Here is a 144,179-nt window from a genome sequence, read left to right as displayed (position 1 = left end):
TGAGCATAAAATCCTTAATTTGAATAGACACAAGCTGGGCCAAGAGTAAGGCTGTGGACTCTCAGACAAGGTAATTCAGACCATGTGGTGTTTGATGCTCTGAACTTTTCCCATCTCATCCATAGCATTTATTTGGTCTGTTCCATTTTGGCTGCTGTTTCACCTTGGATAAATACACAAGAAATGTTTTAATGCACACAAGTAGCTGTTGGAGCCTAGGGATCCATAGGGTACATGCAAAGGTTGAGCACCTGGGGAAATGTTGTCAGCCCCCGCCATGTGCCTGAGCAGGGGCTGGATTGCTCCAGGCTATTGTGCCTTGTTTGGCTTTTGTTACGGCCTTGACAGCATATCCAGTAAGGAAATGATTGTATTACCTTATATTTTTTCCACTCTATTAATTATAATACCATTACAATTAAAGGAAATGTCAGAGAATCTTACGAAGTCAAATCAAGCTTTTCCACTTTATTGTTACAAATTAGTGTTTTATACATTGAGCCCCTATTAGTTTGGTTATTAGAACTTTTGGGTTCCTGAACTTTTAAATTTTTCTTTTATAGGTTTCCATTACAATAATAATTTTAAAAATTTAAATCGTTGTCTATAATTGGCAGACCTTGTGTTTTGACCAGATTTTTTTGGAGTACTGATTTATAAGCTGTATAAGAGTTCAGTGTACAGATGTCCTTTCTGTGCAAGTTCTGGCTGACTGCTTTCCTCCAACGGAGTCAACACATTTTGTAGTTGCAACTACAGCTTGTCAGATGGTGGTTGCTTTTGGTTACAGACCTGGAGAACAGCAGGAACATGAGCAAACAGCAATACTCTGGTATCAGGAGCCTTTCAGACCAAGCTTCTTGTCCAGCTCCTGAGGGTGAGTTGTGTTGGCAGCTGAAGAGGTCTGGGACATCTAGCTGAGACCAGGGACCTTATAATTAGGTAGCAGAGGTTAGGCTGAGGTTGGTGGCTTGTTACTTGGCAGACCTCTTGGCCACAGATGTAGCATAACTCTTAGAAAAGTACCTTCTTGTAATTAATTGTAATTACAAGGGAACAAGCTTGTCTGCTTTTTAAACTAGCTGGAGTTTCCAGGAGTTATCCTGTGGGCACGTACCTCCTTCTGGCTAGCAATAAACCACGTGGCATTGAAATCTCAGTTATGAACCCTTCTGAACTTGGAGAAGAGTTTTGATTTGTCTTAGCTGACGTGCTGTAGTGTGAGGCTTTCTCTGCCTTCAGGATCCTCGGTTTCTCCTGCTATAGGAATATGTCCTTAAGCAAATCACCTTAGAGAGGGTGAGGTGGGCTGAAGGACAGAGCAAAGCAAAAAGACGAGGTTGAGTCAGGATCAGGGTCAACAGGTAAAAGTCCATTTCACTGTTAATGCTTTCCTATCTGGGAGTTTAATGATGAAAGAAATGAAATATTCAGGGAAACTAGTACTAGCTGGTGGAACACTGAAGTGAGCTATTGCTTGTGCTGTCAGACAATGCCAGTGTTAAGGAAAATGAGTCACTTCTGCAGCCTTTCAGGGTCTGAGCAGGGCTTTTCTGTCCAGCTGACCACTGCAGCACCTTCCTGCAACAAGCATCTCTCTCCCTGACACTGTCCAGCCAGCATCATCCCACCTTCCTGGTCACAGCGCAATGTGAGTTCGAATTGTAGCTGCAAAACCAAACAGTGCTAGGATTGATAACTCTGCCATGCTGACACCTAGAAGAAGCTGCAGTGGTGGATGGCGGCGTAGCAAGTCCCAGAGCATCGAGACTACCTGTATGGAGCGGTGCTGAGACGTCGTGTGTCTGCTCATGAACTGCTTTAATAACGGTATTGTTTCTTTCAGAGAGCGTGTCCCAAATATTCAGCACACAAATTGTTGCAATGAAAGACAACAACAAAAAAATCTCAACAGCTGTTACTTTGTTGTTCAAACAACAAAAAAAGAAAACCAAACTACAAAGCAGTGCTCCAACGTCATGTTCTTCATTCATGGGGGAAAATGAAGAGGCATGAAGCATTTTAGTGAGCTTGAGAATTTACTGTTGTCCATTTCGGGACGTGAACTTCCATGCCTTGAGGCAAGAGCCTTGCTCAAGAACACGTAGCTGTACTATTGCTGCTTGAACTTCTCTGCAGGAGTCCAGGAGCTATAGCCTGACCCACCCAAACTGCAGAGGGTCCTACAGCCACAGAGGATCCTGCAGGAGACCCCAGGAAAGGAGGGAATCCCCTCTGTCCCCTCTCTGGATACAGCAGTAAGGCTCGTCTTAATGTCAATCCTTTAAAAATCACTCACAACCTGTTTTTCATACAAAGCAATTGTGCCTCTTTTTCCTACCTGTGCCAACAAGGAAAAACCAGCCTCTGGATTCCAGGAGCAATGGTGTGTGCTGATCTAGACATGCCTTTCCTCAGACAGATGAGAGGTCCAGAAAATTTCCCAGGTGTTTTAAAAACCTATCAGCCTTTCAGTGCCAATTCTGAGAGCTACTGAAGGGAGAAACTGCTCCAAGCAGTAGATTACCAAGGTGACAACATGAGCAGCTGCAGATTTAGTCAACTCATCAGCAGACAATTCCTCGCAGCAGAGTGGGGAAACTGAAATCTGCTGTTTAACAGGTGATGTGCAATCCTCCTATGTCAGTCTGCCTTCCTACCAGCAGGGAGGTGCCCCAAGAGGTGCAATGCCCCTGCACATCTCGGTTTGCTCTACCTGCACCTGCTTCCAGGAGGGAAGGATCTGAGTCTGCTGCTGCTTCTGCAGCAAACAAATGGTGCTCTCCCTGGATGATAATTTCCCCAGTGCAGCTGATTATGTGCCTTGTGGCTTTGTTTTTTCATAAAATTAGGGTATCAGGCTGCTTCTGAATCATTTTTATGCTATGTGTTTGCTGCCAACTCTTCTGGCTCATCAGGAAGCCAGCCCTCCTAACATTCATTAGTAACAGGGTAAAAACCTTTCTGCCGCCACAGTCTTCTGTAGTTAACACAGTTGGACAAAACCCACTACTTATTTGGTTTGGAGAAATCAGAAATTCCTTTTGACTGAGTAGGTGACAAGTTCAGTGGTTTCCTGAGATCACAGAGTAAAAGTTGCTTTTGGGGTATAGGTAGCTTTGAAGCTGCAACGAGCCATTTCTGCAAACCTCAGTGTTTAAAACAGACATCCTATGCAGTCCTTTAATCTTCTTGGGTTTCAGATGTTGCCCATCCAAGAAGCATTAAAGGCAAGTGATGAGTTGTTGTGGTCCAGTGCAGAAGAACCACAAGACACTGGTTCTCCTGCTCTTGCCCATGTGTTACTTCAGGATTTGTCATGTTAGAGGAAACCATGTAAAGCTGCAGCTCACCTCCATGCTTAGTATTAGAATAGCTAGAACCATGTTCAGGACTCCTCAAATCTGGACACTTGCCATTTCCAGAGTAATCCAGCCTCTTCTGGGAACCTTTCTGGCACAGAGCAGGAGAGCACACTTTGCTCTTCTTTTCTAGTTCCTAGATGCTAATAGTACAACCACATACATACTTTGAAAGAATATGAAAATACAGGATTGCAAATGTAGCTTGTCATGTCAGCATTGAGGGAACCCCTCAAAGCCTCCTAGTTCTCAAAATCTTTCTGGGTGAACTAAGTTGGTACTAGAAATGAAGGTGAGCATCTCCTAATAAATGTGTCTGGATGACTGCAAATTTGCATACAAGTCATCCATTAAAATAACTGTAGATAAGGTTGCTGATGTTGCTAACTTAATTGCATTGTCAATGGTGCTTTTTCAATGTGGCATGACAACTCAATTTTTCACTCCTGTGGATTGGGATTCATAAAAGGGACCTGTTTCTATAGGGGACCTGAGTGCAAAGTGATGGAAGGAAAGTTAAACTGCATTGGTAAGTTAGGTTTCTGGATAGGTGGTTGGAACTGCTATTGCACCTATTCATGTTGACTCAAACATTAGAGGGACTTGGTGGGGAGAGTGAGAAATGCAGGAGCACAGGCTGAATCTTATTTTCCAGTCATTCTCCTGCAACAATACACCCGAGGAGACTTTTTGGTCTCTCTTGTCCTACTCATGAGGTGGAACATCCTCTTCCCAAATCGCAGCATAAGTGTGCTATAAACTGAAATGAGGAGGAGAGACCTACTTGTGCTAATTTAGAGTTGTTTTATTTAGGGCTTCTGGACAGAAGAACAGCAGTTAGCCAGTTTTCTGGGTGCAGGTATTGGAGGAACAAACCACATGGAGCAAGTGCAACATGCCTGAGATTCAACATGTGCACAGACCAACTGTGAAATGCCTCTGCAGTGAGTTTCACAGTTCTCAGAAGCAAAATACCCTGTTTCTTGGAGGCTATGGGTGAATCTTCATACAGGTTTCTGTCAATAATTTACTCCAAAATGTTTTTCATTGGCTTACATATAATGTCTAGGTCCCCAGACCAGTATATATGGATTTGTAAGAATTTCTGGGTAAGGATTATGCTTATGAACCTGTGGGGTCCTTATGTTTGAGCATCGTTCCTTCTGTTGACCAAATGGTGATACTTTGCACTGCGGAGATGTGATTTGTGCAGAGATAGGGTCTCATTTCTGAATCCACTTGGGCATAAAGGCTCTTGCTGGAGAGGGCCCAACTGCTAAAAAGATCACCAGGGTTTACATTTGGAGCAGTGCCTCGGGAACTGATGGGGATCGGTAGAGCTTTACAGGAAAATCTGCCCAGTACCCATTCACATTTGTCTGCCTTTAGCAAAAGCTATCAAGTTAATGCTAATTTAAATTCTCACTTAGGCATCTGTAGGTATAATTGCATAAAGCACTGTGCATTAAATTGATTCCAAATCCATGTGTGGATGTAGACTCTTCAGAAAGACTACATATGTTAGCCTATTTCCAAAATACATTGGCCACTGAAGATCCAAAGCTATTATGTACCCTCTCTTTTGCTTGAAAACATAATGATCTAAATTTACCCTGTGTTAGTTATACCCTGGTACCAGTTCAGTTCCCATAGCTGTCCCACCAATGTCATTGGGAAGTGGAGCCCTTAATATTTTTATGAACCATTTTACTGATGGTTCCCAAGTCCATGGATTACACAAGTTGATCATGGGTAAATAAAAGCTCACAAATTCAACAGAAGCTACTTAAGTCTTGGTTGTAACATGCTGTAATTAATCAGTACTGCTGTGTAATGCCTGGAACAAGGCAGGAACATGAAGGCAAAACAGGTCAGCCAAAGCCAGCCTGAAACCTGCATGGAAAGCAAAGCCAGAGGGCAATTCTCACCTGCATATACCTTGTTCTTATGGTGCCAGAGTTGTTTGTTTGTTTGTTTGATTTTTTATTTTACTATGCAAAGTGCAATCTTAAAAGTGCTCCTTTAAGGAGAAACAATTCCTGTCATTTAGAGCTCCCAGGGAGGACCCAGTGTGAGCGCGTCCCTTGATGGCACCAGCAGCTCTCCAGTCACCCTGCCAAGGGGGTGAAGAGCCCTGTCCTACAACACGGTTGCATCACAGGGAGACGCAACATGCGTTCACTGGGCCAATTTGCCAGGGGGAGATTGTAGTTGTCATTGGAAACTTCACAACTTTGTCCTTGAAAAATTACTAATACCTAGTTTTGGGTCTCGCCATAAATTCAGTGGCTTTCTGCAAATTCTGTTTTCCATCTAAAAGTTTTTTTTCCTTTTTTTTTTTTTTCCTCTCTAGTGAAAGCCATGTCTGGGGTGCTGCTCTGCTGGAGAAAGATGTCTCTCGCCGAGCAGCAACTGCAGCAAAACTGGAGCAGCTCAGCTTGCACGTGCTCCTCTCAGTGCTGAGCTGTCTTAACACAGTATACATTTTTTTTCTCCTTTGTGTGCATGGGTATAATTGAAATGTCTCCTGGGGAGAAAGCTTACTACAAATAAGTTCCTAAACGATCAACTGAAAAAAAACCTGAAATGTTCTTTCACTTGATTTAATAATCCCTGCTGAATGCATATGTATGCCAGGTTTTTAGCCTGGTATCGGAGCTGAGTCTTGAAGAAGGATCTGTCTAAACATGCCTCCTGCTTCAGTTTTGGGACCCAGTGCTGATTTCAACCAAGTCTAACTAGAGAGCAGTAACCATAAATACACCATGTTTCTGTGGGGTTCATCAAAAATAAAGGCCAGGTGCTGTGGTCCCAGCAGGCACGATCTGACTGGGCACGGGGGCATGTGCTTTTGGGCTCCCTGGGGACCCCCTCACATGGGGTAGGAGATCGTGTTGCCAGCATCTCCTGCTGGGCTTCACTCTCAGCTCCTCCATTAACTGATTTTGAGGCTTATCTGGCTTCACTGGCCAAAGATCCTCTGCTGAGACACCTGCTCCTTCAATTTCTTCCAGGTCCCATCAGGTTTCACAGCCTTGTGTATTTTTAAATCTCTCGTTCGACATTTGAAACTGTACCCCTGCAAGGCTTCCTCCTAAATCCCAGCTCTTCAGAAAGCCCCAAGGGGACAGTGTTTGCCAAGGGTGAAGCTGTTCTGGGTTTGTGGGTGATGGCTTTTAGCACATAACATGTTCAGAGACACACTCTGCTGGTTCTGCCTATAGCTTTTGCAGGGGTGGAGTGAATTGCGATATGATAAATCACTAAATCTTCACTTCCAAATGCTGCTTGGGATGTAAACACTGTGTATAAATCCTCCTAAATGGTATTAGCTTTGTCCCTCTATATTTCTTCCTTCCCACCACACCACTGCTGCTCTAGAGTACAATCTCTCTTAGTAGCTCAGTCTTGTTTTATTTGGATATTTTTTGCTCACTTTTCCCATATCTTTGGGGGTTCTTATTTAAATTTTGACATTGAATTATTCCTCTTGTGTTTAATTCTTGTTTTAAAAAAAGGGGGCTGTGGGGGGCAGATGGCCACATGTGGCTCAGCCCTGTGTGGTACAGGAAGAGCGATGGCTGGTGGATGGTCCTGGAGAAGGCCCTTTGCAAGGCTGAAAGGAGTATCCAGTCTCCACAGGTGGCTTTTTGATGGATTTTGGTACTGTGAGGATCTGGAAAGAGAGCAAGTCCCTCATCCCAGGTTGGATGTCTTGTTCTTCTTAAAAATGTGCTCTTTCAATTCTTCAGAGTATAGTTTTAGATTTATGCTCATGTCCTCCAGTCTTGGTTTGTCTGCTGTTTCCTTATTAACGCCCCCCTTTTCCCCAGCCTTTCCCTGCTAACATTGCCCCGCTGGCCTGATGGCCGATAGCTGCAGGCAATGCGATTCAGGTGCTCTTCACCAAGATGCGACTGACATTACAGCGTTAAAACTGGCCGTGTCTTTTTCCCTTCTCTGATAACGATGATACAGAGCAACATGTGGGTGAAACGCATGGCGGGGAGAGGATTTTATCTGCTCGCCTAGTTTGATGTTTAATACATGAGGCAGAACCCCAAGCACTTGATCACGATGTCAGGGTAAGCCGCAACGGAGCATGTTGACAGCAACACAGTGGCTACATGACAACCAGAATCAATCTGATATATGGAAGGGTTTAATACGTCTAGCAGTGACACTGCAACTGAGCTGAGCCCTAGCCCGGGCCTAACTTAATCCTTGATCTGTGCAAAACATTTATGTATGCTTTCCGGAGGCTGGGGCAGTCGGAGAGGTTGCTCTCGACGAGTGTGGGATGGCAGCTGTGTGCTAAAACTTACTGAGCTGCCTCCCCAGTAAGTGACGGGTCAATGGTGGATTTAAAAGAAAAACTATTACAATGTCTTTGTTAGCCTTACTTAAATAAATCGGAAGAGAGGCTCGCCTAAGGTGGCTGTTGGTGATTTGGTTTTTTTAATAAAAGCAAAATGTTTTCACTTTATAAATAAATATGCTATGAAGAGGGCTTCAAAGGAAAGATAAATGACTAGTAAATATATGACTTTCTGTTGCTACATTCGTAGATGGAAGGTCCATATACTGCCTTGTTTAGTGTCACTCATACCTGATACAGACCATTAACGAGACACTTGGTAATCCTTTAACAGCCATCTGCATTAGGAGTGTATTTGATCAAATGACACCCCCAAAAGCAGGAATGAGAGAAAGGGGTTAAACTGTAGGCAGGAAGGGGAAGGCAGAAACCAAGCAGCAAACAATTGGCACCTGGGCTCCATTGAAGACTAAAAGTGGAAAAAATGGCTTAATTGAAAAATCTGCCTATTGTGTGTGACTGCTAGCCTCCAAGGGAAACAAACAAACCATTCAAAGGGGGGGAAAAAAAAAAAAAAGCAAAGAATTGGAAAATCCTGTGCTGTTGTGCAGACTTGGGGTGTTTAACTCTTCCCAGCCCAGGGCTATGGGTAGAAATATTTTTCATAACTAAACCACCCTCTCCCTTGTTAAAACATTCAGCTGGATGAGTAATTTCTTAACTCCTCCTGGCATTTTCCATCACCAGCTGGAGCTGCTGGGGGCTCCCAGGGCAGTGTTGGATGTATGGAAAACCCTGATCATGGCAGGACAAGCAGAGGGATGGTCCCCAATTTCTTTTCTGTCTCAAGTGTCATAAAAATATGGATCTCAATTTTCCCACTCACTTTAGTGGTGTTTGGGAGGTCTCCACAAGTTGCCTAGAAGTGTTTTCAATACTTTTCTACTTTAAATTAATTTTAATAATACTTTCTGTAGAGTTTGCAGACTGCAGCAGGTTTCCACTGCAGAGCAAGGCAATGGGGGCTTGGTTTGCTTCTCTGCTGTCAAGCACAACCTTCCTCAGCGATGAGTTGCTCAGACCCCCCCTGAAGACAGTCTGGGAACTCTCATATATTGCTCCTGGACCTGGTCCATAGTGAGGATGGCTCACAGCAACAAGCCTGGTGCTCTCTGGTATGTGGCACGTTTAACTTTTTTTGGATTATCAGCTAGGAATGATGCCTTATTTACATGGGGTTTGCCAGAATTTCTGCTTTGATAGATACTGGATAAGTTAGGCCAATCCCAGCTTCTTTGGACAAGCAGCTTTTGCGCAAAAGCTCCTAATAGTGCTGGGTGGATGCAAGGTGTAATTTCATTGAATTATATGCAGCTGTATTTTGCAGAGCACATAGATGCTTCAACCCCGTTGTCTGCCATATGAAATGCTGTAGCCCTAATGACATTGGCAAGCATTACCTCCAGCTCTAAAGGCCCTGGGCTTCAGCAGGCAAAATGGTATTTGCAATTAGATATAAGCCCTGAGTCCTCAAAGAGGTCAGTTCTTCCTATAACACCACAGATGTCCCTCATGCTGTTTATTCTGCCTCTTTTCATTTATCCAATTGCTGAACTGGTCCCATGCATTTTTATAAAGTTATGTTTGAATATGACTGATTTGCAGGCTTTTTAAATGTGACGCTTTGGGGTGTCTCTCCATGTTTAACCTTGCTGTTGAGAAAAGTCTAATGTGAGCAGTGTCAAAGGCTAAGGATGGAGCTAATTTTAGACTAGTCATAGCTGAAAACAGCAGACTTTCCCTTCCAAATTTGGCAAAATGAACATGAGGCAATTGGGTTTGTGTGCTGTAAGATATCTCCAGCAATGACTTCATTAGGCAGTGAATTCCATTGTCCTTTATTTTCTATAATTCTTTTGAGGGCACAGTATTTTGTAAAATATTTTAATATGCGTTTTGGTAGCATGACTTATTGTTTCAGAGGCTTTTTATGGTACAAACTAGAAGAGATTATTTTATTTTGCTTTTTCCTCTTCAATTTATCCTTGGCACTGCTAAAGCAGTTGTGCTGATTCTGAGGTTTTAGTGCATGAAACAGTGGTGGTGGAGGGTTCCTATTGTACCAGATTTCTCTAGTTGTGTTTGGAGCTGCTACAGCATCTTTGTAATGTTCAGGTATTTGTCTTAATTCTGTTCTATTAAGCTTGCAAGCAGTGGAGTAATTTCAGAGGATGAGAAAACTCTGTGCAAATGCCCCGAAGGGCTGCTGCCCTCGAGGCACTAAAAAGGATCCATCTTGTGTCTGAACCCTATCAATACCTCCACATTTCTGTCCAGGGGTGCTGCTGCTGCTACATCCTTTTTTCACCTGAGATCTCCCATGGTTTGAGCGCTCCCCAGAAACTCAGAAGCCCAGGGTGTCAGGCTTGCTTCATGAAAGCAGCTTCCTTTCATATTGTATCATTATATTTTAGAGCGCTCTCTGGTGCCCCAAAGCTGCAGTATCTTGTGCATATTTGCCCTCTCTTTCTGGTCTAACAGGCCCTTAATTATGCTATAAAGAGTGCCAAAGCTGTAACAGGAGAGTCTTTTCCTACCCCAAATGTTCTGCAGCTTGGGGTGGTGGATGCCAGTGCCCTGGGGGTTTCTGCTGGGGTCTCTCCTGCTCTAGTCAATGACCTGACGGCTGGCCTGGGTTGCTGGAGCTTTCTGTCCTCTCAACAGGCTTCTAAAGGTGTCCTGCTTATTGAGGGAACCACTTGGTCCCTTTGCCTAGAGATCTCCATGCTGTTGAGATGCAGGTGTGGGACCGGGGAACAAGCGCAGAGGAGGTCTGTAGAGAGAAAAAAGGCTTTTCCATGCAGAGGACCTTGGCTAACTAGATGACTGCCCATTCAGAGAGCTAGTTGCTGGCAGTCCTACTCTGAGGAGACTTTTCCTCATCTATCTTTAATAGAAAGCACATACACCAGAAGTTTGACTTGCTGCATTACGGAGATAAGTCACCTGCAAGTGACTGTAGTGCTTTTTGCAGACTAGCCCGAGGCCCTGATCTAACATTATCATTTTTCATATTGTTAACAAAAATAATAGTGCCAGCATGTCAGGAGTTCAACTGTCTGGCTAAAAGCAGCCCACAGAGCCATGGTATATGCCTGCCTTTTTACTCTAATCTAAGACTTTTAGCAGCATTGAATTATGAAAGTACTGCTGGCAGAGGCGACAATGCAAGGCTGTCACGGAGCTGAAAGCCCTGCCCTTTTTTCCAGAATCATGGATTTAATGCCTGTCCATGTCACACATAGAGTGGGTTCAAAATCAGGCCCGTAACTATGTATCCCCACTGCAGAGTTGTTCCACGTCTGGGAAAGCGTGGAAGAAGCCCAAGCGTGGGAGTGCAGGAGTGGCACAGGCTGTGGTGCTTGGGCGCAGCTGGGAAGGGGAGAAGGGTGTAGTTGTTTGCTGTAGCATCTGCCCACTCTATGCTTTGCTCTAGCCTGTAGCATCTGTTCCTTATCAGCCAAGGCTTTACCTTGAACTTCCAGGAAAGGCACCCTTTCGGGAGGATGATGTTATTAGAAAGGCTTTTAACTAATTATATTCGAACTTTAAGATTCCACAAAAAAAAAAAAAAAAAGGCCATAAATTCCCATCTGCTTCGGCATCAGGCACAGTTCATCCCTTTATGAAATTGCTCTGTTGGTGCTTGCAGGGCACTGCCACCTCCTCGAGGAGGTGTGTCGTGGTTTAACCCCAGCCAGCAACTACGCACCACGCAGCTGCTCACTCACTTCTTCCCAACTGGTGGGATAAGGGAGAGAATTGGGGTAAAAAAAAAAAGTACAACTCGTGGGTTGAGATAAGAACAGTTTAATAGAACAGAAAGGAAGAAACTAATGATGATAATAACAACAATAATAAAATGTCAATAATAATAAAAGGATTGGAATTTACAAAACAAGTGATGCACAATGCAATTGCTCACCACTCGCTGACTGATGCCGACTTAATTCCCGAGCGGCGATCCCCCCCAGCCCCACTCCCCCCAGTTTATATACTGGGCATGATGTCACCTGGCATGGAATACCCCGTTGGCCACTTTGGGTCAGCTGCCCTGGCTGTGTCCCCTCCCAACTTCTTGTGCCCCTCCAGCCTTCGTGCTGGCTGGGCATGAGAAGCTGAAAAATCCTTGACTTAGCGTAAACATTACTTAGCAACAACTGAAAACATCAGTGTGTTATCAACATTCTTCTCATACTAAACCCAAAACACAGCACTGTACAAGCTCCTAGAAAGAAAATGAACTCTATCCCAGCTAAAACCAGGACAGGAGGTTGGGGCAGGACTGAGCTCGGCGTGGAAGCAACAATGGCACTGCCAGCACAGCAGCCAATCAATATTTCAGAGGACGTGAGCGAGCGGTGACTTTGTGGCAGATTAAACCAGCCAATGTCCCGTGTGCTCCCGTAAATGCTCCTGCATCTGCTTCCTTCATGTGCCGAAAAGGCAGCTCTAATCCGTATTTGTCTCAAAACCGAAACAAATGGGCAAATGTTTCAATTTGATATGGTACTTATTTGCATTAAAAGTAAAGGATTTTTCTGTTAGGATGCAACAGTGGTGCGCAGCGTGCAGCCTGAACATGTATTATTAATGCCATCTATTTGGCCACAGCTCTAGAAAACAACATGAAGAGGGAGTTAGGGTTGAGCTTACGGGTAAAGCACACCACGGGGATGCTCCAGCCCCAAGAAAACGCACACTCAGGAATTTAAATTCAAACCTAAATTTAAGTTACTAACATTTTAAAGAGAAGCACAAAGATGTTAAGACATAGAAATGCAAAAATAAGTACCCAAGCCACCTTAACTCTACCCTGAAATAATGTTACGAGTGGAAACGTTAATGTGGGATTATTATCTTTCATTATTTAGTCTCCAACTAAATTGACTTAGTCATGGTTACTTGTCTAATTTGTGATGAAGGAAGAATTAAGGCTGTTGGCTTCAATCACAAAATTAAAACAAAAGTTGTTTCCAGCCTTAAGTATCTGAAAACAAGCTCACTTTCCACTTTGTGGGGCTTGCTTGCTATTGCTTATTCCTCTCCCCGACACTATATTACCCCTTACGCTCTCTTTCTCTTTTATGATACTCGCTGGTATGCCAGTACTTATTAAAGAAAAAATGAAAAATTCATACACAGAGGATTCTGAGACATAAAAATGTTATGGATAATGGTGCAATAGTTGTCTCTTCTTTTTTCTGCTTTTGGCATTTTTATAACATTTAAAGGTTTAGGGAGCTGTTTTGTCTTCAGAGCATACAGTAGATGGTCAGAAGAGTTATGTTGCCTGCGTTGCTTTGCAGAGCCTTTCAATTTGCTCTTTTGTCCTCTCAGTGTGAAATGGAGGTCTGTCTGCTCTGCAAGGCCACTGTCTGAACCATGTCATGGCAAGGTGACCAGCTGCAACCCTCCCCAGGCACTCTGCCAGGTGGCTGCTGCCACGGTCTCTGCAGAGGAATCGGAGCTGAGGGCAAAAGATATTAATTCGGTCAGGCTTAGGAAGAAGACAAGAGTCTGCTGTTGCTCCTCGCTCACTGGTGTGATCCTGGAGCAAGGCAATCAAGATTCAAGAGTCTTTTTCTTCCCATATTCATACTTATAATTCAAGCTGTTGTGTAAGTAGAAAAGCCCCTTGATAGGCAGCAAGCAGATGCGACCAGCTTTTGGACCGGCCCGTGTCAGTAACACAAGGTGGTGGGTATTTAAAATTTGCTTGGCAAAAAGGTAGGAGTCTCCTCCCACTTTGCAGTTCATCCCTGCACTGCAGCCTGTGGGCAGGAACGGAGCTCTCTTCCCCCCACCCCTAAGAGGTTTATAGTCTGAAGTGTTTTGCCTGTCCATTTACCCTCACGGGATTTCCAAGTGCTTGTGCAGCCCAAATGCTGCTCCTGAATTTAAGCGAACACCTGCATCACAGCATCCTTGGGCAGGGAGGCCCCAGATCTTCTCCCCGTCATGCGAAGAACCATCTCTTCTTTCCTCTTTTTGAATGTGGCTCTTACTAGTGTCATTCAAAGGCACCTCCTCCTTGTGTTGGAAGACAGAGAAAACAACCGATGTCTCTTCACCTGCTCTGTGACACTTAGGGTTGTGCTCTCGTATTGTAGTTGATGAGGGTTGGAGAAAGACCTAGACCTTGGTGCAGGAAAATGGGCTGCCATCGCCTTTGACCCTTCATTGTTCTCCTTGAGGAGCTACAGCTGTGGAAATGAAGAACAAGTACAGCTATAGCATTTCAACAGCTGCTGTTGACAGGGCTAATAAACATAATTTTTAACTGCTTCCTGGGAAAAGTAAAAATGTGTTTCATACAGGATGTGATGCACAAAATGTGGTTTCCCTGAAAAACCCATGACCATAATATGGAAGTTAAACTTAGCAATGTGATTGTGAAATGGAAGAGTTTTACTCATGGTTTAAGCGCAAAACTTCAATACAGAATTAAGCAGGGAACTATTACAGTATCTCCCTGCAACTGGTTACTAAAATAAAGACATCCAAAAGCAAATTCTGAAATTGATTTTTTTAGATATTTAGTAACTTCTGAGCAAGAGTATAGCATTTTAACTCCAAAATAAGCAGTCTAGTGTCAGTTCACGTCTTCCTTAAGGTACGAGCTGCTGGAACTACAGGTTTCACAAGACTCTCAGCATTCCTTTTCTTTTTCTTTTTAGTTTTTTTTTTTTTAAAGAAACACAAGTTTCAGGACTTGTGGAAAAAAGCTGAAAATGTGACCCAAATGTATGCTTAGAAGGCTGAAGCATGTCAGAACAAAAAAAAGGCAACTCAATTGGTTATTTCTATTTAAGGCCCAGGGCTTTTGGAGGCTTGTTTTGGCACAATCAATTAGCTCCTCTACGCTTTTTCACCTTATGCAAAAGCAATGGGAGCTTTACAAGTACCGTTATATAATCCTCAAATAACCTACTAATGCTTTTGTTTCCCACCAATTTGTTGCCAGGCACAAAGGGGTTTAAACACAAAATGATTGATAACTCTATTTAAACAGAACATTAGCCTAATGACGTATGAAACTGTAGCAGAGTTGTTAGCTTACGTACAAATGTATTCCTTAAAGAGCGACTGAAGTTGCCTTGTCTGGTGTCCAAATCAGTTCACTAATCTCTCTGCAGATTTCTCCTTCGCATTAATCTTCTGCTGATGAACATTCATTAGGCACTTTGGAAGCACTCGCTTGGTGCCCATGGCCGTTCCCAGCATCTTGGGAAAGAGTCAGCAGCGTGAGAAGAGACCAGGATGGTAGGGGACAATGGGACATCCACGTTAAAGGCTATGATAAACCACGCATAGCCCACACCATCAGTGCAGCCCACGTTGCTCCATACCTTCTCTCCATATGATGTGCTCCATCTCGGACATCATGAGACCACATCTTTGAAGTCTTCCTGAATGCTGCTATTATCTGAATTGTATTGCGATTTTGATTCCCCCCACACACACCCCGAAGACATGAATCTTTCAGCTACCTTATCCATCAGTTTTCTTCAAAACACCAGTAATTAAGAGCCGAAAGTAGAATGCAAGCATTTAAGAATCTGGCCAGCAGTGCACTCTCCTGTGGATGCCATGCATGCTCTGTATGACCCCCGTGTTTCTAGTCAACCCAGTTCCTGGGGACTGGGCTAAACTGGCTTGCTGCAGCTGGGTTCTGCTTAAGCCCTGCAGAGCATTCACCTTACACCTAGGACTCAACTCCCAGATTTTTTTTTCTTCTGAAGGCTCAAGCTGCCAAAACTCATGGAGGGTGAGCAATACATGAAAATAATGATGAGACATCTAATACTGGCACTACAATGTTTTGCAGTATCACGTCCTCTACTTAAAAGCGTGACTTAATTAGTGTTGTAGTTGTGTTTTGCATACTTGGGGCTAGGCGATACAATGGATGTCTGGCGCTCATAACTATTTTCAGTCAGCAGTTGTTGGCATATGCCTTGACCCTTGCTGGGTTTGGCTGAGATAGAGTTAATTTTCTTCCTAGCAGCTAGTATGGGGCCGTGTTTTGGATTTGTGCTGGAAACAGTGTTGATAATGCTGAGATGTTTTCATTATTGCTGAGCAGTGCTTACACAGAGTCAAGGCCTTTTCTGCTACTCACCCCACCCCAGCAGTGAGGAGGCTGGGGGGGACACAAGAAGTTGGGAGGGGACACAGCCGGGACAGCTGACCCCACTGGACCAAAGGATGTTCCAGACCATATGATGTCATGGTCAGCAATATGAACCTTGGGGAAGAAGGAGGAAGGGGGAGACGTTCAGAGTTACAGCGTTTGTCTTCCCAAGTAACCATCACATGTGATGGAGCCCTGCTTTCCTGGAGATGGCTGAACACCTGCCTGCCGATGGGAAGTGGTGAATTAATTCCTTGTTTTGCTTTGCTTGTGCATGGGGCTTTTGCTTTATCTATTGAACTGTTCTTATCTCAACCCACAAGTTTTACCTTTTTTTTCTCGATTCTCTCCCCCATCCCACTGGGTGGGGGAAGGGAGTGAGCAGCTGCGTGATGCTTAGTTGCTGGCTGGGGTTAAACCACAACAACCCTCCATGAAGCTTTGTTTTTTTCTAGTGGTCCCAGACATGCAGCTATTGCCTGGGAAGCAGCAGGATCTTGGTGCCATCTCTTACCCTAGAACTTCTGCAGCAGCGAGTTCTTTAACAAAGGACTTGGCCAACAGGACCATGCAATTGATGCAGATGTATTAAGAGCTGTCTAAGGGAAACCAGGCTTTGTGTTGCATGCTTGGGCTCATGTCTGAAGCAGCTGGGATGGTGAAGCTTCTGCTGAGCCCTGCATTTGCCATCTTTCATGGGAGATGTTTCATGAAAGACTCCCAGCTGGAACGGAGTTAATCTTTGCATGAACCAGAACTCACCTGACCTCCATTTGAAATCTCTGGTACTTTTCCATTATCACACACGTAGAGAAAATCAGGGGGTTTTAGCCAGTGCATTTATAAAGATTATGCAGGCTACATCCCCATTTTAGAAAGGCTTTCACTGCACATCTATTTTTCTTCATTCCTTCTAATTAGTATTTGGCCAAGGAAAGCTCCAGCTCCACTTCTAATGCTACTTGTCCCTGGGTGACCAGCTAAGAAATGCTTTACATGTCATTACGTGGTTATTCTCAGTTCACCCTAAATGTCTCACTTATGGATGAAAGGGTCCCTCCTGGTAACTGATCCCCACGCATCCTGACAAGTCCGTCAATCCTGCTCTGCAGAGCATGTGTCCACCCCAGACACCTGATGACAAACAAATGATGATTGATATTCCCTTCATACCCTGTAACAGCAGCCATTAACCCTGCTGGAGTTGTTCTGTCACACTGAAGACTACAGGGAGGATGGTTTGCAAGTCTTTTATAAATCTAAAACACAGCTATTTATATCCTGAATACTGTACAGCTATGATGGGAAGTGAATCATCAAAGATGTTTTGATTACATGAATAAGATTCAATTTCAAGTTTATCCTAATGATGCAAATATTCTTCCCTGGAGATGCATGCATAGTCTTCTGCTGTGCTGGCAGCTGTACATGGCTTTCTGCCCCTTTCAGGTCTGGCTAATTAAAGAGAAGGACCTGATCAGTAAGCTGGCGGGAGACCTCTAAGCCAAATTGGCATGAGGGAGACAGTAGTCACTTTTACTCATTACATCACAGATTTTTTTCTATCTGAATTCGTACCAAACCTGCAATTCTATTCTGAATTCATATCATACCACACTGTCCAGGAAGGAAGGCACACCTTGGCCAGCTGGAACTGTCACCCACGGGCAGAAGTGGCTTATGTTGGCAAGGTTTTAATGCTTCCTTCGGCTCTGCTTTCTGCCCTGTTCCTACTGCCTTTTATCATCTTCCACCTCAGTTTCCCACTTGCAAAACACCAGCTGAGTGGCTGCAGCCCAGCCTGGGAAGGAAAACCCATGGCGAGGAGCTGGGGACGGGGAGCCCTGGGGCCACCCCAAGATGCACCATGCTGCCTCCTGACTCGGCCACTGGAGATCTGGGTGGGTTTTCTGCGTGATGAGGCTTCCCAGCACTGATGCCCCGTTTTATGGGTTACTTTAGACGTGTATGTGCTGCCTCCCTCCAGTCCTGCTTGCAACGGGACAAGATTTTTCTGCTCATATTGCAGAATTGCAGAAGCTGATGAAAAGCTGAGATGTTTCAATCTGGATCTGGTGACTGCAGGCATGGTTCCTGTACAGCAGATGCTAGCTGATGGCATTCATTACTATTATTTATTACACTCTTTGAAATAAATTAATAAGAACAGAAGAGATAAAAAATAGGCCACTTCAGCATGTGGTAGGATGAATACTTGTGGGGAAATCCTGAAGAAAGCAAGAGAGATGCACAAGATTGCTAGAGGAGCTTCTCCTTCCCTCACCTATAAATAGCCTCATGCTGTGAGTATGAGGAGAGGTCTTTAATTAAACAGAATTGTTTATAACATCATCAAAAACGTAAGTCTGGAGATGCCAATGCCCTCATTTCGTAGTTCCTGCCATTGTTCTGGAACTCGGTCATCTGTAAGCCTTAAAATATTTAAGGTACTTCTGACAGAAACAAGAAATGGCAGGTAACTCTCGTCTTCCATGTGTTCTGGGGGTGGGGGGGAGGTGCACCTATATCATGCTTATATAGTGGAAACTAGCTTGAAATGCAGCCTCTTTCATGCAAGCAAAACACCTGTAATGAACCATTTCCCACCAGTGCCATGCCAAGTCCAAGTTAAAAATCAACAGCATTTCTACTTATGAGGAAACATTTCCATTGAATGTGGGTTTTTTTCCTCTTATAGTTTCACTCCTTTTGTTAGCACACTTACCTATAGCAAATGCTTAATTTTATTCTTATAAATAGTCACCATTGTTTTCAAGAGGAATGGATGGTTCCTACAGCACAGCCATCTGCTGCTTCGTGCAGGCTGGTAGCGACCCACTGTTTTTAAACTCAACTACAGCTACGAGTAAGTTACACCTGAAAGCGCATTGACTAGCACCCCATCTCTGTAGCAATTTTTTATATACTCTTTCAAATCCATGCGGGTTTTTTTTCCTCCACATCAGTTTTTCCAATTTATGTCTCTCTGTAGACTAAGAAACATTGTCTCAAAATCTGTGATGTGCTCACGAGGAGGTGACCTGGCAGCAAGCAGATGCAAAGGATGCAGAGATGCATATGTGATGCTGGGGGGACAAAAAAAAGAGGCCTCTGATTTAGGAGGAGAACTCCCAAACTGCCATGGGTGTTTTTATACTTACTTAAGACATTTGTTGGCCTTTATTGGGTGTTTTTCTGGTTTGTCTCTCTCCTACTGTAAAGTTCCAATTACAAATAATAATTTATTAAAGAACTATATAATTTATTATTTCTTTTATTTTATTAAAAATAAAGCAAGACAAATACTTCTGTGGAAGCACGTTTTTTACCATGCAGGCTGCCGCAGGTTGCTTAGCCCAGTTTCATGCTAAGAAAAGCTGTGCTGGTGGTAACGTTCTTCTGCCTGTCTGCAGGAAAAAAAAAAAGAGTCCTTTTGTTTTACTTGGAAAATTGAAAATCAATGTTAGTTTTACCGGCTGGAGCTCAGCTATAGCAAAATTTGGGCCAAAATCTCCGCAGGTGTAAAGTGGTACAGCTGCTCTGGCTGGAGGGCTCTCGTGCCAGCTGAGCCAGCTGGGTTTTATTGCTTATTTGATCAAATTAAAGGATATTTGTGTCTCACATCAATTCTGACAAAGAGATTTGCAAGCAGAAGCATTAAGGATGGCAAAAAGTCATGCATACAACCACTTATTATTAAAAAATAAATCAGGCTTGCATTGTCAGCACAGCATCCCCAGGCTGTTACTGACCCTATGACCTGTCCTGCTCCCAGTGAGGTCAAATAGGGCTGTCATTCGCGTGGTGTGAGCAGTGTTCACCCCAAAAACTGAGCGGGACCCCACTGTTCGCACCAGCAAAGAGTCTGCTCCATCACCTCCGGCAGTTATCAGTCCTGTAAAATCCTGTGAGCACACCTCTTATGAGGACCACGTAGTGTAAGTGATGGGAGACTGTCCTGACCGAGAAGGGATGTCCCCTGTGAGTATTGGTCCAGTCAAAGACTGTGGGGATCTTTATTCATACAGTTTCTCATGCCTCTGCAGAAAACCAGCTCAATTTCTTCCACCAAACCCAGATGAGCAAACTAGGCTTTTCATCATATCCTTCAAAAAACAAATAAAAATTGCAATATATCTGCCTGCAGGTGATGAGTACAATTATATCCCCCTCACCCCCTTTTCTCCCCCAAAGAAAAAAAGTATCTTTCACTGCAGAAAAACCTGTCCTTCATTTACCGAAGCCGGCAGCTGTCAGGAGAGGAAAGCTGCAGATTGACAGAGGAAAGAAACAGCAAAAGAGCTCCCAGAACATTGTACAAAAGAAATAATCTTAAGATGTTGACCTTGCACGGAAGTGTGTATAATCAAAGAAAAACCAGCAATGTAATGTCCTGGTTATTTCCTAAACGGGAGTACTGTATACACTGCAAGGTATCCCACTCCGAGAGCCTGCAGTTGTATTTTTCTTGTGATTTTTTTCCTCCAGAACAGGAAGTCTGGCATGTTTAGAGGTTGGTTCCCTCATTTCTGAAACCCTTGCACTTTTTTGTTTCCCCATCTCCTTTCTTGATCATATTATGGTCTGGCTTTATCAAATTACTTCGGGATTGGTAATTTGCAAGGGCACCAGCGCAGTTGTGTTAAATTTGTGGCCTGCTTGAGAAATCACATACTGTATCATTAAAACCCAAATAATTTAAAAAAAAAAAAAATTTCTTCCATCTTCTCTCCTTGAGTTCATATAGTCTTTGAATTTTTCCTCCACTTTAATATTCTTTCTGTCTATAATCCAGTTCACTTCCAGACCCTGCTGTTCAGCTGTTACTGAAACGTCATCTTCAGAAACACCGAGCGATGAAATGTTGATTTGTTTTGATCTCAGGGGAAATAATGTAACTCAGCGACAAGCCCACCAACAGCAACTCTTAATACACAGCTAGACAATTTGCAGAGAAATCACCTTGCTGTTAGACTGCATACACATATTTAATTGCATTTAATTCTTGAATGCTGATACAACTCGTTTCAGCTGTATGAATAATGGGGGTTTTTTTGGTTCACTGAATGAACCAGAGGAGACTAAAGGAAAAAAAACCATGTAAACTGTTTGGTTTCATTTTCAGGTTCTTTAATCCCCTTTGCTACGTGGTGTTCTAAAACTCTTTTTGTAGTTTTTATTATGAAATGGGCAAAAAAATGTAGTTTCAAAATGAAAACCTGAAACGTTTCATGCAGATATTTCCTATAGATAATTTGGAGGTGGAGAGGGAAAGGTTAAAACACAGCATTTGGGCATACCTCCAGTGAGGCTTTTGGGTAACTTCTGCCCAAACCTGCACTGTTTCTGCTGTGACTGTGCGTTTTGCCAGACAGAACTGGGGCAGGCACAAATGCAAGGCCAACACACACCAAAACGACCTTTTTTTTCCCTGTAATCACACTGCGCTTCTCACACTGTTATTCTTACAAATGCTGAATTTTCGGACTCCGTGGATTCTCAGGGTACTAATGTGACCATGTTGGGAAAACTTTCCTATGAGTGATTACTCATAAAACGAGACTATTCTTCCCAGTCGTGACTCCTAGAAACATGCAGGGTTTGGCTGGGACTGATGTGCTTACCAGGCTACCTGCTGGCCAACCAGCTTTCCTAAAGCAAAGTATTTATTCAGAACAAAAGCATTTCAGAGGAAAAACTATTAAAGCAGTGATGCTATGCCTACCTCGCTCCAGAGGCGGTCACCCCTCTTCCCCCCAAGACCCAGCAGGCTGGTGGCACCATCATCTGCCATGCACCAATGGTGCTATGACAGGACCATCACATCCAAAGCATTTGCCATCCAGTGGCTTCCTGAATCAGGTCAAAGCATCCTCTGCCATCAGGGAATAAATCACCGATGGATTTGTTGCTGGCATTATTTCTGCATTTGGGGAGTTGTAGTCATTATCCTGCAGTATATTTAGTTCCCATTTGAAGCTTCTTCTAGACTACCCATTGAGTTTGAAAGTTAAGTCACTAACACAGACATCTCTAATGCCAGTTAATGTCAAGGGCTGAATGCCTCCTCCTTCCACAACACTTGTAGTTCAAATGTTGGCACTTCAATATAACAGTCCTGAAATACCCCATGGTGCCAGGGTCTTCCCTGTACCTTAGTGGCCCCACACTGTTCCCACTGCCAGCAACCACCTGCACTCCGGCGAGGGGCTGTGGGCTGTCAGGGAGGAGATGCGGGAGCGGAGATGAGTGGAAGGACGGAGGAGAGGAGCAGGGGGGGAAATCCAGTGTGGAGGATTTCAGGGGCCTCAGTACAAAGATGTGAGCTGTCAGCCAGGTTCAGGGACCTTGGAGCAGCTTGCTACAAAACGAGACTAACAAGTAAATAAACCCTGGATTTTAATTAACATGTTCTTTTATTCACATACAAAATTAAAACCCCATCCATCCTCAATCACCATCATCTTTTTTTTTTTTAAGTAGGATTTTTTGCTATACTAATTGTTACCTTTGTCCATTTCCATCAAAACAAATCAAACTAATGACAGCCAGATGGTCGCAGCTCTCAGGATGCCTCACTCAGGACTAATCCATGCCCTCTGCTGTGCAGAAGCAAGGAGCAGAGTGAGCCTGTCCTCTTCCTCTGGGCACCGAAAGGACAGGATTAAAAAAATACATACTTAGTCAGCAGGAGGCAAAGCTGGTGAATATCGCTATAACCAGCTCTCCCCACGGAGCTGAGGTTAGCTTATCCACCCGCTTCATACACTGTCGTCAAAAACCATGCAAAAGGATGGATGGGGAGGAATAAGCTAATGTCTCTGGAGCAGAAACAAGGTGTGTTTGATCTCTTCAGTCACTCTGAACGATGTAAAGATTCATACATGGCCCCTGCCTGCATGTTCCCGGCATGCTGTGTACATGCTGTGTGCATCCTCTTGCACACCCTCTACCTCCTGCTTGGTCCATAACCCACACACACAAAATTATCAAGGGTGAGATTTGTACCCACATCTTTTGCTCCACAGTAACAGACTCGAGATGTTGTTCCCAGCAACTCCTGATAACACATACATATTAATAATTACAGCAGTTTATTTAAGAAGCGGTGGGTCAAACCTGTTGTGATCACTTGAATGATACTTGAAAATTATTACAGGGTGCACCCATTGTAAGTTAGGATAATTAAGGCTGCTGTTATTAACACTCTGACCTTCCCTATTACCAGTTTAATTTCCTCGAACATTTTTACATCCTACTCCTCATCCTGCCTTGGGGTTTTGTAGTAAAATTCAATAACCATTTTCCTTTCTAATTTTTCTATTAAAGCACCATCTTATTTCGCCATCAGAGCTCAGAAGCGAGTTAAGCCGCCATGCAAATTCATCTGCTGTTAGCGCTTGCCCCTGCTTGGGGCTGACAGCCCAGCCAGAAACCAGGGGAGATTGTGCAGTTCTTTCATCATGTCCCGCAAGCAGCTGCTTTCAGAGACCCTCCCAGTTAATAAGAGTCTCTCTGAGGACTTTGAGGCAGGCTTTAACACCCACAGATTTTGGGAGGCTTGATTAGTTGAGCACTGGAGCAGGCTTTCCAGAGTCATCTGTTGGCCTATTAGTTTTGCTGGATAATTTTTTCCTAACTTCACACTGGTAGATGCAGCAGGCATGTGCATCCAGCAGATATACTGCCTGTCCTATACATTGCCCCTATACAAAGCCAAGAGTCCTGGCTGAGGAGGGCTTGCTTCCCCAGCACACAGGGCAGAAGCATGCAGCCTCTCAGCACGCCACCAGCACAGCTTACTGGGATGTGGGCACCCACATACTGGGCAGGGCTCTGCCCACAGCTGCGTTGCACCTGTGTCTAGCCCAGTGCCAGCACACGGGTGTGCAGAGCCAAAAATCTGGGTAACACCTCCCCGATGGAGGAGGTTTCTTAATACTCTGTGTTCCCAAGGTCAGGAGGAAAACCACCGGTCTGCCACAGCGATAGCCACCACCAGCTGCAGCCCACCTTTATCAGGAAAACCTAAGCTTTCCATCTTCTCTTTTTCTGAAGAAGAAAAAACCATGACTATGGACTGTGGTTCCTTGATCTTGGCTACAAAAAAAAATATGGCTCATTTTTTAATTTATATTTTTTAACAATGCAAGCAGAAGGTTGTTCACCTGGCATTCAGGCAATGCTGTCTCTCTGTAATTTGAACGGTTGAGCCAAAGTTTCAAGTTAAGGGAAATTTTCCTCCATACCTTTCAGTCTCTGGGGATGTCAAGGCTCCCTCTGAGATAACCCTTGAGCTCTGTCTCCAAAAGACAATGCTGAAGAGCAGCTTTTGGGGGTTTTGGATCCCTTGGCTTGCATCAAATGCCTTATTCTGGCGTGTTTCAGAAGAGCAGATGCTCCCGCAGATACCACAGGGACTTTAGCTCTTTCTCAAGCTCTCAAGCTATGGCTAAAGACAGCAGGAATCAGTCTTCAGGCTGTTTAAAAGCAGGTATTGCTAGCAAGGTTGTGATGGGATTTTCTCTGCGTTCAGCCTAGGCTGACTGCCTCAGTTAGCGGCCAGCATTGGGAAGGTTCCTGTCATGCTTTTTTCCATGTCTTAAACTGTTTTACAAATCACAGTGGCCAACACTTTCACATGCAGACATCAAAACAAGTAGCACTGCGCTCACAAAATAGAAAGGCAGCACCTGTGGCCCCCACTGATGTCACTGGCCCTCCTGAGACAGGCGAGGAAGGGTTCAAAGGCACCTGGGGCCTAACGATGATGAGCTCCAGCTATAAAAGGCTGCAGGAGGAACACAAGCTCTAGAAATGGAGAGTAGGAGATGGGTTCTGGTGTAGCCTTGATACACAAAATGCATGTGTCTGCTGGGAAAAGGGGTGTAAGAACTGACTGTGCTGCTGAAAGTAAGTGATTGGGAGCGGGGGGGTGGAGCTGAGGTGATGGTGCTGGCATGTAGTGCCTGTGGTGAGAGAGGCTGGACAGTCCTTGATGGGAGATGTTGGCTCTCAGACAGCTGTCAAAGATTCTTCTGCTAATATAACATTTTCCTCCACTGTGATGGATACTGGTATCCACTTGTCCATGTGTATTTATTTTGGAAAGCCGTTTTGTTAAGCCTGAAGGGGTTTCTGCCCCAACTCTTGGCAGGAGGGCAGAACTGGGAGAGATGAGGAAAAATGTCTGTGCTAATACATTAGACTGGAAATCAGTCTTCTAGCTGCAGTTTCATAGCCTGTGTGACCTGACCTTATGGGTGAAGGGGCAGACAAAATTCAACGCCATCTGCTATTAGTTAGTTAATACTTAACCCAAAAGTTGGAGTTGGCAGCCTCAGTGAGCTACAGCTGTGCTGGAGATAATGGGCTTAGCTTTGGGATGCATCCGATGCCGGAATAAACCCAGGGCATGTGGTAACCCCCTGAGGACATTTGGGATTGTGCTGAGCTGACCCCCATGGCTCTGCTTCACACAAACCTCCCATTCCCTTGGGATGCCAGTGCATCTTCCTCTGGCTGGTCCCAGTTTGGGTGCCCAGTTTCCAGTCTGTATAGCTGCAAAACACCTGGGTGTTTAACCACGTGTTGCAAGGATCTTGTCCTGCCTGCCAAAAGCTCGCAGCACCTGCCCCAGCTAATTTTACAAGTCAGGTGTTTGCCTCTGACAGGCAACTCTTCATATCTTTATGACTAGACATTATTATATTGTTCTTTCATTTGATAACTGCTCCAGTAATGGCTTCCATTTGCAGTAAATCTCTTGTGCCGTCTTTTTCCCCCCTATTAAACATAAGATGATAACCTTTGCGGGAGGCTGTGCGCAGAAATTCAGTGAAGCTTTAAGAGGTTGTGGAGGAGGGGAGATGTGGAGGAGAAATGTGGTCAGCACTAGCAAAGTGCCTGGTAGGAAGATGCTTTTGGAGAAACTAATTATACCCTGGAGCACTTGGAAGAATCTACCCAGCATGCAAGTTGAACTGGAAAATGAGTATTTAAATGGCTCTTCAAGTCAGTAAGTCTTTGGAAAGCACTGCTCAATACCTGGAAAATATGCCTGTGACATGAGAACAGATGAGTCTGAATGTGACTCAACACAAATATTGGGCTTCATTTTACCACCACAGAGCAGAACCTATCCCAGTTAAATGGCTTTGCAGACACCAACTAAAATACTTTGATCAGCTCTCCCCAACACAAAGCCGGTTCACCTTTACCTTCCCCAGTAGTGCAGCCTTTGGGCTGGGAGCAGGCAAGACCCCAAAGCCGTGAAGGAGCACCCCAAAGACCTTCTCTGCAGCTGCTCTTGGGCTATGGCTCCTCTTCCTCATGAGCTTTTTTTATACATGTTTTATATATATAGTCACCCTGGAGGGTGACAGCACAAGGAGAGAAGACATCAACACCCAGCAGCACCAGGAGCTTTGCACTTTTTGTTCCCTGTTGCAAGATGGTTTTGGTGGCCCAGTACTGCAGCTCTAGCAGCTTGTTTGCTCTGGAGTTGAGCCGAAACTTGTCAGCAGACTGCAGTGCTAGGTAACTAAACGCATCCCTGAGAAATGCAGCGAGCTGCACAGAGGTCTGCTTAGCTCAGACAGGTAACCACACGTCTGCGTTCTTCAAAGCGGGTAACTAATACTGGGTGTTTAATTGCAGGAGGAAGAGGAGAGACTGCAGCTCTGAACGTCAGCACTTTGGTGCCAAGCAGCGGTGCTGTGAGCTTGTGTTTGAGCTGGACCATCCATGCAGACGAGGTGTAACCTCTCATCCCATGTCTGTAAGTCTCCATGAGTGAAGAGGGCTGGGGATGGGGTGGGACTGGTGCTCCGGTGCTGTGTATGGCCTCCTGCACCACTGGCTGTAGTGGAGCAACTTCAGCTGGGTGTGCAAAGTCTGCTGCAGGGTGGTGGTGACGACTGCTTCAGTTTAATTCAGTGTTGATATCGGTATTATGCCAGAGCCTGGAGCTCTTTGAGGGATGCTGGGTAGTCATGGTCCAAGCCTCTGTGCACAGCTGAACAAGCTGGGCTGAAAATGCAGGAGAGCTCTAAGGAGCCCAAAAAAGCAAAAGAAATGTTATTGAGTGGAGCCCCTAATTTGGGCAGCCCCTGCTGCCTCTCAATCAGAAGCGCATGTGTGGAAAATATCACAGGACTTGACCTTCTAAGTCCTGGATGTGCTGGGGTTATGGCCAGAAAATATTTTCCCACTATGGGATTTCAAATTCAGGTTGCAAAATAACCTTCTCTAAACTGGAAGGAAAGGGCTTCTCCCCACCACTTGCCCATCTAGATTACCCCAGTTGCAAAAGGGCCTTTTAACTTCAGTCTGAAAATAGGATGGAAAGTTACAGTGGTTATCTACAGCATGTTTAGGTTCACTTCAGACAATGAATATTTTTTTGGTTTCCCAAGTCCCAGTTAAATCATCATTTACATGCTACAATTTAAAGCATGTACTCTGCCAGTAAAATCCATAAGAGCTATAAAGTGTATGTGTATGTATACAGCATTATTGTTGCTATTTAGTTTCTTATCTATTTTAATAGCTAAAATATTAAAATGGGAAAAGCAAAGTACTGATTATCCACAGATATGCCTAATTTCACATTGTGAAGGTATCTGCTCAAATAACATGTATAGAATATATATATATATAAAAAAAAATGAACGTTCATGGGAGACTGAAGCTGGACACAGCAGTGATTCCAGAAATAATTGTTTCTTTGGGGGGGGGGGGGGGAACCCACAACCGACCCTAAAGCTTCAAATAAAGCCTTTTGCTACGCTTTTAAAAATAAATGCTAGCAACACATTTTAATTTCCCACGTGGTTAGATACACCAGCGTTATGAGAAATCCCTTATTTATGAAGCTCATGGATAAACCCAGGCACTGATCCTGGAAATGCCTCTATCCCTGTTGATTATTTCTTCAGCAGCTCAAAAATAAAAAACATTTTGCTGCTTTTTGCCTTTTTTGTTTTGTTTTGTTTTTTTTAAGCCTGCAATCCTATGAGCAGCAGGATGGGAACAGCTCATGCAAGGAAGGATGTACGGCATTAATCTCTTATTGTGTGATTGGGTTTATTTGGAAAAAAACTAAAAAAATGTGAGGGGGAAGGGTGGTTCATTCTCAGGCTGCCTGTTGCTGGGACTGGGATGAAACGTGGATGCTGCGGTCAGAGGAGTTTCTGCTGTAGGGTTTGTTTTTATTTTCTTTCTTGCTTAGAGGTGGGGGCAGTAAGAGTGGATAGACAAATGCAATGTTTTATATGGAAAAAAATATTTGGTCCTTATAACTTTGCAAATCAAAAAAAGCTGTTCCCTAAAGGGAACGGTGAACTCTTCTCCTCACAGATACTGGTGCACACAAAAAATAATCACTTTTTTAGAGGGTGAATCCTCAAACAGGTTGGATGTGATAAGCCAAGAATGCGTTTCTATTTCAGGCACTAGTGGGATTTTTAATTTTAAAAAGAGGTGGTTAGTTTGACTCCCACCTTTTCTAAACTATTTTTTTGGTGCCAAAGCCCCATTTTTGGCGGCGAAACCTGAGGTCTTTGCTGCTGCTGGCACCCTGCAGGCCCTGGGCGGCCCCTGTAGCCCCAGCACCTCGGCAGGCGGCGGGGCCAGGCTCTGACTGGCCTCTCGTGGGGCGAGGGCCGGTGGTGCCCTCTCATAGGGCTGGGCCTTGTTTTTGAGGGGAAAAAACAAACAAACAAACGCCGCCGGACTGGAGAAACGCGGCTGGCGGGGTCGGCTGCCAGCGCCCCCACGCGCGATGGCCCCACGGGAGGCGTGAATCCAGCGCTGGGTAGGACTACCCGCCCGCCGCCGCAGGGGCGGCCTCGCCGGAGCCCCCCCCCCCCCCCCGCTGCCGGCCCCGCGCGGAGGCCGCGGCGCTGGGGGCTGAGCCCACGCGCGTCCCCGGCGCCACGCCACGCCCCGCCCGCGCGGGCTGCGCGCTCGCGCCCGCGGGGAGAGAGGGCGGGCGGGGTGCCGTGCGCGGCGTGCGCGTGCGCGCGGGGCGAGCGGGCGCGTCCTCGAGGCGGGGCTGCGCGTGCCGTTGCGAGGGGCCCCGCCGCCCCGGGAGCGGGGGCGCCCTCAGGTCAGTGCGGGGGGCGGGGGGAGGACGGGCGGTGCGCGAGGCGGCCGTTACGGCCGTTACCGGGCGGGGAGGGGCGGCGGCGGTGAGGGGAGCGGTGCGGCCCCGCTGGGCCCCGCGCCTTGCGGGGCCGGGGGCGTCCTGGGGTGGGCGAGGGAGCTGCCGCCTGCCGCGGCGCCGGGTGTAAGGGGCGCGTCGGGGCGGTGGCGCCCGTTCCCGGTGGCGGGCGGGCGGGCGGGCCGGCCGGGCTGTGGTGGCGGCGGGGGATCCGGGTCCGGGGCGGGCAGGCAGGCGGCCGTTGGTCCCCAGCCGCCCTGCGGGGACGCTTCCGTGAGGGACAGGGCGGAGCGGCCGCACCTGAGCGCCGGCACCGGCGGGAGCTGCCCGCGCCCGCCGCGAAACTTGGGAAGTGAGAGGCGGGGAGTTCGGTGGGGAGCGGTTCCCCGAGCGCCCGGCCCGGCGCTGAAGCGGTCGGCTCGCCCGGCACAAAGAGCCCCTTGGAAAACGGTGTTTGCTTGATCAAAGTCGTTATTTGTGTCTTAAGCCGCTTCGAGAGGTTTCATTCTTACTTTTCCTCCCCCCGCCCCGAGTATGCAGCTGCCTTTTGTACAGAAGCGGGTTGGCTTCGTCGCGGTACTGGGAGTGAACCGGTGGTGATAAACCGCTGTAAGGGTCGGGTGGTTTGGGATCAAAGATGAAGTGCCAGGAGCACCGAACTTGGGACCCGGCAGTGCCAACATGCCTGACCGCCTGGGCAGTGGGCTCTTCCGCGGGTGGGTGTGTGTAGGCTAGCACTTCCACCTGGAAAAAATTCAGAGTTATGTAAACCTAAAAGTTGGGGTTTGGGGTATTTTTTTTTCTGCTTAAAGTAATGCTTCTTTTAAAGAAGAAGTATTTTAAGTATCAATTCAATAAACTTCTTAGAGGAACAATTAATAATTTGCACTTGGTTTGACATAAGTACCACCTCCTCTTCCCCACGTTGTTGGCTGAATTTCCTTATGTACCTATGTCTGAAGACTGACTAGTTTCAGTTAAGGGTCCGCACCTTTACAATTTACTATTTTCCTGTTTGTTTTGTGAAAGTCCACCTGTGGTAACCTTCAGGTTTATAAATTAATTTGCTTATACTGTTTCCTGACTGGTGATGCATTTTAAAATAGGAGGGAGTAGTGAGTTGTTCTTGCTTGAAAGTGACAAAAAGTTTGAACTGAAGTTATGATATTTAAGTGTTTCTAAAATGATGATTACTAACATACCTAATTAAAACAACAGACTATGTCTCATCTGGAGAGTGCTGGTGCAGGTTTTCTGCACCGTTGTTAGTTGTCACCATACTTTGTTTTCAGCATGTGATCTGAATGTCAAACTTCAATATGTGTCCTGGGCTTTTTGATTGTTTTTTGTAGAGAGGTGTGATGTTGGGTTATAGGCATACAATACCATATTTGATGCTACTTTAACTTTTATGCTAGAGTCAGGCTCAAAATAGCTTTTATTTTAGTGGGAAAGAAGTCATCTCACCATTTCCTACAGAAAGTATGTGCAGTATGTCACAATGCACAGTATCTTGGGTTTTCTGGGTAATTTAACTTTGCAGATCAAATCTCTTAGGTCCTTACTCATTTGAAATAAGTTCCGCAGGATTGCCGCAGTTGAATTTAGAGTGCAATGCTTTTTTTTAATCCCCCATGTAAGTACGCTGCAGCTAACTGCACAATAACTTTCCTTGTTTCCCCTCCAGTGATCCTCAGCTCTGCCCTGGAGGAAACACCTTTCAAAAGCAATGTGGAATTCCTTTAGCTTGTCCTTTAAGGTTGAAAAAAAAGATGTAAGTTGCAACAGTAATTTTTATTATTTGGACACGTGCTTGTTAAAGCCTGTGAGCAAATATTTATCTCTAAAGTTACCAAACAGTTGTTATGTCTATGATGAAAGCATCAGTGTTAGGGTAGGCTCAATTAAAACAGAGGTCTGATGATTGATAAGCTGTGCATTGTGTTGTCAGAAGAAATTTAGGCCTTCACCTGTTGTGTGAACTTGCGCAAATGACACTAGTTTTGCAACAGAATATTGTCCATGCCCAGCATTAGCTTTCTCTGATAATTCAAGATAGTTCTCCTGTGACACTCTCTCTACTAACTCCTCAAACCTTGCTGGCTATTGTTTTGTTTTACACGAGCAAATGTTCAGATACCTGAGCTGACATGGAAGCCCTGTTTTGTGAGGCACTATACAAATAAGTGATAAGCAACACTTTCTATCTCAAAGAGCTGATAGGTAAGGCAAAACAAGGAAATAAGAGATGGGAATCTTGGAAGGAAAAGATTAAAAGCTTTCTGTAGTGGAAGTTGTCTTCAGTTCTGTTTTCTGCCATGAAATTGAATTCCAATCCCATGCCTTAATTACAAAACCACATTATATGTATGTATGTCAGAAAACTGGCGGGGGGGGAGGGGGAACACGACATGACACTTAAGTAAAAGGTCACTTCATTTGAATTTGCAAACTTCCCATTTTCCGGGCTTGACTTGTCTGTTTTCTGATCCTGCTGCCGTATCTGAGTTTGATAACTCAGCGAGTCAGAGTAAAATAAAACCAAGGGAGTCCAATGTCTGGAAAGTGTTTGCATTTTAAAACACTGGTGAACTGGTTGGTGATCTGTGAATGTCTGCTGGCTGTCCTGGGTAAGTAGGGTGTAGAATCGCAGAAAACAAATTTGGAAGGCACCTTGAGACATCACCTTGTCCAGCCCCGTTACCTGTATCATGAGATTACCTGATATCCTGAATAAATATTTCACCAGGGGATCATATACCATTTCAGTACAGGACTGAAGGACTTGTTGATAACATCCTCCTGTGACAGGTTATGCATGTACCAGGTTACACTCTGTATTCACTCTAGCTGCAGTTTCTCCTCTTCACATCCAAAGCAATTTAAAGGAGCCATTTTCTTAAAAAAACCTACATTCTCTGGAATTACATCTTTGCTGCCTCCCTGTTTGCTCAAAGCATGCTTGGTTGCAAGGGTTTTCTGCAAGTATGAAAAGAAAGCAACTCTTCAGTTAGGTAGCATGTTTGCTTGTGCCTGATAGGTGTGAGATTTTATATGTAGGCTTGCAATAGTTGATGGAAGAAAACCCCTTTAAAATCTAATCCATAATATGCCACATGCTACTTAACGGCATGTCACCTTGCCCACTTAGCAGGGGAGCAAAGTGCAAGCCATACTCTTAACACTGGGGAGGAGCTAAAGCTAGCTGTGTATTATTTACAACAGAAATGTACGCAGTGGCTTACACTGTCCCTTTGTTGCAGTTATTTTGCCTTCCTTTGGAGTCCTCAGCATACAGTTCAACTTGGAGATGAAAGAAACCTCTGCCCTATTAGGCAGCTTGCTTAATTTCTATCGAGAAACATAGCTCAAAAGAATGCTGTGTGATATTAGGGTAATATAATGCACTTAAACAAAGCGCACCTAGGTGCATTTGACTTATTAGCACTATTTGATTTTTTTGTCTTCAGTAATACTCTCCTATCAGACCAAGGTGATACTACTCAATGTATACCAAGAAAAAGTAAAGGTTTTCATACTATGAAACTTTATAATACATAAAACTAATGTGTATGTATGTTTACCTTGCACAGTCCCTTAATTATGCTCTCATGTTTGATTACTTGCACCTTCCTTAATTTTTTTTGTTTTTTTCTTCTTCTCAAGTTCTGATGTGTCCTTGGGTCTCTGAAACAGTTATTGTGAAGGAGAACAGACATTTAGGATATCTTAACATTGCTAGACAAATACGTCTTAATGCTTAAAAATACATTCTGAAACCAGAATTTGAGGAGTATGTATGTTCGTCTTGAAAATTCATTACTGCAAAGTAGCTGCAATTCACTTGTAAAGAGGAGGAGAAACTGATCAAAATACTAAAGCATAACTGATCTAACAGGCAAGTGTGACTGAAATGTTTGCAGCAAAGGAAGGTAAATCTGATTTTCTAAAACAGTTGATAAGATAAAAATTTGGCAATATCTTCATCCCCCTGTGGAATGGCCATTCAGAGGCTGCGTGTGCTGTGAGTCTGGAAACAAAGTTAGAGCAAGTAACAGGATCCACAGCTTCTAATGTGTGGCAAAGGAAGATTAATTCAGTACAGTGCAGTTTAATGGGTGTAACATTTGGTTCCATTCCTTGAATTATTTGGATGCAGCTCAGGTTAGCAGCAATCAGTCTCTCATATCTAAAAATTGGGGTTATTAAACAATTGTAAAAGCATTGCAAGAGTTGTTACTCACGGGTTTTGATTCTCAATTTTGAGAAGCGAGAGCAACCGCGTTTCAGAACGCATTTCTTATCAAATGCTTGGTTTGCCAAGGGACTGACCTGTTCCTCTTTCACTAACTGGGGTAATCTTCCTCTTTTGTCATTTAAAATGCAGTGGGAACAAGAAGCTGTACCAGTTTTTCCCCCATTTAAAATACTGAATGGGTCCAGATATGTTGTTCTGCTGTAAACACAGGTGTGCTGAGTTGCTGATCTGCTTTGGGTTTTTAAGCTACATGTTCCCTAAACTTCACTAGATGTAAAACTATGGATTAGCATGATGTAGTTTTCCCATGACAGACGTTAATGACATTTACATTACACCACCTAACCAAGCTTTCCAAAAGTCCCCTCTGTTTTTCTTAACCTTGTTGGAAGGTGCCTGTAGCACGGCAGTTCTAGGAGACTGAAATTTGCAGGCCACGGAACAGGTATGGCGTGGGTGGTAGCAATAGCCTCTCCCTCTCTTTTGTCCCATGGAGTACTTCAATGCTATGGTTTGACGTGGTGAAAGTAGGTTATCTGCATGTGAAAAACGTAGTCATTGAATTATATGCCAACATAAGCAACTGTAATCCAGTCTCCCTGTGGATGCTCACGGGGTACTTACTCTTCTAGTACCATCGGTTCTTACAAGCAAGGACTCGCTGAGAAAGTGTCTTCTCTTTATCTGTGTTAGCATTTGCATTTTGCAGATTTACTCTATGTAGGAGGACAAAGATATTTGGGAACTGCTGATGTAAAGGAGCAGGACTGGTTGCCTTACAACCTGCCCTTTACAGAGCCTATATTGATTTAACTGTTCAGTTTAAAAAGAATAGTTTCTGAGCCAAGTTAAAATTAGTATAAAGGTTTGTCTACATAGGCAAGATCTGTCTGTGAGATAGGAAGCTCTGTCTGTAGTCATCCGATCCCAATCTCTCCCTTGAAATAGACAGCATGTGAGTACTAATTGTAGTGGTGGTTTTTCTGAAGTGCACAAAGATCACTAGCTTCTTTCTCACAGGGCACTGAACAATCATTAAATGCTAATGACTTTTGATTACCGTTGACCTCGGTCAATTTAGAATTAGTGACCTAGAGACGAAAACCACTGTATCTCATTACCAATTTCCTGAGATATCTGATCTTTCCTTTGTAAGTCAGTTTTGGTAAGAGGCAGAGTAGAATTAAAGTTGACCTCTCTTAAAAAAGGTTGAATGCTTTCAGGTTTGCAATATCATGTTTAGAAATAAATTTAAAAAAATGGTAGCCACTAAGAAGGAACTTATTTTTTGACCCCACAGATTGTCAAGAGCAAAACTCAACATGAAATGAAATGGACAAGCTAGCGTAGTAGTGATGGGGAAGAAATGCATAATTTGACACTTTTAAATTAGTAGAAAAACAGTTTATCTCCTGTAACATTGAATTGAATTCTCATTTTGTAGTTGCAGGTTTTCTCACCTCAAAGTTCATTTATAATTCTTGTTTTCACTTTGAACTATCAAGAAGCAAATTAATGTATATAGAATAAATTGCAAATTCTGCTCTGGGTTATTTTCTACCTGCAGTTCCCAAACTATGGTATTGGGGAATATATCTCAGCAGCCTGGTAAAATCATATATTTTGTGTTGTAATGAAGCATTTCACATTACTTCTTTCCATATGCATGGAAGAGAACATTTGTGTGATAATTCACTGTAATGGGATCAATGTGTTGTTCACTGTAGGTTGTTTAAACATAAGCCTTTCTTTATGTGGTTATGGTTTATATGGACTGTCATTCATGCAGCAAGCATGGCATTGAAATCATAATGAAAAAAAGAGGAGAATTTTAAACATTTTTTTTTCTTGCTCACTTTAATACACTAGGTATATTTATTTTGACCCAGCTGGGAACAAAACCTTTAACTTTAAAAACAAAACCCAACAATGTAGAGAAGTTTTTTGTGTTACATTGTGTTTGGGGCCTAAATTGCCCCAAACTGGGGTTAAATTGCAAACTTTAAGCAGCTAAGCAAGAAAGTAAGGGGGAAAAAATGACAGCAGGAGGTGTTGCACTTTGTGTAGGAACAGGTTCATGGAGAGCCAATTGAAATCCACACAGAAGGAAAGTGGTTGTTTATTCGCAAGTAAACATAGGGCTAAATGTTACTCTTGAATATAATGTTTTGTTTTGATTGCTTTGTCTCAAAAAGGGAATTGCTGTAAAAAAAAAAAATGAAAATGATTGCAGATACAAAAAGGACATATTAAAAAGATTAAGGCTGCTTTGGTAGGAAGACCAAAAAGAAGTGCCATGCAGCAACATAGCCTATATGGTAGCAAATAATACAAGAATGAAAGAGTAAAAGACATCTGAATACTGATTCTTTAAGCTTCTATTTTATGTAAGTTTGTATTTACCTGTTGACTGGGGTGCTCAGGGCTTTCTGCTTTTGTTTTCTTTAAAGCATTAAGGGCATTTAGGAAAAAAAATGTAAAAACTATCTTAGTGGATAATATTACACAAAGTGTTTAAATCCTCATGCTTTAAACTCTAAGCAGTTAAGAAGAATATTTGCCAGTGTATATGTTGCTAGTGTAGTATAGGACCTATAGCAAAATACAATTTAGCTATTTTGGACTTTGGTTTAAAGTTTCTAGTGTTGGTTCAAGATGCGGTTCTACGCTGATACTATTCTACTCTTTCCCAGCTCTTGGCTATTCTGGGAAAGAAATGCTCTCTATTTTTTTTACCCTATATTCTGGCTTCTCTGAGAGTCTTTACAATTTTGCCCATCTTTCTCCCTGCTTTTAGTTGTCTTTTTTTTTTTTTTTTTTTTTTCCCCTAACCTCTCCATAGAAGGCCTTACTGAGTAGGAGTTCAGGGCCAGCTTTTCTATGCAACAGAATGAAGTGGATGCAATCCTGGTTACTTTCAGTGCTGCCAGTCAGAAACTTAGGAGAGGGGAGGTTGGAAGATTTTGTCAACTCTAATTACATTTTTTTACTTGAGGAAATCAAGAGAAGAGCTATTAGTCCGCTTTCCAAATGAGCGTTTTTACAAACAAAAGGGTTGGCGTGGTGATCAGGAAGGATTCTTCGAAGTGACTACGTAATTCATAGATAGGTAAACAGAACTAGGCTCCTCAGCTGTGTGGGTTGGGTTTGTTGAGGGGGGTTTTTTTGTTTATTTGTTTTTTGAATTTGTACATTCCATTTTTAAATGAGTGCTTAAAGTCAACTTAAATTCAATGAAAGTTAGCAGTGGACAGGTAGATTTGTTAAACAGTAACGGTGTGTGTTTATTTTGGTTAATCAAGCTGTATCGTCTGAAATTTGTTTCCTTGTAAGGGGAAATACAGAATTTAAACAAAGAATGTTAATAATGCATAGGGATAATAACTGCCAAGGGACAGACTTGGCAACTTTACAAAAAAGAAATATATGCATTTTCTCATTGCCTACTTGGAATTCATTCCTTTATTCATGATCTGGTTGTAACAGACAATTGGGAATTTTGATGAAAGTGTGTTTTTTATAGAATTGTCCAGTTTGTGGTACTACATGAAGAATGGACCTGTAAATGAGAGATATAGAAAAACAAAACTTAGAAGAAGAAGCAACAAAATATATAAAAACTTGGGTATACTTGCTATTGCAGCAGGAGAGACTGATGTAATATGAGGAAGAGTACTCCCATCAACCCTGGAAATTCAATGATTTCTCAATTGGAAGTTACCTTTAGAAAGGCATAATTACAGTAGTACCATACTATTAAAAGTTGTACCAAGAGCTGGGCTATAATATGACTCCTGTGCCAACCCTCACAATGGTGTGAAGGTATATTATGGTCTTAAGGAATAAATGAAACTGCAATTGCAGGTATATTGCACACATTTGGATTTGAAGAGCAAAATTGACGCTTCTGTTGTTCGCAATATTTAATCAGGAACTGATTTCCATGGGCTTGTAACTTGCTTCTAATAATTTGAAAGGGGCATGTAACTTGATGCGTGGTATCTCAGCCTCAGAATATAGTCCTTTGCTTAATTCTTCACCTCTAGCATTTTGGATTTTCATTAGGCCAGTGTTAAGATTTAAGCGTGGAATTTCCTACACCCTTTAAGTTAAAGTATTTGTGGTTTGACCTCTTTGCTTATAAAATAAAGATTAATGTGCCTTTGAAGAACTGTATTTCCCTTTTTCTAAGTTGTATATATCAAGTTTGGTTCTGTTAATATATAGTAAATGAAGAAAAATTAGAATTGCTGAAGAAGATTAGGAACACATTGTAATAAGCTTTCAAAAACTGATAGATCTTTGGGTGAGAGGAGGTCAATTTCCTTGATCCTCTTGCCAGAGACAGACTGATTTGGACTTGGGGTTTTGACTAGTCTTTCAACAGGGAGTAAGTAGTTCATAGGTTGCTTTTACTGACTGCTAATATATTGATTTGTAAATTCATTAACAGTATATGTATAGTAAAAGAAGAAAACTATGTTGTAGGAAAATAAATGGAAGTTGCTGCCAAAATGGAAAGAATAGTGGGTAAAACTAGAACTAATTCTTTGGTGTTTTTTTCCCATTTCACATGCATCTAATGATTGGTTTAGAAGAGTTAGTTTCTAAGCTGATAAAGTGCAGTGGAAGGTGGTATAAAGTCTGTAACAGGTTTGTAGATTTTCATAGGAACTTTTGCAGTCTGTTGTGGAATTGACACTATTTTCCAGTTATAGCAGACCAGATTTTGGTGGGTGGCTTAAGAACAGGCTAAGATGGCGGTTAGGCTTTCTATTTACTGGAGCGGATTTTTATCCTGTCATGAAAATACTTGTCTCCTGGGGAGTCTGTCTGACTTCTGGATTCAGGTGGAACATGTTTCAGCTGCAGCTTCTCCCTCCCTTCCTTTCCCAAGAAAGCACAACATGCTATACATGCGTTGTGTTTTACAGAAGTCAAAGGTATCGTGGACTCCTATGGCTTCACGTTTATGATCTTTCCCAGAATGAGTTGACCAGCCAGTCCGTCTGCCATTTTCTTTCTCTTCTGTAGCCTCCCAGTGACCTTATCAGGTGTGTGTATAACCTTTGGATTTGTACTGGTCAAATGGTTTGAAAAAATGTGCAAGGACCTTGACTTTTGTATACTTTAGTAGTCTATAAAATGGATTTATGGAATGAAAATCAAATCTCTCATCTTTGATTGCTATCTTTTGCCTTCTGCCAACTGCAATGCTGAGAACCAGATTTTCTGCAGAATGCATGGTTTTTCTTATCTTTAAGGATTTTTTAGAACTGCTTTCTTTTGAAATGTCTGTCCTGTGCAGTGGCAAAAGGGTTATTTTTGTAACTAGAAGGGCTGGAAATTTACATAAGGAGGGGAAAAAAACTTAGGTAAACTCAACAAACTCAGATTTTGTGCTGAGAGTACTTGCTGTGTCCCTGTTACAAACTCTCAGCTGTAAGCAGTTATAACCATCGCATCGGTGGGATCAGTTTCTTCTCCTTTACCCCTTTTTTTACCTCTCTACAGTTCAATATGGCTTAGGTGGTTAGTTTCCCTTCCAAATCAATCTGTTGCAGATAAAAAAAGTAAAAACAAAAGGCGGGGGGGAGAGAAAGAAAAGCTTGCTAGAAAAGTTATTTCTTTGGAAATTACATAGCCTGCCTCTCAATGTATTTAGGAATGTATCTCTGCCTTTCAGCCACACCAGGCATAAGGCACCATCTTCTTTAAAATTACCGGTGAAGGAGATTTTGCTCTAAGACATTGGGTTGTGAAATGTAGTAGCCGAGGCATGGGCATGTATCCTTCTGTTTCCCCCTTCCATAAGCAGTGACTTCAAACAGAGAGGATAGATGTGTGTCTGGAAACGGTATCATCTCAAACCACTGCAGTGAAGTCTCTAAGTGGCCAACTGCCAGGGTGTCTAGTTAGTGTTTAATATGGAATGTCTCCCAAGAAGACCTGATAATCTTTGAAATACCTGTACTTAGGTTTTACAGTTTCAGGTTTAAAGACACCCAGAGATTGTGTGTTACAAAGCTATAGCTGTGATTCAAGCAGTTGTGATGGTGTTTCAATAAATAGCCTGAGTAACATTTCTGTGCTTCAGTTTAAGTCAGTGGCAGATTTCTGTCAGGGATTTCAGCAAGTCAGCCATTTCTCCAGCAACCTTTGATCACTTTAATTTTGCTGTTGTACTCTTGTCCAGCAAAACTAATTAAGGCTAAAAGTGGCTAAATTTGCTTTGAAAGCAAAAGGGATTTTTTTCTTTAAAACTTGAGAATAATTATTAAATCTTATTTTAATTATCCCCCCCCCAATATCTTAAGGTGTGAATATTGACACCTAATACCTAGTATTTTTTATTTCCCTGCTTTTGTTTTTAAGTGGCTACGTTTACGTGTTTGGTTTTGGTTTTTTTATACACTTGACCTACTGTTAAGGAAATCTGATCTAAATTTAAGTTCTAAGTAAACTAATGACTGAAAATTAGTATTCTTTGCTATTTAAATGGTTTGGTAGGGATAGCTTATATCCTGTTTATTTCAGAAAGTATTTGTGTATAAAATCGGAGTGTGTTTTCATCTCGAGGAGTGACTTCTGCCTGAGACTCTCTAAATCATGCAGATTTTTTCATTTAGTGCTTTAAAATATTGATTAAATATATTCACTCTGGTTTGCTTTAATCTAATTGCATATCTAGAAGTTTTCTTCTGATGTGGTGCAGCCATGTCTGGTGTAAGCTAGCTTAATTAGCAGTGCTTAGTGATTTGGGACCCCTGTTAAAGGCTATTATGTTATCTAGAAACATAAGGAGTTAAAGCTAAAGCTGTGACCTCATCTCTATTCACGTTACACTGGAGTAGAAGCTGCGCTGAAAGGGATTGTTTAACTGCATCGCTGTCTTTGCTGCGGCTAGTTGATTGCTTTAATTTGGTTCTGATATCTGTAGTGTGCTTTTGCTGAACAACTGTTATGGTAGGGATTTGTGGGAATACTGGAGACATACGAAGTCATGCTAATATCGACTGCATGTGGAAATAGCTCCCACAGGAATACTTAGACTCAAGTACGTCTTTCTACCTGATTTCAACTTTTTATTGCTTCCCCTGTGAAAATTCAAGCAGCATCAAGGAGAGCTAAAACACACAGGCTTCTTCTGGCCAGTCATGCACTTACGCAACTGTGCATGCTATTTATTACTTTATTACTTAGCGCTACGTATGAAATGAAGAGCGCAACTGCTGTCGCTTTAATGTCAGAGCGGCATACGTTACAATAGGTGTCACTGTGCGGCTGGGTCCAATCGTTATCGGTGACTTCAGCTATTGGCTCCGAATGCTGGCTGACTCCATCTGCAGGGCTGCAATACCTACTCTGTTCCGATCCGTTCAACGCACAAGTTCAGCGTGCCGAGCAGCCTAGCAGTGCTACGGTGTGCATCTTGCCAGCTCCCTTCAGAAAGCCGGTGCTACAGCCACGCGCATACCCTCTTCGCAGGGTGTAGCGCTTGCAGGCGATTCCTGATCAGGAAATCTGGAAAGAAGTAAAACTGGCAGGAATGATGGGGGTGTATTTAACGATTCAAGTACTGGATCAAACTTAAAGCCAGTTTCTTACTCGGTGCACTGGAAAGGTCACCTTGTCTTGCTGGAAAAGAAGCAAACTCTCAGCTCTGCTGCTCTCTGCTTAACAGCTTCCACGTGCATTTCTTAATGTTTCTAGCTAGTTAGGCTATCTAGCTTTACAGACAAGTATACTCATGGTAGATGAGAAAGGAAAGAACATGAAATGTCTCACCTTCTTCTTGATGCTTCCAGAGACGGTTAAGAACAGGTCCAAGAAGAGCTCTAAGAAGGGAAATAGCAGCAGCAGTAGCAGCAGCAAATTGCCTCCAGTTTGCTATGAAATCATTACCTTGAAGACCAAAAAGAAGAAGAAGATGGCTGCTGATATTTTTCCCCGAAAGAAACCAGCCAACACTAATACAACTGCTGTCCAGCAGTACCACCAGCAAAATCTCAATAACAACAACACTATTCCTGCACCTAATTGGCAAGGACTTTATCCAACCATCAGAGAGAGGTAAGTTCAGGGCGGTTTATTTTTGCTGTTTGAATGGAGGGGTGAAAAGTAGCGAAATGTTTGTAATGTATATGTTTGTTTATTAGTTTATTTGGTGAAGAAAACACAGTTGTTTGTTTTTTTTTTTTTCTTTTTTCTCTGTATGTGTGAAACAAGTATTTTGCTAGTGGAAAATATTTTAATATCTCTTTTCCAGACAGTGCAGCTGTTTGTTTTGAGTAAATAAAAATGTTGCTGGAAGCAGCAGCATACCCGTAATGATTTGCTTTAGACCTTGGTGGAGATTTTCAGTGATACATGCTCTTGACTTTTTGATTTCCACTTTTTGAAAAGTTATCATAAGTTTTTGGTTTGGTTTTTTGTTTTTTTTTTTATTGCACACAGACACATGTTTGCCCCCTTAGTTTTTTATCTGGTATATTTGTGTGATGATGTATAAAGTAGCTTAAAACAAAGTGTGACCTGCTTCTCTTTACTAACATGCAACTTTAAATTGTTAAGAAATTACGTTTCTTGGGTCTGGGCCAAGCACAGAATTACTGGGCACCATAAATTAACACAACTACCTCTGTTTGTAGAAATGCAGTGATGTTCAACAATGACTTGATGGCAGATGTTCATTTTGTGGTCGGGCCACCAGGTGGGACCCAGCGGCTGCCAGGACACAAAGTAAGCAACAGCTGCATTATCAGCTCAGGCGGGGTTAGCCGGAGAGAGCTCCCACGGTTACGTAGCGTGGGAGGCTCGGCTCTTCTGGGACAGGCGTAATTCTGTATTTTAAAAGGCTACATGCAGTGGAATAGTCTGTCCCTTGCTTTTCTTTGTGTTTCCAGTTAAAGAGAACACTTGTGCTAAGGCAGTCATTGTAAAGTTAGGAATACTGCTTTGTGCTGCTGATTAATATTACTCTTGAGATTTTCTAGAAGTGGTTAACTTCTGTAGTGGATATGAGCATTTTCCAGTAGCTAATGCATATATGCCCATGAGAGTAAAATACAGGGAAAATGTGTGATTCTGTTCTTAACTTTGACTTCATTTCTTACTGAAGTGTGTCTGTAGAGTCTGTCAGTGAAGCCCAGTATGCTGAGAGTGGCTCTCCCACATTGTTTTTGTTGGCAGTGCTTTCAGTTTAAAGCATGAAATAAGATTTCCCTTTCTCAACAGTATGTCCTGGCTGTTGGGAGCTCTGTATTCCATGCGATGTTTTACGGAGAGCTTGCTGAGGACAAAGATGAAATCCGTATACCAGATGTTGAGCCTGCTGCTTTTCTCGCAATGCTGAAGTAAGCATCATTCATCTGCTGGATATGTTTTCCTTTGTGATGTATACATACACTGGTAATGTCATAGTTAAAGTAGTAGACTTCCGTATAAACAGAAAGAAAGCAGTTGCTTAAATATTCTTCTGTCTGTGCTTCAAGTATTTTAAACTTTTACCTCATTTTGCTCTCCCCCTTTACTTCCAGGCACGCATATATTAGACTAATGATGTAGGCAGTTACAAATAATGACTTTGACAGGGGATCTTTGGGCACATTGTATACTGTAATGCCTATTGATCTGATTTGTCACTACACATGTTACACAAAGGAATGGAGTTACTAAAAAGAATTGTCAGCTGTAACAACCCCCCCCCCCCCGTTCTACTTTGCAAGCATAGTGAAAAGTTAAAAACACACACACAAAAAAAACCCCAAAACCCAGAATTGCTGGGTTTACATATTGACATCGTTCCAGCTCTTTTATAAACTTGCTGTATGCAGGTCTTCTCTTAAAAAAATGACCCTAAGCTACTGAATATAGCCTCTGAAAAGTAAGTTTCTCCTCATCTATCATATTGATGCATTTGGAAAGTGATAAAAAGGCTGTTTACCTGAATAGGGTTTTTTATTCTAATGGGGGAAAAACAGTCAGTTTGCATGATCATTATTTTTCTTCTTGCAAACTGCGTAAGAAATGCTGTCTTTTCCTAAATGAGCATAATGAAGCAGCTTCCCTGCTGAATTGTCCTTGAATGTATCTATAAACTCTGATTATTAAAGAGAAATGCCCCATCACAGAAATGCTATGGCTTTGAAGATTTTTTCCCTTCAGCTTTAGTAACTGCCATTGCTTTCTGATAAAGAATATACATTAGTATCTGATAGTGATCCTTTTAATGTGCTGCAGATTTTCTTGCATGTAATGGTGTAATCACTACCTAGCAATTTATTGTATTTCATAGATTGTTTTGACTAGCTCGTGGTTACAGAATGGTTTCTTTTTTTCTTTTACATTTCAGTGGCACTGTACATGAACATTCAAAGTTGCATATAGAGTTTGTTGCATAGAGTTTTTATAGGTTATCATGAACATCAGCAATGTTCTGCACAAATATCAATAACTGCCAGGAAAAGCTGAAGTTACACAGATGTTCTGTAGACCTGGAATATAAAGTTAAGATATGACATTATGTAGGTAGGTGCATTATGGATCCTTGCTTTGGGCCTTTCTGGTTTTGCGGGTGTTTTCTGCAGAGCTCAGACTTGTGCTTTACTTTCATGCAGAATTTTACAAGGCACAAATACAAGATACTTGGATTCCCTAGCCCCCCTTCCTTTTTGAACAGCTAATCTATTTCACTCTGGCTAAACATGATTTGCCATATAAAAACTGAATGCTTTCTGAATTTATCATTAAGAAATGTGTTCAGAAAGCAAACCTGGAAAAGAGAGTATCAATACCGACATCTAGGTCTTGGCATATTATTTAGCCCATGGCAATTTAGAAAACTATCTTTGAGAGCATGGCCAGAACCATGGAATTCTTCACCTTCTCAGCTTTTATTTAAAAAACCAAAAGACCACAAAAAGTTTGTGGTCTGTGTGAGTGTTGAGCTAACCTTGCCATTGCTAACTTCCACTGATGCAGTGTGCTTGAACCTGCAGAGTGCTCCTGTGTCTGTGAACGCCAGGGGTGTCTGCAGCCGTGACAGTGCAGGGAAGGGAAAGGGATCTTGCTCAGCAGTGCAGCATTCCCCTCATCGCAGGATCCAGTGCGTGTGCTGCACTGGGTGGAGCTTGGGGGGAGCCATGGTCCCCCTCACTTCTGTCCTCCTGGGAAATCATCTCCATGAGTGTTGCTTGCAACTGCTGTGAGCAGTGGATGGCAGAAGGCTTGTGATACTGTTGCTACAGAAGGAAAAGACTTTTTACCTATCCCAAAGCAGCCCTCTCCTTCATATGCTCCTTTCCGCAGGCAGGAGGGGTGCATCATAATGTCCACCAGAAAATACATTGAGTTTATTTTTGTGGGTTTTGGGGTTGGGTGGTTTTTGTTTTGGTTTTGGTTTTTTTTTTCATTTTTGTCTCCCCTGGACAGTGAATTCTCATAGCATAAATATTTTTTTGTCTTTTACTGTATAGTAGGCATTCTGACAACAATCATCAAACAAGGTATTGCCAGATGTACATGTGAAATAATACCTCGACTGGTAGATACTAATTATTCTCCCAGTAGAATTGCTTTGGCTGTTCTCTACAGTTTTAAAAATAGGGTTAAGTTCATAGTCTAGCTGACACACTGAATTGGTGTCTTTAATGTATTATATTTTACCTTAATCTTGACTGTTCAAGTTAGAACCATGGTCTCATCTTATCCCAGGATGAATGTGTTACTAAACTGTCAAACCCTGTGGTCTAGCAGAATCCTCTGTTTAAGAACAGGGTGAAACTGGAATATCAGTAATTGCAGACCAGAGTCGAGGTGCATTGGCAGAGTTAGAAGTGTGGAATATTGCTGACAGCCGATCTGTGCTGTGTCTGTTGTAAATCAGTGATATTAGTTCTTCACTTTCATGAATATGAAACCAGCAACTTTTGTACTATTTCAATTTAAAACAGATGTCATCATTCTCTGCTGTACTAGCAGGCAAAGAGAAGTAATAGAAGGGAGAAAAGAGTTGGAGAGCAATGAGGAGAACCATAAAAATTAATGAATTGATACATTGAAAATTTTTTGGACAGTAAAGGAGCTAAGCCTGTAACCAGTGATATATAGATGTGCTCTTTGTTGTTACAAATAGCCCAGCTGAAACCAAGTAATAAAGGTTAAAAAAAAAAAAAAAAAAGTTTGGGTCTGTGTAAGTATTCTTTTTCTCTGTAACCTCTTAGATTTTATTATATTGCTTGAGCAGTACCTGCTCTGCATGTTTTCTAAGTGTGGCTTGGAGGATAGTACCTTATACCTGCAAAAATACAAATAAAGATATTTACAACTATAACCAGATAAATGTAGGTACAAATTCCACTTTATAAGCACATCTGTTCTGCAAAAAATACATTGTGTTGGGAAACCTGCTAACTAGAAAATTTTAATTAGTACAGGGTCGCATACTACTTCAGCTTTACTGGAGGAAGACACTTTTATCAACCATAACCATCAAGACTTGCTTATCCCTGTGAAGAGTAAAATTGCATTTGGCATGGTTTTAGCACATTGCACTCACCAGCTGCAAATGGGGCCCTGAAGCATGAGATATTAAAACGAACAAACTGTACAATGCTTCATTTCTCTGAGCAATGAATCCCAGCAGTTTAGTCACATAAATAGAATTTCACCTTCATCTCTTCTACCACGCTAGCGTAGCAGTAAAGTTTTTTTTCCTCCTTATGCAATGAAACTGAGAGAAAACACTGTGCTAGTGGAGCTAGGATGTTGTAAGCATTAAGAAACCTGAAAATTAGAATTCTGTGCCTTTTCCTATATGCTTCATCACCCTGTTAAAAAAAACCCCAAACAAAAAACCACACACACAAAAAAAGCCACCCCCCTAAAAAAACGCAACCCAGTAGTTATGAACATGGATGGCACCTGATATACTTTGATAGCATTTCTATTCTTAGACTACCTAGTTATTCCCAATAAACTTGTTTTCATTCCTGTATTTATAGATACACCTCAGTAAATCACCATTCACCATCACGGGACATCCAGTCCAAGTACTCTTTGTAACACGTGTTCCAGACTGTTGTGTTAGCCAAGTAAGGTAGCCCTTGAGGAGCTACTACCTGAGGCAGATAGCCTTTCATTAGCCAAAGCATGTATGGAAGGAACACAGAGCTGGAGGGGCCATAGTTTGTAAACATAACCATTGTCTACATAGCATGTCCCCCAATGTGAAGTTTTATTCACCTTAGATTTGAGCCTGTTCTTTTCCATGGTCTTACATGAGTGATGGATTTGGTTTGTACTTTCTTTCTGGATTTAATCAGTGTTCCCCAAAAGCACTGCTTAGCTTTACTGTGGAGCAATTTAAATATTCTTTGTTTTTAATTTTCAGATGTTGTTGACAAATTATGTTTTTGCATTAAGCTGCAGTGTTACATGCATGTGTTTTATTTCAGATACATATATTGTGATGAAATTGATTTGGCTGCAGATACCGTGCTGGCCACTCTTTATGCTGCCAAGAAGTATATCGTCCCTCATCTTGCCCGCGCCTGCGTCAACTTTCTAGAGACAAGTCTAAGTGCAAAGAATGCCTGTGTGCTGCTTTCCCAGAGCTGCTTATTCGAGGAACCTGACTTGACCCAGCGCTGTTGGGAAGTGATTGATGCCCAAGCTGAGCTAGCTTTGAAGTCTGAGGGGTTCTGTGACATTGATTTTCAGACACTTGAAAGCATTCTCCGAAGGGAGACTCTGAATGCCAAAGAAATTGTTGTTTTCGAAGCAGCTCTGAACTGGGCTGAAGTGGAGTGTCAGCGACAAGAGCTAACGGCTACCATAGAGAACAAGCGCAAAGTCCTCGGGAAGGCTCTATACTTGATACGCATCCCTACCATGGCCCTCGATGACTTCGCAAATGGCGCTGCTCAGTCTGGGATTCTGACTCTCAACGAAACCAATGATATCTTCCTCTGGTATACGGCTGCCAAAAAGCCAGAGTTACAGTTTGTAAGCAAGCCCCGTAAAGGCCTTGTTCCTCAGCGATGCCACCGTTTCCAGTCCTGCGCTTACCGCAGCAACCAGTGGCGCTACAGGGGCCGCTGTGACAGCATCCAGTTTGCTGTTGATAAGAGAGTGTTTATTGCTGGCTTTGGGCTCTACGGCTCCAGCTGTGGATCAGCAGAGTACAGTGCCAAGATTGAACTCAAACGACAAGGAGTTATCCTAGGTCAGAACTTGAGTAAATACTTTTCAGATGGTTCTAGTAACACTTTTCCTGTGTGGTTTGAATATCCAGTGCAGATTGAGCCTGACACCTTTTACACAGCTAGCGTGATTCTGGATGGTAATGAACTCAGCTATTTCGGACAAGAAGGAATGACAGAAGTTCAGTGTGGGAAGGTGACTGTTCAGTTTCAGTGCTCTTCGGACAGTACAAATGGCACTGGGGTACAGGGAGGGCAAATTCCCGAACTCATATTTTATGCTTGAATGAAAGTGTGTGGAGACGAAGCATTTTACTATGAAGAACCTGTCTGGTTCAGGCCTACTGACACTTAGCTTTTTATCTGCAAATATATGATCAGTACAGGTAATATGTAACTAAACGCTGTGGGCAAGTTACTGGCTTGCTATACTTGTAGCATCGTTGGTGATAAAGTTTAAGTGTAATATTTAAACTGGAAGCTCTTAGGAACAAGCAAGTTTTAAAGGCTTTATAAGAGGGTTGCCTGTTTGCTGGTGATGCTAACCCTTTCTTTGATGCACCTGTGAATCACCAGAGGATGTCCCCCTCTTGTATCTCACTAAACACTGTCTTCATTGATCCATTTTCTCTTTCTCCATTTCCTGCTTTCTGCTTGTAATTTCTGGGGGAGGTGGGGGTAGAAAATGAAGAGCCTTGTTTTATAGCGCTCTCTTCTATCTGCTCTTCAGACTTAAGAGCTTCCAATAAACTGAGCTGCTTTTGATCATGGGAGCCAAAAGAAGTGCTTCAGTTGTAAGGAGAAAAAGCAGAGGTTTAAACCTTCATCCTGTGACACTCTCCTGCAGCCAACTGTTCAGGATGGCTACAGGAAGATGGAGAGAAGCAAGCAGCTTTCAGAAAGCTACACAGCATGCTGACCATGTCCACGGTACATGGACATGTTTACAGTGAGGGGGGGATGCAGGCTTGGCAAGTTACCCTCAGAGTACATTTTCTAGGAATCCCACCTTGAAGGCAAGGAAGTACTTGCACATGTTCAGATTGTACATGCAGCTCTTGAAACTCTACTCCCGTGACCTAGTTTTTGCTACATTGAAGTTGATTTGCTATTTAAATGGTTTTTCTTTGAACCCTTGCTAAATAAATGGGAATTAATATCTATCATCCGATGCAGGATAATTTTTTGTTTGGTTTGGGTGGGGTTTTTTTCTTCCTCCTAAACATGGTAGAGGCAGATTATAGAGGAACAAAAGAACGTACCAATCCTGACTTGGACTTTTTCCTGTAATATGAGATTTCTTATTTTTATTACCATACATTATCAGTGAAAATTTAGACAAAGACAGAAGATTCCCAGCTGTGGTCATATTACACTTAGTGTATATTATCAGATAACAGTGAGGAGGAGGAAATCTCTAATGTGTTAATGTTGGATCTCTGGCAACTGCTTATGGTTACACATCAATCAGAGGATTATGTGGTACAGAACCTTTTCCTTGTCTGAATTTTTTTTTTTTTCCCAAACTTCCTGTTATATGTCTGTATTGTTTTTTGGAAAAGTATTAGGGATCATGACTCCATTTATCAGGGAAGGAAATGAGTATAAATAAGAAATACAGGTACTGTTTAAACACAAGAAAATCCTTCACCATTGCATTGGGACAGTTGCTTCTCAGAGGCACACTACCTATTGTAAAGCATCTCATTTCACCTTTGAAGTGGGTTCTGTTTGTTGCGTATGTTCTAACAAAATGAGAGGACCAAATGATTCTTTAGACAGAGTGAAGATTAATGTTACAGTATATCAACACGTTAATGTAGCGTAATCCTAAATTCACTTGTCAGTTTTGTAATAAAAATGTTTTTCTTGTATGATTTCTTACCGGTTTAATACTGTTACTCTAAGTGTTTTTTGACGGTTGGAATCCTGGCCCCTGGCCATCGTAAAGTGCCAGTACATCTTTGCAGTGTCCAAAATACCATCTGAAGTAAGGATGACTGGAGTGTAGATGTCAAACACTTTATGGCCAAAGCCCAGATGTACTCTCTAGGTAATAAAAGGAGAGCCAGGTAAAAAACTGCCCTGCAACATCTATGCTTTTCACCCATCTTAGTGTTTAATGTTTTTTATACATACATACATATATACGTGTGTGTTTACATTTCAGAAAGAATGTTGCTTATAAATACCCTCAAAATATAGAGAAAAATGTTTTGGTTTTTTGTAACAGCTGTACATAATCCAGACTGTTAGTGAAATCTAAACAGAATGCTCCATGGAAAACTCCCAGAGAGAGATTTTAAAAACCTCCAGTTAATTACATTTAGATCTGCAGCCTAAAATAGACAGGAGTATGAATTGTATGGACTGGAGGAAGAGTTGCTGAAGAGACTGCAAAAAGGAATCTTAAGATTGTGATGAGGTAATGGTCATCTACTTTTAGACAACATCTGAGCAGCAGTTCCATTTATTTAAATACATTTGAAAGCAGAGAAAGATGCTAATCAGCTGATTAAGTTTTCTTACAGCAAGCGGTTGATGTACATGTAATTACTCTGAGTGATGATCAGATTGACAAGTTGCTTGCAGTAGCAAGCTACATTCTGAGTTTGGAAAAAAAACAGGTGCCTCAGCTGATGGGACAAATCAGAGTACTGCATTGGTATAACTAGACTTGGGTTCTCACTTCTAATTTATTTTTTGGTTTTTACTTATCTGCAAATAAAGGTGAAGTATCTACTACGTTCACTGGCTGGAACAGAAGTTAAGAGATCAGAATACTGTGTAACTGTAATATGTAGAAAATGAGCTGTTATTTAATTATTATTTTATTTGCTACTTTTATGAAATCTTTTTGATGAAGTAGGATGAAAGCAACCTCTAGCTTAATTCCTCTGAGTCCATTCCGAGTTTTAGGAGCTGGTGCATGTAAAGTTTTTCAGTATGGATGAATAAACATAAGCACCCCAAAATACCTTTTGATGCTTACAGCACAACTTGTTAGCATCAAGCAGTGCTCAGAATCAAGTACTGGTATATAAGAAGGTCTCTAGTATCAGTCACCTTAGGACATCAGGGCACTTAAATACGTGTCTAAATGTGGATTTGGTTGGTTTAGCAGTAGCATCCAAGCTTGAATACATTGATTGACATTTTGCAAGCATCAGCCGTATCAACCTGGAATGTAAGCATAATGTCGATAGAGATCCTTTTGTAGATTCTGTCTTAAACTGTACCTGGCCATCTTTGCTACTTGTATGTTTGATTTTCCTGGTGAGGGGAATCTGTGATAAGAGAGTATGATGTAATATACTTTCTGCATATCTGAAATAGTATTTAAGTAAACATTTTAATTTCTACATAGTTATTGCACTGAACTGTTTTGGGATTTTTTTTTTTTTTATTTGTTGTGATAAACTCAGCTAACTTCAGGTCCCAGCACCCATTTGTGGTGGAGCAGTGTTTGAACTTAGCAGGCTTACAGCATTATTTATAAAGGACAGATATATATAAATATGAAGTACCTCATGTTGAATGTTATTGTACTGTATCTTTAATGTCACAGTGCAGATCTTGTTGGACTCATGAATGTGTATATTCACGTTAAACAAAAATAAAAATGGTTCTTAAATGGTTGTTTCCTGTAGTATCTTTGAAGCATGAGCTGTGAAAGCCATTACTTAGTTATCTCTCTTAGTGATTTCTATTGTTGTACACTTGTGCACAGATATTTGTTGAGCGTTTGTATTCAGAGATCTTTTGATCCCCAAAGAAGTTGTCTAAGGAAAAAAACAAGAACAATGAAAATGTTAATCAGTTACGTTGTAGAAAGGTTGACAATTAAGCTAAGGAGCTAGAGTGAATGAATTAATTTATGTGCTTTATGAAAGACCTTGTCTACTAGCATTAATATTTTAATGTTCTATTAATATTATTAAGTATGTGGAGATGAAGGGGGAGGGTCTCGTGTTTATTCTAAAAGACAGTTGACACGGGAAGGGCCATGGTTTTCAGTTTCTGATATATCAGAATAAAGAACATGGTTAGCGCCAAGAGGCTGTTCTCTGCTGAAAAGTTAATTATGTAATATTATTCAGAATTCTGACTATTTTCTTCCTTAACAATTTTCTTCCAGATTTGAAACCTCATTTTAAATACTTTTATGGTCAGCTGAAGCCCCACTTCCGTGATGTCCATCTCTAAGACGTTTCAGATATTACTAGTAATGATAAGAAATACTCCACAGTGTGATACAGAGACAGGGAAACTTAACTGAGGAAGTCTTCCCCAGTAAAAACAGTACCTTCAGACTTCATCTGAAATTCTGATTAAAGCATGTTTACAGGCATCAAACTTGTCACTTTTGGTAAGCTGTTTTTCTAGAATTCTTACTGCGATACTTGGTACCATACTGCTACATTCTTGATCCAAATCCTTTAATGTGTCCAGTGCTGCTCATTAGTTTGGAGCTGGCTTCAAACAAGAACTGTCCTATGCCTTCCGTACTAATGATACCAGCTCTTAAATGTGTGGTAGATATCAGTGTGATGTGGTGCAGGAAGGACCGCATCGGCAGCAGCAGTCTACTAGACATGTTAGAGGAGATCAGTGCTGCTAGCAGCCTCAGTTTCTCTGATAAACCAGGTAAGAAGGATGGCCTATCTCATCTAAAGGGACATTCTCCTCTATTTGCAGCTGAAATCTGACAGAAGTGCTAGGGCACTTGCTTTGGAAATTGATGTGAGGTAGAGCTGTGTCAGTCTCTTGCACTGTGTTCAGCAATGCAGAGAAGCATGTGTGTATTCACACCAGAAAAAAAGGAGTTTGAAGTGGAAGGAAAAAAGTGATAGGATGTTTCTGGATTTGAGAGGAAGACGACTCCAAGAGCGGAATTCGGTTGTTTGTCTCACAGGTAAAATCATGCTTGGTGGAGGACTCGCTGTTCCCACCTAGCTGGAAGATCCTCAGGAGCTGACAGCCACTGCCTCTCATGAAGGCAAGGTCCCATTTAAAACAGGCTCCTTGCCAAGTGCTCAGCTCTCAGGAATAGGAATTTAAGATTTCTCGGCCTCTGATAGGCAAGACTACTTATCCTACAGCCCAGGACAAGCCTGTACTTAAAGAAGCTAACTGGGACTGCTGTAAACAGGAGGGTCTTTTTGGACCTCCCAAGCTCAGCACTCGGTGGAAGCTGGGATCCTGGCACTGACATGAGATGGGGACTTCAGCCCATCAGCAGTGTTTGGCCACTGTGAAAAGCAGCGGCTTTTAAGCCAGCCTATTCTACCATGCTTGCAAGCAATCAGTGTGAGCAGGAACCCCTGCTGATTTCCTGAAGGCAATGAAAGGAGCTGCTTTCTCACACGGCAGTGTGACCGTGTTCAAAATAAAATTAAAAAAAGGCTTTTTGGCATGCTTCTCCATTTCCAGAAGTCTGAATTTATTTTCTCCCCAAGACTTGCCCATAAACCAAGGCCCTGGCCCAATTGAAATCAGTAGGAGTTGCCCTAGTGACCTCAATAAAACCAGGATTTTCATTTGCAGTGTTCAATTTGTGTGATTATTCCCAAAACACAACATAAAACTGCCCAAGAAAGGGAAATTAATTTTGAAATCCCACCGTAATCTGATTATCTAAAATACAGGTAGAAACCTTTCTATTAAATCTTACAAAACTCCTGCTCATCAGATTTTATATGCCTGCCCCCAAGCTTTTCTACTAGTAGTTTTTTCTTCAGCCATGAATCTATAGGCAGAACAGTAAATCTGTATGAGGCTTTATGTAGATTTTTACAATCTGTGTATGGAATTCATAGCCCATAAAATGCATAGTATGGATAAAGTATTATTAAGATTAGAAAGTGTGTGTAAATTGCCCATAGTCTGTTCAGCATGAAGGAAAACCAAAACCAGCTATTTTGCTTGAAGGCACTGGTATTTTGAAAGAGCTTCTTGAAGTCTGCCGAGCTTGTTGATAGCATCAGAAATGTATTTATATTAAGCCTTTAATTGTAGCATTTTTAAATTAGCTTTCTAATTGTTTTCTATAGACAAAGATAACATAGTTGGCCTTCAGGGATCCTCCATCCTGGTCCAATGGGGTTTACATTTGAACACATACCAGCAGAATGCAATTTTCTAGATCTCATTTTAAAGCTTCACAGTCACGTTAAGTGCTGATTGGGGAGCATCAGCATTTCAAAAATAGCCACGGCTGGTTTTAGCCTAACAACAAACAAGGGTTTGCATGGGGAGATATCTTCAGTGGTGATGCTGTGGTTAAGTACAAAGGAAGGGTTTCCATTTCCCTGAGGGTGAAACACCTTGTGTTACCTTGTGCTGACAGCAACCACGTGCTGAACGTCGTGTCTAGCAATTCAGCAGCCATGCAGAATTGGAAGGCATAAAATGCAATGGGGGACCACTGCGTGAAGACAGCAGTGGAAGCTCCAGAATGCAGGGCTTTCGTAAGCTGATTTCATGAACCAAAGAACTGGGATCCTGTATCATAATGCTCTCAGTGACGGAATGTTATTGCCGGGCTGCTGAATGGCATGTGATTGTGATTTTTTACAACTGTCAACCCTATTTTACGTTTTACTGTTACTCTGGGAGAGTCTCCAGCTCTCCTCTACCTTGAGCTGCCTTCCATGTGATTGAAGCCCACCCATTCCGTGTGTTCTGAGACTGAGGGGAGTGGAAGCACCTGGTGGAAAAGACTGGCTGAGTGAGGATGGGGCATCCCAGCGCTTTGGTGAGCTGCTTGCAAGCTCTCCTGGATGTGCTGACCCAGCATGGGGGGGGGGCGGAGCTGTTCCCTAGCCTCACTTTCTCCAGCCAATTCCTGGTCGTGCTTAAAAGGAAAAAAGAGCATTAATTCACGTTTTTGGTAGGGTATAAGAATTGTGATTCTGCAAAGGCTAATTCATGCTTCTGTCTTTACAAAGTCAACAGTCCCAGTGGGCTCAGGGGAGGTGGTGGAGGGCAGGACTCATGTCTACCTTAAAAGCATCCATGGAATCATCTGCTTTCTTCTCTAATGCCTTGTTCTTAGGAAGTTGTGATGCAATAAATTAAATTCACGGAGAGCTGGAGCTTGGTATGTCTGGCTTGCTTCTGTAGTGGGACTTTTTATGAATAAAAGAACCAAGGAACTCTGTTTAGCTTAGAAATATTAAATCCTGCAGAATTTCCAAAGCACGGGGGTAGCACAATATAAAGGCGCTTCCAGATCTGAGGATATTGCCCTTTTGTTGCTGTCTTAAGCTAAGGTGTGACATGTTCTTGCTTTTCTTCTTACCCACCAGGGCACGCTAATAGTGGTACTTGCATCAGACACCGTTAGTGCTTAGGGAGAAGTGATGCTGAGGTAGAGAAATGAAGGTCAGGGGTCTGGAGTACAGAGAAAAAGTATCTAATCAGAAATAACAGCTCTCATCAGATGCAGACAATAGACAGTAAACTGGCTTCAGGAGAACTATTCGGGCATTATGGGAGCCAAATCAACAGACATAAGGTAAGAATATAGTCATGACAACTATTTAAATGATTTTTGAAAGTTGCTTATGCTTGAGACTTTCCTACACTCTACAAAGGGAGAAGTTGTTTCGCTGCCTTAGAATAAAGCCCATACATGTTTTTGCCTTTGTCCTCCATGCTTCATACAGTAGTTTCTTTACAATATGTGCTACATAAGATGTTTTTCCTCCTCAGTGCCAGGGCATGAGCAGGCTGGCAGACCCTGCTTAGGAAAACCATTTTCAAATATAACCTGTAACTGTCGTATCAAGCACTCTCCTTCACCCCTCTACGCACAGTCTTCGTTGGCTCCTTCTAGGATGGCAAAGAGCAGGAGTCCCAAGACGCAGCTGGGAGAGGAAGCTTTCCCTGCACTCTCACTGTGTTTCCAAGGACGGCAGTAGCAGGGTGCTGTGTTCACTTATAAAATACTCGTACCGATTTGATGTGAATCAGGCATGGGCTCCACATGATGCCTTTCTGGTGAAGTAGCTGGGGCACACAGGACAGCCTCTGCAGGTTCTGTGATTTCTGTGTCACCTTTCTGCCAACTGAGGGGGGGGGGGGGGGGATGATCCCAGATCTGGCATAAAGCCTGCTGATGTTTTGAACAAATGTGAACTGACAGAGTGAGTTCATACTGGGTCACCATTTCACGGCATTTCTGAGCTGGTATTAGGAGCTTTAAAAATCATTGAAGTGCAACATGAGATATTTAAAAGTTGGGGCTCCTACCAGCTCACGGCAGTCATTTTTGTTCCCATTTTATAAGCAAAACTCCCCAACAGAGCAGTCACAGTGAGCATGGCTATCATTAGCTCTGGGGTACTGGGAAAAGGGAGAGGCTTAAAACTGGAAACTGGAGCTCTAAAGGTGAGTTGTGCAATGGTCAGTAAAATCAGCTAAAAGATACTGTGTTGTTCTGATTCCTTCCTAGCATTTTCCGGTAACGCAGTCTGCACTGGCAGGCTTGTTGTCACTGGTTGAAGGTGTATTTTCGTGTAATGAAATATGACTCCCAACATTAGCAGGGCTGAGAGCAAACACCTACTGTTTCCCACCTAGGAAAGCTGGCATTCAGCATTCCGTGTCTGCCTTTGTAAGAAGGAGAGTTTCTTTTCAGCACTGCCAAAAAAGTGAAATTAATTGAACTAAAGCTTGGAATGAAATGTGAGTGTGACTTGATCTGGGAGGCAGGCTTACAGAATGAAATTTAAAAATAATGCAACACAGGAAGGAACTATCCCATTAGGTTACAGTAGGACTGATGAATTGTAAGGGTAGTCTATCCATAATTTCAATGAGCTGGGACAGACAGGTAGGAGAGAGGAAGATGCGCATAGAAAAAGCAATACTTGCATAGTCAGGCTGAGATCAGGACCCTTGAAAGGAAAAAAAAGTCAGCCAAGTTAAGGGAAAAGAAATCTCCTACCCTTGGTTTCTGCCATTTGTCATGCTGCTCAAGTGATTGTGTAGATAACGGGCTTTTGCTGAACTCCTGTTAGGACGCCATAGTTAGAGAAATGAATTACCCCAGAAGGCCAGAATGAAGTCTTTGAAAGGTCATTATCAGAACTGGTTTCTCATCAATACACTACTTGATTGGAGGAAAAGATTCAAAATTGCAGGGCTTTGATTGCTGAGGGGGAAGCTTTTAACTGCTTCCTGCTGTTCTGTCATTTTGTGCTAACCCCAAATGGCCCCGTTAAATTGATGTCCTGTTTCCCATTCACTGCCCACAAAGCACTCTTCTCCTGTTAATATAGGAAACATTTGCGCATGATAAGAATTGGAGTGGCTAAACAGTAAATCTTAAAGCCATTAAAGAACTCAAAAGCATTTACCTAGTGATCGAGGTGTTGATTCCCCCCCCAGCACTTCATAATATTTAGTTGTGAACTTTATTAAAAAATACAGAACCTCCTGTCTGCCTTAAGAGAATCTTTGCACGAATACTGTTCCCAAACAATGTAATGTGAGTCAGTCTGATTTCTGTGTGATAGCTAATTTCTTGCAGCTAATCAGAAGATAAAGCAAAAGCTAGGAGTGATGCAGCTGTTCAGGCGATGGGGTGTCATCGCTGACACCGAGTGTTGCTGCTGTGGGTTAGGTCAGCAATGAAAACAGCACAACAGCTGTCTTCTCAGCACAGCAATCCTATGAGAGAGTGCCTGGAGCCTGGAAGCTCTTTGGGCTGAAGAGGAGCTGGCGGCTCAGCCCCAGAAAGGTTTTTCTTCACTTTGATGGATGTCTGAACTTACACAATCTCACAGATTTGCGCATACATACACTCTTCTGTCCCGAATTGAATCATGCCTCAGGTCCTTCCATTGACAGCATCTTACTAACATCCACTTTTACTGTCAGATTAAACTAGAAGATGCTGACTGTGCATTGGCGTGATACGTGGTCCCCTTTTATACCTGCTGTGCTGCAGGGTTTCCCCAGCAGCAGAGGGTAGTATAGGTAACTGGACAGTGAATCCTAAAACAAGACTAGGTAGTGCAAGAATACCGAAATAATGGTCTCTATGCTTTGACATAACTGGAGAGGACAGAGTGAGTGAGCACCTTGTAATCTATGGTGTCTGTTGTGAGCAAACAAGAAAAAAAATTAACTCTTCTTTTGCTGGCCTTCAAACAATACTGTTCCTTTCACTTCTCCATATCTGTTTCCCCTGCTGCAAAAATGGGAGGATGAAATCGAGCGCCTCTGCAAAGTGCTTTGATATCTGCTGATCAAAACTGCTCTATAGGCATCAGGTATCAGGACAAGAGCAGTAAAGCCCCGCTTTCCTCAGGCAGCCGAGATTGCTGGTGCGCTCTGTCACTGGAAGATTTCCAATATCCTTAAATGTCACTAAACTGAGAAAAGTAGCATTACCGAAAATCAGGATGAAAGTGGCCTCCCATGTAAATCCTTTCTAAAATCTTTGTAATCCTCAACTGCTTTAGTTCCAACAGATCTTCCTGTAAAATGAACTGCCAGCCAAAAGGTAAATATAAATGCAAAATATCCCCAAAGCAAACATGTTACTGGCTTTTAAAACAAGTCCATTTAAATAATGTGAAAATATATTAAAGAAATGGAATCTATTCTGCTTTATGTTTAAAGATGAATTAATGCAAATATCACAGGTTTATCCTGAGTTACTCCCTTGAGAGGAGTCACTGGGGAAGCAATTTGTTTCTTGTTAGCTAAGACAGGAAGCTTTGAAGTTAGTGAGTTGTCTGTCTCTGCGAGTAGCCCATTTAATCATGAAGAAAGTGTCAAATGTAGGTTGGAGTCAATTGTGTGTCTGCATTATTTAAAGCTCTGGCAAGAAGAGGTCTTTAGCATGCCACCAACCAGCTGGACAAGGGACAAGGGACAGTGGAAATGGCACAAAGAATTTCTGGAAGAAATTTTTTTATTGGCTATTAACAATGGACATGCAGCCCTGAAGAGTGAGTGTCATGAGGAGGGCCTCTATTATGCTGTTGGTTTGGTTTTTTTTTTTTTCTTTTAAATTGATTTCTAGTAGGCTAAGGGCTCTCGTCAATTTCTTTTTGTGGTAACAGGTGAGGATGATTTCAGTGAGGACTGGTTGCTGGGAAAACCACCAAAAGTGGCTTTTTTCCCCAAAGACAGGGAGTGTTCGCACAATCCTGCTCCCTTGACAGTGCTCATGAAATTGTTTCTGGAGCTGTGCTGTAACTGGATTAGGGTAAATGACCTAGAATTAATTTCTTTTAATTTCAGCTTGGAATATTTTACTGATTTCATGTATAGGATCACCCTGTGATCAGTTTGTTGGCACAACTGTGTAGGGAATGAGTTGTGACTGGTTAGGTGATGGAAGCAGGTACCTCTTACAGGCTGTTTCCCTGCACAGAAAATTTTAAAAGCTGTTGTCTGAAACACCAGAGCCATCGAGTTCATAGCAGACTCCACCTTCATCCCAGAACTGTTTTTCAGAAGCCAGTTTTTCTACTCTTTAATTACAAATCAGACCCTTAACTATCAATCAGTACAGCTCCACTGAGCTGGTACACATGAACTTTACACAGTGTCAGCTTTTAGCCTGAAGATACCACCCTTGGGGTATCAGCTGCAAAGAAAATCTCTGCAATGTGAATGGCCTATAAAGCAATTCAGGGAGGTCAGTATGCATCTGAAGATAGCTCAGAACAATAGCTAGAGGGGGAATATAAACTGGTTACTACAATTGGATTTGCACTGAAATCTACTGATGCAAAATTCATAGCCAACATGAATTAATTTGCTCCTGATCATGTCTTACAAAAACTCCAGCTTCTCCCCCTTCCCCTAATGACTGCTATTCAACAGCTGTGGATTTGAAAAGCAAACTGCAGTAGCAGAGTAGACATTAATGTTTTGAAACAGCACTAAAAAACGTGAATTGAATTGACTTTGAAACTTTAAAGTTGCTGCCAGTTTGTACGGAATTAAACTTGTCATGTTTTTATGGAGTATACTTAATCTTTGAGCATCTTTCATCTCATTATCACCTGTGTGTGAGGGTGAAGTATTAGCCCTATTTTAGAGATGGAGAAATGAGGCACAGGACATCTGAGACAGTCCTGGAAATGACTCTGCTACGTAGCACAATCCTACTCACAAGAAGGCACTCTCTCACTTTTTCATGTTAGTTGAATCAGCTGCAAGATCTCAAATTGGTTTTCCTGGTGTGCCGCAGAATTTAGGTCAAGTTCTCACTGGGGACCAGGCAGAGAGAGAGATGTGCAGTGTTTCTCCTGGTTTGTACCAGCACCTCTGCAGGAGAGGAGAGTAGGGTGTTGCTGTTTCAAAAGATGTCATCCCTGTTCCTCCTCTGAAGGGTGAGCAGAGGGCTGTAGCAGAGTTAATGGCCTCTGCAAATGCACTATAAAGTCAGTTTATGTAATGACCTGGAATTTATATCTTTGCTCATGAAACAGGAGCTGGTGGCTGTTTTAATGACTAGCACGTAGTGTAAATACTCTACCAAGCTGAATTCTTTCCTCACATAGTCCATGCATGCTGGTGAAGTCGAGGAGAACTGGGCTGGTATCCAAGGACAGAAGCTGGTTGCTTGTCTACTTAGGATACACTGAAAGCATTAGGAATGAGGTGGGAGAAGAATAAATAAGCCTATTTACCATGTGGAAGAGAGCTGCCTTACAGAGGGTTAGCTGCAAAATGACTAGTTAAGGGCTGCAGTCAATTGCCTCTCCCAAAATTGCAGGCTCACCTGCCTTCTCTTCCCTCAGCAGCCCAGAAGTGAGCCCTGGGAAATACCTTAAAAGGACAACTCTGCAGTAAAGAGGTCTAGTCCAATACACGCTGTTGAAGAGGTCCCTTTTGTCTGAGGAGCTGAAGGTATGAATGGTGATATTCATGTGAAAAATTACAGTAGGAAAAAAATGCTGTAAGAATATTCTGTAGCTAAAAAGAACCAGGATTAAATAGTGCATAAAGTTTGCTGGAGAAACTTCTAAATTAAGTCAGAAGGAAATAAGGTAGAAAGTTGTTTTACTGTTATGGATTTTCTTTTAATTTTTTTTTTTTTTTCCTTTTTCCTTAAAGCCTGCCTTGCTGTATAAGCTTATGTAAGCAGTTAGTGTAGTAGAGCATCCTGGCTCTAAACTCTGACTTTGGTTTGGCTTCTCTGGTACCACTAGCTTTCAGTGCTATGGCAAGAGGACCAGCCGGGTTCACCATTGAATTCTGGTAAGCTAAAATGAAATCTCACACCTGGCTGTGAAGCCTGCAAGGATGGGGACTGGAAAGCAGGGAATTTCATTGGTTCCATGCTTGTGTGCAGGATGTGAGCAAAAGCTGGCTCTTCTCAGGCTAATCGCAATGAATCAATGCGGAGGAAGATCACGTGCAAACAGGATTAGAGTTGAGGAGGATACATAATATCGTAAGAATCTTGTACTTCAGAAAAAGGGTATCGGATGTGAAGTAAGTTATGGGGCTGGTTCAGGACTGAAAACGGTCTACAAAGCCTTGGACCATGGGATGTAATACAAATTGTCACTACTGACTGAAAGCTAATTCAGGCTTAGAAATTTGTGCATCATGAATTTTGTAGCTGCAGTTTATCCTTTAATAGTTAGAGAGCTGTTATATTGATAGTGTAAACCAGCCACTGCAGACCAGGTGGGAAAAGAGAGCTCATTCCTCTTATCTAAAAGATATCCCTCCAAAAGTGAGATTACTGTAGCTGTGAAGGGAAGAAAAGGGAGTGGTACACGGCCACAGCTGGGTGGAAGGCCTTGTTAGCCAAAGCAACATCTTCTGTAGGGCAGGCCTTCACAGCAGAATTAAAAATACATCAGGTCTAAGACCTTAATAAGTGGTTTCCAAAGAAGACGTGTGGCAAAAAGAGCTCAACAGAACAGGCAGATCCTGCTGGCCCAAGTGGCTGCAAGCCAGGAGCAGGGGGAGTGTGGGTCTGCACTACTGCTGGAAAATTATAAATAAAGGAACAGTGGGAAAGGGAAGGAGTAAGTCATGAAACAGCCAGAATTTGTTTAGTGTTTCTGAGGATTTAAAGCTAATCACAAGCTAAGTTCACCCTCATGATTCTTCCTCCCACCCCACACCTCCAGGATCTTCTAATTTATAGCCTACCAGATTCCTGTGCTTTTCATAAGCATGATGTACGTGAATGGAGCAGTCTAATATCTCAGTGGCTTCAGAAGCCTGACAGTGTTTTCACATTGCTTCTCACTCCAATAAATCAAAGTGTCCAGAACTATGGACTGCATACCCAATAAAGTCCTATGGTAGGGAACGACGTCTGTTTATGCATTTTTACGGCTGTGAATCTCCTGGATGGCATTCCTGCTGACTGGAGTGCCTTGCAGCAGTTATATAATTCCAAGTAAAAATTTCACTGGTTCGCCAAATTACTGAACCAGAAGGATTTGCTTACTGAAGGACCAGAGGGAAGCAACTGGAAGGGAGACACAAAGGCGAGAGGCTGTATAAACTGTTGGGTTGCGATCAGCATTTTGATAATTTTAGGAATTTGTCAAAGGGGAGAGGGGGAAAGTTGTGCGGTGAGAGATGGGTGAATAATTAACCGCAAATAATTTAGTCAATGAAATTTGCTGATTGGGGATTATCTACAAATGGATTTGTGTGTATGTCAAATGTTATTCAACAGCTCTTTTCAGTGAATAATTTTTGAGTTGTAGCTTTATCCTGGGGAGTTCATTTGGGTATTTGATAATTAAATACTGAGAAAGAAGTGAGAGTACTAGCACACCAAAAAGTAATCACATAAATGGTGCATGTGTAGTCTCATTGACTTCTTAAGGTGTAAGACAGGGAAAGTTTGTTTGATTTGATCTTTCATCACTGTCTAGTCTCTTAAGAGGTCACTTTAAATCTTGAGAGCACTGAAATTTGGAGTGAATTTGGAGCCATTTGGAGTGAATTACCCAGTCCTATCATCACTGGATAAACCCAGCTTTTGGGGATATGAATACCTACCTGCCTGCACATGATTATGTGTATGAAACACTCATCTGCAAATCTTGTACAGACAACTAAGCCTATTTTTTTGACTTATTACTACTGTTACTCTTACTTCCCTCTCATCCCTTCATTAAATTGCTGTGCTCCTCCTAGATTGCATTAGAGCTTATTCAAAAAGGGCAGTTTCCTGTAAAATATTTGCAATAGAGCCTAAGCATCATTCTCAAATTTAAAGATCTTAATAATGATCTTTAGTATTAATTTCCAAGGCTCTGAGGAAGATGCTGATATTCTTTAACCTCCTCCTTGCATAACCTTGGGCAGATCAATTGCTTAGAGAAGTTTTGCTATCCCCATCTTACAGCTAAAGCCTGTTTGGATGATAAAAATCACTTGTAGTCATGAAGCAAAAATCTCAGAGACCTGCATCCCAAAACCTGCAGTAGTAGTTAGGGGAATGCATGCTCCAAGGGTCTACAGTACCACCATCCACAGATCCAGTGGCATAGCAAAATACAGAACAGTGATCTGCAGATGCTGTTGATGAAGTAAAACTGCAAGTCAGAAAAAAAAAAAAAAAAGTAAGAGTACACATTGTTTAGGTGAAAGACTTTACTGGACAAGATGTGGACTTTTAAGCACCAACTTTTGTGGTGACAGGTCAGTTGCATTTTACTTCTTTAATTTAAATTGGCATCCACAAGAAACCTCTGGACAGTCCCACGGAGCTCAAGCCAGGGCAAAAAAACTGTCCTGAATTCAGAGTACTTAGCTTTGCTTTTTTTTATTAATAGTGAGATAGATGTTACATCCATTCATGAAGGTGGAAGTTTAAAATAAAATACAATTCTATATTCTAATTCTCTATTGCCATGTAGCTTTCTCCTGCGGAGTTCACACTCCAAGTAGCACAACCGGCCTTTCAGAAAAACATGTGCTCTGCTCAGCTTCTGTGCATGTGTTTGCAGCTCACAAGCAGATTGCTAATGTTCTTTTTTTGTTTGTTTCAGTGCTTTCTCTTAGTAGGCGATCCTCATGGCAGTTTTATTACTTGGAATTTGAGGTGGAAATGCCCAGCCAAAGAGATCAGTTGAAAGAGAGAAAAATCAGCAGCACATTAAAATGAGAAAATCAGGCTTTTTGTGAAGAACACAATTGCCTGTTTGCATGTTGCTGAAATGCAAAGGTACTTTTAATAACTTTTTAAACCTCAGCTTTTTCTAATAATCTTCATAATCCTCACCTAGGATTGCCAGGGAGTAATTTGTGGCTGCAGTGTGTATGACAGGGAGAAAAGCAAAGCTACTTGACAGAACATCAAAGGTTTGTGCCACAGAAGTTTTATGCAGCCGTTGCTAAATCTTTCATGCTTGAAACAATGATGAAAAATGATTGTCAGCTATGAAACCAAAATTATATCAATCTACTGCAGGGTTGTGGTTTTTTCTTCATTTGAAAACATGACCCAGCCTAGCACAGTTCACTTACCAACCTCGAGTGTTCTGTCAGGATTGAAAAAGACTAGAACTGAGTCAGGAAGGGTGAATGTATTTCATGCTTCACAAATGTATGATGGGGCTGGGAGGGAGAGAATGACGAAAAATAAAATCAAGCAGGTCAGTGCCCAAATACCTCATTCTGATTGTCTTTATGTAACACATGTAACAGGCAATGTAGCTGCTCTCTGAATTTCAAAGGGGAATATTCAGTGCAGAGTAGCTGAAATGGAAGCTAAATGTTACTGTAGGCTTTAGTTCCCCAGCAATACCGCTGCAGGTAATTTTTCTAGCTGTAAATAAAGCGATCCTCAAAGCTGGATGCTGAGAAACAGAAGTTTGGGGGTGATTTGTCTTGTCATCTCTATCAAAATCTGGTCTTAATGAATATCTTGTTAGCTACGTCCACGCCTGCTCTTTCCTACACAGAGGCCTCCAGGATATACCAAAGAAAGGGACCAACTGGAGAGCAAGAAGAAACATGAGGTTTAAATTATCATCATCAACTCTGTGTCATGTAAGGTACGTGCATGGGAGAGGCTGCACGTAGCTGCTGCTGCAGACAGAGCCCAGACAGCGTGCAGAATGTGTGCACTCCATCTGTGTGGTTGCACGCCCGTGGCACAATGGGCTGCGCTACTGGGGTTGCTGGAAGAGTCCTGTGAAAAAGAAGCCCTCGGGCATAGAGGAGGAGAAGACAGATTGATGCCAGTCTGTTTGGACTGAAGCACATTGACCTGCTGTTGCTGTGCAGAAAAGCTGAATCACTCAGCACCTTGCTGCTCTGTGAGGCTCCTTTTATGGGTCATACTGGGGGCTTCCAGGAAAAAAAATTCCTCTCGCCAGTTGTGGCAAGGGGACTTTGTCTAGACAACATCCATTCTGCATCGCAGGTAATTTTGTTGCAGTTGCTGTTGCTGGAGGGAAATGGGAGAGACGCAGCCTGGCTGCTACACCCCTCGGACGTGAGGGAGAGGTCCCATCAGCCTCGTGCCCTCAGTGGTCCCTCTGCAAGGGCTCCTTCCCTCCCCAGGCTGTGCGCTGATCAGCCAGAAGCTGACGGGAATCAGATTCTCCCCTCCAAAGCTCTGTTTTCTTCTCACTGCCGACTATTTGCTGATCTTCTCAGCCGTTTGCTTAGCAAAGTTGTGTTCTAATATCCTGATTATAATTTGCAGCTGATTAGCATACATGCACACAGTCAGCCTCAAACATATGGGAACCTTTCAGAGATTATGTTAATTCTGAAGAGATGCTACTCAGCGATTAGTCACAAAGCCTGTGGTATAAATTGATACTTCTCTCTGTCTCTGCTCTCCTTCCCATTGCTGCTGCATATTTTCTGTACCACCTCTGGCAGAGGAGTTGGAGGTCAGACAAAGAAAGAAATGGAATACAGTCTAGCAAGAAAAGGTTATAGAGATAAATGGTACCAGTCAAATGTGATAACTTTGCAAGTGTGCTGCATAGTAAAGAAGCGCTGCATGTTGATGAGCTGTGTCACCTTACTTGTTTGCAATGCTTCTTCATCTTCCATTGCTTTGCTGTAGAGACAACAACAAAGATGACATTAAGCCATTTTATCCTGAAAATCCAAATGCTTTATTTAGGCAAGGCTTGTTCTGCTGTTTGGCTAGAGAGGGCAGCCCTGTGCCAGAGCCTTGCAGAATTCTTCTTTGAGGAAGAGAATAATTTCAAGCAGTTAGATAGGTGGGTATTGTCCTCTCTGTATTAACTTACCTGTTCACAAAAAAAAAAAACCAAACCCAATTCTCTACGTTATCAGATAATCTCTTTGCTCAGGAGGCTCCCTCGGTAAGACCTGGGCCTATGAAGCCCTGTGTCTCTACTGCTCCTTCAGGGACTATGCATCTTGGATGTTAGGCAGAAAAAAAAATCAGCTTGTTTCTGCAGACAACATCCTTCAAAGGTGATCCCTGTGCAGTGGGGGTGTGCTGTATGGCACGGGGAGAAGAAAAGGCGTAAAGCAGCCTGACAAGACCAGAAGCCAGCAGCTGGTATTGTTTTACTTGTGCATCTGTATTACAAGATTATATATGATTAAATTTTTCCACAAGGTAGCTGTAATGAAGTTATAAAAAGTCTCATCAGTGTTCCAGCTGGTAGGTAGCAGAATGTGAGATGCAACTGATGGTCAAATGTACACTCTAATCAGTCATGAAAAATTATATTTAATTCACTTAGGTTTACTTGAGAGAGACTTTAAACTAAAGGTTCGGTCAAAGTACCCTCTAATTTTGAAACTTTTTTTGGCCTAATTCCTAAAACCTGAGTACTCAAGAGCTTCACGTTTGACATTTCAAGCCAGAACATGGCTGGTCCTCGTGGCTTAAGCTTCTAATTATACAAATGAACTAACAAAATTATCTCTTCTACAGTGAAACTCCTTTTATCTCCATAGCTTTCCTTGTAAAGCACCATAACTTTAACTAAGAAGGGCCTCGTTATAAGCTTCTGTTTTAAGTCTCCAGGGATTTTTTTTTTTCTTTAGGAAGCTTTTATTGAAGATGTGACTCTGACTTTTTTTTTTTTTTTTTTTTTTAATCTTCCTTACACGAAGACTTATTTTTAGAGATGTCCTACTTACGTATCACCGAAGACTGGTGCTTTGGACAGCATAGCCTGCTGAATTTACCCTTAGTGAGAAATAGGTTTTCTCTATCAGCACCATCTTATGTATGTTGTATGTGAATCAACAGTGCCTATAAGGAAGTACCATGTTTCAACTAATAAAAGGTAGGGGTGTCAGGGTTTTTTTGGTAGGGGGAAGTATCCATAGGAATAGTTGCCCTTCAGAACGTGTTTACTGTGTTGTAATTTGTTTGTGCTTCTCTCCTGATGCTTTTTAAGGATCTTATATCCTCCCCTCCCTGAGTACATTGCATCCCCCTGATTACTACCCTCGTCCCACAGTTCAGGTCCTGGTGTTCACACGTGCTTTTATGCCAAATATACAAAGGTAGTGGAGCATATTTTGGGCATGTGGGGAGGACTCGTCTCCACCTCAGTCTTGGTGGAAGTAATAAACCATGGAGAAAGAGTGCATCTCACTGTTGGTCTCCTCTTCATCTGGGTTTGGTTTTGCTGCAGTGGAAATCAGGGTGAGGGCAGAAGAGCACACCTAGAGATTTGACCCAACTTAATTTTGAGTCAAGGTATTGCTCAAATATCCTAATATTACCTGGATAACAATGATACAAACCCTATAATACTGTGAGTTTCAAGCTATTCAGCAGTTATGAAAGAAAGGAGCAGGAGAAAATAAAACAACAAACCCACACCTAAAGAATAAGCACAGATTTGCCTTGTGGATTTTTCTGATTGTATTAAATTCTGTGGGCCTGGGCTGGGATGTCCTGTCTTCAGCTTTCTCTCCTGTCTGCCCTTATTATGGAAACTCCTTACTCACCTTTGGCTGTGCCCATGTTAGCAAGTCGTGAGACACAGCAGAAGTAGTTGGGTGGACTGAGACTGCTAGTGCTGGGAACCCCATGTCCGTGATGTTGGGATTTTAAGTGGGTTACTGTAGAGTGGCTGGTGTCTTGTATTGAATGTCTATTCACAGTTGGGGCACATTAGCCACTCTACTGGAGTGTGTCAGGAAAAATTCCCATTGATTTATTCTTCATAAAAAATTTTCTTTATAATGCTTTTTATTTTTTGAAAGAGCTACATTTAAAAAGTGTTCAAGTTTGCAAAGAAAATAGAATTTATTTTTAATTTTCTCCTTTTTTTTCAGCACTCATGCAAAAAGTACTTAATTTTCTGTTCTAACAAAAATCCAAAAGCAGAATAACAGAATGTGTGCATGGTACAGTATCTGCTAATACTGTCAATATCCAGAGTCATCAGGATGGTCAGATACTTTTCCACATTTAAAGTATACTTTCTCTGTTACTTTCACAGGAATAAACTTCCAGATCTTGGGTCTTCTCATATCACTGGACAGTACAACATGCCTGAAGTGATTGTGCAGAACACTTCATAAAAGAAAATGGAGGTAATCTGTCCTATCAGGTCTTGTCCTGAACACAATGTTATGTTAAGTGCTTATATGAAACAAGTTTTCTTTCCCTTCCATTATATTTCCTTTTATCATTAGCTGTTGTAACTGAATATTGTTGCTTCTATAAAATCAAGTCCTCCTTCAAATCTCGCTGAGTCTTTGGCCATAATTACATTGCAGCAATGAGTTCCACTTAGTGTTCCTCCCTCCAGGTTTTTCTAATCACCGAAAATACCTTCTTTGTAGAAAAAGAAAAATTAGTCTTTTAAAACAGTTTTTCTGTTTAAGAAAAATGAACTGAAAAATCCAGGATGGACTCTTCCTGTCCTATCTTTTCAAATAAACTCACATTTGGGAAAAGGCTTAGTTTGGAAGATGTCATACAGAAAGATAAAAGCTTTGAAAAACTATTGGAATTTTTATTAGAAACTGGTTTTTATACTTAGAGAACCAAACAAAAATAAATTATCAAAGAGACAGCCTCCTTCTTGGAGACCTCATCATCTAAGTTGCAAAACTGGGGTAGGAAGAAAAAGTTTTGCCCCACCAATGTTGCATCAATATCAAGGTTAATATTCTGCAAAGGAATTACAATAACAAGGAAAACTATCTCGGAGCAAGGAAATTAGGCAACAAAGGATACAGAAAGACTGGAAGCTCCATATCATAGACGTATAGATTTTCTAATTCACTATCTTCTCTTCTAGCAGGGCCCATTCCAGCCATGTCAGAAGATGGTTCAAGAAACTTAACAGCAAGGCAATTTATAGAAAAACGTGCCCGCTTTCTGCTGTTCCACCTGTTATATTAAATACATACACATGCGTGCACACATACAAAACCCACTCTAGGTGTTTTGGTTTGCAATACAGTAGGGGTTTCCAAGCTTTTTGGAAGCCAGCTAAACTGCTGACTTGTTTGCTACTTTGTGGCATAAATCTTCAGGCTAATAATACACTTGAAAAGAGCGTCTCCTTCAGTCATCTCTAAATCAGTTGCCTTTCATTTTATTGGGTGCCTTTTAGTTATTGTAGTAGAGGATGACCAGACATGCTTATGTGATCTTCATGAAATTTTCATATTTTCTTCTATTTGCATGGCATTTTAAGAAACCTTTTTTTAATTTAATTTTTTCGCTTTAAATTCTTCTGTCTTGAGTACTTCAACAACTGATTGAAATTTTATTGAGAGGCAGGGAGGGAAGAAAACAAAACTAATTTAATCATATTGAGGGGAAGCAAGTCCATTTTCTCAACCCAGAGAACTGTCTTCAAGCTCACCCCTGGTGGAAGGTCCATGAGTTTCAGCACTGCAGGTGAATGATTCTAGCCCAGAATGATTTCATCTATCTGAAAAGGGAGTTAAGTGTTTGTCAATTTTGTCTAAACTGCCAGGTTTTCCTAGAAATAGTGTTCCAGGTTTTCATAAGCCTGGAGACATTTTTGTCATTTCAACCTCGTTTAGCTTATTATATCCTGCCAGCCGTGTCTAGATAAACTGCAATGAGTGCTGCTGCCTCCATTATAAGCCCACATCTACTCTATCAACAAGACTTCAGTACCATGACCATTATAAAATCCCTAAAATTTGATCTGCCATTGATGATAGCAAGTCTCAATTTGTGGGTGCTAGCCTGCAAAAATGATCTACAAATGGCATGTTGCAGGCTGTTATTTTGTATCCTGCAGGATGGTGTTCAAGTCCTCTCTCGTCCCTTCAATGGGAAGGTCATTCCTCCAGATCAGAAATTACTATCGCTCTAAGTGACGTGGGGAACTATACCAGAAGCTTAATTTAGAATAAAAATACAGACAGTAGAATAATGTTTCATGTCAATTTCTTTTCTGTGATTTGACAAAAATATTAATTTCTCACTGAGTTGGAGATAAAACCAGTTCTTAAGAGAACAGCGTGTTTGGGAATATGTTTCTTTATTGTTCAAATTCGTGGATCAGTCCTCAAATGATTCGTGCTTTATTTTTAGCAGGAAATATTCTCTCATTTCCTCCATTGCCTCTTTTATATCAGCAAAGTGCTTACCGACCACCTTTTTACAGCTTTTATCTTCACCAAGCTTTCCTGAGATTGTAACTGTTCAGTATTACAAATCCATGTTTCCTGGTATTGATGAATCTGGCTCTTGGAAAGTGTGAGTTACAATGATTAGCTATCTGATTAAACCAAGAAGAAGAGCTGCCTTGAGGGTTTGAAACAAGTGCCCTTTAGAAGATTTAATTTTATGATCTCCCTAATCAGTGTTTTGTAAGTTCAGTGTACATCCTATGCACATCTTTTAAATCAGTGCAGATTGCATATTGGTTTATATTGTTATCACAAATTAGCAGTACAATATCAGTTTCTCTGATGCAGGGAACTCTGAACAGGAATCGTTTGCATTTCTATTTGAGCATCCTGGAGACAAATATAATGAAATGAATAGCCTTTTAATTTAATTGGCTTCCAATGTGAGTCTGAGAATAGAAAGCACAATACATCGCGCAGTTACTGTAGAAACGGTTGAGGTCAAAAGCTCTGCATGCAGACCCTACATTAGTCACTACTGCTCTTGTGCAGTAATTTTTTTTAATTCTCACTGCATCTCCATCAGACCCCAGGAAGCCAGATAATTCAGCGTTAGTATTCCAAGTGGAAGTGCTGGGTCATTTGTCACTGGTCAGATCTTGCTATGGAATCCATTTTAAAAAAGCTGCCAAAATGAAAAACTGCATTGTATCTGTGCTCTTATATATCAGCCACAAGAATAAGATCAGGGGGAAAAAAAAAAAAAAGAAAAGGAAAAAAAGAGAGGAAAAATCTGTTTCCTTCTCATAGAAGAAAAAAAGAGAACAAGGCAAGAAAAACTGGTACAAAAATGATAATAGTCTGCCAAGAAACCCTTTTTCAAAAACATCTTTCTATTATAGATTACAGACAGTTAAGATTTATGTGCTATTTAGTAGAGTCAGCCTTGCTGAATGCAATGAAAGCAAAAGGGAGATAATATTGTGCTAATATTCAAAACTCCTACACCCTTTTGACTGTAGAAATAAAGAGATACAGCTCTTGTAAAACTTTAGCTAGCCTAGGAGCTCATCAATGAACACATAAACCCTTCCACACAGTGCTAAATACAGAAAAGGGATTTCTTTACTATTTTTGGACTGGCTAGTGCAAGATCTATGCTCCTGCTTCAGCTTGAATTCATTCATCTGTCTGCAGAAAAGTTCAGAACTCCTCATCTGTGTCCGATCCCATATGCTTATGCTGGTACAAAAAACTGACACAAAATGCTTGCATGTGTAACAGACTCAGCTGCACAAAGGGTATCACATTAACCTCCCGTTTAATTTTTGGACTGCTGATTTTTAAAAGCACAAAAGTTTTTTTTAGGAGGTCTTACATGAACAGTTCTTGGCATTTTTAATATTTCCTAAATTATTATATGTAACTATTATTATTTGCTGAAGGAGATGGAGAAGGTAGTACCTCCCAGTTAAAAACATCCTACTGGTCAGTGTTCTTTCCAAGGAGGCAGAGGACTTGAGTTCAGCTCCCCTCTTGTCTAGAGGCAATTCAGTCCCTTGCCTTATGTCTGCATCAGGTGCCCAGGCTGTGTGCAAGCTCTGGCTCTGTCTTCCTCTTGTGCAAGCCCAACTACTCTACAGAAAAGCCAGATAGATACGCTGGGCCAAAAATAGGGCACAAGCTGGTGTGTGATTTTGTTACCTGGCAGCGAAGACACTCACTTGGGAAGGACAGGATCTATAAGCAGTCTGCTCATTTTTTCTATATTGCTCAGCACTAGAAGGGAAGCAGTACTGTGAGCAGAGGTTGAAAGCCAGGTTCCCCAGGTATAGACACACTCGTTGGGCTGTTTGTAACAGGGTGGTCTGCAAAGAGCAGCTCCAGTGGGCAGGGGTGAGGCCTCCCCAGAAAAGGGAAAAAGAGACGGTTGGAAGACATTTTATATGGTCATCTCTGGCTCTGGAACGTCTCAGAAGCAGAAGCATGCAGAAGAGCTTTAGATAGCGCATGTTCCTGTGTGCAGATAATGGAGTGGCATTTTGAAACAGTTTGGACATGGCCGTGAGGTTTTTCTGGGGGGCAAGGAAAACAGACCAGCAGCTTAAATCTGTCCTTCAAAACACAAACACCCACCCCACCCCTCGTTTCCCTTGTTGGCCCTATCAATGCAAGAGGACAGTGGACTTTCAGATCAGTTTGCACTCACAGCCTGAGTCCCTGCTCAGGAGAATGAAATGCAGCAGTTTGCAACGCAGCTGCTCCTGATCACATTAAGTAGTGACACCTGAGATCATAGCCTGGCTGCTCAGGGATGCTTTGTCTGAACTAAATCTTATACTGCAGTAAGCCATGTTAATGCTCTATGTAGATGTTCACTGGGAACTAAAGGCACTGCAGGTTGATTTAGGTATAGAAGTATTTGAAGTGCGTACCTGCATTGAGTCCACAAACCAGTGCTTGGGAGGTTTTTTGTGCTATCATGGGGAGGTTGTCCTGAGCAAACGTGCTATTGCAGGTTTTGTGCAAATTTGACAGCTAATGCACCCAGGCAAATTGGATGGGTCCTACACACATAGCCTACACTGTCCACTGTGGAAACAAACGCTGTTTAATTGTGATCAGGCTGCTGTGAACAGGTATCCATAAGGTGGACTCATGCAGGTTGACTCCTCTGCCTTGAATTTAAACCCTTAATTAGCTTGAATTGATTTCTCTCAAGTACCCTCATGTAGACAACCCTCAAATCAAAGGGATTAGCCTCCAGTTTAACTCTACTGAAAAAGCTAATTGGGGAGAAAATGAAAGGAAAACATGAAAAAGGGGATATTTAAGGGAAAGCTTCAATGCCCTGGTGAAAAAGAAATGTCATCTAAGGTGAATTTGACACAGGTGGGGTGATACTGTGCCTGCATGGTAACATTGCATAGCGTCACCTACTTTTCAAGTGGTTTCTGTATCTGCTATGTTTCACCAAGTCCAAAAAAAAGAAGTATTTGTCACTTTAAAACACATTATCACTCCCGGTAAAATTGTGTATTTCTCCCCCTTTGATAACTGATATTCCTCAGATAATGTTAGAACTGGAAGCAAAGCTTTTCCTTTTCTCAATATTCAGCTCTAACTATTGAGAAATTCTGATCTCTGTTGAAGAAGCCAAGCTTCACATAATACTGTTTCCCCTAACCTTGACTAGTCCCCTGTTTCTAAGTACTCTGCCTTTCAGAGGAAATCCTGGGGTAGGGACCTTTGAATATTTATCAAGTGGCATAAGGTAACTGAGTGTTGTAGCCTACCTGTAGAGAAATGCTCTCTGTAGAAGCAGATTTGATAATTATACAGAAAAGAGAACTTGTTTTCCTGCAATGTAAGATGATTCACACCTGGCCTATCCTCACTCCGCAGTATGCTAAATAATGCATGCATTTTCTAAAGGATATTAAAACATGGTGGTAAAAAAATGAAACTGAGAGAGGAGCTCATATAATGCACTACATCAGGGGAAAAAAAAATCAGCAAGTATAAATGGAGAATGGCTGTGTCAGCCCTCATGGAAATAACACATTTTCTTCATAATCTCCCGATACATGGAACAGGCAGTTCCAAAGAGCGGCTGTCCTGATAACTGGCTTGAAAACAAAAGGAGGCTGAAAAACAGTAGAGCCTGCTAGCTGTAATCTGCACAAATACCTAAGCACTAGGAGATTGTTTCAAAGCATGAAATACAGCAGTGTGTGCATGCTAGGGTGGTGAAGCAGTCAGCAAGGAGACTATAGGTGGCACCCAGCGGGCCTGGGAGAGTGCCGGTACTGCAAGGGTTAAGAGTAGAGGGAGGCATTTCTACCAGGACCTACTACTGTAGGCTAACGAGTAACTGGTCCAGGTGCAAATCTCACTTCACCACCACCTGAGTGATTGAAGAAGTCTTCCCTACTCCTTCCTTTAAGTCACAGTGGGTTTTTTTGTCTTGTGATTTCAGACTCCTAAATCCAGTCAAACTACTTCTGTTGGAAAAAAATAAGTATGGGCAGAGAAACATCTCTTTCTTCTAAAATCAGCTTTAAACTGGAAGATAGCACAACTACTTTATTGTGGTAAGTCTCAAGGCAATGGGTGGCGTGGCAAGAATTACAGTGGGATTTCTTTCAGGCAGTGTGATGTATACCTCCAAAATCTTTGCTTTGCATGTTGATATTTATTTTTGCTTTTTCCTCTTCTTAGCATTCCCCTCGCTATATGCCTAGTTCTCTCGGCTTATCAAACTGTGTTCTTTAGGATGCCTCTGCAGCTTCATGGGCCTTGGAATGATTCACACCTTGCGTTTCCCAGGGAGTAAGAGCGTTCCCCAGGGGTGCTCTTGTCTCTGCAGCAAGTTTAATACAGGCTGACTGGCCTTGCTAGGAGGTATTGTGATGGTAGTGCTTGATTGCTGAGGACTGGGTGGCCAGTGGAACAGCACAGGACTGAGATGGCTACGTGGAAGTAGGGTTGCAGCAGCAGAAGGTATGAGGAGTAGGGCTGAAGGCTAAGAAAGGTGGAAAATGCTTGCAAATAAGGCAATACATTGGTGGCTTTGTCAAGAGTGCTGTTGGTAGGAGGTTGGATCAATGAATGTGTTCAATAGCTGCTATGCATCTTTTATGAGCGATTCCTTCCAACTGCTAGGTAGGTTTGTAGGCTACTGTTTCACTTTTTTAGGAAACTTGGCTATCCTGTCAAGTATGTCCCTTTCATGGGGTATTTTTCTTGCCTGGAGCTGTAAAAAATAATCATACCAGCTCATCTGGTAAGAGTCTCTGGTCACGCTTATCTTACAATATGAACATGAGACGAGGGACAATGAAAAGAGGAGGAGGGCACCTTAACCTGTAACGCTGAGGCTGTCTCTCACAATCCCAACCTAATTATTTGCTAAAAAGGACAAATTCTGCCTTCCTGGTTTTGGTACCATTCCTGGGAACAGCTGCTGCTCTCCATTGAATGAATGCCTGTGTTCAAATTTGCAAAGTGTCCCGCGTCCTGTATGGCATATATGCATTCTGTAGATTTTGTCCTGGGAAGGAGGTGAAAAATGTAACAAGTCTAGTGCATAGTGTAATCAAAGATTTATAAGTAGCCATGTATTTTTAATGCATATAAAGTAATAAGAGCTGTACAGTAAAAGAAGAAATGTGACATTAAATGGTTGCTTCTGCCAGTTTTCCACAAGGTATTATCAAAGGACTGTTTCAGCAGCAGGGTTGCAAGACTGCATCCTCCAATAGGGAAGACAACGATTTGATCAGGCTCCAGTTAAGGCCAGGAGCCTCCTGTGCTTGTGGGCCTACTCAGCTTCTCTTGCATAACTTTAAAAGAAGCTCAGCTGGTCAGACCAAATGGCCAATCAAGAGATGTTTTGTAATGCATCCTTTTATTTCATTCCCGTAACTGACAACTTCAAAGCCAGTATTTAAAATAAATAAAAAAATAAAGGTGGTTGTGATCAAAACAGAGAGGAAGCATTAGTGCAGGATGGATCTGTAACCCTCTGGCCCAGGGTACTGCTTGGCAGGCAAGAAATTTTCTGCCCCTTCTTTTCATATATATCTTCCAGTGTATTAAACCTTTTTCAGTGTTTTCTTTTTCCTGAGCATCCCACTTTCTCCTTTTGTAGTTAGCTCCAGAAAGTTGTGTTTTCCCTTATTAGCTGCATCAGAATTTCCTAGGGTTAGGGGAACTGGTGCTTCTGGGGAATTATTGAATTCAAGTTATTTGGTGATACTTCTTTCAGTTTCTGCAAGCCTTGCAGGATGGCTAAGGCATATATCATTTCATTTTCTGAAACGTTTAGGTCACCAATTTGTGTTCTAGCCTGGCAGTGTTTATTTTCAAATTGTATATGAACAAGTGTAAAGATCTGCGAGTATAATAAAATCAGTGTGAAAAGAGACTAAGGTTCATCACAGGATTTCTTGCAAGTTAATTGTTGGAAGCATTGGCATACAATCTGGCTTGCTTATCAAATTGATTAAAATGGTTGGAGCAAGAGGCAGTGTTATGTCTAAATTCAGTCAGATTTGTCTTAAGAAAAAGTTTGTTTAGGGAATGTAATGAGAAATAAAGTAAATGCAAACAGCTGGTATCCTGCCATTTTGTGACCTGCCTTAAATGGTCTGTTTGGAGAATCCTCTTGGTGGGAAAGGTCTGATATGTGCTGCTTTGCTGAATGCTGCTTGATGTATCCTTTGTGGTGCCTTCTGTGGCCTAAATGAAGTTTTGGTTCAGCAGTTACAATTTGGGGAACAAATACTGATTATTTGGTACCCCAAAACATGCCAGATATTTTCTAGTTTTGCACTGATTTCTACTATTCTATTCTTTGCTTTTATGTATTCAGTGATAAGTGTTTTGGAGTAGCTGCAGTATCAAAATTGTTAATTTTCTGCCACTCGGTACGTGTGCTGATATGCCCTCCAGCTTTTCCTCTTTGGAGCCCTGGCATCCTGCTTTGCTCACGTGTTTCCTGTGAGAGAACTAAGCCTGCCTGCGTGGCCCTGGCTCGTTTCTATTTGGCCTGAGAAGCTAATCTTCACAATTATTGTCACCAATTCAAGCCCATCCAAGTAGCTGGCTTTGAGAATATTTGAAATACTGCTGCCACTGTTTCAGAGACCCAGATGTACTAGCCTGAAACATTTATGCTATTAAAAGAGCTGTGAGAAATTTTGGATGAGGCTCGTGTTGACTTCGCAGCCAAGATTTCCCCCTTTCATTACAAGACTAGCTTTCAAACTTCTGATCAAACCATGGACTAACAGGTTTATTTCCCTCACCCCCCAAAATCTAATTTGCAAATATAATCTTCAACCTGAGACTCGGAATTGCTGCTGATTGGAGTAGCGTGAGGGAAATCAGGCTGTGTAGTTCTTTATTTGATACCATTAAATGAAATGCCAGCATTAGTTAAAATATCCACCAAATGCCACAGGTTTATACCTTAAGTGCATTATTCACTAATTGTTCTTTGGTATTTCCCTGAGGGTGAAAAGGACTTTAGTCAGAAAAGAAGAAACAATGGTCTGATCAATCACAGGCTTCTTGAATTGCTAATAAGAATCAGCGACCAGCTCAGTAAACATGTTCCCACCAGCCTCTAATGCTGGTCTGTTGAGCTTTCTGCAGCCCTCTAATGTCATCCTCATGATTCTTTACATAATGTACATGCTGAAATCTTTCTCACTGTTTTCTTTTTTTTTTTTAATACTGCCAGTAAGCCAATGTAAGAATGTGTGAAACTATGTCATTCGTCCCCTGTAAAATGGTGCTTTTTAACTTGTAGAAGCTCTTGAAACAGAGATGCTTTACCTCCTTATCGGCACAATGCCCGTCATGTCAGAGCCAGGGTGACACGTCACTGACAAAAAGCTAACATAAAGTCTCTACTGCACCTGAGTACAAGCAGTTATTATCTTTTTTTATTATGATAAGAAACTAGTAGTGGTCTAAGAAATGGTGCTAAGCTGCTGGTGTAGTCAAGTGCCTAGTGTTTTTACAACTATCTTGTAAGAATGTGAATATGCAGCTGGGTATTATCTCCCTTGTCTACTGGCGAACACTGCGATCTTAAAGCTTTAGAGTCATTGAGGCCTCTGTGACACAGCTGTCATGTTGGGAGCTGCTAGAAGGGACTGCCTTTGCTACTGCAGAGAGATGCTGCTGGGAACATCTGCAGCTCCCCATGGTCTCCTCTTCCATTACAGAGAATTCTCAGATGTTCCAGGCACAGAACAACAAATAATGCCTTGATCCCCCAGGGTTTTCTTTTTGCCATCTGAGAAATCATTTAAGAAGTTTCTGCCATGCATTTGAAACAGAAACATTCAGTGAGTTGTGTGAATGTTCCCCCCTTTGCCTCACTCATGATCAGATTGAGACTGAATGCCACCTTTGGAAATATGCTTCAGACAAACCAAAGCCATTGAAGTTCTACCTGGATTCCTGGTGGAAATGTAAAGGACTGTGAGAGATGCAAAGAGACAGGATAACCTAATCTTTTCTTCTGTCTGTAAGCTGAAAAACTTGATGTAAAGTTGTGTGAGCTACTGCTCCTGAGCAAGGCAAGCTTTGTTTAGCGGTGCTTTTTAGTTAGAGATGTGCTGCTGATGGTTTTGATTCTGTTGAGAACTGGCTGTTGGAAAGGGCTAAAATGTTTTATTACCCTGCTCTTGGATAAGGGCATGTCTAAATAGAAAGCCGTTTGGGAAAGGACTGTTCCATGCCCTTTATTTTTTGCTTAAAATGTTTGGCAAAATTGGATTTTATTCTTGACTCAGCAATAGATAAAGAATATAATGAGATAGCACCAAGCAAGTTGTGTGTAAAGTGATTGCAGTTGCATAGCTTTAAGACTGTTTTCATACAGGTGTCTGTTATAATAATTTAGTTACGCTGTGCTTCCTGATCAGATTTTCCTAAAGATCTCTGCTGTATGCAAACATAAAAGAACTTGGAAGCTGCTAAGCCTTCCAAAATGTTAATGTAAACACGTTGCATATGTAGGACTAGTGAGCATTTTCTAGGCCAAATTCATATCAGAGTGTGATTAACTGATTAACTAGCTAACAGTCAATTGCTATTGATCTTGGGCAAGTCTGTGCCACATGGGTTTGGTTTGCAGGGGTCATTTAGTGTGGCACTTGTACCCTCTGCAGTGGAGGTACCTCCATCTGATCTGGTAGCTGGTGCTCTATTTTCAGAAATGGGCAATAAGCACTTCTAAGAAACAATTTCCCTGACCAATTTTAGGCAATTATCGTAGAAAAATACTCCATGATCTAGTAGCACTTCTCCCTACATAAAGCAAACCCAGCTTCTAGTTCACATTTCAAAACCTGCGTGGATGAATTCTGCCTCTGATTTCTGGTGAGATTGTGAAAGTACAAGTAGTGGCAGAATGTACCCATTGGTGATACAAACATTAGGAACACTTTTCTCCTGCTTGGCCTGGGTGAATCATCTGAGACTTAATTTTAATCTTTTGCCCAGTAGCGCAGGACATTGTGCCCAGGAAAGGCTTCCATGGGAGTCAGGTTCTCAAGGAATGTGTTTTTTGGATGGAAATAGCAACAGTGCTAGTGCCAAGAGGCTTGTTTCAGGCTGGGTTAACTTGCTTTTTTCCCCTAGCTCATTCATGGATGAGACTAAAACCGATGATATCTGGGATGGATTTGTGTAGTTTCAGCTCTGTCCCTCTTATCCATTTTGCTCAAGTGATGAACTGTGCAGCAGTTCTTTCTTAGCAGGGGAAAGGCAACTGGTCGTGTTGTATACAGTGATCACTTGGCACTTAACTCCTTGCCAAGTAACGTAATCAGTCATCGCAAGCAAAGCTGTGTTGCTATGTACTCGTTCATTTTGTTTGCTTCAGTGTTCGATTGAAGAAAACAAAGGGTAATATGCTATTAGAGAAATCGTGTAACCTGGCAATTAATAATATTGCTCATACAGACCTTCTTGTGTCTTATAACCAAAATGATGTGTTAAGTTTAAAGATAGCCCCAAACTTTACTTTGCATTTTATTTTAATGTTCCTTAACCCTCCTGCGTAAATACAGCTCTTGAATGATCACAACAAGAACATACCGAAAGAGGACTGAAACTTCCTCATTAATATCCAATTTTGGTACAATACAGCGTGGTATTAATGTCATTTATGATCATGTACTGTTGTCAGGGCCCTGACATATCTGAACATAACAGCATGACTTTTATAACCTTGTTACAAAAAGCAATTAGGGGCAACATCCAGCTCTGCAGTTACGTATCACGTGGAGATGTAAGGAGCTTCCAACAGTGAATTTAATTAGCAGCAAACACAGGGTACTCGGTGACCTGCAGTGCAGATAACACAGTTCCTGTCCGGCAATATCAGTCCCTTTCTATAAAATGGTACCTGAACTGCTCTGATGCTGGACCCATGCATAACTGACAGGCTTCCAAGGAACTGTGGTTGGAAACTTCCAACCTGGAAGGCTGAATCAGGAAACGCAATGCCGTAAATCCAATCTTGTACCAAGCAACACCATGAAGCAGCTTTAAAATGCTGAGGAATAATCCAGGAGGAACTACATGCTAATGCCAGCAGTTACCAGACATTTCTCAAGAATGTATAGAACAGATTTTGGTAATCAAAGCTGCACTGCACAGAGTAATAAAATGAGCTGATGCTTCGTATGCGTTGGTACATAAGGTTAAGGAGAGTCATGACATACAACTTTGTGTGAAAGGGAGTCTGGAGGACTTGTATTGGCTGTGATGAAGGAATTCCTTATTTGACATTGAGGGAATATTAAAAATGAATTAAGCCAGACCTGGTTTTGTTAAGGTTTGCAGTGCTAAATTCCAATCCTCTGAAGTGTCTGAGGTTTCAGAAGAAAGCTTGTTAGTTACCCTGCACATCTCAAACTAAACGAGCTGATAATTGAAGCCATGCTCTGTTGGGATGTAAATGAGGAGTAGGTGAGATGTGCTTTTTCAGGGTGGGAAAACTGTGAGCATCAGTAATAGAGTGCTATAGTAGCTGGCCTTTCCTGCAGACAGAGCTGGTGCCAGCGCACTACATAGCATCCTGACCCAGCTGAGGTGGAAGAGCCCTGAGCTTTTCCCAGCTGAGTGTCCCTCGCCAGCACAAACTTCATGGAAAACATCTGGAGACACAAACCAGGCAGCTGCCTGCTAACAGGTAGGGTCTCAGGAGATGTAGGTTGCATATCTATCCCCAGTGAACTGCTGAATGGCACTCTGGCTGCTTTGGAGAGCCTTGTGGCATCTCCACTGTAGAGCAAGCCTAATGGTGTTTGCCCTGCACTGCAAGGGGCTGGGCAGCCCCACGAGAAAATGTCTCTTGGTATTTCTGTGGTCCCATGGAAGAACAATACCTGCCATGAGAAGGGCAGCTCACATTTTGCTGCTGGTTTTCTCTCCTGCTCCATGCTGTATGTTTGTTCTGAATGCCTGTTGGGTTTCACAGTGTTGCAGTCTGCTTATATCCATTTCCGAATCTGACTGTGCCTAGTGCCTGACTTAGAGCCATTGCTGCTGTGATGATCCTGTTGAGATGCTTGCAGGGGGTTACTTGCAGGTAGCTAACTTTAAGTTGAGTTTGACCTAGAATAAGAGCAGAGATTCTTTAGGATTGTTCTTAAGTGTAACCTAAAATCTTCGAGCAAGAGGTGCAGAAGCAGCCAGAACTGAGCTGTATGTGCACAGAACCAAAAGCAACAGGATTTCAAATAATATATTATTTAATTATTATTTAATAAATAAATTGGTAATAGGTGGGTTCCCTAATTCTCATCTAAGCTGACTTTCATCAGGATAACTACCAAGAATAACTACCTCTGAGAAATGTAATTCAGCTCACTTGCATTGGCACGTCCAGACTTTCTGAGGCTTGGATCTCTCCAGCAGCCTGGGAGCAAAGCAGCTGTGTTTGTTTGAAGCCGTAGACTGTTTTAGAGCACTTCAGATCTATCAGTTCACCTCCACCATTTTTGCACCACCTCAGGAAAACAGAGCAATTAAAATCTTCTCAGTGTAATTTTTAGCTCTGCACTGCACCCAGCAAGTGAAAGGCACGAGCCAGCCTCGCAGACTGCTCCCAGGTCCAAGCATGAAGCTTGGGAACTATCTATAGATAAATACAGGGAGAAGGATACCAGCAGGGCTATGCAAGATTTCTCTTCAAGTCTTTGTCCTGGTGTAGGTTTGTTCTGTGACGTTGAGTGAGTAACTTCATTTCTTTGGCTTCATATCCATCTGTAAAGGGACAGTCACAGGCCTTCATCTGCTTAGCATGGCTGGGGTGAATACTGCCATTTTAAAGCTTGCTCTGTGCTCTGACCCGCCCTTGGGGAGGACGTGTGGGTGCTGACAGAGAAGAAATGGGCAGCAAGGCATTTCTTGTTTGGTTTTAGTAGCGCTTGGCTGGACTCATCTGTCTCCCAGTGGCAGGAGGTGTTTGCAAATACATATGTGTGCGAGTGCTGGGATAAGGTGTGTCCTGTTCCATATGGTATGTGCAGATGTATGTTGGCAGGTGTGAACTGTGTAACTATATTTGTGTGCACTGAGGATGGTTTTGGAAGAAGAAGGAGGCTGCTGAGAACTCTGGCTAGGTACTCGCTTTTCTTGTAATGTATTACTTTAATTTAAATTCACTTTACAGTCAGTGCACATGAGAATTATTTTGAAGGTTTAATTTGCTAGCTGCTGAAAGCAATAAGGTGGCTATCAACAGAGAAGAAATAGCTTGGCTGTTTGTTAATGCTCTTGGGCTGTACTGTAAGTTCTCCAGGCAGCTGTAATGGTAGAGGAGCAAATAAAGCATTGTTGCTTTTAGAATCGTTTGTTTTATTGTATCAGTAGTTTTCTGTTTCTAGATATTTACACGTAAAGTATTTTCTGGGGCAGATAGCTGGGGGAATCTCTGGATTCTCAAAAACATTCAGACGGAAAAGCTGTTAAACCATGTAGAAAACATAATGTTTGGTCTCTTATTAGTGGCAAAAACTTCATTACATTTATTATGTTTGGATTGGTGCTAATTTTCTGGCCATTTTGGTCAGCAGAAACTGTACAGAATTGCCTATATTTGTACTGGGAATTTAATTCCTTAGGATGGTGAGATTTGATTTTATCTGCTATAAGCAACCATCTGGAGTAAGTTTATTTGTGTTACGTGGCTTGCATGTATTTATACTTCAGACTGAGATCCCTTAAATTGAATTCTCTGAATTTTTACATATCATATAAATGACATTTGCTTGCAACACAGTGGAGTGATTACAGTGAATACTAAAATGGCAACATTCTGCAGTAAAAAAAAAATTACAATGTAAAATGAACATTCATTTACAACAGAGTGTAAATTTATACTATTTAATGAAATGCATTCACTGTGCAGTGAAATACTTTTTGTGCCTATTGAAAAACAATTACAAAGCACAGAAACTTATAACATTTAACAGAGACATTCTGTTACACAGTAAAAATTGTGTCATGTTTGTTAAAATTGTATTTGATAGAGTGAAATAAACATGGTCTGTGCATATGTTTATTTCTCTATATAGATAAAATTAACAAAAATTATATGATTACATCAATCTGCTATAGAGCAGAAGTCCTATACCTGGGCTTATTCAGTATCAGTCATGTTCTACCATGCAGCAGTACATCATTAACTGTTTCCTTGTGGTTGAGAAGTTGCCTTCCTCGGGGGGGGTATGAGGGGACACGGCTTGTCAGGGACCGTGATTGGGTGTAGAAATTTCTGGAGCAGGTCTCGCATGACACATGAGCAAATGCTTTTAGCTGGTAGGTTAACCTTCTTACCCATCTGCATGCAGTTGGTGGGACCAGGGGACACTCCTGCATCTCTTACAAGGAGAAAGAGGGATTGACCAAGAGGTTGCTTTACAAGCAAAGTGGCCCCTGTGTGAACAGTTATGTACAAGTTCTCTCTAAGGGGTAACAGATCTCTGGACAGATGTTATTTTGCCAGTATCCGAATGGAATACATTTGTGGTACTTGGCAATAAAACCCTATTGTCCACATGCTGGACTTGTTTTGGGGAGGGACTCCTCCAGCTCTTGCAGAAACGGCTGCAGCAAGTAATGCTTGTGGTGACAGTATAGCTGGGGACTATGTTATTCTCACAGGTGCTGGAGATGATTGAAGCATAGAAGGAACACGCATTTGTTCTAAGCCCAGTACCATCCACTGCCATGAGAGAAGGCTGATGACACAAATGCATTTGTGCTTTCACCACTTTACCTTCCGTAGACATATACTGAGAAAATGTGTATATTTTTGGACAGATTCAGAAATGTTTTTTAATGGTATATGACTGGTAATTGCAGTGATTCATTAGGCCATAATTGTGCTAGTGAAATACAGGGTTTCTGGCTAGGCCTTTTGGGGATTGTTCCGGACAGCCATCAGCCATGCTATTGAAAGTAATTTTTCCTTTGTTTGCATGCAGTCTTCCTTTGACACTCCTCAGCTTTACAGGACAGCTTAGGGAAAAATCTCCTGGAGATAGCCCCAGCCATCAGGCTGTACTGGCACCACAGCTCCAACACCAATCCATTACTGGGGTTGGCACTGAGGCTTTCTGGTGCGACCTACCCCACGTGGGGGCTTCCTGGTGGAGGCATGAATTGTTGCAATCCTCAGGCCACTCCGACTGATTGCAAAACCTGCTCATTACGCATTGCACCTCAGGCTCTGGAGAGCACTGGAGGGTGATTTAAGATCTCCTCAGCAGGTGGTGGTAGGCAGACATTCACACACGTTGTTGGGGTGCAGGTCTGTGCTCCGGAATCACTGATGCTAAATTAACATATTTATTTGCTGATACCAGTGTGGCAATCCTTACCTGTCCACAGATCCCAAAGAATAGGCAGGTTCTCGCTTCAAGAAAAAAGATTAAACAACCGAAATTATGGTGCTGATCATCAAATAGTGCAAGATGCCTTTTATCAGTGCAGATTCTGACCTGCTTTCTGTTTGTAGCTGGTATTAAATTCCTGGGTGAAGATAACCATTTACTGTGGTTTACATGCCTGTTTCTGTTCCATAAATGTAAGGAGACTTGGCTGTCTTGGGCTAATAACTGATCTGTCCATTTCTGTGTTCATCTTGGCCAGGGAAGTTGTCACATAAAATAAACGCAGTAAAGATGAAGCTGGCCATTCCCTCTCTCCTTTTCAAAGGCCATCAGCTCACTATGTTGCCGAATAAAATGTTAAAACTTGATATTCTGAAATAACAAAATCTGGTTTCCAGTTGTCCTTTTTATTTTAAAAGGTGAAAACTTGCTATTTATTCCAACCAAAATGTTGGTTCAAATTGAATGGGCAAGAGGGTCAAGAAGTTGCTTGGGTTAATTCGTGGATTTGCTGCTACTCATTTTCTCTAAGCTGTCTGTACATTGCACAGAGCAGCTTGCCAGGGCTCCCCTCTCTAGTCTTTAGGCCTAGATGCACAAAGATATTTGCTCTCTGCTTTCAGTTAATTTTCCATTTCACCTCAGTCCCCAGCTTTTTTCCTGAGTGGCTCTGGCATATATATTCATTATATATTCTCAATAATGCTGGTCTTGACGCTCAGCGACCTCCTTGGCTGTCTCCTCGTATAGAGCATGAGCAACACGTAGCAAGGGAGAAGTGGAGGACTCCAGGGAGGCAACTGGGATGGAGCTGATAAATGGAAAGAGTCTGAGGGAAAGCGACAGAAAGTGGGTGAGCGAAGGAGCTGCACCCGAGGAGGAGGAGGGCAGGGGAAGCGAGAGGATGGGCTGGAAGGAGGGCACAGGGGGCCAAAGGAGGGTGAGAGACCCTGAGAGGGCATGTGGCATCCAGGGCATTGCGAGCTGGAAGGGGTGGGAGGGGAACCAGCCCTAAAACAAAGCTATTTGAAGAAAGGCAAATTTATGAGGAAAGCGGGAAGAAGGGAGGAAGAGAAAACCATGCAGAGGCTGTGCATGGATATGGCATTTCCAACCTGAATGTCTGCAGTTGGCAAAGACAAGGTTGCAGGAGGAGGGCAGGGGCATGGCGAAACCTGCTCGTGGGGCAATGGAGAATAGCAGCACCATTGCAGAGCCCCTCCCTGCTTATTCTCTCTGGCTCTGCTGTCCTTCTCCCTGCCCCCACCCTGCCTTGCAGAATTTATTCTGCTTCTAGTACTGTTTCTGTGCTGAACGAACCAGCACTGTACAAATTAAGAGGACAAGATGTTCAGAAGTGGCAAATTCACACTTTTTTTTTTTGTTGTTTTCCTAGCACATAAAAGCAAATTTAGATTGGTGGTGGGGAGGGCAACCAAACTTGGGGGGTGGGGGGGGACTGCACAGAAAAGTGCTCAAAGCTGAGTGCCACATATCAAAGCAGCTTATAAATGAATCTTTGAATTAACAAGGTGGGTTGCAGCAGCACTGGTGCTAATAATAAATGGCAATTTTCTTCCCATAGAGACTTGAGCAAAACCACGCATTGTCTTGAGACAGGTCCGTTTTTTCTTAAGATTACTATTTCTGTAAATACAGGACAAAATTTCCTAGCAATATTTGACCACTGTGCCCTCAGTTTCTTGGGGTCAGATGGCATTTAGCATCCTCTGAGTCCCTGTTGTTTTGGCTCTCTGTTGAAATGGGTTTTCTGGCATGGGGTGCAATAGCTGCCAAACAGAAGCAACGCAGAAGATCAGCCTGGCAAAGCTGACAGCAGCTCAGGGCTTGGTGGTTGCTTTTCAAACCAGGGACCTGCTCAGTGCAGCTAGGAGCTGGCTCTTGTTTGTGAGCAATTCTGTGGAAATGAAGAACAGAAGAAAATCTGTTCTTTAACCTAAGCTCTGCCCAAAGAAATGCCAAGGAGAACACATATGGCTGTCTTCCGTGAGGTACTCACAGGCCTCAGATTTTGAAAGTTATGCAAGAGCCCAAAGATACAGATTGGAAAATCCCCTCTAGGCTGAAAGTACCTGGTTTCCTAATTCCTTGAGCCAGAGGGACTTCTGCAGCTAACTGCTGCTGTAAATTCAGACTTCGAGATCAGACTCCTGCAGCTGTGCCATAGCTGTGGAGGGGTCTGCTACCCCTTTCCCTTCTCTGTGGCTCAGTAAGGATTACATTTTTTAGTGCAATGGTTAACAATTCAAACAGAGGGAAAAGACGCCTGAACATGCTACTGCCAACTGCTAGGTTTAATAAAAAAAATTCTTTTGACCTTATTTTTCCATGGAAAGTGGCTTTTCAGAGGAAATGGTTCAGAGTTCTTTTAAGGGGGAGGAAGGGAGGGGAAACCCAAACCTATTTACCATGTCAAATCCAGCGAGGTTCACTGAAGAAGGGGAAAAAGAATTTGAAACCTCAAAGTTTCATATTAAGACTTTGAATTCAATTTTGTTTAAACTGGAAGCACTACCTCTTTTCCCCCCCATTCCAAATACACACAAGAGTTGACCTTGCACTGCCAAACTGTTGTTCTTTTGACTTTCTCAGCCATCTCCAGTGACAACTTTCCTTTTATTAAAAAGGAGCTAAGAAGAAAGGGGACCTGTTAGAAATCTGGAATTAGAATTTAAAGTCCCCTCTCCTTCAGGTTTTTCCTTCCAAGTGCTAGAGTTTCTCCAAGGGAAGTGGTGTGCATTGATACTCTCCCCATGATGAACAAAATCTCTCTTGTCAATGTAATAAGTGCAGAGAGGCAATACATTGTCATAAATCCAGCCCAAGACTCTCTTGCAAAATAATTACACTTCAAGGAAATTTTAATCTCATGTTAATGAGACCCCCTACAATCTTTGTGCTCTCAGTCATATTAGAAACTGATTTATAATTAATGACAACTGCAATGCCACTACCTTTGCATGAAAGAGATCTTTAGCTATCTCCTTAGAAGGGTTTCAAAAAAATGAAAAATATGAGAGAAGGGTTTAATGGCTGCTTTGCCATGTTAATAATAACAAGTGGATCTCACTCCTAAGTACCTGGAAGCATAGAATATATGAGCAAGAAAATCTTTGTACATAGAGCGTTGAAATTACAGTAGAAAAGATCTTATTTGCGTAAAACCAAGAGTGTATTCCAGGTGGCATAACATTTAATAACTGTATTTTGCCTTAAGAGAGGTACTGAAGTTAATACTTTGACCAGGATTCGACAGTTTACAGAGTTCATATTCAAGATAGGGATGTTTGCAGAATTGATGTCATTAAGAAGCTTGTTAGGCATAGGTTAGTTTAACATAGAAATTTTTTGTTGTTATTCTTGTTGCCTTCTGCTCTTTTTTTTTCTTTCCCTCCACAATTTACCAAATAAAAAGGTCCCTAATGTCTCTACATTCTTCAACAGCATTAAAAAATCTGGGTCTGATTAATTAAAATCTCATTATCCATCATAATTGCAGTAGGTATGCAAAAATATAAGATTTATTATTCAAGGAATTAATGCATTTCTAGAACTCTTTGGGGTTCATATGAGAGTTGGAAATGAGCACTGTATAATAATTTGTTTCAGGAGAGCTAATTAAGTCAGTTCATTTATTTGGTTATCTAAGCCTCGTCTAATCCCGTATACTGCTAAAACCTTGTGACGCTCCCAACTTCATTACTGATTTGAATTAATATGAGGACACAAACAGAAAAAGTTCTTTCCATTTAGTAATGCATGGGAGGTGCCAGGTCTGAGGCCCACAGGGTGAATCTGTAGTGTGCCAAACTGCCCTTTTCTTCCAACCAAAGATCTGGTACTTTCCTATTAAAAGGAGTCCTTTGGTCCTGCTGGAGTCTCTTTGGATAAACAAAGCTAAAGCTACCTATATTGCAGCTTGCCTTTGAACCCCAAGGGGTCTGGGAGGGAAGAAGAGGGTTCACAAGCAAGCTGTGATCATAACTGTTGTTACAGTTGGCATTTACTTTGCACAAAGGGTCTGCGTTATGGGAAAAGAAAAGAATGGTCCTTGTGGTCATCTTTCTTTCTGCTTCTCTGCCTCATGCCATACGCTGGTGACTATATGCAAACAAAAGAGTCTACTTGTCAATAAACAAAGGGTATTTGTTTAAGATGAGGATTAATTTTGAGTCCATCTGACAGCTCTCTGTTTGAGGATGCTTACTGTGAGGGTGGGGGGAAAAGGCCATGGGATCTGTCGTCTGCTGTCTCTTGTTGAAAAGGCTATTGGTTACTTTTAAAACATAAACCCAAAATACTTTTAAAAAAACAGTGAAACAAATTGTTCTGATTGCCTCACTCTAATTCTGGGGACTCTTTTGCTTTGCAAATATCATGAGATAATACATTAGTAAAGTTGAGAAGATGACTACTTGGTGTTTGCAAGACAAAACCATGTTGTACACCCAACTCTGGATGCCAAAATGTAGTTCAGAAGCGGGCTACAAGGAACCGTGGGTCAGAACCTCATGTAGTGATTCAAATTTAATTTTTTTTTTTTTTCTTTTTTTTGAGGTGAGTTGCTTTGCGATGCTGGCTTAGTAGATTTCAGAATTGTGTATGACATACCTGAGTGTTTATTCCTTCCATTATGGTCCTACTCTATTTTCTCCCAGAACTTTCTACTCCAGTATAGGCAGTTGAATAAAGGCTAAATTCTCCTAGCCTGGCAGCACCACCAACAGACTGGCAGCTTCCCAGAAGACACATGTGCCTAAAGACTTGTTTAACTGCCCATTTAGAAACAGAGCTCTGCTGAAATAGAGCTCCAGGAAGCCAGTTTTGGTATGTACCCTTCGGAGTAGATCACAGGTATCCGAGTCGAATGTTATGGGGAAAGCTCTGGAGACTTCGAACCTCATGCAAACTGGCCATATTAGGCACCCACTTGATTTCTTTTCATAAAACCATGCCATAAAACTAATACTTAGGTCAGAAGCTTTTTGATTATGCTGTATGCTGCTTCTTAAGGAAATCAAAGGGAAAAACAAGTAGCAGTTCTGGAGAATTAGTATGAATATATTGCATTAGGTAAAAGAGATCTACAGGAAACTTCTGTTATGCTAAGGAGGACTGAAAAAGTATTTCAGTCCTTGCATTGCTGTAGTAAGGGAATTATTTATTAGCAAGCTGACATAATAGAGCAGTGGGTGTTCTGAGTAAACTGACTTATAATTTGCTGTTTTGCCTGTGAGTCTGCAGACCTCCTTTCTCATGAACTGAAGGCATTGCCTCATCAGATAGATGAAGTGATGATGGCTTTCTAAAAATCTTAATGTTTTTTTTGGCTGTGCACAACTTCTTCATAAATTCTACATCCAATTCATTTTTTGCAGCCCTGGATGCTATAGCTTTTGATTAACTAAGGTTTGGGTTTTCTCTTCCATTTTGTAGAGAATCTCCGTTATTAGATGCTGACACCAATTGATTATCCCGCTTTATTGCATCTTCTAAGAATACATAACCAATTAAATCCCTCTGCCTTCCTAAGGGTGAACAAGCCATGTAGACTCTTAATAGTCCCACCACAGCATGTTGTTCCTTTGTTACTAGGCAGCAATTAACAAGTTTTAATGGAACAAAAGCTCCCAGAGACAAGCACAGCATGATAATAGGAAGGTGTCTACTTTTTTTTCTTCTCAGCGTGGCAAGATCTTGTATAACCCTTCCTTCCTTCCCCCCTTGGGTTGAACAGCTCTGTCAAGGTGCTCGGTGTGGGATTTTTATTCCTTCCCTATCTGCCGCAGTGCATCTAAAAATAATGGTATTTACACATGTTCAATTATTAAAGGGTTCTAAAACATAAATCTGAACTGCAGTCCTGTTAAGAGCAAGAGGTGTTTTAGTGTCAGTAAAGGGGAAAAATTATCTTTTCTTTTCTTACCAAGATGATCTCTGTGGTGCCATTGAATTCTGCACTGTCAGGTTTTGCTGATGGAGTAATTGTTTTTTAAAGTGATTCTTTCAATGTCATGTTTATGCAAATTAAAACACGGCAAGAGAAAGGCCAAGAAGGAGACTTGTCATCTTTCCAAAATAATCTATATGATTATTTTTTTAAACAAAAGTCTCAGTTGGGAAATAATTGCCTCTGTGCATGAGATTAATAATAACTAAGTAATTTGCTATTGTTTTTCATTAAGTGAGTTGGTTTTCAGCTGAGCTATTTAAAAATCTAAAAAGGTGCCTCCTGAAATTCTGGCTATTTTTAAAGTAAATGAGATGTACTTAGTTATGTTATGGAATGCAAACCACATCTTTTTCCCCAGGGAACTTCAACCTGTCTGGGCTTAATTTTCTGCTTTTGTGCATGCTAGGTATTTTTAGATCTGAAAGAAGCAGGACTGTTGCATCTGCATTACTGGGGAGCCCTAGTGTCCTGGTCTGTTCTTAAACACCTCTTCTGCATGGGGAAAGGATGGGCTGGGCTGGTGAGCGGCTGGCTGGGAGAAAGGCTGGTACAAGGGTCAGTCCTCCCAAGTAATGGAGGAGCCCTGGGGTAAATCGCCAAACTCCTCTGTACAATCCATGAAAGATAGCACTGTTGTCCTTTGTCTTTTTTGAAAATGCAAACTTAGGAAGGCTCGATCTGTTTCCCACTGAGTGGCTGGACAGTGTCTGCCTTGGTCTCAAGAGGTAGGAGTAAGAAGGAGGAGAGCTTGCCGGTGTGGAGAAAATGGACATATTTATGGTCATTAACTTTCCCACTGGAAAGTAATGCTTCTGTCTAGGAAAGTGTTGTGTTTTAATTTTTAAGGATAAGATGTCACAGGAGATGCACGTGGGTGTTTGTGGTACAGCCCATAATCTGTGTCCTTCAGAAAAGCCTGTAACTGTGAGAGACCTACACTAAAACTGGAAACCACGTCAAATGTGCCTAATTTCAGGCTGTGCTGTGAACTTGGATCGTGTTGGGAAGTTGTGAAGAGAATCTGTCCTGAGCTTTGAGAAGAGATTTCGAAGTAAAGGTTTCCATGAACGTGTGCTGAATTCATGCATCTCCACTTATACCTGGATCTGAAAAGGTGCTGCCTTCGTTATTTCTGGTTTATTTCTCAAGGAAGTCCTGTAGGGAGCTGGTGCGGTTCCTCAGTACTGGTGTACCCACGGTTTCTTTTCCTTTTTTTTAATATTTTAAGCTAGAATATAGTGGTAGACTCTCAAGAATTTGACGAAAATTTTGGCCTGCAAACTTTGGCAAAATTTAGATTTGCTATAGAAGCTTGTGGCTTGAAACTCATTTCTTAACAGTTCATTAAAAATGTAATGGGTGACCTGGTATCTGTCAATGCAATTAGCCGAGGGTGGGGGGAAAACAGGGACTCATTTATTTTGGATAGTAATGTCCTCTCTGTTGGACTCTTGTCTTCATAAGCAAGTGCTTTATCAGTATGTAGGAAAAAAGGGTCTTGCACTTCAGTGCTGTCACTTTGGAGTGATGCTTGAAATGCTTTAGCAGTCATGTAGCTGCAGCAAACAAAATGTTAGCACAGTGAGAGACTAGAATAAAACATAAGGTATAATTACACCCTTGTAAAATATCTGATGATACATCTTCACTGGGAACTCGAGCTATATTATCTCCAAAATAGTGCAGTACTACAGAATGAGAGGGTCTAGAGATATGAATTTGAAATGGAAATTTTCTGCTTGCCTTTAGCCTTAGTGATGGAAAAGTCAATTTTAAGGAGGAGATGTACCAGAGGATGTGTGTAGAAATATGAGTGATGGAGAAGGTGCACTTCTGCCTGCCCTTGCTCGTAAGGTATTAAGAGAGGGAGTCAATTATACTGGAGGACAACAAACTGAAATTGAGAGGAACTGTCTGCACTATTAACCAGTGTGACTCTCCAGGACTGTGTACACAAGTCTAGAGAAACACTGAAGAGGAATAACCTTTTACATAGGTGAGCAGATTTATCTGGTGGTATCAGTCCCTGGTTCTATAGGACTGGGTATGGTGAATCAAGCTCTCAGTGACAAAGTACAGGAGAAAACTCCTGTATAAACTGATTATTTTGTGACTCTCGATACCCATGTTTCTCACCCCTAAGAACTCTGTCTCCCTGCGGTAATTGAGTCTTGTTTTTCCTGCATTGGTTTGCAGTGTAAAGTGGCAGTATAACTTCAGACCATCACGATGATAGGGCAGCAAGAGCCTGTGATCAGGCTAGCCTTCTCCTAAAGCTTGTGTGGGATGTATGGAAGTCAAACAAGCTGACCTGCCATGGAACATGCATGCAAACGCATGCTCTGCAGCTTAAAACATCTCCTTGAACATCCCCTGTCATGGTTTTTCCCTAGTCTCCCGTGCAAGGAGAATTGAACCGGGTCCCATAGTCACAAAAACCAACAGACCTTTGGTCCCGAGCAGTGCAGTGGCCCACTGAGTGCAGGCAGGTGGGAGGTGTGAACCCATGGGTAATTTGTATCAGATGTTTCCCTGCAATAACAGTATTTGAGGTCATTTCAATAACTTGATACACCTGCGCTTTTCTTAATAGGCTGTTAAACCATTTCAAACTGTCCAAATCTCCGTGTACAATGGGATATACAAAATCATGGTAATGCCATTTCTGAGAGGAGCAAACTGCTGTCAGATTCCCCTCCATATTCTCAAAGAGCCACTGTACAATTGCAAATCCATTGAACTGCACTCCATTATCTCTTATTAATGGGAAATTGTCCATAAATTGCTGAGGCGTGACTGGTTTCTTTTCCCCAACACAGCTGCAGTCTCTTTATCCTGTGATATTCCAGCCTCTCAAAAATAAAAAGAGAAAGTGGTGTGTGGGGATGGGAGGGAGGAGGGGGGCTTGAAACCACTCATGGCAGCGTCTTCCAGCAGCCCCTGGCAAGAGGAGCTTCTTCCCTGCTGCTGAGCTGGCCCAGCACAGGACCGTGGCTGGGACTGGCTTCCCAGCAAAAGGGTGGAAAAGGGAGATGAGCAACTAGCAGGGACATACAAAAGTAGGAGCAGGAAAAAGGAAAGAATTTACTGTGTCATGGCTAATGTGAGGTTATGTGAAGAGAAACTGTTCTGTTCACAACACTGTTGTGGACCGCAAACACATTGGTGGGATGATGCCCTTTCAATAACACCAGCTTCCCCTCCTCCTTCTCCTGATAGCCCTTCTTTGCAGAGGAATGGCTGGTGTGGATGAGCTCAGAGAGTGACCCAGCACTTGCCAAGGGCTGTGGAAAGTTCCCTCTTACCTTTTATATCAGATCTTGTAGCAGCTGGGAACAAGAAACCAGTTTGATGGTTGGATTTTCAAAAGGACTCAGTGCTCCTTGGTACAGAACAAAAATCTGCCACAAACATCACAGAAGGAGATGCTGAAAACTGAGAGTATCTAAATCTGGCCTAGGGCTGCTGCTATCCATGGCTCAGAGCTGCTTGGAGGGGGAGAATGGTGGAAGGTATGGTAGAGGGAAGGCTGGCTCTTAAACTGGGACTACGGCTCCGAGATATGTTGAAGTTGGGTCTTGCAGTGATCAGCTTTGCAATCCCAGTTCCTCATTTTAGAGCCCCATGAGTTATCTGCCCAGACTTTGTGCATCTATACATGCAACGCAAATGCTTCCGAATAGCAGGAGACATGGGGCAGGGCAGAGGTCCAGGCACATTTGGTGGTTGCCCTGTCTGTATGGTCCCTTTCCTCCTGTCATGTTAGGATGAGGAAAGGAGCTACCTTGTGGGGCGAGTAACAAGAGGCCATACAGTTTTCCCTGTGTTAATTATACTACAGACTGTTTAATTCTGTAAATGAGCTGCTTGGCAGGCTTTCAGAACAATTACACAACTCCCTCTCCTGCTCTCTGCAATAGCATCAAGAGCAGCTCAGCTGCGAAGCTGATGAGCCTCGGCACCATCCACCTCATGGTGGACATCTGACGAGAGCCTCTGTCCTGCCAGTGTGCAAAGCGGGGGCACCCTGCAGGGCCCCCAAGCTTATGCGCCAGGTCAGTGGGACTAAACCGTGTGAAGGAGAGGGAAGACAGGGGAGCTGTGCAATGCAAGCCACAGTCAAGTTAGGGAAGAAGTAATGGGATGCACTGGCTAGAAATTTTTAAAGCAAGATGTTTAATTAAAGGCATGCTCACCGAAGCCATTGGAGAAAGTCCCTGTGGGCTTTGGGGCAGATGTCTAAGTCTCCCAGGGATGCGAGTTCTGCATCTCCTTTGGCCATCAGCATGTGGAAGAGCACGGGCAAGTCATCCGTTTGTGGCTCAGCCTCTTCACGTTTTGAAAGGAAAACACGATCCCAACCTCCTTGCAAAGTCCTTTGGGATCAGCTACAGAAAAGACCAGCAGGTATCATCATTAAACAGGGATAAAAGGCAGCAGCCCCCGGAGTTATGTATAAGAGACCTCAGGTCTTGACCAGGCTTGATAGGGCATGACCTCTCATAAATAAAATGTCTGTGCCGTTGAAGGGTATAGCCAACACAGCAAATTAGCATTTGTGTAATTGCATAGTGAAATATGATCAGGACATGAGCAGGAGTATTACCTCCAGGTTCCCGTGATGACTTTTCACTACAATAAGTGTTACAGAACACAAGGTACTGTAAGCGCAAGGTTGCTCACCCGCTAATTACTGTGCTCTGAACTTCTTGCCTGAGGTCTGCAATGCAAAACATACTGGAAAAAACGTCTTCAATTTTTTTTTTTTTTTTTTAAGTGGCAAATACAACTTTGTGTACACTGAGCACCAGCTCTTCTTTCTGCCAGAAAGGTCCAATGCAGTTTGTGAGCTAGCAAAATAAATCCAGTCATCCAAAGTATGGTAAAAAATATTAGTCTTTTATGAGGATCCTTAATAGCAATGAAGGGATTCTAGAATTTGTTGAAGAAAATGATGGCATTGAAGAGAGAAGTGGCTTTCAGCCCTTTGATACATAAGGGTTTATAATGCAATATAATAGAGGCTTTTTTCCCCAAAGGATACATGAATTCCATTACATCCTATTACTTGCTATAAATTTAATATAAAAAGTCCCTTATTTAGAATGACACGTAGAGAGGGGTATTTATGAACCAGATTCTTGGCTGTTTTATATAAACTTTACATCAGTTGAAAGTTTGGCCCTTAAGTGCTACTTATTGATTTATTTTTTTTTTTTATTATTTCCCCCTCATTATCTGTTTTCTTTCGTATTACATATGGACTTTCCCTGCGCTCCAAGTCTGGCTGGAGACTGATTGTAGGGAGATATTAAATAATTTAGTGCCTGTGATTCTAGAAATCGGGGCTTGGGCTGAGCCCAGCCTTTCAAAGACAACCATCGCTTTCCGCTTGCATTTTGTGACATATTATAGAACGCTACTTCTCCATGCAGCAATTTTGTCATTATTCAAGATAGAAAGAAAAATGGGAAATCCGTTACAAGCCAGACTTTGTTATGACACAAGAGAAGAATCCCCTGGGAAGTTAGATTAAATTCTCTTTGAAAATAAAATAAAAATGCCACCATGCTTGACAAAATTAGATTTATTATATATTTGTATCAGAAACTCTAGGTATGCTCCTTGTCAAAACTTCTTTAGATGCTGAGATATGTGAGACAAAGCAAATCATTCCTTGAGTCATTGAAAGGGAACTTCATTACTGAATTGGAATTAAAAGATTTGAATAAGAACAGAAATCGGTGGGTTTATCACCTAGCTGGAGGCTGGCTGCTAGCTGTGTGTGCGAGCCATTTAAAACCGCTCAGCTGTGAAGTTGGTATGTACAGGCAGAAGTGCGTGCTATGAACTTGTTGCCTTTTACAGTGGTTTAAGCAAAGACGTTTTATTCTGCAACTGGAGCGAACTCAAAAGGGCAGATCACTTAGCAGATATGGCTCATCTAACAGATGATAACTTGCTACACCTTGCTAACTAAATTGCTTTTGATTGTATATGTGTATCTTGAAACAGAAAAATGCCATTTTGTATGATTAAATCCCAGGGACATTGTGCATGTTCAAAGATTTTTCTACAGCTAGTCCCAGTCCTACAAGGAGCTGGGCGTGCTCACCTCTGATTAACTCATGTCATAGGTACTTGGCATATTTTAAGATTACATTGCAGGTCTGAGAATTGAAATTAATGGAAAGACTTTACTTTCCTCAACTGTGTATTATCCTAAATTGTGCATCTCAGAAGTATTGGCTGATTCATCTTCTGTGATCTGCTCCCAGAGGTTAGGTGTATGCATATGAGGAAGCTGGAGTTGTCATCATAGGCGATTTAATTTTCTGCAGGAAAACTTGCAGAAGGAATGGGGAATGAATTGCAAATGGCATCAAGTTTGAAAGGGGAAAATAAGATAGTCAAAGAGGAGTAGACACCATCTGGAGAAGATGCATCCATGTTGGATACCTGGTCTTTCCCAGGATCCCGGGCATGGCAGGAACAGATGTGCAGAAAGTAGCTGCCTGTGTAAAATATGCCTATGTAAAATGAGATTGTATGTAACATACGCAATAAATGCTGGACAATAGGAACAGTATTAGAGCAGATTGTGTCTCTAGATCTGTGGGAACTCTTCATGAGATTGTAAGTTTGACTTGCTTCAGGGAAGTTAGTTGTGACCCTCAGAAAGCAGGGGAGCAAGAGGCTTTTCTTGCTTTCATGGTATTTCCACTATTCAGGAACAGTAATGCCAGAAAACGAGACCATGTTATTTTATGATTCCCAGATGTGTTGATAAAAGGCCTGTGGGGGAAAACAATACATGAAAACATATAAACGGTAAGCTCTAGAGAGACACCTCTGAAATAAGAGGGGAAGAAAACTGTATGTTCATTGCGGGAACTGGTATATTGGCCAGGAGGGAAGGGAAGTGGGAGGAAAGGAGGAGGAAAGTAAGAAGGTTTAAGAGAAAGTTGAAGAGAAGGAAAACTGGGGATAGGTGAAAGAGCTTACCTGTGTACATCAAAGAAGAAAGGAGTCTTAAGGCTTGTTAATATAAAATACTTCTATCCCCAAAGTTTTCCTTCCATACGTTAAAAAGCTTATGACAGATTCTGGTTTCTGGCTGTGAATTTAGCTTGAAGTCCCTGACTCTAGCACTTTGAGAGAGAGCATTAAGATTCATTTAAAATCTTTTATTCCTTTTGATGCAATAAAACCTATATGGTACTTTCCTAAATGAGTACCCATTAAAGGGACAAAGCTGTGAAAGAGTCGTTTCCCACAAAATATGAAATCCAATAAGGTTTATTACCTACCATTTAGTGAATGGCAGAAGCCTATGAAGTATATGAATAAGTTTCCAATCACCAATTCATTTGTCTCCTAGAAGATGTACAGCCGCAGTATATCCAGCTCTTCCCCTCCCCCATAGGTCAAACATAGCATCAGATTTGTTTATGCGCCATTTAACTTTCTTATATCTTATACTACATTATAACTTTGTCTTTTATCTTCCCGCCACCACTGGAAGGATAAATTCAAAATACCTCTTGACCCTGTGATGCACTTGACAGCCAAGCCTCCCTACACGGTCTCTAGCTCCACAGGCACTCAAGGGGGGCAGCAAGCCATTTGTTCCTCTATTGCTTCTGTTTATTCAACACTGTTGATTAAAAAGCTGTTTCCTGTTTATATAGATCTGCAGGTATTGGCAAAGAAGAAATATTAGTAAAGTCTCTACGGACAACATATCAAATGGGACGAGGGCAGGGGGGTGATGCCAGTTTTTGATCGTACGAAGGAAGGGAAGCTGCCGCGGTGGTGTTCAGCGGAGGTGGCCGCCACGCCACAGTTTGGCCGATGGCAGAGCCGTTTGGGATGGGTGCTCAGAGGGCCAGAGCAGAGGAAGGCCATGAACTTTTGCTAGGGCCAGTTCTCCTCATAGTCTTGCTCAGGTCTCTCTAGAAAGACTGATGCCGATGGCTGAGGCCCAAGGAACATGACGCATGTCTGTTCCCCAGATCTGTGGCCAGGGCTGGTCGCAGGAGAAGGAGGTGAGGGGGTCAGAGTGGTCTCCAAATAAGCTCAGTCTCCAAACTGAGATTTCTGTTCTGATGGTGGAGGCCAGAGTTTTGAGAAAGAGAGGAATTGCTGCTTTTGGTGGCTAAATTCCTTGTAGGATTTTTCAAAAGCGTGAAGCAGGTAATTGCTGGTGCACCTCCCTTTCGTCTTTGTAAAACAGGGAGAATATTACTTCCCTGACCTGTAGCACTGTGGTGAAGATATTGCAAGGTCTAAGATGCTATAGTAGCAGGGAGATCTACACAAAACATGCTTGGGGCGAACCATTTTAAGAACAGCCTGTCAGTGCAGCTAACGGGATATTTCCCATGGTGTTTGTAGGTTCACGAAATCTTCGTTACCAATTATAATTGATGTTGGCACTTAGCACCAGAAGCTGTATTCCTGAAAACCAACCCCACTTTTTAGCTGCTTTTGTGGTATGGAAAGGGGAAAGTAGTATAGGATTGACTCTTTCCGTCATCTTGAACAATGAGATTAAGTCAAATTAAAAACTGCTTTCTTTAGACTGAAATTTGTCCGCGTTCTTTTGGGTCTCTCAAGTAGTGGCAGAGGATAGGAAAACTCTGAAACATGAAAAAGTAATAGTAACTTCTTTTGAAAAGCCAGAGGACGTCTAGGGTTGATGTTTTATGTAATATTTAAGTGGTGGGGTTTAATGTTGACAGGCATTCTCTACATTGCTCTTAAAAAGGAAAGAAGTTATAAAGACTTCTGGATAGAAAGCAGGAGAAAAGACCACAAATAGTCTTTACCTCTGATGCTATTTGGAGCTGACCAATTCTGATTTACATACAGAATTTGGAAGAAATCTGTTTTATGAAAGTTTGTACTGGAGGAAAGGATTTGAAATTTTTCATCAGGAAATTACATTTTTGGGGAAATTACATTTTTGGCGAAATTACATTTTCTATGAAAAACGATGAATACAATTTTCTAATATTTTCCAGCATATTCTAGTCACAAGCTGCAACTCTGTCCTGCTGCTCAGATGTGGGCTGACAGGCACCTTCCAAGAGCCGCGGGGCATAGAAAAGTGGTGGTGGGGGCTGTCTCACTAATTCAGGAAACTGTCAAAGAGCAAGCAGATACATAATTCTGCACCTTTATTTTATGGAACTATCCTGATTCTTGGGTTCTTGGGGTTTTTTAATATCTTTTATTCCTGGCTCCCTGCTTTGCTCTCCCGGGGAAAAAGAATGTGTATGCAGAGATTCACAACTTAGTCTGCTGAGCAGGGGAGATGGGTGGGCAGTCCATTCTCACCTTGACAGGTCCCTGCACAGAAATTCCCACTATTGTTAATGGGAGCTGGTGACACATATGAAAGAAAGAATTTATTTCCACGTTGTTAGGTTTTTTTATTTTTTATTTGAAATGCTGTTGTCAGACAATGCAATAAGAGGATTTGCGTGGTAATATGATGGCTGATGGATTTCTTGCAATAAAATCCAACAAGCTGGTTTATGAGGTACTTTATATATTTCTTATTTGTATTATAGGAGCAGCAAGGAGCCCGGGGATATGTCTCTGCTGTATGAAACTCTTTGCATATATGTTACAAATAGTCACGCTCTGTATATTTTGTCTGTCTGGGTTGGTTTTCTCTCTTCTCACTTACTGTGAAGTAAGCACATATAAAGGCAACACGTTTGTATGAATGTTATTCATTGCTGTTTGTCCTGTGATAATTCGAAAAATAAAACCATATTAAAGATACATGTGAGCATGTTTCACTCCTGACAGGAAAGACTCACAAAAATGGATCTCATGTCATGAATTAACATGAAAAAGGAATCAGATTTGAATAATAAAATATGGGTTTTTTTTTTTCCCAAAGCACTGGTTTTCACACTAATGCAAGTAAGCCACATGTGCAAGCATTCAGCCTTCATTCTGCTTGCCAGTACTAAGGAAGGTGTGATAATTTTGTCGTCTGTGCCGCTTGGTTTTCCTGCGCTTTAGCTTTGCTTCTAAATTAGACTCCACACTATTAATGGCTCAAAAAATAATGTGATAAGTCAGTTAGCTCATAATTTTAAGAGAAAGAAAAACAAAAAAAACCCCAACAGATTTAAAGGTAGTCCTCATTCTCAGCTGTGCTGTATCTGCACAACTCCAGTGATCTTTTTAAAATTTGATTTTTTGCTAGAAAGTGATGCATTTTCTCTGAAGACAGTAGATCTCTTTCTGGTTTACATCAGCTACAATCTGGCTCTGGCTAATTTGTATTTTGCCATAAAGCAATGTCTACTTTCTTTTGCTTAGAAGTGTCAGCCCTGTTGAATTAGATGAACAGTATTTGGTTCTGGGAAGAGGGCAAAATCTTCATAAGGAGGGGGAAATGTGGGTTTTGAAGCATGATCTGCTGTCTTCTACTTTCCTGCCCCAAATATGTATCTTTATGTATATAGTTACAAGGAAGGAAAGAATAACACAGACGTAAAAAAAAAAAAAAAAAAATTAAAAAAGTGCTACAGAGGATTGTATGATTATCCCAGTAGGAAACAAATTCAATTTATGGATGAATTATGCACATAGCACTACATTTAAGAAAGTAAATTTTAGGGAATTATAAAATTGAGTGGGCCAGGTCCACTGGGAGGAAGCAGTGAAAATGAAAGGGGTTAGAAGAAGGCTGGAGGATGCGAACTGGAGCAGTAATTAAAGCAGAACAGGTCTTAGTTCCTTTTGGAAAAATGGAAATCATGGAGAAAAAAAAAAAAAAAGAAAAAGAAAATAAACCCTGAAGAAGAAGAAAATCCACAAGAGAGTAGAGTGACATTTCACAGGGGAGTACGCAAGAGTCGAAAGAGAAAGCGAGTGCTGGGAGTTGAGGAAAGTTGGCAGGGAAATAGGGGAAGCAATGAAATAGAAAGCTTGAGTAGTCAAAAAGCAGAGTGAAACAAGGGCAAGCAAAATGGGGAATATCATCATCGTGCTCTGAGTGGCCATCAGAGCTGCCAGGCTGTGCCTCAAACACAGGATTGGTACAGACCCTCCACGTCTGTTCAAACTGCCTCCAAAAATCTTATTTTGTCCTGCCTCTTTACTGGTTGAAGGAGATGGCAAAGGAGCAAGGGGCATAAGCGATCTGCTGGTTTACATGAAATGTGGAGGGAAAGGAGAGGGTGACAGCTATGAAGGGGTAATTGGGGACCAAACTGATATGAAGTGAGCATTTAATGGGCAGAAAGGACTTCTTTAGAAAAATGAAGCAGTGAGGCTGCATGCAGCAGTGTTCCTTCTGAGGCTCTTTTCGAGGGCTTAAATTGGAAAGGCTTGTGAAGTATTGTAGTTAAATCAAGTGAACATTTCCTGAGGGACTGCCCAGCAAATTATTGCACTGTTTCTCTTCAGGGTGGAGAGTTGTGCTGGACTGGGAAGTGGGGGCAGGAGAGAAGAAGCCTTTAGTCTGCTTTTTATTCTTTTTTTTTTTTTTTTTATAAAAACCTTCATTAATGAAGCCAAAAACTTACTAAAACCTAAGTTGATATTGGTGTTGAATAACACAAACCAGGATGTACCAAAAAACCTAGAAGGAACAGAGAATATATACAAATTATTAAGAAACTTAACCTGGAAAATGGGAAACGATTAATTTTTTAGGGGAAATTCAGTGATGGAGAAAGAGGGCCCTAGAGAGACATGTCATTTCCCTGTAGCCTAGTCTGAATTTGCAGTGCAGGAACCTTTCTCTAGCACAAGTGAAAATGCTGAATACCAGAGGACAGCTCAATGTTTGAGAGGCACAAAACCTCAGCACTGAAGACAACTTTTTCCTAGGAGCTATGTGGAAGCAGGGACAGTGGCCTTGGGAGTGACAGCTCACGCTGCACTTCAGCCCCTGTGCCGAGAAATCACTCGGCGCTGTCTGGAAGCACCTACTGTTTCTCACGTCAGGACTTACGCATGTTTGTTTTGCAGCAGGATGTGGAGGAAAACTGATGCAGAATGAAAACTGGAAGGATTTCAAAGAGGAATAAAAAGGACTGAGGCTGTAGATGAGGGCGTAACTGGATGTTATTGAGAGAAAATCTAACCTGCAGGTAAGAATAAAGACGTCTTAATTCTTTTAAGTGTCGTAACTAGTAAGGACAGTGTGATGCAAGGCAGTAGGAGCGCATATGGAAGCTGTAAAATGGAGATGATTGTATCATTCTGAATTATTATGGACAAAGCTCTTATAAATATTCATGTGCTTCAGGGGTCAGTGCTGGGCAAAAAAGGGACATGTTATGATCTACCAGATGTCTCTATTTTCTTTATTATCTAAAGATATATCTTTACCTGCCATAGGAATTATCCTTCCATATTAATGATAGTTGTCAATGTGGGCAAGTGTCCTCAGCCCCTGGCCATCCTTCCCGTGCTCTCTGGCAGGCAAGGAGAGGAAAGTGCCCTTCTGCATCTCCATGGCTGGACAGATCCCACCTGAACCCGACAGGGTGTGCAGGGCTTTGGGGGGGACATGTTAGGTGTGTCTTGAGCAGCACTGGTGGGGTAGAGAAGTGCTTGGCCCAGGCCAACCAGTGCCTCCCGTTGCCTGAGATGTAGCTAAGGGGCTCTTGAGCTTTTGGGGAAAGCAGGGAAGGATGATATTGGGGATAGTGCACCTTGAAGGCAGATCAGACCAGCAGCCAAGTTATGCTGTGGTCCTGTTTTTGGCATGGCTGAGGACAAGGATGGGGTGCTCTGACTCACAAGCTCTGGCAGGTGAAGCTGGGAAAATTAGAGGGATTTCCACCTCGAGCTGTCTGCTCCACTCTTCTGTTGCATTGATTTCTGCTGTATTGATTTCTGCTGCGTCCATACGTGGGACTGTGAGTGGTGAGGGTTGAGGGCCCAGAGGTGCCACTAAACCCTCCTGAGGATTTAGCTGCAGCAACCGAAGAGGTTGTAGCTCCTACTGCCATGGACTGGCAGCCGCCTCATCCTTGCTGGTTAAGCTTTGAGGGACTGCAACTATGTTTAATCCCTGGGCAGAAGAGAACGTGTTGGAGATCACTAGCGCTGCCCTTGTCCTTTCCCTGTATGCTCTCAGGCAGCCCTGGGTACCATCTCACCCCTGCACCGAGTGCTGAAACGCCTACTTTCTGTTGGGAAACGCCTACCTGCTGACCTCCCTGTGTCCTGGGAAGCCTCGGGGATTTTTGTTTCGGTGAGTTGTTTGCCTGCTGCTTTTGACCTCTGACTAATTGATATGAAATTGTTGCTGTTGGGAAATAGGACTGGTTGCTATAGCTGGCCTATAGAGACACCACCTGCCTCCTTTTCTTATCCAAGGTGCCCTGTGTTTCTGAGGTTTCCCTGGCTGAAAGTCTTAATTGTTCTCAAACTTCCCAAAGATTTCACTTTGTGAGATAAAGTTCTGTCATTCTGTATTCTTCACTTTTATACATAAGTATTTCAATAAGGTATGTTGGCTCTGGGATATAATCAGTGGAAAGAATTGCTGTGCCCATATATGACATATATGTAACTGTACATATGGATGTGCATAGATATAACTGATATATATTAGGTCAAGATTTTCGAAGCCCTCAATATTTGGTATGAATAGTGCCACGTACTGATAAAATCTTCCAAAATCAATGTTGAAAGTAAAAATGTAGACAAGGTTTTAGGTTCTGAGTGTGTTTCAGATCTGACTGTGAGCTGTTCTGACCAAGGTACATCTGAGTAAAAAGAATTTCTTTGGAAAAAAAGAAAATAGCTTGACACGTATATATTGTTTAAAAAATATATGTATAGGTGGGAGGATATAAAAAAATAGTTTTAAAATTTTCTTATAAATCAACCAAAACCCTAATAAGGCAACTGTGCAAGTAATTGTTCTTTCGTACATCCAACAGTGTTGTGTTTCTTTTGATGTTTACCTCAATTTCTTCTTCACCTTTTTATTTGAGTCTGCAATTAACACCTGTAGTGAAAAAGGAGATGACGTGCTGTTGAGAAATTCTGGTGTTAATTAAAATTATTAACAATTAGAGAAAAATAAGAAAGGAAAAGGAGGAAATAAATAATAAGTTTTGCATTTCTTTTTTTTTTTTTTTTTTTTTTATAATTAAGGTGGAGTAAAGCACAGAGACTGTCTTTCTAAAGAGCTCACTTCAAAATTAATTATGAAACTTGGCCAAAAGAAGTTACAGTGCAATTCCCTCTTTTTAGGAGGGCTGGCATCCCCCATGTTCTCTTCAACAGCATTTAGGTTTGCCAAGGCCTTTGTATAGGGCTGAATTTCATTTCTGAATGAATTACCCTAATTAACAGAAGAACAATAGAGGAAATGAGCTCTGGTAACAATAGAGAAGGAATGGGAGTGTGATTGATCTTAGCAGAGTGAGCATTTGGGATTGGATGAAAGTCTTATTCAGAGAGGAATAATGCAAAATGGCCCTGGGTTTCTTATGAGAGCAGTTCATCTACTGAGCTGCAATACCTTGCTTGCCGAGAACATCGCAGTGATGGAGTTAGCCCACGTCTGTGATCCTCTGGGAGCCTTGTGAGCACTCAGGGCTATCACTGCACTCACAGCCTCAGGCACTGAGATCCTTGCCTACGGCTCCCACCAAATGGGTGTTTGGCACCTAAATATCCCCTTGGATGCTGGCCCAAATCTGTTTTGAAAATGAGTGCTGGCCTCTCGACATCACTGCAGTACTTCCAAAAGTTTTACCTGCGTTGCGTAAAATCAATTTTGAGGTGCTTTTCAAGAACATGCTTGAAAAAGATCCGGCAAACAGTGCTGGAGAAGAGAGCAGCAGCAGGCATGTGGGTGCACACAGAAAGTGGCAACCTCTACCATGTGCTTCTGCGTCCTACGGAGCACTGTCAGCCATACAATAAAGTAGCTGTTGCTTGCTTGGTGGTATTTGTGGGTGGTTCATCCATTATGCACGGGATAGGAAGCTAAGAAACACACGAAAGCCAGTTCAGTACCTTGGGATATTACAAGCAAATGCTTTGGAGCAATTTCTATATTCAATTTCTTATCAAAGTTATCACATTTGCAATATTAGCGAGTATGACTAATTACATCCCCTCTAGAGAAGCTATTATTCAAGAAGGGTCATTAGTTTCCTGTTCAGTGTAGATGCTCAAACATGACGTGGGAGAAAGGCAATTTCTTGGTCTCAGACATCCTCCGTGGCTTTCAAGATGTTATTTGCCATTCGACTTTCCATGGGAAATCCCTTAAAACAAGCGTTCTCAAGCTGAACAATGCTGGAGTTTGGAAGAGGCTGTCAAGAAACCCCTGAGAGGTTCCAGGTCTCTGATTTTATGTAATCGCTGCAGATTCGAACCAGTTAAGCTAGCGATGAAAACCATGCTGCTTCCCCAAAGAGGGCTCTCATAACTGCGTTAAAGCCTCTCAGCGGCTGAAGATCGTTACCCAGCCTTATAACTTTAAGACTCTTGGGGATCAAGAGAAATAAGCCTGATGCAAACCATCTGACCCAAAATGAATTGCAGTGGATGGAAGCAGAAAATCTATCAGAGAAATGAATCCCACAGATCTGTGACTTTATTTTTTTCTTCCCTTTTCTTAGCTGCTGTGTTTGTTTCTACTTTATAACAAGTTGGCTTTTTACCTACCTTTTTAAGCTGTTCTTTATGACAAATTTTCAGCTTGTTTTCAATCTAAGTAACCAATTTCCTTCTTTTGGTGTCATGGCATCTTTCACTGAGGAATTAGATGTGACTGTTGAGAATTAAAACTCTAAATGTCTTTCCCTTGAGACCTATAACTTGGTTTTGAATCAATCATTACTCAGTTGAAAAATTCCTCTTCAGTGAGAGTTCAGGTAAGGACAAGAAAAATCCTCTGAACTTGAACATTTCTCACATCAGCAAGTAAATTAGTCACCTAATCTTGCCAGATCTTGCTGATGAAGAAAGACATTACTGAAGGACTGAAAAACTCATAATCCCTAGCGTCTTAATCCTCACAGTCTGCAAGAGAAGAGTAGAAATTTACTTTTTCTTTCCTTTTAACTTCCCAGAGCCCAAGTAATGATTTCAGGTCTCTTAGAGAACTGGCATTTAAATTTAGGATAGTTTAAGCCTAGGATCAAGGTCAGTCCCACTGCTCCATTCTACTTTTTAAGATAATACTTCAGCTTCAAATGTCTTGCCTAGTAAGTGTGCCTGTGGAAAAAAAAAAAAAAGTTGTTCCCATGACATTTTAGAACTGAGTAACTAGAGAGGAGGAGGGAAAAAAACAGGAAAATGCAGACTTTATTGTGTGGATTTTTTCTCCCTACTCTTGAGCACTTAATTTTGTTGGTTTTAATCTCTCAAACTTGGAGGTGGAGGGAAGGACAAGAGTTTTCTCCCTAGCCGTCCTCATAGCAGTATTTCTGAGTATCTCCTCTGAGCATCTTCTCTGGGAAGGCCATGGGGATTGCAGGCGGTGTGTGCTACGCTCCATCTTCTTAGACTCACTTGGGGGTGAGTGATGCAAGGAGACTAAGAGTACTGGCCAAGTAAAATGTGACTGCTGGACCTGATGTACCCTTATGCTGTCCTGTAGTATCTTACTGGACCAACAGCCTGCTCTGGACCTTGTGGTTCTGGTGGAAAATGTTGTGGCGATTAGCTGGACGTTTCAACCTTCTGGTTTTGGGGCAGAAAGCATGATGTAATGACTCCCTAGCCTGCCCCAGTACAGATGTAACCCAAGGCTGGCTCTGCTGGGGCTTCCTTGGATCACCCTTGGTGAGAATGCAGTATTTTGCATGCAAGTCCAAGGCTCTGATCAGGCTGTGTAGTATTTTGCGTGCAAGTCCAAGGCTCTGATCAGGCTGTGTGCTAGATGTGCTTCATGTATATAGTCATTTAATCCAATATAAATAGAGAAATGGTGGGAAGGAGTTGTCAGGTGCAAAGAAAGGGGGAAGATTTAGTGGGGGTTGGAGGCACTGTTGACAGTCTAGCTAAAGAGCTCATCTGCATTTCCCCCCTGCCCTATTTTAATACCATTTCTGAGCCCTGCCTCCAAGGAATGATTTCTGCTCCATCAGAGGCAGAAGCAAGAGAAGCTTCAGCTTGCTTTGCATCATACTCTGAGCCAAAAAAAAAAAAAGGGGGGGAGGGGAGAAAAGGGGAGCACCTGTCAAGCTAATACCTTTGTGCATTATTAGGGATAATCTGGCAGATGCTGTGTGGGAAAACCACCTCAGATAATAGAATTTGGGTGGGCTCAGCTAAGGCTACAGGGAAGTGTGGGACCCCAATCAGACTCAGTAAAACATAGTAATAATAGTAATTAGAGATTTTCACAGACTAGTCAGTCCTGTATTTGCAAAAGAATAGCTTTTTCTACCTAGTCCATCAGAGAAGTGAGTTCAAATTCACATTGCTGCAGACACTGATAAATGAAATTCATCCTGACAACATATGGAAATTTATTTGTGATTTCTGGTCCTGGGCTGACATCCTTCCAGAGAAGTTGCTTGAAGTTGCCAATGAGCTGACAGTGTAGCCCGCTCCTGTGGTGACACTGATGTGCCAAAAATGCCCCTGGGGTGGTCTCTCCTCCTGGGTGGGCTCTGAGAAGCACAGCCTCTCTCTCGGGGCCCGGGAGGGTTTGTCACAGCAGCAAACTCTCTCCCAAGAAGTCCCAAGTTGTAGTCCCTTCTTGCCCAAAAAGGGAGAAGGAGTTCAGAAAGGAAAAAAAACCTGAGACCCTAATTCTGCAGGTTAGCCAGCATTACCCCAGAAAGCAGAGAAATAGGGTTAGCAAGGAAGGTCAGCCAGCTGAGGTAGACTATGTGTGATATGGTCTTCCCCCTAAACAGTGTCTATGTGGCAGGTTATTGTGCTGAAAGAGGTTATCCCACTGGCCTTTGGGTAGGCTGGGTTCATGGGGAAACTCAGTCCTAAATGAAGCCAAAGATAGGGGCAGTGGCTGAACGAGTGTAGCCACAGGGTGTGAGTTACACTTGTATAGACTGTAGCGTGTTTCCAAACTCTGAAAAAGAGCCAGTGCACGCTCAACAGGTTTTATATCTACTCTACTTATATTCAAGGACTGGATCTGGTCATCCTTGATCAGTTTTGATTGAAATATCATTCAAGCAAAAATTGCTTTTCGTGGGACAGGAGAAACTCTTCAGAATCTGTCTCGTTTCTTGAAACGTGAACGTCTGATTTATTTATAAGTGTCCTGAAAACTCGAGGTTGTAGCAGAGCTAAGGGGAAAGTCCCCCAGCTGACCTCTGCCCTCGCAAAGCCATCGTAGACAAAATTGATATTGGCTCAAGGGAGCTGTACATTAGTGAAATGTAATGTCAGTTCAGATTTCATCACGTCATGCCATAAAAAAAAATCAATAAGTTACTCAGATCAAATAAAAACAAAAAAAGCAATAGTAGAAAGCCATTTAGACATGAGCCATCTGGAGGGGAGAGGACATAACGCAGGTATTGTTTGCTTTAAATCTCCATAACAGCGTCTCTCATTTTTCTACAGTTGTAGTCTCCGCACCTTTCTCCTTTTGGAATAGCAATTACGGTATGTCTAGTAAGAATTCATGACAGCTTAGGACCTTGCTTAATGGTGGTTGGTTTTTTTATTGACAAGGCAAGAAAAAGACATTAATACAACTTTAGATCTCCTGCCAAATCCCAGAAGAGATCCAAGCTATTAATATAGATACGTGTGTAAGACGTGATACGCTGGTCTGAATCTGTTGTTATTGGAAGGGCTTGTAGTGATACCTGTAGCTGTCTAACACTCTTCCATCCCTTATTATTAATCTTGTAACAAGTTTACTGTTCAAGCAGAAATTTCAATTCCAAATATTTGCTTCAGGTTGTTGGGTCATTTTGGAGGAGGAAGGAGGCAGAGGAGGGCTCAGGAAGAATAGTCCGGCGGCTTACAAAAATAAAGAAGATACCCACTAGTGAGACTGTATTATAAAGTCAGAGCCCCTGCAGTGGTCCTCTGGGTGACATTAGTGTTTCTGCCTTTGAGCACTAGGTCTGAGCAGTACTAGTGGTGCAGGGTGTGACAGCCAGAGCATGTCCCATGTCATCCCACCAGCCCCGCTTGGCTGAAGCACGTGTCTCTGAGACACGTTACACACGAGCATCAGCTGGCAGACAAATCCCAGGGAGGTCTCCTCTGCTCTGAGCTTGCTTTTGGGTTCACATAGCTGTTCACCACACTGCTATGAAGTGGTTTGGGTAACAGCCTCCCTGGATGCAAGGTGGCATCAGGTGCCTGGACGCAAATAGTCTGCATACCCCACTTGGTTGTGTGGTAGGACATCTCCATGCTTAGCCTTGTCCCGCAGGCTGATGCACTGCCCGAGGAGAGTCATTGCCATGGCACAAGGCATCAGAAGTGATGAAATCCCTGACATGAGTATTTTTTTTCCTATCTGGAGCCCCGAAGTTGAGGATTCTGTTGACAAATTAAATATCTGAGAGTCAGAAGGGTAGCCAAAGCTGGGAAGGCAGGGGAAGGAGGGTAAGCTCGCATCTTGCCATAGGAATATTTTATTATTTTACTCATCTCGGATCTGTGGTCACTTTGTGTTGCTCACTCGGCTGAGCTTCTGCGTAGAAAAATGCAAAAGCTTGCAATGAGGCTAAAGAGGGTTTAATTGTTTTTCATTTCCCCTTCTTTATGTAATTTCAAGGCTGAACTGTTTTAACAAGCGCTGGAAGCTCTGAGCACTTACTCTGTCAGCTTTCTTCTATTTGAAGTCACACCTGCGAAAAATCAGATGGCTTTTATGTATTGAGATGTACACTTACAAGTCCCAGGAACAGACCAGTGGTGCCCCAAACGTAGATTTTTTTTGAATTCTGAACAGATTGTAAACCTTCGGGGTTTACAATTCGGGGCCAAACCGGTTTTAATAACGCAGTGGCTTTTCCCATCAGAGGATCTGAAAGCTGTTATCCTATAAGCTGCCTGAGTGTACCCTCCCACTTTTAGGCTGAGATACAAGGGATGCATAGCCTGTGAAATGTGGTCCCTCCAGAGCAGAGCACACAACAGCACTGCAGGATGGCTTGTGGCACAGAGTGAGCAAAGACTGTGCTCATACCCTATGGAGAACTCCATGTGAATTTGCAGGAACAGAACAGGCAGAATAAATCGCTCAGCTGGCTCCATCTCAGCAGAATTACGTCAATGTTTCATAAACTGACGGAGTTGCTATTTGACCAGGGTACTGAGCCCCAGACCTCACTGCTTGCCATATCTTACTGTTAATTGAGAAATTCCATCTCCAGACCAACACAGCAGAGTCTGGAAAGTCTTGGGAGCCTCTGAGAATAGTCTCAACAATTAGGAAAGTAGCAATGCTTAATTAAATTCCCTTGTGCATTTAAAAGGGGTCGGGAACCAAGCCAAGATAATCCCCTTCCTCAGAAAAGCAGCTTTGGGTGGTATTCCTCTCTTCCAAGAGCCAACTTAATTTTCACATTCCCCACAGCAGATTGTTTTATGAAAGGAGTCTTCCCCTAACATTTATCTGGTTTTCTCATCACTCTGCATTTTCTGCCTGCTACAGCATTCCTGGCTCTGCCTTCTCTAGTTTCCATGGGGGAGGTTTTCCACTTTATTTTCTGGCAGTGGTGCTGATTTCTGAAAATACTTATTATCTCCATAACCTCAGACAGCCAATTTCCTGGGATATTTCTCCCCATCCTTTTGAGAAGCTGCTTATGCAATTACAGACAGCAGAGTTGGTATTTCAGTGTGTTTCTGCCATCACATGTGCTCCACAACCTGCCTCTCACATACCACCAGCCCCCCTTAATTGCAGCCTCAACCATAGCTCAGCTAAATTATCTGCAATGCCTAAACAATGTAGCCTTTCCAAGCCAAATTTTCCAGCTGTCCTTTGAGGGATGTAGGACTCCTTAGAAGCATCCTTTGAGAGGTTGGTGTCTACTTCTTTGCTGATAACAGAAGTTTTTCTGGAGCAGGGACACAGTAAGCCAACTTTGACCTGTACTGTCAGTGAAAAATCCAGTGTAACTTCTATTGGACAGATTATCAGGAAGGGCAATAATGTATTAAGGCAAGGGCCTAAATTATCTAATTCCACATGGATTCCACATGAAGGGAAAAGAAAATCACTTACATCTCTATGTGATAAAAATCCATTCTTCTCTTCCAAGAAGGCAGGTGCATTGACTTCATGGGGGATCCCTGGGGGTCTGCTTTCTGCCCTCCCAAACCTCTGCAGCTCCCCAGCTGGTAAGCCACAAGCAGGCTTACAGGAAAGCTGGGGGATATTGCTCTTTCTTGTTCTTGCCATCCACAATTGGGCCGTATTTGCTATTCTCCTGTGCGTTATCCCACAGAGCATATCAGGGGCTTTTTTTTTTTTTTTTTTTTTTTTTTCTTCGCTCCATTATTTTAAATATGCTGGCGAGATGGGTGTGGGGAATAGGGTCCCCGGACAGGCTCGTAATTTCTGACCCCACTGCTGTGTTTCAGCATGGGAAGGGCTGCAAGGACTGAACTGCCCATTTTCCACATGTGTTCATTTGGAGGGGGTGTTGGTTTTTCCTTTGCCTCCCCTGTCTGGCAGCAGGGTATCACCTGTCATCTCTATGTCTCTCCATCCCATGGTGTCTCCATTACTTGATCTCCATGCATCTCATGGATATTTTAGGCAGTGTAAAGCAGAGAGGTTTTGTAAGATTTCCAGGTACCTGCCAAGAACAAAATCTTTCTCTTTCCCATGTGCTTCTGAAGTGGATCTTGCTCCTGCCTGGAGCGAGTACTGAATGTGCACTTGCCCTTTCTCAACAGGCTGAGTGCTTTCAAGTTGCTGATGGCTAAATAAACATGTTTCTTTTACCTGTAGCTTGGCCGGGCTGCTTGTCACTGCAGCGCAGGATCCTAATGAACCGCAGGAAGCTACAAATGCCTCTTCTGATGGTCAGGCAGACACAGGAAAGCTCTCCTGTGAGATGTCATGAGAGTCGTCCCTGTCCCTCCCTGTAACAGTAAATGAACAGCTGGAAAATTGAGGGACTGTTGCTGCAGTGACAGAGGGAGTTGCAGTCCTACCTGCCTGCACCCAGAGCTGTGTTGCTTTCCCACACGGCATAGCTATCCGTGATGTAATCTTTGTAAAATGGGCCGTGAAGAGCTGGAGGTGGCTTGCACAGGCACTTCAGCGCAGCTTTACTGCGTCAGAAGAGCTGCATCATCCGAGATCCGCAGCTCCTCTCTTTCGAAGGGAGAAATTAATCAAATTTCATCATTCTTTTTTCATTTAAAGGGAGAGAATTGTGCAAACAAGAGGCAGGGTACCTTTTTTTTTTTTTTTTTTTTTTAATTATTTAAATAGCAACTACTGTTCTCTTTAAACTGCAAAGCAGTCTGCACCAAGAAGAACCCAGACATAAATAGTGCTGTGCAGAAGGTGAAGCATAACATGAAAAAGAAAGATCTAGAGATCACGGTTTGCCTTACTTCAAATGGGAGCAACTCTAGCCCATGTTGACTATGCAAAATGTTATGCATGTGAGCACATTGCAATTTTTTATTAATATTTGCTCTTGAATGTAAGTGTTTGTATGGTGGTGGACTTCTTTGGAAAGTTTATTTTAGTGGATTCACCAGTAATGTGTTTCAAACCTCTCTCCTCCTCTCTGAACCAAGGGACAAACATTTCATCACCTTTTAAGGGAGCATGACCAGTTTCTCATTCTTTTGTTCATGAGAATTGCTATTTCCCACACATGGGGACTATTTTGTCTCTCATGCAGAAGCTCATTTTATTTCTGTTTTGAAAATCTGATCATGTACAGGAAGGGGAAGTCCTTGCCCTAACTGAAAAGATACTCACCAGACTTTGTCTTCGTGAGTGGCACAAAGCATCATATAAGAGAACAGAGAGATTCAAAGGGAAGGGTAATACAGCCAGTGAAGTAAAATGCCTATGTGTAACGAGGACAAAACATAGGCATGTAAGACACAAAGCCGGTCTAACACGCAGCAGACTAGAAGTCCTGCACACAGGGAATACAGCAGCAGCTCGGTGCTATCATTTACTTAATACAATTTTATTTGACACAAGCTGGGATTTTGTGATGCTGCATGTGCTATTTGCTGTTGAATGTGTGTCAGCACACTGCATGTCGTTGTGGTAGATGACAGACCCCTCCAGGGCTGGGGAAGTTTGCTGATTAGCCTTCTACATGCCGCAGAAACAAAATCCAGCAGTTCAGCATCAAGATTCACAGGATGTTTAAAGCCGTGGTCTGTAAGCTACAACTAAGTGTTCAAGGTCTGTTGCATTTGATTTATGGCTTATAAATGTGATCCTGCTGACCTCAATACTACTTTTTTGTAGCTTTCCTTCATATGAGAATGGTAAGAAATAGGAAGCCGAATTCACTCCTGCTTTTGAGGAAGTGGGCTAAAAGCAACAACAGTGGCAGGGACAGACATTGTTCGCTAGCTAAGAGAAGCCCTTTTCCTCCTGCCACCTTAATGCTTGAAGAAAAGGCAGGGAAAGCCAGTCTTGCCCAGTGTCCCAGGGGGGTGATCCATTGCTCAGCCCCTTCTAGCCTCAGGGCTAGGAAGGAGGGAGCAGGGGAGCTGCAAACTAGCCCCCCCCCGTGGGACCCTGCCAGTGCTTCCCATGTCTGAGCACCCCCAAAACCTGCGCCACACTTTTAACTACAGCCTGCTGGTCCCCCAGCTATACTAAATGAATATGTAAATAACTCTGTGCTACACATAACTGTGGTCAAAACCAGAGACTGATTCAGGCAAAATAACGGGATTTGAGATTTCTGTTAAAAAAGAGCCCATAATGAAGGGAGCTCATCTGTTCTCAGTGCCTCTGAAGCGCTTGCGTCTGAGAGGTCTGAGGAGGATTTTGTATTTATTGCTTTATTGCTGAATCAGGCTGTTGGAAATTAACCTCCCACCTGCAGATCCACCGCTTTCGCAGCCTCCTAAGCAAGCTGGATTCTTCTGCACAGCGAAGGTGCACCTCTTCATCAGGCCACGACCCTTATTGAGCTTGAATTCATTTCAGGATGGTCTGAATCAATTATCATTACTTTGGAAGAAATAAGCATGGGCCTATTTCAAAAGGGGGTTAGCTTTTTAAAAAACCCAACACAACAAAGGAGTGGTTTGCTGGTTAATCTGTCCGTATGTGCTGGAGGTTATGCGTAAGTGCCTCATTACAATTTTCCCAACTATCTGCTTAAAGTTGTAAGGAGGCTCCTGTTTAGCACCATCCAAAAGGCAATTCCTTTCAGCTTGATTGCAGCAGTGAAATGAGGGTGTCCAACTGCAACGGTAAAAACTGCACAGGAACGAACGCCCCACTCGGAGCTGCACAAAGCGGGTGGCGCAAGGGACAGCGAAGCCCAAAGTAGCTACGTAAAATGCAGCATAGTCTGTACAGGTCATATAAAGGGGAAAATAGTATAGAAGGAAGGACTGTATGTAAAAGTTGCTGATGCATACCTAATGCTTTGTTTGGGGAAAGGATGGGGCTGGCAGGCTCTGTTCTGCTCTCCTCAGGTGATCTTCCTGCAAGCAGTGAAGCGGAAATGTATTTGGCCAGGAACAGAAGGATACATACGCAGTCAAAACCACTGGGTGTCCAAAAGATACTTCACTTAATAGGGTCTGCTGATTGAATACAAATTTAGATATTGTTAAAAGCAAAATTACTAAAGTGGTGAACTGAAAACACCAATTTTTTTTTTAATTTTTTTTTTTTTTGCCAGGCGCAGCACAATGAAGGAAAATAAATATAGCTGATGAGTTCCTTTTGTGTCATTATTATGTGGTGTTCTTCCTTTCATCTGTAGATGAGGTCTCTGTATTTTGCCCTAACAACTCTCCTGAGCATTAATCTGCTGCTCTTAAATCCAGTCCTTAATGCAATTAAGTTTGCACAGGGAATCCATGTGGCTGCAAGCATCAAACACTGAGGAGCTGTTAGCTGACCCAGCTTATGAAAGTGTAGTATTAGCCTATTTCAGAAGAGAGAATCATCAGGAAATTGCAAAAAGTGTCTGTAAACAGAAGACAAATGGCAAAAAAGGAAGAATTCTGTAATAGGGTACGTACACCCTTTCCAAGGCTGCTGTTTGCAAACAATTCCCCCATCTTGGTGACTACTGTACTCATTAGCCATAGCCACCTAATTACATCCAGGAATGGGACTTATGTCCCACTCTCCTCATCAGCGTTTTTTACTGAGTAGCTGCCATAGCTGCTGTCTTGTGTGGTTTTCCCTGTACGTTCAATGAAGAGCTCCATCACCTGGGTCAGGGCTATGAAAATTAGCAGGCACTGGAAATTATGTATTGCAGTGCCTGCATCTCTTCGTGGATCCCCTCCTAAATGTTTTCATTGACAATCTTTCATATTAAACGTATAGTAAACCTTAGCCAAACAGGGTCTTCAGTGTAACGCAAAGACAACAGCAGGATTGGTTTCAAGAGGCCATTGTATTAAAAGAAGAGAAAAAAAAAAAGCGCCTCTTGAGCCACAGTACCGATAATTATTTATGCTGATCAATACCTGATGCGACTAGTCTGCAATGGAAGGCTGTCCTAAATCAGGCTGAGGTTGTCTCTGGTTTGTAGGCAAATCTTTCCTGGTTCTAATTTCTTTCCTGAGTCATCACTACCGGAACCAGAGCACGTGCCAGTTGCAAGCCTGTAGGAAAACATAATATACAGATAAAAAGTACAAGCAGCCTTTTGGTTAGAAGCTCAAGTTGCTCTGTCACCTAAAATTACAGTAAGATAAAATTTCTGTCAAAAAAATGTCACGCTGTCAAAATGAAAACCTACAGTGTTTATAGTTTCTGTTGAAATTTCACTTTGAGGAAATGGAAGAAGAAATGGAAGGGGTTTTTTCTTGTTACCATCACAATGTTTTATTTTAACTAAGAACAAAGATTTGGGATTTTTTGTTTGTTAGAAAATTTATTTCAGTTGCGCCTTGCTGTGGCAACATCCCATTGGTATGTGTTGAAATGTGGGAGACGATCCTACCCTGTGGCATGTCTATAAAGATAACAACTGCGCTAGCAAAGCAGCATTTTGTTCACACCTGTATTTAGTATTTATCACAGTGAAGGTCATGCCAGTGGTACCCGCTTTTGAGTGATTATTTTGTTACTATCTGGGTTAGACTGAAATAGGACACTGCTCATTTGAAAGAAACCTCCCTATGGAGAAATGTACCACAATAATGAGATGAGAACTCAAACTAATTGAGTTATTTTGCTTCCAGAGCATGCGTAGGCAGGCCTTATTCTTACGAGGTATTCCTACACGTTAAAAGAAGTGAACAAAATTTAAGGATTAATCTTTCTTCCATAGAAGCTAGTATCTGTTTTGTAATTGGTTTAAATTTAGCAAGACTTATGATTTAAAGAACAGTTCTTTGCTCTTTTTAGAGAGGAAATAAAGTACATAGAGGATCTTAAGTCCCTGATTTGTCTGTACAGATACTGCCTATGTCTGTATCTCTTCTGTTGCGGGGTGCAGCTGTTTCTGTTTTTCTATAATATCCTGCTATAACCTTACAAGAGCATACTCCCTTTCCAGTGGTAATGAGCTAATTAAGAAACTAAAACCAGCCAGCTTTCTTTTAAAAGAAATAAATTTAATTTAAAATTTTAAAATACACTAGCACTCTCCAGATATTGAAATTGTACTCATTTGTGTTCTTAATACATTTCAACAAGATCAAGTAGCAGCAACAATATATTCCATTTCCATGGAAATCTGTGTAGTTTTCTTTGCCTCTAATCAGACCACTTTGCTGAAAGCTAAACTGTTTATTTTTAACCTCTCGGAAGATGAAAGCTTGCTGTGTCTTTCATGTCAGGAGTGTAGCTGTTTTTCTGTGCTTCATTAGGTCTTTTGGCTTCAGCCTCACCTGCAACTGAGAGCTGGGCAGTGGGACAGATCTGTAGAGGATGCTAATGCCTCTGCTCTCTTTCCTTTGCTTTGCTGGCAGTTTCCAGCCCAGTGCAATGGGAGTCAGCATAAAAAAACGAGACCCGGATATAGGGCTGGCTCCTGTCTGGCTGCACGCAGGCACAGTGAGAAGCGTCGGATCCAGGATCTAGGGGGGAAAAAAGCAGGGGATGCTTAAAGAGCTGGTATATCTCATGCACATGCATGCAAAAAAATTGCTTGTCTTATCATAAGCCCCAAAAGCAAAGGATGGGGTTAGGTCAAAGAAGGTGCATCAGGGTACCCCTATGACGCTCTCTAATCCAGAGGATGAGGCAGTCGGCAGTCCCTCCAGGAGCACCCATGTCCTGACCAGCTCAGTTTAAAAGAGAGTTTTGTAACAATTATGATTGCAAATGCAGTGGAGACATTGAGAAATAGGTGGGTGCTTGGAGCCAAACCTGCAGTCCAGCAGTTTGGGTCTGAATCACCCCACGGTTGCTTGTGCTCATACACCATCATTGGTTATGAAGGTTCAGACTGGATAATCTGTCCAAATGCCATCCACTTCTGGCCTCACAACCAGCTATGATCAGAGAGACTCCTGTGCACCCTCCCTGGCTCTGGGAGAAAAATGGCATAAATAGGAAAGGTGGAGCCAATACACACTTCCAGCATTGTGAAAGCTCTCATTGTACAGTGCTTGTAGGTCACTTATTTTTATTTTTTCCAAAAATAAGCTGGTCACTTAAAGCTTTGTTCTAAAACAGGAGCTATTACAATAAATTGTCTTGTGTTTTTTCCCAAGAAACCCAGTTGCTGTAGGCAAGCTGATGTTTATTTGCACTGATGGAAGAGCACAGAGCAGCAGATAGCACTCAGTCCCATCAATGAACGTGTGTGGTTAGGGTACAGCTCTGCATTTGAACGTAAAGAAACTCCTGCCAGATAATAGAAGTACCAGGGAAACCCACTGCTTGTGTGTTGTGTAATGAGTTACCTCAGTGATCAAAACAGCATGGCATGGTTAGGTATGGAGGTCTGAAAAACCCTGAGAGAGAGACAGAGAAAGGTAAGAAATGGCAGATCCTAACACCTGCAGGGAATGAAGTCTCTCTTAAGGACCCTGAGGGTTGCCATCTCCTCTGGAGATTCAGCACGGCACTGAGGCACTTTCCAGGTGACATATAGGAAGGAGCTAATGCAGAAAAAAGAATTCAGGTGGGGGAAGGAGCCCTCAGGTGAGGGGAATGGCCAGAGGTAAGCCACAATGCTGATGATGGCATAAATAGGGCATAAGGCAAGGGAGCAGGAGGGTAGGAAAGTCAACAGGGCTTTCTAAAGTTCATCCTTTTCCTGTTTATGCTCACCACCAAGGTCTCCTCTTTGTTGCAGGTATGTTAGCTTGCTGCTTGTGAGCAGGATAGCAGTGCCTGGCTGGTGTGTCTTGGGGAGATAGTTTTGCAGTTTCACGTTTCTTGACAGGATCTGAAGTTGGTGGTGTTTGCGCACCTCCTGCGGACTGAGCCTGTGAGCTTTCCTGCCAACAAAACTTGCCCAATGGATCGCATCAAGATTGGGTGTATCAATCTGATAAGACTGATTTATTGTTTTTTTTTCTCTTTTTCATTCTTGGCCTCGATAGAGATTAACTTCTTGATAGTTCTGTTGGCATTGATATTGTTGAAAGTGGTGTACCCGAGCATAGTTTAAAATTAGCCATAACACTTTTGCTTTCTTTGTCTCGTGTTCTTGTTGGCCTACAGTGTTAAAAGCTGTAGCAGGAATCGAGTACAGCACGGGGCCTGAACCTCCAGGGGTAGGAACAGATATCAGCTTGTCAGCTTAACGGCCTGAGCAGTTCCCCCTAATTACTCTCTGGTTTGCACAGCAGAGACGCATAGATGTTATTTACCTCTGCTGATGACACACAAGAGGGAACTAGCTCCTGCTCCCCCTTTAATAGCTGTGATCTTTCTGCACAGATAACAAGAGCAACTAGCAGTAAAATTGCCTCCTTGCCAGTAAGGTCAGTAGCTGCAGCTCCGAATTCACAGGGGAAAATGTGCAGGAAAACTCCACTTTTGTGCGGTCATTCTTCACCCTCAAAGTGGCATTGAACTGCCTGCACGAGGCCTCTGCCAGGTGGGGAGGGAGAAGGTCTTTCTTATGATGCCAAAAATTTACTCAGACCCTTTCACCATGTACTTAAGTAGCGCTGAGGTTGAACTGGGGAGAAAGCATGATGATCATCAGAATGACCTGATATAAAATAATCTCCTCCGCTTTACTTTGTGGTTTTTGTTAGCATTCAGATAAGATTTTTAATTAATGTTTTCACTTATTACCTATTGATCTTCGATATTTACCCATGGTCTTTTTTCTTTTTTGGGGGGGGGGGGGGGTTTGATTGATTTGATCTTGCTAGGTAGGAATTAATACACAATTAGTCTTAGGTTAGCTGAAACTGAATAGTTAATGAATGATTCACTGACAATACTAATTGCTCAGTTTGCTGATAGATCCCAGGAACCACAACAAGACAAACTGATATTTATAACAGGTGCCTGAAGCTGGCAGATGTTTAGGGAGAAGAAGCAGATAAGCAGGATTAGGGAATTTCAGAAAAAGTTAACCTTTTTCCTGTCTGGGCTGCACAGGCCTCGCTGGAGGCGTCATCACTAGAAAAATGAGGCCATTGTAAGATTTATTGGCTCAGTGCAGCATTTATTTAGTGACAGTCACAAAAGGTAATTGTGTGAGCATGTGCAGCCTGGAGTGTTTAATTGCCTCTGCGCCAGGGCTCCCGTGCGTATATGGGGAAGTACTTCCCCAGCTGTATTAAGTAGTGTCTTTCCCAATATATAAAACACCAAGAATATAGCGTTAGCAAGCCTGCAGCATTGCTGCAGCAGAATAATTGTGTGTGCGAGGGAAGCGGTGCAAGGGGAAGGGCCAGCGGAGGCCCAGTTTGGTGCTCATTTTATCCCTACACAAACATCTCCTGGGAGCATCGTTTCTGGTGACTCTGTCCTGTGGAGCAACAAACCTCAGCAGCAAAAGAAGCACCTACGTGCCTGCCAGAAGGTGCAAGTCAGCCAGGACCAGGAAGAAAAGGGGGTGGGGTGGACGTGTGTGTATGAGAAGAGGACAAAAGTTTCAGTTATTTCAATCCCAGGTGATTTCCATTCTTAAAAAAAAATAAATAAATCACAACTTTACTTCTATTCTCTTCTTCCTGCCTGTTTTCCCTAGAGAGAGTTATCTTTTCTTTCCCAGTTTTCCTCCTTCATAAGCATGCTTTTTTCTTTCTGGCACTGAGAGGAGAGGAAGAAAAGAAAGTATGTAGAAGGAAATGAAGGAGAAAAGGATAAGCACAACCTGAAAAAGCATTTAATTTCTTTTCCTGCTTTTAGGTAGCGATAATGGGTTTAAAATAACTTTTCTAATATAGAGGTCATTCAAAGTAATTTTTCAGAAAGTGCCTATGAGCTCAAGCAATTGCTTCTGTGTCTGTCATACGAGTGAGTAGCAATGAGATGGTAAAAACTGGCTGCCGTCATAATTTAAAAAAAAAAAAAAGTGATTCTCAGTCACATCAGTTTTTGCTTGATTACACATTATGATGCTGAATACTAGCTTTATTGATGCCTTCTGCACTTTGGGTTTAGAAGTGTATTACTAGATTAAACCGTTTGGCCCTGAACACGGAGCCGGGGAACAGCAGGGGCTGCCTAAACCCGCAAGGAAGCAGGACCCGATGATGGAGGTAAGCCAAACCATCACCCGGCATCCTTGCCCTGCAAGGAAAGAACAGAAAAAGGCTGGGTTTTGATGTGGTTTGGTTTGTTGGGGTTTTCTTTTTAACTCCACAAGACTGTGGCAAGGGTGGAGGAAGGGAGCAGGTTGGGATGCCGGGACTGAGCTTGCTCTGCCCCAGCCTGGCCAGGAGGGACAAGTTGGGACCATGCCTGAAGGAAAAGGGATGCTCAGCCAGGGGTTGTTAGCAGCCAGGAGGGCTTCTGAGGATAGCTGTCTCCAAGCTGGGTTCAGGGTGGAAATGGGAAAGCACGACATACTGATAGTCGGAAAGGATCTGGTTTAAAGGCTAAAATTAAAAGCTATGTATTGCTGTAAAATGCAGAGTCTCAGTTTTCCTGCGGCATGTAGGATTCATTTCTGGGCCTTGCGGTTTATGAGATAATGGACTGTGTAACTGTTCCTCATCTCTGTGACTAACGGCTCCTTTTTGGCACCCGTCCTGGAACTCAAAGCAGTGTAATTTTTATTTCTGGATATCACAACTAATTATACTATTACAACTAGCTGTAATATTACAACTAACATTATTCATCTTAGCCTTGGTCGTCCTTTCCCTTTTATAAATCCTACTTCTTCTGCACAGATTAAATTCTGAGGCTATTAACACTTTGATTACAGTTTAGTCATATTAAATTATCCCTTGGTATTAAGGCTGTCCTGTCAACCACTATGATACCTACAATTAATTGAAAAGATAACTGGTAGTTTGGTGCGAAGGCTGCGCCTGAGTAGGATAGCAACCCCCGGGGAGCCTGGTGCGGGTACCCTTCCTCCTTCCTTGCAATGAGGCTGGAGACAAAATGGAGTTAGGCTATAAATGGGAGCAGGATTTACACCTGTAACAAGGTTAGGTGGCTGTATGCTGAAGCATAATTTGGTATTTAAGGTCTCTTGGGTGACACAGGAGGGAGAAATATCAGGAAAAGGGAATCAAGTTACTATCAGATATTCTGCTTAAAACTGGGTCCCCATCCCTACATGTATGAAGGGCCCCAGGGAAACCTTACAGGTCCAGGGAACAAAAATGATTGTGTTTGAGTGCTTCAGCCCTGATGTACGATGTCGCTGCCCATCCATGCGTGTGGCCTTTCAGGCTGCTTTTTACCAGGGTGTTTAGGGGTCCCTGAGGGTTGTGTGCCACAGAGCCTCCTGATACCAGCAGAAGGGCTTTGGGGTAATTTCCAAATACATGTCACCCCTGTATTGAACAGCCCCAAGGGAGCAGCTCCATGGATAATTGCCTTTTTGGCAGCTGTTGCCCATGGCTGGGAGATGCTGTGGAAGGGCTGCTCGCCATAGGCATGGTGTGAACTGTGCCTATGTTATTTATTTCTCCCCGCAGTGGGATAGACAACGAGCTACGATTTTCTTTTACGTAATTATTGATGCAGTGGCTGGTAAATGCTTCCTTGTCTTCTCACCAGTCTCAAAGGTTAGCTTGTTAATGAGGAGGTTTTCAGATGCTCACCACCAGTGTTCCCTTTGGGGGGGAGCGGGGTGTCTTTTAATAGTTGTTTGATGCTGTTCACATGGGCAGGCAGCAAGATAACAAGGCAAATGATTGTCTGCTTTGCTGATCAGAGTCTGTAATAATAGGTTGCTTGGTGTTACACATTCAATTCCTGACAAACCAAAAGGCATTTGCCATTTTGGCCAATGCTATTTTTACCTGACACATACCAGTTGGGTATGGTTTTGTTGCATCTAATTGCAAATGATCTTTGATTTTTTTTTTTTTTTTTTTTTTTTTTTCTCTCTTATATCTCCAGAGGCATACTTTTTGGAGTGCCAGCAGCAGGCAATACGACTTCAAGGCATTTGGGAATGCCAATTAAGGCTTATTTATATGATGATTGAACTGCCTGAGAGCTCAGTGCCCACCAGAATGCACTGTGGCCTTAGACGAAGGGAATTTTCTTCCCTGCCTACGTCTGGTGAGAAGGGAAGCTTGCGTGATGATGGCTACTGTTCTCAGTAGTTAAGCACACCTCAGGTCAATTTTTTGCACCAGCAAAAAGTAGGGTGTCCCTCCTTGCATGGAGGCTGATGCATTTTCATGTTGACTTTGTCTATACAAATTTGTATTATTGCACATATAATACAAAAAGAAATTGCAAGTATCTCCAAAAGAAGAAACATTATTTTGTTTTACTAATATCCAAATGTAATAGCACTAACGGGTTTCTGCTGATTTATTTGTTAGTTCCACTAAACCAAACCGGGCAAAGTTGATTTGTGCTGATTTTGTTTGGTTGTTGTTGGTTTTTTACCATTTGAGCAATGGTGGAACTTTATTTTACTGTAAAAGGGTAGGATTTAGAGGCTGTGTTTCCAACATTAAATATCCTGTATTTTGGATATAGGCTCTGCTGTTCAGCCCTGGTATCTTCCAGCCCTCGAGCAAGGCAGGAACGCATTGCACATCTTTCCAAATTGTGCAATCCTTGTAGGTGCTGAAGGATGGCTTCTGCTGCTGATGTGTTCGGATCTTCCCTCTGCTCCCCTTCCTGTGTGGTGGGCTCAGAGCTCACAAACTCTGCTAATCAGCTTCTTCCCTCTTACTCTTATTCTTGTTAGTTTTTACAGTTCCCAGAAATTTTCTTGAATTTGTGTTTAGCTGGGTCCTGTTTCCCTCTCCTGTGTGGCAGGTGAGCAGAGCAAGGCTTTGCTCTTGGAGGCTGGAAGGAACCGCTGGCCGCATTGTGCAAAACCAAATGAGACTTCGTCCTGTGGAGTTCAGCTCGATGTATATGAAACTCACACGTTCTATAAATAAGCAGACTGCATATGTTAGGGCACAAAAGTAGGAGGACAATGTCAGAAGATATTTACCGCTTGCCTGAGGAGCAGTCAGTTTAGATGAAAGTTTTGCGGCCAGACTTTTCCAAAATGCTCACTCGCATGATTGAGGTCAGCTCTCATTTAGCTGCTAAAATTAGCGGTGAGGCTTCTAGGCAAACTGACTATTTCAGGTGCTAAAGAGCTTTGACAGTCTGGCCATAAATGTCCCAGAAAGTGTTCCTGAGTGCTAAAAAAGAAAATCTATTGTTTGTGGAGTTTCTCCAACAGGAGTAGACCTCCTCTGGAAACACATCCCTCACACCGCCTGCTAAGGTCTTGAAAATCTACTTGTGCCTTGCACACAGGTATTGCAAACTTGGAGATATATACACACACACATAGATAGATGTGGGTATAGAATATACACACACAGCTGTAGAGCTCCTCAGCTGAGTGACTACTAGAGTTGTGGCTATTTGAACTGCTGAGCGCTCAAGTGATGCAAGATTAAATGCAAGTAGTCAATGCCGCACACCAGTTCCCAGCCATAAAACAAGCAAATGCAAGTATGGCACTGCATCCTCTGGTTCTCCCCAGGAATGGCAAGGGTTTCATTAAAAAAAAAAAACAAAAACAAAAAAACACACAACACCCCCCCCCCAACCAAAAAAAAAAACCCAAAAAAACCAGAATAGCAAACTCTTTTTTCTTCTCCTGTTTTTGTTGTAGTTCTTTGTCTTCTGTTTTTAGCTTTAAAAGCCTGAAGTTTTCCCTACAATGAGTTGGGTGAGATGTATTTTTAGAAGACAATAAGAGTCTCGTGAGGCTAGAGCTGGATCTAATAAGGAAAAGACTAATTGGGGTAGGGCAAGAACCAAATGATAATGCTTCACTTATTATTATGAAAAGTTCCCATGAAGAGGAAACAGCTGGGATTAATATAAAGGCCTCACTCACATTTTGATTTCTTGAAGTCAAACAGAACAAGAAATGTTTGTTAAGAAATGAAAAACTGAAATAGTATTTTTGAGTTTTTCCATATAAAACACTTTAATCCATTACATGAAATATCTATAGAATATTTTTCCGTATGTCCTGCAGACAGTTGGTCCTTTAGAAAATACCTAAACCCTCTTTCTTTATCTGTGTCAGATAATTTAGATTTAATGTAAAAAATTTCAAAATTTGGTAATACAAGGGGCAGCAAATGAAACCAAAGACCTTCACTGACCCACTCAGCAGTGAAGGATGCCCTGCCACATGCTGCCTAGTTTGTCGTAGCTCATGCACAAGTATGCAGGACAGTACTGTGGATTTTTTTTTTAATATAAAATTATATTAAAAAAAGCAACCTTCTACATGTTGAGTTCACTATATGCACTAACCTAACCCAAGTTTGCAAATGAGTGCTTTCTGTAGAGTGTATTTTCCTATTTGAAGAAGAGTCAAACGTGCCAAGCCTGGATATGGGGTTTGATTCACCTGATAGCTCAATGTACTTTACACAAATTGGTACTAAATAAAGAGAGGCAGATGGTTAATAGAGCTTTTTTGGGCTATAATAGGGAAAGCTGTAATTGAGTCTTATCTCCTGTATCAGTGTTCAATAGGAACTTGATGCCCTCTTCCATTTCTGGCTGGGCGGGAAGTGGTTCAATGGACAGGGACCTCTGCCGATCCATCATACTCCTGTATTTTGGGGATTTACAAAAAATGCTTTCTCAACAGCTGCCTCAAAATCATGCCCTTACAGATCAGTGCTGCAAGCCTGGGAACTGATGGTCTGCAGGCTAATTCAAGGGTTTGGTGTTGTTTAGATGGGAAAGTGATCAAAACAACGAAAGCTGTACCTAATTGCCAGGTAATGTAGATATTGTGTAAATAAATGGCACTCGAAGCAGGACTTTCTGCAGAAGGGCCCCTGGAAGGCTATTGACTATATTTGTAGGAGAATCTGCAGGTTCATTAATCACTTATGAAAAGGAGTTTTCTTTTTTTCATGAGCTAGAAGATATATTTATAATTAAGACAAATGAAGAAAGGGTGGTTCTGCAGCTTTCCTTATGACAGTAATGGAAAGCCAGAGCTTTATTCTGAGTATACCCCCATCCATTGGGAGCTGAAGCAGGCACTGAGTGATAAGGCTGTGGCCTTTGATCATCTGTCAAAATTAAACCTCGTTGAACATCCGCACTGGGTGAAATTCAGCCCTTGGAGATACAGGTAGTTCTTATTAAAGACATGCGTCTGAGAGCTAAACATAGCTGTAGGAGTTCTAGCAAAAAAAAATCTGATTAGTGTATAAAAGCAAATTTTCACTGTCACAGTTACATGGAGGGAGTGGTATTGTATCAGGGAATGAAGTCCTGCAGAGCTCTGATAAAAATGATCTTTATGGAAACTATTAAATTGGGTTTGGCTGTCTTGGGTTATTTTATTGTTATTATATCTTTGTCAGTGATCACCCAGAACAAAGTTTTCAGACTTTCCAGGAAATTAACTGAAGATCAGTAACTGTGCTGTCTTCCAAATTTATGGCTCTGCAACTAACTACAGACCCAGACATACAGTGATAAATAATCTCTCGTGTCTTCTAGCCCATCAAATAGAAATCTGCTTCCTTGGGAGTAGGCAAAATGAAATTGGTGCATTACAAACAAATTTATTAAAAGGTGCATTCAATCTTTCATGAAACATGAGGAATCATAAGTGCTTAGTAGGGAATGAGATTTTTTTTTTTTTTTTTTTTTTGAGTATGAATGTGTCAGAGAAACTCAATAAGAGGACCAGCATGGAGTAAGTTTACCTTCTGAATGTCAAAAGCAAAGGCCAAACCTGGAGCTGATTAATGGCTGCATAATCTATCAGTTCAGAATCAAGGAGCTGTGGGTTGTAACTAAATTATTTGTAAGGTAATTTAGCTTGACCTTAATGAAGGCTAGGGTCCCACAGACCATCGAAAAGTCTATCAATCTCTCTGGCTCTGGAAGCACTTGGGGGTTTCTCTTATTGTATCATTGCAAATGCATTTGTTGTTTGTGAAATCTCAAGGCAGACAAGTTTTGTTTTGTTTTTTTAAACTTTTTAATGAATAAGACTATAACAGCAATGATGGAAAACATTCAACCTGGGATCTGATTTCTATTTCTATTATTTGCCCTGGGGGATATTGTGTACCCCCAAAGCTTTCTCAAGAGCAGGCAGTGAACTGTATGGCACTGAGGGGAGGTAAGCAGGGTGACCGTGGCAGTGTTGCTGGATGGAGTCCTCCCAGCTGCTTGAGGTTGTGGTCCAGGACATAGCTCACAGGTGACTCCAGTTATTCCAGCTGCTTTGGGCCTGCTGTGAACTAACAAACCCAGTTTAAGTGGCAAAATGGGTGCCAGGGTACAGTGAATGCCCCAGAGGCAGACATGGAAAACCCTTTACATCCTCTTTAGTCTGCAATAGGAATGATCCAGTTTCTCCCTTTGCACAGATTTTTGATTAGCAAGTCCCTTTGTCTTGCAGCCTTCCTTGCTGCAGATAAGGATAGGTGCTGTGACGGAGTGCAAAAAAACTCCTGGTCACCTTAGATAGAAGGTACCTGAGGAAGGTTACTCATCTGAAAGGTTTTGCTTCTACACAATTAAACCAAAGCAGGTATGCTGTGCTAAGTGGTGGCTATTGAATAGTAACGGCGCTTCCTGCGTGTTACCAGCCTTCACCAATACAGCACTGTACTGGTTCTTCATCTACCCAAACTCTTTAAAATTTTACCAGTTGTTCCTGACCCTCCTGTCAGCAGTTGCCAAGTAGCTCATCTATGAGATGCCTGTTTTGTACAGACACGTACTGGAGATACAACAAAAGCAAAATGCGCTCCCCATCACCGCAGTGCTGGACAGATCCAGATACCTGGATTTCCCTAAGGTTTTCCATCCCTGCAACAAGTCTTACTGTTTGTAGAGGTGTTGATTCCAACTCTTAATTTCCTGACTACAGTGTAGGTTTGGGCCAGTTTTCTTCATGTAAATAGACGTGGTGATTGCTAGGCATGAATGACGCATCTTAAATTCCACTTCGTGGATTATTTTTGCATTGCTAAAGATAGCATAAGAGCATCCCATGGCTGTTTGCACACCTGACTCATCCCACAATTACTTGCTTAAGGGCTGAGGATCTGGGGTAGTGCCTATTTAAGACAATGGAAAAGCTTCCAGTGGTTTCAGTGAGCATTGCTTTCAATTGAAATTGCTTTTGTCAACAGTCTTTGCTACTTCCTTCAGCAAAGACGTTGTCATTTTTTAATATGGGGAATCATCTCTGTTCTTTCACTGTAGCACTGCCTGCTTACCCTGTTGCTTTGCTTACACTGTTTTCTTATCAATATTTAGTTTGTTCACGTTTCCAGTAAATTCCTCCAGGACCTGCTCTTTCAGGACTGGTTTTCAGTCTGCTCTCTTATTCCTTTCTCCACCAGCAAATCCAGCTGTTATATTTTTTTCTGGTCAGTTATTCTGCCTCACGCTATTTCCTAGGTTTTCTTCCCCTTTCTCCCCCTTCCTCCTCCCTCCATGCGGAACAGTGCAGGGGCCCAAAGCACAGGTGTGGTCTGTGCTGTGCCTTTGCTCCTTCTCCCTTTCTGCTTTCTTCATTATTTCCTTCTGATATCCCCCTGGAAAAGAAATCATAAACAGAGAGGGAGCCAGGGAAGGAGGCAGCATGGCCACGCTTATAGAAATAGGAAGGCAAAGGTACCGAGTGATGGATGGTAGTTTGACATACAGTATCTGAGCTCTCCTTGCCTGTTTTGTTGCTTTGAGCTAAGCGTAACTGCCGCACTGTCTCAATTTTGAAGATGGACAAAGGGGTTCACGCAGCAAAAACAGCCTGCTCTAGCTTTTATGTCTGCAAAACGAGGCTTCAAAATGTGAATCAAAGCTGTACAGACCTCTGGACAATACAGGCTAAGTGACACTAGTGGCAAGCTCCTGGGCTTTCCCGCAAGTGTACCAGAGGAATTTTGGGGCTCCTGTCCCAGGAACAACAGGCTGAAAAAGAGACTAAAAGTCACGATTTGTATTCACTCATTTACTTCAATGAGTTGTCATTCTAAAATAGGGGTTTGGGGTTCTTTATGATGTTGTTCTGGATTTTCTTTTAACAGTAGTGTTATTACTTACTCTGGAAAAATATTTTAGCTGTTCAGGCACCTCAATATTTCAGGGAGATCTCTTATTTCAGAAGGAAACTAATTCAGTGTTTAACTCATAGTGGTATCTTTTGCAACCTGTTTTTAATAGGAAAAGCAAAGATAAATTCAATATAGTGCAAATCATAAGAATAATTTACAACGTCTTCTCTCATCCTTTTTTGGGGCAGACCTGCCAGCCAATGTTACATAGAGCTCTCTGGTGGGAAAAGGAGATGCAGAAAGTGCTGCCATCAGTCTTCGCCTGCACTTAGCCAGACCCGTTGACATTCACGGAGTGTAATGGCAGGAAAGCTTTCCAAAGCCTTTTGACTCCAAAAATTTGAGTTATCATCATTGTCGTATCTCGGTCTGACAGCGAAAATGATTTGTCGGTCAAAACACCTCGTAAACACGCACATTTGATTCAATTGAATCAGAGGCAGTCCCTCACTCTGAATTCAGAAGGCTCATCCGCAAGTGAAGGTGGAATGAAATAGCGGGTAATTCTCTTACTTCTGCACTGCCATCCCGTTGGCTCTGGATTGGGGATCAGTACTGCACTCTGGCGAAGGGATCAGTACAAATGCCAGTTGCTCTGGGAAAGGGAAACTCTCCCAGGCTTTGGGAGCAGGTCCCCATTTTTGGCCGGGTGCAGCCATCCAGGCACGGACCAGGCTTAGCCGGGACCTGAGGTTTTGTGTCTCTGCATGGGGCTGTGCTGGGGTAGTTTGGTTTCAGGCTCATGGGTTGCCTTTACCATGGAGGTCAGTAAGAAGCCTGCTGGGAAGGGGAATAATGCAAGCAGCCTTTTCACCTGTACGACACTGGTTAGGGATGGGGCTGGCCCAGTGCCAGCTGACTATAAGCAGGATCTCATTCTGCAAGCACTTATGGGCCTGAGTAAATCTACTTGTGCTAATGGCCTTATTAAGCTCAAGCCTGTATACGTTACAAATCTGCACAAAGAGAAATTAGAGCCCAGATTAGATTAGTCGCTAAAGGCTGTGAACGTACAGCTGTTTGCCAAATTGCACACTGAATTTCATTTTTGCGTAGACTTTTACTGATAGCAATTTGAAGGCAGTCATTAGAGCCATCAGCCTTTGAATGAGAAATTTCAAGGGACACTTCAGTATAAATCTGCTCCTCTGCTATAAGAAATTATTCCTGATTTGCTTTGGGCTATGGAAACCAATTACATGAATTTTGCACAATAACCTGTTTCTCCCAAACAGGGGTAGCACTTCTGGCCATAAACAGACATACTTTTACTTCCAATTAACTGTGTGGGTGTGTAAACATAAGGAAAACTGCTTTTTCAACTTGAATTTAATAACCAGAAAATAGCTGGAAGAAAGAATCATCATTTACAATTAGAATATGAGACTCTGGCCATCCTTATTCCCTTCCTCTGCAAGCCAGCTGGATTTGTGAAAATGGACATATTCTTTCCCATTAAATCATAAATACTGCAGGCTTTATTCCTTACCAGCTCCTAGGCTCGAAGATTTAGGAAAGGGTGCGGTACTAATTTTCAGAGCTAAACTTGACATAACTCACGCTGTTCCAGTGTTCTTTTAAACTTGAGCTGTGTTTTTTCTTCTATTCCAGATACTCCAGAGGTGCCCTGTAATCCCTGAACCCTACTGAATTCACGCCCTGGTGATATATAAATGTTAAAGGGATGCAACTGGTAATTCTGCCTGGCTGTTAAACTGCCTTGTGCCACTCTATTTCTAAAGGCTGCTATCAATGTATGTGTTTTACCTCTTCCAAGCTACAGTGAAAATGCTTTAATCTTATTAGTAGTATAAAAATAAGTCATTACTAATGCTTAAAGCAATCGTTATCTTCTCTCCCTGCCAGCCCATTCTACTATGTTAATATCAGTATTTCTAAAATGAAGCTTTTGTACATGCGAGTCGGGCCTCCCGTGTCATTTGTTTGAAAATCCTGAGAGCATTTTCTTAAATAAAAATTGGGCAGGGAAGGAAGAGGGTCTTTTTATTTACTTTCAGGTTTCCATCCTTTAGGACTTTCTTGCTGGGTGTTCTCAGGTTGCCCCTGCAATTAGAAGACTTAATTGGTTTTAAATGAAAGCTGAGGTTCCTGCATTCCCCAGGTGCTGGAGTTTTCATTAAAACCACCACCCAGTATCATGAGACTTGCAATTAAATTCCTGAGCTGCCAACACAGTTGCAGAATGGTTTGTAAAGCCAGGGTGGGATAAATATATTGGGAGAGCAGGCTCTCAGGTGGCGTAAGCTGCTGCAACTGCTTCCGCTTTAGCCGAGCTCCGGATATTTACTGGGAGGCACAGCACTGCTCAAACCAGATCTAGCCAAGTCTTCAACCAGGCTGGGGCCAGAACAGATGCAGCCAGAGTGTATGTATTTGCATGTTGCCCGTGTGAAGGCACGAGGACCTTTGTTAATCTCCGTGTGTGAGGACCTGTCTGGCAGCCGGAAGAATGAACCGTGACAGCTTCAGTTGCATCTTCTGGGACTCTTGCAAAGGTTAAGCCTACTGTAAAGCTTTTCTTTCCAAGAAGCAGTAGCATTGGGAAGGCAGAAATAACAATACATGCTGTGTCTCCACCCTCCAAACGTAGCTGAGTAGAAAAGTAATGAATCGTATCAACTTTTCTCCCAGTTGCTAGGCTTAGTTCAGTGATCTTAGTGCAACATGGGAGAAGTTGTGCTGGCCAGGTTGGGATATGGACTGTTATCTAACCAGCAGGAAAGAGCTTAGGATTTGGGAGGGAGGGAGAGGGGCTTTCCTTTGTTAACTGCTCTTGCACCTTGCACCAAGAAGAGCGTCAAAGTTTAAAAAGAGCACCCTAGCAGAAAAGTGCTGGTATGGTGATAATGTGGATGCATGAATCTGTGATCCAGGTGACCAGATGCATCTTCCCTTGATGTGCTACTGGAAGGGTTCAGGCACAGTCAGAATGCACTTGAAATTGTGACAGTCAGAAGTGAGGAGCATTGCTGGGCCAGAAGGAAGAGCCATCAAGAACCAATATTAATTACAAAACAGACACACAGTTTTTGCTATTTTGGGCTGTCTTCTCCTTCAGTACCTTGAAAAAGAGAGTATATTGTAGAACCAAAAGCCCTTATACTCACCTCAAATTTTCAAGTAAATTATTTCCCTTCAGAATTTTGATCAAAAATCCTTCCAGGATTTTTGATCAAGAGAAAGCTATGAAGGGTTCTGTGGTCCTCTCCTGTTAGCCCTGGCTGAGAAGGCGCTCAGGCAGGTCCCTGTCCATTCCTCCGGCTGCAGTCTGCCGAGCTCCCGTCTTCCCACTGGCAGTGGTCCTTGGGGCCTTGCCTCACAGAAATTTTAGAAAGGTGTGTGTCTGTCCCCCAGGTGGTTGCTATTTTCCCCCTTCTAGGTGCTGGAGAGAGAGGGGTTTTTTGAAAATAAGACCAATATTTGGAATAACTTGTGATTTCAGTTGTAAAGAAGCTTGGTGCGATTATGTAGCAGCAGCTGCCGGAAAACATAAAGTGATTGAGTCGACAGGTCCTATCTCTAGGTCTAGCAGGCCTAGAGACTTGAGCTTTCCTGGGAAGAACCACCACTGGAATAGCAGCCAGGTTTTCTCCTTTTCTTTTTTTTTTTTTTTTTTTTTTTTTTCCTCCCTCCCCACCCCCAGCAGTAGTGCTACTTTTCTAACTTAAAAGCCAAACCTGTTCCTTTGCTCCACATCGTGCGAGTCTGCAGAGACAGCGTGCAGGAAGGTGGGCAGAGGCTGGGAGCACTTTCATCTTAATGGGGCTCTTCGTGTGTGCGAACATCCCGGGGGGAGCCCTCTCGGGAAGAGCTTCAGAGCCCGCGGCAGTGTGCGGTGCCGATAAGGAGATGAAACAATAGCTGCGACACCGAGAGCCTTCGCACAATTACTTGGTGAGGATGTTACAGAGTCAAGTGTTTTTGCACGATCGCTGCATGGAGCAAATCCGCTCGCTCCTGAATGGTTAACTCTTTCTCTTCCTTTACCGCTTAATGTAATGCACAGCTTTAAAGGGCATCCAAATTTGTGAATGCTAAGGAAATAGCACTTGGGTTTCTTGTTGCTTGCGATGGTTTACATTTCCCTGCTTCCAGGGCCACTGTGAGACCTCCAAAACACTGCAGTGGAGCCCAAGCCCTGAGCCTAGGTGAAGATTCAGCAATGCACAAGCCGTGCTCTGGCAGAGATGGGAAACCTGAGATGTCCTTGCTTGAAACCCAGAAGTGGAGCCAAGGAACTGTTCCCAAACTTCTTGTATTATTGATGCCTCATTTCCTCATTAATGCCACAAAGATTTATGTGAAGGGACTTCCACGGTGCTAACGGAATTACCCACCTAAATCTCCCCCGTGCCGATGGCAGGGAACGCTCCGGTTCTTTGCCCTCACGTTAGTGCCGGGTGAGTAATTGAATTATTTGTTAGCTAGAAAACTAAAAATCCTTTCCTTTTAGGTTTGATTTTTGTTGGTAGTGTTGAGGGCTTTTCAATACCTTTTACTTAGGCTTGAGTTATAATTTGAAATACAAACTGAAAGCATTTAGATCATTTTTCCCATTCCAGTGCCAGTGATGGTCAGTCGTTTCAGTCAATCAGCTCTGCATTTTTTCATTAATAAAATGCTGTCCTGCAACATTTCACCTACCTCTATTTACTGCACAAAATCTGTCTGAAAGAGCATCTTTGAAATAGATAACGTTTCCCCTTAGCACTAATAGCAATTATATGCTTGCACTGGTGAAGTCCTTAATCCACTGTTCCTCTGTATGATGTGCATCACTGGTTGAAGGCAAGGAAGACATTTACTCCAGTGCATAGGAAATGAGCTGTGCTCCTCTCAAAGTGCAAGCTGAGAGAAGCCCGGCCATCTCGCCTTTTAGGCTCAGGCAGACACGGTGTTTCTTGAGGCTGTAGCAAAGACAGGGCATGAAAAGACCCTCCGAAGGGGACGTGAGTCTCAAAATGCACAGAGGTCACATAGAGGCTATATCAGAGGGACATGGGCCAGTTTTGGGGCACCCTTCAAGCAGACTGAGCGAGGTGCCGTAGGCAGGGGCGGGCGGTCAGGCTGCGCGCTCCTTCCCTCCTCCCTCATCGAATTAAATGAGTGTGGCAGGAGCTGTGCGACTTCTGTGTGCCTGTGCCTGCTCCTGCCGGGACTTTCACATCGCTTCAAATCTGGTTATGGTTTTGCTGAAAATCCTTACCCATAGTGTCACTGCTGCCAGTTAATTTCCTAAAATCCCCTTGCATTTGATATCTGTGCCAGTGCACAGAACTGCACTGGCTGAGCTCAGCGAGGATAAAATGAGCAGCACAATCGCTTGCGCTGAGCAGGACTGACTTCTGGGCCAGCGAAAACGGCTGTGAAGGAGTGGGAATAAATCTGAAAGGAGCCACTCTTAAACCAAGATGGGAGGATACAGCTGGGGCTGGGTAGCCCATTGTGTGAAACCACTTTTACTAATCTTGTTCAAGTGTGTGCACAGACAGCTGGGAGTGATTTATTCATTGTAATGGGCCTGATCCTGTGAAGCTGTTAAGTGTTGCCAGCAAAGGTGACTGGGTCAGCAACTCTGTGCAGTAGGAGGAGAGGTTGTATCTATGGAAAAAAGAAATACAAGTTCAGGACACTGGAATTATGAGACTGGAGATTAATGACAGAAAACTCTCATGTGTTTGGGGAGAGGAAAGTAAGCAGGAAACAGGAGCCTAAATTAGGCTGCAGCTCTCTGGGCAAAACACTCAGGTTATAAATATTCTGGTAGCATTTAGAGCAGGGCTGGCTGTGCTGATTGCTCTTCGCTGTCCTTGACAGTATCGGTGTGTTATTCATCCTAGTATTCTGCTGTGCTGACAAAACCACCTGGAGTATCTCAGAGGTGTGGGAGGAGGCTGTGCGTGGGTTTGGCAGCCAGACCTCTGAACGTGTCGGTGAGCAAGGAGCCTGTGCCCTGCTTGCCACTGCAGCACTGCAGGACAGGAGCGGTGGGCTGGGTTGTGAGCGTTTAATTGTTCAGCTGGTGCCAGGGATGCTGGTTTTAAAGAGCGTCTTCTCAAAGGAGCCAAACCTTTACACAAGATCACCGACTCGTCTTGACCTTTGTGATCAAGCTGGCACAAGGGCTTGAAGAGAGTCATCACCACTCCTCCCCAGCCCCAAAGCTGACAGGCAAGGGAAAGCAAGGCATGAAGAGGAAAATGTGGGGTTCTGAGGCCCCAGCTGGGTGGAAGAGCTGGGAGCAAAGCAACAAAACGCTTCTCATTGTCAAGCTTAAAGCACGGCGGATTTCAGCCTCCAAAATCCCACAGCAGTTGCTTTACAGGAGCAAAATAGTTATTGCTCCAAGGAGTCGGTGCCTGCGGTGAGCTCCTCCTTTCCCTCCCTCTTTGTCATGGCCCTTTCCTCAGGAGGACTGAGGGGCATCTGGAAGTCAGCAGCTCCCGCAGTTTGTGACAAATGAGACCAGGCACTGGTCAGTGTTTTCTAGGCTGCAATTTATGGGGTCACTGGGAATTGCTGCATTGCTGAATGCAGTCACTCCACTTAACAGCACAGCATTGCTTCTAAAGGATCCCAGCCGGCTGCTCCTGTCTGCTGTGGCGTACAGAAATGAAAAGTGCAATCCAGCCTCTGGTTCAAATGAAAATTCTCTCTAATCTGGAATAGCTCTACCCTGGGAGGTGCCTTAAATATGATAGCAGGGCTGCTATGCAGGGGAATATGCTTTTTTATTTGTAATGAAAAGAACTTTATGCCTATCATAAAAAAGTTTAGTGCAGAAAGTTAACTAAGGTAATGTTTTTAGAAGCTGAAAATATCAGGAACTCAAATAAAAGGCAACAGTGATTTTATTTCTTTTTTTCTTTCCCCCCCCCCCCCCCCCATCTTTTAAAGCCCCTGGGAATTAATTTCCTGGTGTCATTGTCATAACTGCAGACCTAAGTAATTCATTTGTATTCGTGTCAGTCCCACGTATGCTTCCATAAGTATTGCATGCAATTTACACTAAATGGACAGTTAAACAAAAGATGGTACTGAGCAAATCAGACTGCAAACCATATGTATAGGCAGGAATATAGCCCTTTGCAAGAGCTCCACTGTGCCATCAGTTGTTCTCTGCCTGGCTGCAATGTTCTTCTTGGATCATTTTGTCCTGGTTTCAGCTGGGATAGAGTTAATTGTCTTCCTAGTAGCTGGTATGGTGCCATGTTTTGAGTTCAGTATGTGAAGAATGTTGATAACACTGATGTTTTCAGTTGTTGCTAAGTAATGTTTAGTCTAAAGTCAAGGATTTTTCAGCTTCTCATGCCCAGCCAGCAAGAAGGCTGGAGGGGCACAAGAAGTTGGCACAGGACACAGCCAGGGCAGCTGACCCAAACTGGCCAAAGGGATATTCCATACCATGTGATGTCCCATCTAGTATAGGAACTGGGGAGTGGGGGATCGCCGCTCAGGGACTAGCTGGGTGTCAACTGGCGGGTGGTGAGCAATTGCACTGCGCATCATTTGTACATTCCAATCCTTTCATTATTGCTGTTGTCATTTTATTAGTGTTATCATTATCATTATCATTATTAGTTTCTTCTTTTCTGTTCTATTAAACCGTTCTTATCTCAACCCACGAGTTTTACTTCTTTTCCCGATTTTCTCTCCCATCCCACGGAGTGGGGGTGGGGGGTGAGTGAGCAGCTGCATGGTGCTTAGTTGCTGGCTGGGGTTAAACCACGACAATTTATACGAAGAGGCCACTCTGATTGTTGTTTCCATACATGACATATTATGAGACCAGTGCTGATGTCCCCATGGTGTCAGTTTTAAGTATTGCCTCTTTCTCTAGCTGATATATTGGGCTGATACATTTGCCCTGTAGGAAGGACGTATGGAGCTAGGGCATGCAGCGCAGACTCTAGCCCTGAAATTTAAGGGTGCTTGCTGTGAGCTTAAATGTGTAGGGTAATGGTCACCAGAGATGGAGCATGGCTGGTCAGGCAATTCTGGTATTTCTCAGGTACCAGCATCCTCCAGATAGGGAACATTTTGCAGACTTAGATTATGACCATTGCTGTGTCAGTGATTGTCATCTACTTGATGACAACCTCAGCTATGCATTTTTGTCCAGTCTGCAATGGTAGGTTTAGAGCAATATGAAGGAAAATGAGTTTTGAACCCTAGAATTGTGTGAGCTTGTTTGCAAAGAGAGGGACGTGAATAAGTTAACTGTGTATACCTTAAGCATTTGGGGTTTGCTTGGGGTTTTCAGCTTCAGTAAATGAACTCACTGAAGGAATGGAGCACTGTGTTCTCCCACTACCTGATCTGCATCTCATTTAATAAGTTATCTTCCAGTTTGATATTTACATTTCACCCTGTTAATGCTGTTGGACAAAACAGTGACTTCAACCAACAAGGTTGAGTAATTTAGGGAAAATTTTCTGGAACCCTCTGTCTGCTCATTCCCAGTTGTGCTAGTGTCACTGTTGTGGCTAAAGTCTATACTGAGCAGGTAGCCTTAATGACATTCAGAAGTAAGACTTTTCATGTTAAACTCTAGGTTTTGTCTTAATAAAGCAATAGCCTCTCAACTAATCCCATTATATAGCCAACCAGGACTTTAAACCAGGCACTTACTGTAAAGGAACCAGTGTTTTCTGGACATGTCTCTTTGCAAGATGATACAGGAATTACTGTGTGGTTATCATTGAGTTATGGTTATTCTTAGGGCTAGGGTTCATGCTGGGAGAACAAGAAAGAGGCTAAAGCATGGTTGGAGTGGGGTTGTGAAGGTTCCCAAGGTAAGTGTGGGCTGCAAAGGGACCTGGGCTGTCAGAAACTTTCTGGTTGGTGTGTTATAGTTGTCTTGGCCGGGCTTGGGGGAAAAAAACCCAAACAGATACCTTACTTGTCTGTGACTCCCTCTTAATCACAGTTACTTTCGGGGGCAGATGCATCCCTTTCCTGGCACACAATTTCCAGCTCCAGGGAAACCATTAGCAATTTTACTTAGAGTATACTTTGAAATGTATCATCTATCATTATTTTCTTATTTTGAAGGAAATGGGCCATTCATGATTTTGAAATCACAAGCTGTAATGATTTCTCTCTCCATGAGAATTCATTAAGCTTTATTTCATCAGCTACCTAATGCACACTATGATCTTTCCAAACAGCAATTGCAATTGCACAGCAAGAAAAACAGACTCCGTGGACATGAGGAAAAACACCCTGGATAGCAGTCTAGACAGTTCAATCGTGCAAAATCAAAAATCGGATAGCAAGAGTTTAGGTAAATTGAAGCTGAAAGAAGGCAAAATCACTTTGCAGACCCAGGATAAATGAAAAGCCAATCTGAATATCAAATTGACCCTGCTCCAGGGGAGAATAATTTGGCATGATGTATTTGGCATCTCTCAATATGTTGCTTGCAGACAAATTAAGTGTCTGGAAAAAAAAGAAAAGGAAGTGAACATAAAGTCATAAGGAAATAAGGGTCTTGATCCAAATGCAAGCCTGAGATAATTCTGGAGCTGATACACTTCTAAGGGAAAGCAGCACTGTAAGCTGCAAGGTTTTTCTTGGTAGGAGTGTTCCTTTATGCAGAAATTATACAGCTGTTGACACCAATTTTAGCATGGCAGCTCAAGAACAGCATTAATGAACACAGGGCAGATAGGAATGAGTGTATGAGAAATGAAGAAAAAGTACCCAGTAGAGGGACTGAGGGAGTGGGTAGTAAGAGGCATATTCTGGCCTCAGTGAAGTTACTGGAAATTTTGCCATGAATGTCCAAAGAATGAGTGCTTTCTGGGTTTTTTTCCTTCTTTTTTTTTTAATAGTGGTCTTGTTAAAGTGCTTCTGTAGCCAAGGAGCCTTCCTGAAATGCTTGGAGTGACTGGATTCATCACTGAACCCACCTCCCTGAGAGCCAGAACAGGAGTGGTTTCATTCACAAAGACTTGCTGCCAGGTCTCATTAGTGCAGTAAGTGTTGTCTTTTCTCCTAATTACCCTGTGCAGACATCCCTGGTGCTGTTCAGCTTCAGTTCATGGTCCCTTCAAGCTAAGTGCAGCTTCATAAAAAGCCAGCCTGTTTTGTAAGATGTGCAGGGTAAGAAGGCACAGACCTGCTGGGTGGGTGCAGATCATAAATGCCAGAGCTAAATGAGAAGGCGGGATGGCAGGAACATGAGCAGGAGATTGTACCTGTTATTTACCATTGGGTCTCAGGGGAGTTTTGCCACCAAATTCCATTAAAATGAGACTTTCAACATTTAAAAGTACAATTCAGTGGCTTGTTTCATTAAATAAGCTAGCAAAGATTGTATATTAGTCTCTGACAGGACTACATTTGGGTGAAAACCATGCTGAATTATTTATTTTGTCATTAATGTCACACAAACCATGGTAAGGAGAATTATACGGGCTGCAAAAGTGAGCAGCGCTAAGTCAGATTCAAACAAATGAAATTGTTATTCTTCAATACCAGTCATGGGTTGCAGCCGCCTAATGCATCCAGGAGAGGATGAGAAGTGAAAGGTAAATCAATGGAAAGGTTCACACCTGACTGACAGCCTTTAAATAATGTAAAGGGTCCCTCGGCACACAGCAGGGTTATATAACATATTAGCATTTAAGACCAGTGGAAAGACAGGCAGGGAAGTGTTTCGGAAGTTTTGTCCTTGTAGCTGCAAAGCTCAAAGAGCTGGAGAGGAACGTACCTTGAAAATGGGGTGGAAAGCTCCAGCTGTGCCTGGAGAATGAGAAAACCAAGAAATCTTAATTTGGACAGACTACATTTTGTTGATATTGGCCTTTGGTAAGCCCAGAAGGGGTCTTGTGCTGCGCAGTGCGGAGGACTTAAGGGCATGGTGCTCTCTGTAATACTCGGGGCAAGGATGTGAACCCAAGGCCAGTTTGGGAATGGGGGCTCAGCCCTCTCTTGTGTTACACAAGAGGACATCTCTCTAAGCTACGCTGTAAGAGTTTCCAGAACTCCGATTCTCTGCCTACCTCTTGTCAGCTGTGGACATACCATTCTGGGCATCTTGGATGTTTACAGCTGTGTTCCTTCTTCTGTGAAACAGCTCCTGTTTCCCTGAACAAACATCTATGCAAATGCAAATGGAAGAGCGTCAAGCAGTTGAATGAACAAAATTGGAAGTTGTATCCAGCAAATATGGGTGCAGGTTACAGTCACATTCTGCTTCTGGTTCTGCAAGCCTGTGCATTATTGTATATTCTCTTCGTACACGTGTACATGCTGTCTAGCTTATGTGCGCGCTCTCTCTTTCTGAATTACGAAAGGTCTGAGCTTTGCATTTCTGACCCCAGAAATGGGTCATAAAAGGACCATTGATCTGTAGCTGTTTGGTGCACTCAGAAAAAAAGTTGCAAGGGAAAGATTATAAATATCTGTGAGCAGAAGGATGGACATACCTTCTCCCTGACCCTGTGAGCAGGCTTTTGAATTACATCTGCTAGATGATGACCAAGAATGTAGGGAGATTCTTTATCTGGTTTTAACCTTGGTGGCGATTGTACAGGCTTGATATAATTACATCTTTTCCATTTATAGAGAAGCTGCCCATAGAAAGTGACACATGAAGTTATGGGAACCATGAAGACCATTATTGTAGCTTCATATTAAATATTAAAATCTAGATAAATAGAAAGCCTGCATATATGTGTGTGTGTATAGATATACATATATATTAAAAAAAAAAAAAGTACATGGCTGACACTCTTTTCACTACTCTGCTTTCACATTGTTGTTGGGCACTGTTGAATGTATGTGGCCTCACCAGCAGCTGCTGTCTATGGACATCCTCTGCTTACCCAAAAGCAGAAATTAAGGTGCATTGGCTGCAACCCCTGCCTTCCCTCTGGAAGTGTTTCCCCACCACACATCAGGCTGGGAGAATTTGGGACTTGGCAGGGATGGTATTTGATTTCTGATTCAGTGGCAGACTTTTTGTGGGACATTAGGTGTACAGCGATTTATGCAGCTACATAAGCTATTCAGCTTTCTGTTTTGTCATCTATGAAATTGGGAGAAGTAGCCTGAAAATTATGTAGTGATGAGAAATACTTTAGTGACAGCATCATGCTGAGGCATAACTGTAATGAGGTAACAAGACTGAAACTTTGATTTATTAAATTCTTTCCTACTTTAATGGTTAAAGTTTATAGCAACAGTATCAGAAATACATCTGTTTTTTTCGGAAGCTGAGGCATCATTTATTTTACAGTGAGAAACAACAGCCAGTAGGAAGACAAAAATTAACTTTTCATGCAACTTTAGTGAGGATGTGCCTGTCAGTTCATGAAGGTCGAGAGGGTTTGGTTTTGCATGTCACATAGTCTGTGGCAGACTGGGAGGTTTACATGGAAGATTTCATGGAATAAGCTGTGTACTGTAATGGTTGGATGCAGCCTTTAAACAGGCACATCAATCAGAAGGGAATTCTGACATCCAGGAATGGGCTAAAGAGATTAATTGCACATATTTTCTCAACAATAGAAAAAGTTTTGGTTTAAAAGTATGATGGACAAAATTCTGCTTTGTTTTGTTCATGAATACTAATAAACAACCCCCTAATCTGATAACACCATTTGCTTTAGTGTTTTTAGACACACCTCTGACTTTCTGATAGAGCTATGAAAAGTGTCTCTTTTCTTCCCAGGCTTTCTTTTTTATCTACCACCCACCGGTCTCCTCACTTGATCCTTTTCCCCAGCTGGATGCTCTGAAGTTCACACTTGGTTTTGGTGCCTCCAGGCTATGGGATAAAAAGTAAGCACAGCACCAGCAATGGAGAATTCAGTTTCTTGACCTTTTCAGTAGCCCCTGTTTGATGAGAAGAACCAGTAGACAGAAGAAGCAGGAGGGTGTCTTCGCAGCTACCTGGCTGGAAATCCAGGGTAGCTCCCTTTAACTATGAATTCAATGCGGCAACTTAAAATGTGCCTCCACTAGCAGCTGCCTTTCACTGGATTTACTTGACTGGGCTTCGTTGTTATTTATCGTCCTACTAATTTCTGTGTCACTGTGTGGATGTGTCATACGTCATGTGTGACACATCACTAGAAGTTATTGTGATGTATTCTTTTTTCCCATTAAATCATGGACAGAGATACTGAGCAGCATGGGGCCAATGTACAGCCCACAGGGACCTGTCAGAAATACTCTAGTGGATGAGGATTTCACCAGTCGCCATTCCGTTTGAATAGCTTTCATTTAGTCACTTTTGTTGAGAAATGCAGCACACTGATTTCATTCTGCCCCGTGAACCCACAGGCAGAGTAGTTGCACGACATACAGTCACTCAGTTCAGATAACGTGTGGTGAAGGAAAACCCTCCCAAATACAGAGCAGAAAACTGATTCTACTCAATAGTCTCATATATGCCATGCTGTTATGAACCACCTATTTGAATAAAAATTTCAGAAAGGTCATCTAAGTGCTTGGCTGGGAAGTTGGGTGTCTTGAAAACTCTGGAGTGGCTTTATTGCAGTGGGGTAAAAAGACTTTTTGGTCAAACACCTTTAAAAAAGTGTGAGGCAAATGTTTGGGTCTGGTAACCTCCAGGGAAGTTGTGCGAGCATGCAGCTGTGATGGGGTGGCATGCAATGCAGAGAATGATTACAGTCCAGATTAAAGCAGTCAGGATAATATCACTGAAGTCACTCAAATTAGTTTGTATTTACACCAATGTGAGTGAAAGCACAGCTTGCATTTTTGCCTAGAAGACTAGCTTCTGAAAAAAACCAACAAATTGAATATGGTGCAGTCACAGATCTCCATTAACTGTAGAAAGGGATTTGGGCTGCATTACACTGGGTGAAGCTACTTCAGGTTTTGATCTTGCTCTAGCATTGTTACTTCTCCGAGTAATTACTCAGTATTTATACAGCATTTTCTTTTCCTGACCGATAGAAAAGCTTGTTTGCCATAGCAAACCCAGTGGTGACTCTGCTTTCAGGTACAAAGCACCTTCCAGCAGATGCACATCAGTACATAACATGAACTTTGGAAATAGTTGGTGTTTTAGAGCCAAAAGGATCTGACATATTAATAAGATGCCAAACAGAGAAAAGAAGGTATGCTATGAGCTCATTAAATTAGATTCCTTTGTAATCATCTTCAGTAATGCTTTTGTTTCCCCTGTTGTTTTTGCTTTCTTTTGTCTATGCCTGCACTTATTAAAAAAAAAAAAAAAAAAAAAAATTTCTTGAGAAAGAATAGAATCCAGGTGCAGGCATTGAAGGATATTTTTAGCCTAGTGTTGACAAAGACATTGTTAGCACTGCCAAAAACGACCGAAGGTGAGAGTGCATCCATATTTCCCTTAAGGGAAGCCACTCTGGGATTGTGGTGATCCAGACCAAAAGGCTGCTGGATGCTTGCCTGGGCTGTCTGCAGAATTTGCAGCCTGTGACTTAGTTTCCTTCTCAAGCTGAGTGTGTTTGGAGGAAGGCAAGGAATCCCTCGTCTTTTGGCTGACCTCTTTTTTGTCTTTCACAGAAATGCTGCTACTGTTGCAAGAGTCACAATAGGTTGCTGCTGCTTGATGTGTCGATGCACGGGGATGGGCTGAGAGCAACTTCTGCCTTCACCGGCAGGTCCCGAATGCATTGTGCTGGCTTGGAGTTAGCCTGGCTCTTGAACAATATATTGGAGTGATTTACTCTTTCTGAGAAAACAGACCTTCCTCTCACAGGTGTCCAACTGCTCTGGCTGGAGCTGCTGTGCAGGATTCATCAGTGGGAAGCTGTGCCATTTCTGTGTAATTTCAGTGAGGGAAGAGGAGAACATTAAATATTTTTCCAGCCTTACAATTTAATAGCCAGCTTGTCAATGATAAAGGGGGGAGGATGTTCTAGAAATGAAGAAGATGCAGGAAATCACATATCACTTCACGCAACCATC

At 42.4% G+C, this 144,179-nt stretch overlaps 1 protein-coding gene and 1 long non-coding RNA gene across 5 annotated transcripts; both read left to right on the top strand.

Moving 5' to 3' along the window:
• Window positions 1–28,902: 28,902 nt before the first annotated feature.
• Window positions 28,903–51,138, top strand: BTBD3 (BTB domain containing 3). Of its 3 annotated transcripts, XM_030022810.2 has the most exons (6): window positions 28,903–28,988; window positions 30,730–30,816; window positions 41,109–41,373; window positions 41,952–42,042; window positions 42,538–42,656; window positions 46,758–51,138. In XM_030022810.2, exons 3-6 carry the CDS (start codon window positions 41,231–41,233, stop codon window positions 47,788–47,790), a joined length of 1,386 nt encoding a protein of 461 aa, XP_029878670.1. In that variant the 5' UTR covers window positions 28,903–28,988; window positions 30,730–30,816; window positions 41,109–41,230; the 3' UTR covers window positions 47,791–51,138. The 3 variants fall into 3 exon arrangements, with proteins under 3 accessions (XP_029878670.1, XP_029878671.1, XP_029878669.1); XM_030022811.2 differs by lacking the exon at window positions 30,730–30,816 and having other exon boundaries at window positions 28,906–28,988; XM_030022809.2 differs by lacking the exons at window positions 28,903–28,988; window positions 30,730–30,816 and having other exon boundaries at window positions 35,585–41,373.
• A 16,789-nt stretch (window positions 51,139–67,927) lies between these two features.
• LOC115345108 lies at window positions 67,928–143,072 on the top strand. Of its 2 annotated transcripts, XR_003924721.1 has the most exons (8): window positions 67,928–68,015; window positions 74,023–74,137; window positions 102,450–102,571; window positions 103,567–103,683; window positions 130,842–130,984; window positions 133,347–133,651; window positions 139,088–139,231; window positions 141,934–143,072. It is a non-coding gene; the product is annotated as an uncharacterized LOC115345108 (long non-coding RNA). The 2 variants fall into 2 exon arrangements; XR_003924720.1 differs by lacking the exons at window positions 133,347–133,651; window positions 139,088–139,231; window positions 141,934–143,072 and having other exon boundaries at window positions 130,842–132,294.
• Window positions 143,073–144,179: the final 1,107 nt, after the last annotated feature.

Source organism: Aquila chrysaetos, chromosome 8, assembly GCF_900496995.4.
Source record: "Aquila chrysaetos chrysaetos chromosome 8, bAquChr1.4, whole genome shotgun sequence".
Classification (NCBI taxonomy): domain Eukaryota; kingdom Metazoa; phylum Chordata; class Aves; order Accipitriformes; family Accipitridae; genus Aquila; species Aquila chrysaetos.
Note: the sequence above shows the minus strand (reverse complement) of the source record. Positions and strands in the feature narration are given on the sequence as shown.

Bases quoted from the DNA above. Each gene is read 5' to 3' on its own strand.
- BTBD3 (XM_030022809.2), top strand. From the start codon at position 41,051: ATGGTAGATGAGAAAGGAAAGAACATGAAATGTCTCACCTTCTTCTTG. The intron at 42,043-42,537 runs GTAAGCAACAGC...CTTTCTCAACAG, and splicing joins AGCGGCTGCCAGGACACAAA to TATGTCCTGGCTGTTGGGAG. The intron at 42,657-46,757 runs GTAAGCATCATT...GTTTTATTTCAG, and splicing joins GCTTTTCTCGCAATGCTGAA to ATACATATATTGTGATGAAA.